The 144179-nt window shown below is 43.4% G+C and overlaps 4 protein-coding genes, 1 long non-coding RNA gene and 1 pseudogene across 9 annotated transcripts; 3 read left to right on the top strand and 3 right to left on the bottom strand.

Annotated features, from left to right (window-relative positions):
* Positions 21387-23691, top strand: LOC8062546 (DNA polymerase epsilon subunit 3). Its single transcript, XM_021454561.1, has 3 exons — positions 21387-21829; positions 22514-22632; positions 23272-23691. Exons 1-3 carry the CDS (start codon positions 21561-21563, stop codon positions 23406-23408), a joined length of 525 nt encoding a protein of 174 aa, XP_021310236.1. The 5' UTR covers positions 21387-21560; the 3' UTR covers positions 23409-23691.
* On the bottom strand, positions 24020-27162 carry LOC8062545. Of its 2 annotated transcripts, XR_002450384.1 has the most exons (4): positions 26926-27162; positions 25188-25415; positions 24743-25108; positions 24020-24656 (listed from the first exon to the last, which is right to left on the bottom strand). XR_002450384.1 is itself a non-coding variant. In XM_002459795.2 (3 exons), the coding sequence occupies exons 1-3, from the start codon at positions 27106-27108 to the stop codon at positions 24815-24817; spliced, it is 705 nt and encodes a 234-aa protein (XP_002459840.1). In that variant the 5' UTR covers positions 27109-27162; the 3' UTR covers positions 24020-24814. The 2 variants fall into 2 exon arrangements, 1 of the variants encoding a protein (XP_002459840.1); XM_002459795.2 differs by having other exon boundaries at positions 24020-25108.
* Positions 32381-125562, bottom strand: LOC8062544 (annotated as a pseudogene).
* Positions 71415-78536, top strand: LOC8061696. Of its 4 annotated transcripts, none has more exons than XR_002450382.1 (8): positions 71415-71994; positions 72132-72279; positions 72363-72473; positions 72573-72675; positions 72886-72987; positions 77154-77372; positions 77436-77514; positions 78172-78536. It is a non-coding gene; the product is annotated as an uncharacterized LOC8061696 (long non-coding RNA). The 4 variants fall into 4 exon arrangements; XR_002450381.1 differs by having other exon boundaries at positions 77113-77372; XR_002450383.1 differs by having other exon boundaries at positions 71416-71994; positions 77154-77236.
* LOC8062543 lies at positions 81055-82741 on the top strand. Its single transcript, XM_021454549.1, has 3 exons — positions 81055-81398; positions 81475-81557; positions 81684-82741. Exons 2-3 carry the CDS (start codon positions 81510-81512, stop codon positions 82113-82115), a joined length of 480 nt encoding a protein of 159 aa, XP_021310224.1. The 5' UTR covers positions 81055-81398; positions 81475-81509; the 3' UTR covers positions 82116-82741.
* Positions 128852-132746, bottom strand: LOC110433016 (R3H domain-containing protein 1-like). Its single transcript, XM_021454548.1, has 5 exons — positions 132278-132746; positions 130862-131573; positions 130084-130453; positions 129282-129823; positions 128852-129201 (listed from the first exon to the last, which is right to left on the bottom strand). The coding sequence occupies exons 1-4, from the start codon at positions 132555-132557 to the stop codon at positions 129773-129775; spliced, it is 1413 nt and encodes a 470-aa protein (XP_021310223.1). The 5' UTR covers positions 132558-132746; the 3' UTR covers positions 128852-129201; positions 129282-129772.

The following is a 144179-nucleotide window of genomic DNA, read 5'->3' as shown; positions in this document are numbered from 1 at the left end:
TCCACTACTCCTTTACATTCTAGCTTTTACTTTGTGCTTTTACATTCTTAGAATTGCCTTGCTAGAATAGGATTGGAACTAGGTTGCAAAATTTTTATCCGGTAGCTCTCTAGGACACTCTAGGCACAAGGGGTTGAATTGGAGCTTATAGGTTGCTTAAATTTTTAGAGAAGCCCAATTCACCCCCCCCTCTTGGGCATCTTGATCCTTTCAGTCCAGGAGGGGGCGGGTGCCCTGGTCCTCAGGGCGTGCGCCCTGGGCCAGGCCCCGTTCGGCCTCCGCTTTGTTCCCGTGGCTTCTGGAGTCTTCTAGATGGTAGAAAATTGCGCGGTGCGTTGATATCTCTGTGTAATCTTGACATGTGGGCCTTTCTTCCTTATTTCCTGATAACCCCCTACAGAAATAGATAAACAACAAAACTCGTAGAATTCTGTCAGATCAAACCCTAATTCTATGTGTTGTTTGCATATTGGTCCTTTCTCTTGTTTATTTGATAATTAAAATTAATACTTAAGAACCGTCAACAAATACCCCCATACTTAGGCTTTTACTCGTCCTCGAGAAAAGGATGGTTAAGAACAATATCTGGGGTAAAACATTCTCTTCATATTTGCAGGGTATTAAAATCCACTGTGTACTATAGTCAGGGAAGTATATGGTTAAGAGTAAAGATCCTTTCTTCTCAATCCTGTCACTTGGAGTTTTTGTATATTTTTGAAAAAAAATTTAGCATACCTTTTATCCTCATAGGTTCTCTCAGGTCACTCATTATCTTTTATATATCTCACTGAGGCTGTTTTAATTTGCAAAATTCTTAAGCATACTTACTTTGCATTTATTGCCTGATCAAAACGGGATCCGAGGAGGGGAATGCCATACTCTTATATCAAAGACTTTGGAAATTAAAATCTTTGTCAACTCTTGCTGGCATATTGCTTATTAGAGGGACCATGGGCTATCATTTTCTTTCTTTTCCTTTCTTCTTTTTTTAAGTGGATACCGAGGTACCCCTAATTCTACTGCCGGACACTTGTCCATTTTTTCTGCGAGGTTATCGAGCACTTGCTCCTTTTTATTTCCTCGAAATATCTTTATTTTTGCATAGCCCATGCCTCTAATGCAATAATACTTTAGAAGAGTGAATCTTTCTGAATAAATATCTTGATCTTAGGAGCATGATAAATCTCTCAACAAGGGTCTAACTCATTTTGAACAAACTCAATACAGAGTAGATAGCCTTTATAATCATAATTAATATTTTCAGTTTTATCAGGCATATAAAAAACTGAGGATGGTAGCTAGAATTTTGAAGATAAGTTCCCCAAGCAACAATGATATCAAGAATAAGAAACTCATACTCTACCATCTCACATTCCACACTGACTTAAGTAACACAGGGTTTTAAAATGATTTTATAATGGTTGCAAGTTTTCAGGAAATATCACAGAGTGAGATTAATCATGATTAGAAACATTTTAATCTTGTTAATTTATCATGTCAGAAACAATATTCTGCATAATCCAAGATATGTGTATGTGTAAAGTAAAGTGTGCAGAGTGTGTACCTGAATCGTGGATTGGTGTAGTCGAAGTGTGTTTGGCGTGTCAAGGGATCTCCCCCATACTTGTTTTCTGCTTTCTTGCACAAAAAATAAAGTAGAGACACACAAGACATAATAATAAAAATATTCTTTATTAATCTTGAGGCATTTATTACAAATGATCAGTAGCAAACTGACGACAATAGTAGCAAACTGACAATAATAGTAAACCTAAACCTAATTTAAAGATAGATAACTAAGATGCATTGCCTCAAGGTCTAATCTAGATAACTTAGCGGCGCTCTAATTCCTTAATCTTCTTATTGGCACTAGCAAGATCATGCCTAAGGCCTAATATAACGGTGTTGTGGTTAGAGAGCTGCCTAGTGAGGGAATTAACCGAGGACTGGAGGTCTATGATAACTCTGTCTAGCCTGCGAACGTCCTCATCAATATCTACTATAGTCTTGCGACGCTTGGGAGGTGTCTCAAAAGCATTGAGAGCGTGCTTCGGGGCTGCCTTTGGAGGGATGAAACGGACTTTGGCTGCTCTAATCCCTTCAAAGTAATGTCTCTCCTCCTCCGTAGTGTAGCGGATGCTGTTGATCTCACCGCTTCGGTTGGTCTTGACTCCAACGACCCTCTCATTGGGTCTAGGTGGAAGGATCCTCGTGCCAGTTGGCACCTTGATGGTGGTCTTTGTCTTGGATGATGATCCCTTGAGGAGTTGGGGTTGTGGCGGTGCGGTAAGAACTGGTTGAGCATGATAGGTTTGAGCGGAGCTGCGTTGGCGTAATGGCATGGCTTCTAGTTGTCGCTCTGTGTTGGCCGGGACGAGAGCACGGGCGTCGGGGTCTTCCTCAGGCTTCATGTTGAGGTTGAAGGGGACGACTTCCCAATCATCGTGGAACTTCTCGGCCATTGGAGCAGCGAGGGACTAATCAAGCTCTAATTGAAGAAGAGGAGAAGGCTTGGTGGATTGGTGTTTGAAAACTGATGTCAGGGGTCTGTTTATATAGGGGTCAAAAAGTGCCTCTAGGGGTTGTTCGAGTTGCTCCCGTCGATGTGCGTGAGAAACTTTCCATCTGAGGGATTATTCGGATTACCATAAGTGTATTTTCCATAACAGAGAAAATCGGGACCGAGAGGGGGCAGGAGCTGGGCGCCCGCCCACCTAATCAGGGCGCCCGCCCTCTCCCTGGCTCCTCTGTGGGCCCGCTTTCTCGGGCGTGTTTCTAGATGCAAAACTATTTAGGAAAATATATGTATGACCCACGTCAGATTAAAGAGGTCGGGCTCTAGTTCTCTATGGGAAGGAAAAAATGGATTACATCTATTTCTTCTAATTCTTTATTGAGCTCTAAAAATAATTTAAGACGTTGACCATTTACCTTGAATAACGTACCTTCGTCATTTTGAAGTGTGATAGCTCCGTGGGACGATGAATTGATTACCTTGAATGGTCCTTCCCATTTGCTCCGCAGTTTTCCATGCCCGAAAAGCTTCACCCTAGAATTAAAAAGTAATACCTTATCTCCGGGTGCGAACTCCTTCTTCTTGATCCTCTTGTCATGCCACCTTTTGACTCTTTCTTTGTAGATCTTCGAATTGTGATATGCTTTCTCTCGCCATTCTTCCAATTCTGATAGTTGCATTCTTCTATGATCTCCAGCGACATCTAGGTCCATATTCCATCTTCTTATGGCCCAGTGTGCTTTGAACTCTAGTTCAACAGGTAGGTGGCAAGTCTTCCCGTACACCAGTTGGTATGGGGACATTCCAATTGGTGTCTTGTACGCTGTCCGGTATGCCCAGAGTGCATCGGGTAACTTGTCTTTCCATGCCGTTCCCATTTCATTCACTGTTTTCTGAAGAATATTCTTGATTTGCTTGTTGTAAGTCTCTGCTTGGCCACTAGTCTGAGGATGATAGGGGGTAGCGACGTTGTGACGGATTCCATGTTTTGATAGATATTGCTTAAAGCGTTTGTCGATGAAATGTGCTCCTCCATCACTTATCACTACTCTGGGAACTCCAAATCTTGGAAATATAATTTCTTCAAACATCCTCTTTGAACTGATGTTGTCGGCATGCTTGCAAGGTAATGCCTCTACCCACTTGGAGACGTAATCAACTGCCACCAAGATGTACTCACACTTCTTTGATGGGGGAAATGGACCCATGTAGTCTATTCCCCAAACATCAAAGAGCTCAATCTAAAGGTTGTTGGTGAGTGGCATGACATCTCTTGTGTTTATGTTTCCGTGCCTTTGACATAGCCCACATCTTCTGATATATTGCTTTGTGTCTTCATACATTGTAGGCCAGTAGAATCCACACTGCCAGATCTTTGAATGTGTACGGAATGCTCCATAATGACCTCCATATGGTGATGAATGGCATCTGTCGATGATCTTCCATCCTTCCTCAGTGGTCACACATCTCCTGAGTAAGCCATCAGAGCATACTCGGAAGAGGTATGGCTCATCCCATATATGTGAACGACTTTCTTGAATAAGCTTCTTCTTGTTTGCTTCTGGTGGTACATACCCTGAAACTATAAAATTAACAATATCTGCATACCAGGGGTCAGACCTGTTAATCCCGTAGAACATGTCGTCCCGGAGTGAATCATTGATGGGGGTTTCCTGTGCACTCTTAAAATACATTCTAGACAAGTGATCAGCAATAAAATTTTCTACTCCCTTTTTATCTTTTATTTCTAAGTCAAATTCTTGGAGTAATAAGATCCATCTAATCAGGCGAGGTTTAGCGTCTTTTTTAGTGAGCAAATATTTTAGTGCAGCATGATCAGTGTAAACAATTATTTTAGCCCCAACTTAATATGACCTAAATTTATCAATGGCAAAGACAACAACCAGAAGCTCTTTTTCAGTGGTTGCATAATTAAGTTGAGCTCCTGTCAAAGTTTTACTGGCATAAGTAATTGCATGATGCTTCTTATTTTTAGTTTGTCCCAAAACTGCCCCCACAACATAATCACGGGCATCACACATAATTTCAAAAGGCAACGACCAATCAGGTGGTTGAATGATTGGTGCAGAGATGAGTGCTTTCTTTAATAAATTGAAAGATGTTAGCCATGCATCATCAAATTCGAAAGGAGCATTCTTGGCTAGCAAAAGAGTAAGTGGTCTAGCAATGAATGAAAAATCTTTTATAAATCTACGATAAAAACCAGCATGGCCAAGAAAGCTTCGAATTCCTTTTATATTCACAGGTGGAGGTAGTTGTTCAATTACTTCAATTTTAGCTTTGTCTACCTCAATACCTCTTTCAGACACTAGGTGTCCCAGCACTATTCCTTCCCTAACCATAAAATGACATTTTTCCCAATTAAGGACTAAGTGCTTTTCTTCACATCTTTGCAAAACCTTGTCTAAGTTTTCAAGACAACTATCAAAAGTTTTTCCATAAACAGAGAAATCATCCATGAAAACTTCCATAATCTCTTCAATCATATCAGAAAATATAGACATCATGCATCTTTGAAAAGAGGCTGGTGCATTACATAACCCAAAAGACATTCTACGGTAAGCATAAGTTCCATATGGGTATGTAAAAGTGGTTTTGCTTTGATCATCGGGATGGATCGGGATCTGGTGATACCCTGAATATCCATCTAAGAAACAGAAGAATGAATGGTTCGCTAATCGCTCTAGCATCTCATCTATGAAGGGTAAAGGAAAATGATCCTTTCTTGTGGCTTTGTTTAGTTTTCTATAGTCTATGCACATTCGCCATCCTGTGACGGTGCGTTGCGGAATTTACTCATTCTTTTCATTCATAATGACAGTCATGCCTCCCTTTTTAGGCACAACTTGAACTGGGCTTACCCACTCACTGTGCGACACAGGATATATAATCCCTGCATGCAGCAACTTTATAACTTCTTTTTTAACTACCTCTCTTATAGTGTTGTTAAGTCTACGTTGGGGCTCTCGAGAAGGTGAAACAGAAGGATCTGTTGGAATACGATGAGTACAAATCATAGGACTGATTCCTGTAAGATCATAGAGTGAGTAGACAAAAACTGAGTGATGTTTTTCAAGAATGGTCATTAATCACAGAGTTTGCTCCTGAGTGAGTTTATCACTAATGATCACATGAAACTCTGGATTATTGTTTAGGAAAGCATAGATAAGACCGGGTGGTAAAGTTTTAAGCTCTATGGGAGGTCTAGGTGTTTCTACAAACTCATCTAAGGGTTCAGGTTCAGAAGGTTCAACTTCTTCTTCTGTGAAGAAAGGAGTTTCGTCTTCTAAGTCTGATTCATCTAAAAGCTCTAGAGATGCAGCCTTTACCTCCTCCATAGGATCAGGTAAAAGATATGACTCGGCCTTATTATTTAAGGAGTGTGAAATTGTTATTGGGAATTTAAAAGTTTTTCCAAAAGAAATGTGTAGCTTTCCAGTATGACCTTCATAAAGGAGTCTTCTAAAAGGTTGTCCTATCAATAGGTCAAAGTCCCATGTATCAAAGATATAGAAGTTCAAATGAACCATGGAGCCTTCTACCGTAAGAGGTAGGACATTAATAATTCCAAGACTCGGGACTAATCGCCCCGAAGATTCCTTTATGACCTTTGTTGTGGGGGTTAAGACAAGATTTTTAAATAATTTAAGTGCAAAAGATTCAGACATGATGTTGATCCCCACAACAGGATTATAGAGAGCATCAAATCGATCAGAATCATAAGCACAGCGTATAGTTATAGAGGGTGTGTCCAAACGGATCACCTCAGAGGAAAGCTCTGATTCCTCCAACCACTCGCTACTCATGACTGAGATAAGCTCTCTCAATTGATATTCACTTGGTAAACAAATGCTAAACTGGCCGTTTTGGGGTTTGTTAGTAGAATGGTAGTTTGAAATATTTCCAAAATCGGCAAAAAGATCAAATTCTATATCCAGCATGAGGTCCGGTGGTGGAATTTCTTCCTTTTGTGGCTCAGAACTTGGGATAGCTAAAGTAGATGGAGAATTTGGCAGAGTCTCTACTTCGGCTTCGTGGGTTTCATCATGAAGGGTATTATCCATCTCACCTTCTAGGATTCTATCTAGGATCACTCTAGCTTCATCAGTAGGGATGCGAAAGAAAGAACCTCTAGACATTGTAGGTAGCATTTGTTTATGATCTTTCTGAAGACCTCGAAAAAAGTGAAATAAAAGAACAGGATCTTCAAGATTAAGGTTTGGACCAGATTCTAAGAGATCAGAAAAACGTTTCCAGGATTTTTCCAAAGTTTCATTATCTTTTTGTTTAAAAGTTAGGACTTCGAGTCTAAGGTCGCCGATACGGTCGAGGGAATAAAAATCTAGACAAAAGTTGGCTCGTAAAACTCCCCATTCACCTCGTTGTTGACTTACCTTCTAATTATACCATTGTCTAGCTTCTCCCCTTAAAGAAAAAGGAAAAAGCTTCCAACGTAAAGTTTTATCAGAAATGCCTTCAATGCGAAGACAATCACATGTTTGTTCAAAATCTCTAATATGAAGGTAAGGGTTTTCGTCTTCCTTTCCTGAAAAAGATAGGTTTTGAATCATGGCAATCAACCTAGAACTTAACCTATACTGGGATGTTTGGATAGGCTGTGATGACTCCCATGGTAAAAGGTCAGTTACTGAAGGGATTGCAGATTCATGGATCGATTTAGAATTTTGTTTTTCCATAAGGTAAGAGTAAAGAAAATAAATAAAGAATATAAAAGATAAGAAAAGATAAAAGTATAGATACAAGCTAGTAGTAAGACTCAAGGTTATCTCAGCAAACCGTCTTTCTCCCCGGCAACGGCGCCAGAAATGCTTGTTGATATTTGGGAACGCAATAAGGAATTGATCCGCAAGCGCACGGATATCGGTGAGCACTTCACCCGGGAGGTTATCCAGAGTATCATATTTATTTTTTTACCACTAGGAGAAAAGAGTGCATCTGACTAACCCGGTCTATTACTACTAACCCTTTAGGCTACAAAGAATGTTTCTCGATGTGAGTGATAAATAGAGAAGACTACAACCATAATCTCTTTCTAACCTTGGTAAGGATGATCTACTGTTCTATTGGGGAGGCTAACGGAATCTAGACACCACAGAGGATGTTCAACCCACACCTATAAACCCTATCCTTCCTGCTAACGAGATATGGTCTGCAAAGGTAACTCGGAAATGTCACGTTCCTCGCTACTACCATGATCTAGCTAGTCAGGGAATATCTATGAGTATCCTAGCCCCAACACCATGTCTACGCTAGAGATGATTACTCTAAACTCTACGCGAAGAGATTAAAGTAAACTCATAAACCAAAGAACAATAAAACAAGAACTTACTAGAATTTAGAAGTTGAAATACTGAAGAATCCTAGGAGCAAGCTTCGGGTTAGGAGAACTTGATCCCGCAGGTACAAACTCGGAGTAGACACCGACAGGCCGGGCTTCCTCCGATCTACACCTCCACTCTATCTCTCTCAATCTAGTAGAAACTAGAAGGTCTATTTCTACTCACATTGGTTGCTAAGCCTAAAAAGAAATTTTATTTAGAGGAGAGGTATTCCTTCGAGGGCTCCTCTCAACTCTATGATGAACTTGTCTCCTCCAGGGGCCAGGGGGTCTGGTTTTATAGTCCCCTTAAGTGAACGTGAGCCATTGGATCAAACCGACATTGATTGGATGGTTATCCTTGATCCTTTAGTTCGGTGGAGCGTCGTCCGCGAAAAGAGTTCTGATTGGAGTCTAGGAGGGGGCGGGCGCCCTGGTCCTTAGGGCGGGCGCCCTGGGCTAAGCCCCATTCGGCCTCCGCTTTGTTCCCGTGGCTTCTGGAGTCTTCTAGATGGTAGAAAATTGCGCGGTGCGTTGATATCTCTATGTAATCCCGACATGTGGGCCTTTCTTTCTTATTTCCTGATAACCCCCTGCAGAAACAGATAAACAACAAAACTCGTGGAATTCTGTCAGATCAAACCCGAATTCTAGGTGTTGTTTGCATATTGGTCCTTTCTCTTGTTTATTTGATAATTAAAATTGATACTTAAGAACCGTCAACACATATGACATAGGAGGGCTGCAAGCTATAACCGGCTGTCTCTCACTCGTCGTCATCATCATCATCATCGTCATCTCCATACCTCTGATCTGGAGAGCGAGAAGTACCTGGTGGGCGAGAACCACTCTGTCCTGGGTCACCTAGATGGCCATAGCCACCAAAGCCACTAGAGGTCCCCGCACCACCGAAGCCGTGGCCATAGTCATATGACTCACCAAAGTAAAGAAAACTATCCCACCAGTGCTCCTGTGACTGCTGCTGCAAGGGCACCTCAGGCTGCTCGCCCTGGTCTGTCTGACCGTGCTGTACCTGTGGTGGAACTGGCTGTGACTGAGAGTATCCACCAAACTCCTGCTGAAACTCTCTCATATCTAGCCTGCTGCTGCTCAAAAGTCTCAGGCTCACTAGCAGCTCTGTCAGAAATAGGAGACCTTGGAGTAGGAAGCTCATTCTTCTATGCAAGCTCCTTGAGAGTACGAGTATCCTTCCTCCTTGCTTATCTCTCATGGTGCTGTCTAGTCTTGATTGCATTCATGTCCTTGCACATCCCAAATATAGCACTGAAAAACTTCCTAATGGGACGTGAAGAAGACCGAGAAGGACCACGAGGTGGAGTAGGGTGTGCTGTTGAACCTCCTCCTGCTGCTGCTCCTGGAGGTGACAAATCAATCTCAGCCAAGTCAGCAGCAATCTTCATAACCTTGTGCTGCTTGTCATACTCAAAGGAGTAGCCTGTCACCTATCGAATCATATAAGTGATGTATGGTGCATAGCCACATCCCTTGACTGGTCTCTCACCCACTGACTTGATCTCATTCCAAATGAAATCAAACACACTAAATGGTCTAGCATCAGGCAACATCCTCATCAACAGATTTCTGCTATAATCTCCCACATTGCCCTTGTCTCCAGCCTTGCAGGTAATGGTCTTCCTGAACATCCTGTCCAAGTATCTGTATGTGGGGAAAAGACCTTTCACCTTCCCCCAACTGCTCCTCTAAAGCCTGGAATGTACAACTGACCCATCCTCTCTAGAGGTGTCACTATCTCATCATGAATCTTGTCTCTAGCAAGGTCCTCCTCATCAAAACCAAGATATCCAGCGAAGACTGCATACTCAACACTGAAATACTCGCCAGCTGTCATCCAGTGCATCACCCTATGTGAATCAACATACAAAGTGGCATAGAACTGAGCTACTATCTCTGTGTTCCAATCATGCTTGAAGGACATGATCTCACTAGCACCAATCCTTGCACAAATATCAATAGCTCTATCAAGTGAAGGCTTCTTGTGAGCCTTCAAATCCTTCCACTTAGCCCACTGAGACTTGATGACCACAGGATTTCTAGTCAAAATAACAGTGGTGTAGAAGTCAATCTGAAACAAAGTGCGAAACCTGTAGTCATACATCACCTGCTATTGAGTTCTGGTATCCTCACTCCTAAGAGTCTTCACTCTCTTTGTCATCCCTGTGCCCTTGTAATTTGCTCTCTGCACAAAATCTGGCACATTAGGAGCATAGACTCTAGGATGCCCCAAGTGACGTCCACCTCCTTGTCCTGGCTGCTGTGCTGGTGGTACATTCTGGGCCTGCACATGGTCTTCATCACTGTCCTCAGACTCTTGACCATTGCCTGACTCATGCTCAGACTCAATCTCACCTCTGGCCTCAACTCTGAACTGATCTGACTCTGAAGCAGATGAAGAATCATCATCATCACTACCTTCTGCATAATCAGCTGGTGCTCTATCTGCAAGCCTGCCAGATTTCCTCCTCCCACCTCCACTGCCACTGCCACTACCGCTGCCAGCTGCTCTTCTAGCTTCCCTCGTTCTTTTGTAGTACCTCATGGCAATGGGATCATTCTTGTGCTTAGCTCATGGCTCAATCCATCCGTCTCTAGTCATGAGCTCCCCCTGAATCCATAAACACCAAGGAGATATATAAGCATTTAGAGCCATGTCCAAATGTGCCTCTCATATTGCCATAAGATGAAACAATAATCATTCGATGAATTTGTAATCACCTAGACACAAATCAATGTCAAATAGGTTCACAAAGCATCTATAACAATTATTGAGATCATCTAAGACAATAGGGAAAAGAGTCTGAATCAAGAAAGCAGCAGGTGTTGCTCTGCTGGTATGATGTCGGACGCGTCCGACTTGGACGCAGCAGCCTCATCCTAGGGTTCCAACTTCAAATCTCAACCAATTCAATCCATACTTTAGACACAGCTTCTAGACAAGAAATGTAGCCTCTTCACCAAAGGGATTTGGAAATAAAGCTCTATCCAATAGATCGGAAGAAGTCCGGGATTTGAATACCGTGAGAGTAGGGGGAAAAATCTGGGCTTTTGATTTCTTGCTGCAGATCCTTGACTCTTGATGCTTGGTGACTCCAATCCACCTTCCTCCCTTCCTTTTCGATGGTCAACTCATTAAATCGCCAATGTGATGAGAGAGAAGTGGCAATTGGCAGTTGGGTGGGGGAAAGGGGAATGAGGGAAGAACAGGTCTGAAGGGGTACGCTGCTTCTTTAACCCCGCGCATACCGGACGTGTCCGAGATGGAGCCGGACGTGTCCGAGATGCTCGGGCTCCAAATAGTTTGCTGTATTTCTTATTTTTCTTGATCCAAGACCCCTTCTATGTTAACACTAAGTCCAAACACATATATACTTAATCCAATCATTTCTCATCTCTTTTCTTTACAATTTGTACTTCAAAATATTTCAAATCCCTTTTTTTTGAAATTTCTTCAAGAATTCTTTTCTCAGTCTTATGTCCATGAGACTCCTGCTGACTAGATAGGTAGAGATAAAAGAGTGACTTAGGACCTGAGAGAATCATGCCGAGTGTGATTAGGCAGTCAATCATCCAAGGAGAACAATAACCACACTTGACATGATTAGGCCACAAAGACCAAGAACTAATTGTTTTCACACACCACTCAGCCTATTCATGCTATTAGAGATTTTGAAAAGATTCTATCTTAAGTCAATCAAATGCACATTCTAGCATAAGGACCTTACATGCACTTACAATGCTCATATGAAACCAAACCTTAGCCTTGAGCCCCTATGAATACCACTGAGTGTAACTTGAAGTATGGTCATTAACATTTGAAGTCCAATCACCAGATGACCATACATAATTTTTAATTTTATTGATCCAATTTTATCAAGGTCTACAAGCTCAAATCATAGGTCAGTAAACTCACAAACTCATTAATATGACAGACTTATGATAAAAAGGTTCAAGGATCAATTCTTGGCTTGCAAACCGAAGTTATTTCACCCACGTAAATTTTGGACACGTCCGAGACAATGTCAGACATGTCCGACATGTGCCACATCCCTGCAATAAAAGATCTGGGCAGTAGAACCAATCTTGGGACAATACTAGTGGTTAAATACTAAAGTACTTCTAGCCCAGGTCTTTTCATAGGCTTTTCATCAGAAATTCCTGCCTCGAGAATACCGGACACATCCGGTCCTATGTCGGACATGTTCGACATGCACAAGACAGAAACTAAACATTTTGTTTTGTAGCCATTCCTTTTGCTTTTGAATTGACCTACACATAGGTGAAAATATTGCTCAACGATGAAGATGAAATGAATGATATGGCTAATTAGTTTGCTTTGGGTCAACTCCATATCGAAGATTGATGAACAAGTTGATAGGTTGAGCGTGTCATATGTAAAGATGTGGTATGCTTTCTTAACCACCCCAAAGCCTTCATCTTCACTAAGTACCTATAATCATAGCTTAGGCACACTTTGGTACCCAACTCTTGTTGGGTCCTATAGAGTTAGTTGCAAAGTGCTTAGGCACCCAAGTGTCTCTAGTGCTAGCATGTGGTGAATACCTTGCTTGGCTAGTACTAGTTCCATTTGTGGTCCTTCTAAGCTTATCATTGAAAACATATGCATTTGGCTTGGGCATGTTACCTTTGGGACAATCATAGCTTAGATGTCCCTTTCTTCTACAATTGTAGCAAATGTGGCCTATATTGCTACAATCCTTGTTTTGTTTGTTGTGACACTCATATATCATGTGTCCAACCTCATTGCATGCATAGCATCTTCTTGTTGCAACTTGAGCCTTACTTCTTGTCTTCTTGAAATCCTTGCAAGTATTGCTCAAGTGGCTTAATTTGTTGCACTTGATGCTAGCTTTAGGTTCATCCATATTGAGTTGGTTTGCCAACTTGTTGGAGGCCTTTTTCTCGGCCACCTCACACTTGTTGGCCCAACTCTTGTTTGGACACATATCTCTCATGTGCACATATGCCCCGCAACCATAGCATAACCTTTTACCATGTTTCTTGCTCTTGGTTGACATCGCTTTGCTTGTGATGTGGTTAGTTTGTTGGATGTTGGAGGAAGCAAGATTTGAACCCTTCTCAAGCTTCTTCACCATGTTTTCACAATTATCTTGAGAAGGTTGTGCTTTCTCCTTACCCTTCAACCTAATCACATCTTTCTTCAATTTTTCTACTTCTTCTTTGAGCCTAATGTTTTCCATGGGATCATGCTCAATCAAAGATTGGCTAGCTTGAGAAGCACACTCATTAGCACAAGAAATATTTAATTTAGAGGGAGTGCTAGTGAGTGGGTGAGTGTGAGGTTGAGAGGATTTTACCATTGTAATTACAACCTCATGCACTATCTCAAGCATAGCATGTGATTCCACTAGGCTTTCATGTGAACATTTGAGTTGCTCATGCACAACTTGAAGAGTGTTGAAGTTGCATGAAATCTTGTCAAGCCTTTTCTTGAGCTCAAAGTTTTCCTTTTCTAGTTGAACAACACTAGAAAGAGCATTAGTAACAAAATCATGCTCAATTGACAATTTTTCATACCTCTCATTCATTTCCTTTAGCTCTTCAAGCTTGGATATGAGGGACTTGTCTTGATCATGAAATTTTTGATCTTGTTCCTCATTTACCAGTTTCATGAACATGAGCTTGTCCTTGCTGCTAAGATGATCAAGCATGTGACTATCTTCATTTTCACTTTCTCTTTGATCATCCTCTTGAGCCTTGTTTTGCTTGGTTTCTTTCTTCTTCTTCTTCTTCTTCTTGCTCTTCTTGGCCATGAGACACAAGTGATGAGAGTCATGGGATTCTATAGTTGACTCATCACTTGGTCTCCACTGAAGTGCACTATTGCTGCATTGATCTGCTTGCTGTCATGCTGCTACAGCCATATCGGACATGTCCGGTATGTGCTGCACTGCCAGCACAACGGCATTTGCATTGATCAGCTTCGGCTCTGCACTCTTGAGGTTGCTGGATGTTTCTTCATTGCAGTGAAGTATAGTGGACATATTATCCTTTGTTTTCCACACATAGCACTCATTGTCATTGGGTTTACCATATAACTCATACAATTTGATCCAAATGACATGAGCACTTGATGGAAGAGTTTGTCCATTGAAAATTGCTTCATCCTGAACCTCTACACTTAATGTACTCAAAATGACATTAGTAGCTAGAGCATTGAGTTGCACATATATCTCTTCCTCTTTTGGAATATTCTTATAACTAAACCAATCGACTATGGAATGAGATATACTTGCATCCACAATCTGCTCTACAAGTGGACTGATAGTCCGAAAAGTATTGAGTACATGAATTGACCAAGATAGAAAGTTTGAACCATCATTTTGGAAGTATAGGATCCATGTCATTAGGCGTCGACATCCTTTTCTCACAAGCGGTGAAGCTCGATCGTGAGACCTCACTTTGATACCAATTGAAAGGACCAAGGATGCGCCTAGAGGGGGGGTGAATAGGCGTTTCTGAAAATTTACAACTGCACCACAGAGATTAGATCGTAGAAATAAATATTCTTGACAACTCGCAAATACCGAACGAGTCCGGTATCAACTCGGACACGTCCGAGATACACAAGCACACAGCATCTAGCTGTTTCTGTTCTCCAGCTTCCCTTAAACCTACACACAGCTTATATGAAGGTGAATAAATATACAACACCCTGCAAAGAGATATCCAACACAGGTAATACAATTTATATAAGAAGTGTTGTGCTGTCCAACTCGGACACGTCCGGCTTGATCTCGGACGCGTCTGGAATTCACGAGCAGAGGATATTCAATCCTTGTGCTGTGAAACTTCTTCCTCTCCCTGCAAGAACCTCAATCACAGTTTATATGATACTACAACCCTACAGAGTAGCTCACACAATAGATAATACACAAGTTTCAAATGTAATACAAAGGGAGACACAAAATTTGTTTTACCAAAGTTCGGTCTCTGTAGAGACCTAATCTCCGTTGAGGGGGCTACGGGTAAGGCACTCGATGACCTAGAGGATACCACTAAGGTCACTCTAGCTCAAAGGTCCTCCCTAGAGGATACCGCGAAGGTAACTCTAGCCGGAGTCTCTTCTAACTCCAACTCCTCCTTCCAGTAGGTGATTTCTTCCCTTGCAGAGGTGAAATCCAACCTGCACAAACAATCCGAGGCAACCACAAACACTTGGGTGCTCTCCGGCGACGCCTAACCGTCTAGGACCGAAGAGTCCAAGAGTAACAAATGCAAATCACGAGATAGACAATATGCTCAAGTGCTCAAGTGGTGGCTTGCTCTCAAAACCGAAAAACTTTCAACCCACAAGTTGGATTTGTCAATGTAGATCAAACACTCACAAAGAGAGGGTTGGGGAGAGTTAGCAAAGCTCAGCAATGTGTCACAAAACTAGAAGAATCAGCAGCCCCAAAAGAAGAGGGCTGAGGGGTATATAAAGACAGTTTTGAAAACTAGCCGTTAACTAGCCGTTGGCCATACCAGACGCGTCCGGTATCATACCGGACACGTCCGATATGGTCGAGGCCAAAAGGCTTACCCCTAAAAGCTTGCTATTCCCTACCATGGAGAAGCCTACGTCAGAACTCCCGACATACGTCGGAACATCCGACGTGTCAGCACTACTGACGCGCGCCAGAAGTGCTGACGTGTGCCAGAACAACTCCGTGGTCACCACAACTCAAAAAGTCAGTATGCGCAACAGTACTCATACCGGACGCGTCCGGTATCATACCGGACACGTCCGTTATGCACGGCCTGTGCACATTGAGTTCAACTCTCAGGTTAGTCTCTCTAAGACCTCACAAGGGTTGATTTGAGCACTAGAGAGTATTAATCCATGATCATGATGCATCTCTCTTAATAGTACGGCTTTCCTATCAACTCAAGATCAAAAGATAAATCAAATTGAAACCACTTGAGAAGCTTCCATCAAACCAAAGCCTTTCTTTCAATTCTTGATAAGCTGAGGATGTCATCATGTCATCAAACTTGTTTTTAATCTTGAGCATAGCCATCTTGAGCACATGACTTGGTTCCATTCAATAAATAGATTTGACTTCAAATGTTCCAAGTCATTTCCATTAACTACTTCAAGTCATATGTTGCTTTGAATCATCCAATCAATTTTATACTTTTCATTTTTGCTTTCATATGAGTGATAGCTATCTTCACAATAAATAAGCCTTTTTCAACAATTCCATTTGCATTGTTGTTTTGTGCTTGAACTAGATAGCTTCATACAACAATACATAATTTTGGCTTTTGTAAACTTGGATCAAATACCTGTGAGATAGCTTTTCCCTGTTTCACACTTAGCAAGATCATTAGTTCTTTTAATCATGGTTGTCATTCAATCATCCAAAACACATTAAGTGGCTTAATGCACTTACACCATGCAAACCCTTCTAGCAAATCATCGTCTCCTTTCCAAATAAAACCGGCGCTCAGAATCTTTTTCATTTCTGCAATCAGGAAGTAAACAAACAACACTGCAATCTGTTCCAAGCAAATAAAAAAGGAAGCAAACAAACAACGCTATTCCATGATGATGAAGAAGAAGAAGAAGAAGAAGAAGAAGAAGAAGCGATCAGCGCCTGGTCTCATGCGATCGCTATTAGCGCCTCCCGTAACCTAGCACGCGTGAAAAAACTGCCTTCACTATGACTGCTCGACAGCGATCTCCTCCAAGCCGCCACTGCCGCTACCAAGTCTGATCCCTGCGATCCGCTACCCCAATCCTCCGACACCCTGTGGCAACTCGACGACATCGATCTGCTACTCTAGGCCAACGACGCCTGTCGACAGGGCCAACATTCATCGATCCTCGCCTCCCTCGCGATCTGCATCCCGGCCAGATGACACTTGTCTCTCTCAAGATCTGCTCCTTGGTCAGACTGTATACATGACACGACAAGTCATGCTAAAAATTGCCAAAATCCTATCTATTGTAGTATGTATTGATAGCAGTTATAATGCACGATTAAACCTTTATATGAACTAATAATAGAACCATGCATTTGGCTCTAAAAATAGAAAACAATGTTAATCATGATTTACTTTGAAAATAAGATGGGTTTTGTTTCAGGAAAAAAATAAATCTAAGCACCGTACTCCTGTTGAAGTATCCATTTGAAACAAATTGAGTGACTCCAACAATGAGAAGACGATTTGAAGTACCCCACTATAGTATAGTGCAACTATGCAACGGAATGCATATTTTCATTGTTACAGCATTGTCAAACTGCTAGCCTATTTACCTGTGCTTCATTGAGAAGTTCTCGATATGTTTTGATCAGACTGCTTTCCAGTTAGATCACTATCAACAGTGACTTGTCCAGAGTCTGACTTCATTATGTAATTAGAGATGTAGTAGTCCATCAGAGGCCTGCATGAGCTGTGGCAGGAATCATTAGTGATAATTATGTGCACTTTTATGTTGACCCGCATGAGGTGTGGCAAGAATCATTAGTGTCAATTCTGTGCAGTTCCATATTGCACGATGGTCAAATTTAATTATATATGATTTCACTACGACCATCTCATATCTAACAGAATTGTTGATGCATTAACTATAATATGACCAACAGCAACAGGAAGTCACCCCTTAAATTTAAAATTACTAGAAAAAACCTTCATTCTATCATTCAAAAGAATACAATAGACACATAAATTGTATTGGGACAGCACACTGGAAAACACTGCTACAAGACAACCAAACTTTTATAATAAATACACGGAAAGGTCTATAAAGTAGAGTTTGTGAGCCTGCGACGTCGTTCATAAAACTTTATGGTTTGCATTTAATGTTATTTTAATGTTGATATTGAAATCTTATTGTGCGATCTATATATCTTTAGTATAAATTGTTAGCTATCCCGTAGCAACGCACGGGTACGCTACCTAGTAGCTATAGTAAAAGATCACATCATCCTTTAGCATTTCGACCTTGTTTAATTCCTAAAAAATTTTATCAAAAAATTTAGATTTTTGCGGCGCATGCATGAAGCATTAAATATAGATAAAAATAATAACTAATTGCATAATTTGTTTGTAATTTGTGAGACGAATCTTTTAAGCCTAGTTACTCCATAAACTGAACAATATTTTTTATCAGATACAAACAAAAGTGCTACATTTTACAAAAAAAAACTAAACAAGGCCTTCATCATATGTTTCTTTTCATGTTCTTTCTCTCAGCCTCTGCAAAAGGTGAACCAGTTGTGCTGCTCTATTCCAATAATGTTTCCTTATACTACTACTTGCAACTGTGGCAAAGCTATAGTAAATTAGAGGATATGCACTTAGCTTGTGGGTGCTAGACATCTTTCATGAGGGTACATATATGGTGAATTTTTGGATCTAATCATTGTTTTTTTTATTTTTTGGGAGTGCATTTGCCCCCCCTAATTTATATGAAGCTTCGCCCCTACTGCCTTGGAGAAGGCCTTAGGGTGCAAGAGGTCGTGAGTTCACAACACCTCATTATTTTATTTTAAATTTTATGTCATTAGCTGTATTTTCTCACAACACCCCATTGTTTTATTTTAAATTTTATAAGTCACTAGTTGTACTTTTCAAAATAGACAAATAATCTCTTGATGTATTTCGATCCGAAATTAGTGGGCGCCCCATGTTATTAGCAACCAAAATTCTGTGTTGAATTAGAATTTCATTTCACTAGTTGTTGGGTGTTTGGTCCAAGTGCCCCATCTTAGCAACTAAATTGAAGCATAATTTACATTTTACAAATTGTTAATTGGGTGTTTCATTTCTCGTTTTTGGGTGTCAAAGACGTTGTGAATTTGATTCTCACAACACCCCCATTAGAATATATCTTTTTAGGCACTAATTTCATTTGTTTTTAATATGCAACTCCACCTCCGTGTAAAAAACCATCACTGCCTTCAGTCCCTCTCCTCTCTATATTTTTAGTCAAGTAAGTTTATGTTGAACAAATTTGATTCACTATTTTTATTTTTTAGTACACAAGTGCTTTTTGTTCACTAGTTTTATTTGTTTTAAACAGACAAGCAAGTCCAACTCTGTGTAAAAAAAAAATGTCTCCATCACCACCTTGGCCCCTTCCTTTCTGCCAACTAGGGATGAAAACGGATCGGATACGGACGGATATCACTGGTATCATATTTGTTTTCATATTTCTGGTCGGATTCGGATTCGAATACGGATAATGTCAACCATGTCGGATAAGATAGAATTAGATGTCGACATCATAAATATATGATTTGAGTATTCGGATACGGATACGGTATCGGATATTGAATATTCGGACTCGGATACGGACAGATTTGAACCCTTCTAAACGAATTCGGTCTCGAATACGGTCGGAAACTATCCGTACCGTTTTCATCCCTGCTGCCAACCAACAACAGACCATGACTAGAGGTGCGAGGTGCGACCCCTTTACTAGATTTAGATTTTATTGATCCCTGTTCATTTAGGGATTGGCTTCTCTCTACATCGATGAGGTGGTGGCGAACGTAGTGCATTACAATAACCTCTCTTCAACATCTCCTTACCTTGACGATGTTCAATCTTACATCGATGAAGTGTAGTAAGGTAGAGTGGCATAATTAACCAAAACTGAAAGAGGTAACAAGGAACCGAAATAATCCAAGATTTTTTAGTTTTTACCCATGATTAACTGAAATACATGAATTATACGTCACTTTCTTGTACTTTGTAAGACTATGTTTAGTTTATGTGTGATGTCTCATATTTAAATTGCTATATATTTGTGCTACTATATTGCTATTGTTCCCTTATCAATTATTACTATCTAGAATAGAGGTAGTGTTGTCTAAAATTGCTTTAGAATGTGTATATTTTTTGTCCTAGCCCTTGTTTAAAAATTTTGGTTAGAACTAGAACCAAACTGAAATTCAAAATGCTCGGTTCCTAAAACATTTTAGAACCGATCGATTTTCATCTTCTAGGAACTAAATTTCTTCAAAATCCGAGAAACCAAACTCAAATACCATTTCCTACTAGTAAGATGGTTATCTTTAAATCCTAGAAGTTGGTGTGTTTAACGAGGAAGCATTGGTTAGTTTTTGATCGGCGATGTCGACCTCTGTCTTTTGGTCTATTCTACAATAAGGTCCGTCAATCTCTTGTTCTAATGGTGAAGGATTTGCAAGCTTGTGTTTCGTGGAGGGTTGTAGCCAATGTTCTTTCAGTGGGTACTAAATCTTGTTGTCATCGGTGAGTGTTTTTTACGGTCTTTGAAGTTTGACATTTCGATCGAAAGAAAAAGATTACTAAATTGTTTTTTATGTACTCTTATTATTTAGATGTTGTTTTGTGCCATGTTACTCATCTCTTGCACTAGCCTTTATTTTCTTGATATATACATATATATCATATACGAAGCGCTTTTAAATGTCTTCTGTGTGTTCTCATCTTCGATCCTCACACACACATAAGCGGAGTCAATCTTGATCATGAGAAGAAGATCAAGCTCAATTATTGGGAAGCTATGGTGGCTATATAAGACAGAAATCATCATCACCGCCCAAATTCTCATTGCCCTAAAGAAATGCAACTCGTGTATTATTCCGCCTCATAATTTTTTTGTTTGCGGGCTTGCATCATTTTGTATACCTCGAGGCAAACTGAATTGATTTTATTCATTGCGCAAACTTTGTTCTACACTGCATAAATTTCTTTTCTACCTAAACATCTTTTTTGTTAGCATGGTTTGTAGTAGTATAACTTTTTTGAGCATATCTAGATTAAACTTTGTTCCACCTAAATAAAAAAATTATTTTAGTATATCAAGAATTCCTAAAGTTGGAACCCAGTGCGAAATATGGGTTTAAGAATAGAAGGTGCAATGTCTTAGAGCATCATCAGTGGAGAGAAAACTCTAACCCCAAAAACTTGTTTTGGGGAACATACAAAACATGTTTTGAGATTTTAGAGATCTTCTCTCCAACAGAATAAGAAAAATCCAATCTCCAATGAGAAAAATAGTGGATTGGGGGAGAAGAGGACTCCCCTTTATTTAAGGGGTGGAAGACTATAATTTGAGAGACTGAGAAAAAAAATTCATTGAGGTTAGGTTTGGTGAATTGCTGGAGCAATAAGACCTCCAATATAACATTTTTTTTCTTATTGGGTTAGAAAAGGGGACCGCTGGAGATGGTCCCACTTTAGCTATTAGAAAATGAGAATAAGGTAAAAAAAATATGAGAATGAGATCCAACATTTGAATTCTAGAATCCAACTATCTATTCTACACCTATTATTCTATGAAAAACAATAATCACTGCAGAATGAATCCATGTATCCTTTGATTTTTATACATAATTTAGATTCTATATTTTTAAAAATGTTTATCCTCCGCGCATTGTGGCATCGCAGCGACGTTCGCCACTTGCGACCTGCGCATTGCCTAGAGCACTGGATCCAACAAATGGACGGACAGGATTCAGCCTAGCATCCACCCTCCCCCTCCAGTCGCAGCCGCTGCAGCTGCAGCACAGCCCCGGCTCGGTGGGCGGGAAGGACCTCGGATTTTGCTAGGGTTTGCGGTTTCTGCTTCACACTACCTCCTCAGTCCTCACTACCAGAGCCGTCGCGCTCAGGAGAGGAGGGAGGATGCCACGGAAGGCCACCAAGGCCAAGGAGGGGGAGCCGCAGCCGGCGGACGCCGCGCAAGAGGAGCCCGTTCCGGCGCCGGCGGCACCTGCGGCCGCGTTGACTGAGGCGGAGGTGGGCGAGCTGCCCAAGGCCATCGTGCGCCGCCTTGTCAAGGACAAGCTCTCCCACGTCGCCGGCGGGGAAGGAGCCGAGGTCATCGTCAACAAGGACGCCATGGCGGCGTTCGCCGAGAGCGCTCGCATCTTCATCCACTATCTCTCGGCCACGTCCGTAACATCCCAAATCCCATTCTCTCGCTCCTCAGTCCCACCACTCTCAGATTCAGATCCAGATTGCCCCCTGTTTGCATTGGGGGTTTGGAACTCGGAAGAGAATGCCAGTAATCTGATAGACTGATACTACCATTTTGTTGAACAGTAGTGACGTACAGCATATTTTATCCAATCGATTCCCAGGTATTTTGTGGAACATTGTAGAATGCTGCCATCAATCAAGGCTGCAAGTAATGATATATGTGATGTATTTTACTGTAGTAGAGTAAAGGGGTGTTTGAGACTGCTCCACAAACTCTGCTCCACAAAAAACTGGAGTTTGCAGCTTTAAGTGCTCTCACAACTCCACCCTTTTTCCTCGAACTGAGTGCGTGAAGCTGAAACCGTTTGGCTAAAAAACGTAGAGCAAAGCTGAAAAACGTAGAGCAGAGCAGTCCCAAACACCCCCTAAATAGCAGTGGGTTTTTGTCCGACAGCAATCTCTGCCCATTTTTAAGTAGGAAGGGGTATGGAAAGGGGAATGTGTGAAATCTAACTTGTTGAAGAAATGTTCTTGTGTATTCTAACCTGGAGGCTCTCAATTTTTCCAGTTGGAAAACTGGTTTCCAAGTTCAGTATAATCAGCTCTTCCTTATTAAGGCATCCAGGATAATAATATGCTGATGATTTTGTCTGCAGGGCCAATGATATGTGCAAGGAATCAAAGAGGCAGACCATCAGCGCTGATGATGTCCTCAATGCGCTTGATGAGATGGAGTTTTCAGAGTTTGTAGAGCCCCTTAGGACTTCACTGCAAGGTCAGTCTTGCTGCCTTCATCCTGTTAGCACCTTGTTAGATGTTCCATGATGTTATCCATATGTTAAGGTAATCCAGGGCAAAACAGCGTGAGTTTGAGCTTTGGATTGTGGATTGTACCTTTTATAATCTGAAGCTTAAACAAACAGGCAGCTTTTGACTCCAGTTTCCACAACCTAGGTCATTGGATTGTCACAATCCAAGAAGCTGGTCTTTCCCTGCTTTTCACGGACTGTGACTTGAAATTACCTGCAATGCCACTCTTACAGATCCCATCAAGTGGCGCACACACAATCAAACAACCCTACGATCTAGAGCTTTTCACAATCTGCTAGCTGTTTTTTCACAATCCCTAGCTGAAACAAACATGCCATTACTCATTGCTACACTTGCTTAAGCTTTACTGTCACAGTTCATTAGGTTGAGTCAAGGTTCTTAACAATACTCAAGTTCTAGGAGATTCCATCCCAATAATTTCCTAGTTTTTGTAACCTTGGTTTGCATGGTTGTTCTAACAATGAGAATGCCAATCCATATGAGTTTGTATACAATTCTTTGGAAGTTTTTAGTAGTAAAGTCTATTTTATCTATAGCCCATCTGAACTGGTTTCATCCTTTGCCCTCATTCTTTCCGTTTCAGAGTTCAGAAACAAAAATGCAGACAAAAGGTCAGAAGCAAACAAAAAACAAAAGGAAAAGAGAAGGAAATTAAATGAAGAGACACCTCCGGAGAAGGAAAATGATCCAGCTGATGATGCCAAGGAGAATGACGAGTAGCTTAATCTCAATAAAAAGGAGAAAAAATGACAGTTAGCTTTTCTGCTGGAGTGCTGGTAACACGTTTATGTTGGTAGTAGTATGTGGCTATTTGCTATGTGCTCCATGTTGCCTCTGTAGTGCAAACATTTTCTAGACTTGATATGGTGCTGTATAATTCTAGTGCCATGTCAGTTTTCAGCTTGCTGATGGTGCAATTAAAATTCTGTACCTGATGAAATGGTGATTTTATAAATGGTCTCAGCACCATGTAGTCGGTTGGCAAATTGCTGGTTTTATTCAACCTCGAATAGCTGTAGCTCACGTCTTTTAGATGTTGAAATTGAATGTGTTGTGTGCTTATTGGTGTAGTGGTAGCATAATTATAAAGTTGACTTTCATACACTTCGCAATCACATGTGTCTATCCGGACAACCATATTCCATATTTTGGGTTCAATATCGATTTGTCACAATATTTAGAAGTTGGCGTCGGTTTGGCAGAACCAACAAATGCTTGTCTTCTTGCAATGGCATGACATTTTGTATAAAAAAACATTATTGTAACTGTTCAAAACCATCCACAAAAGCTGCCTACAATTCAAACTCAGAAACTACTAGCTTGAACCTTGGTGACGATTATGGATGGCCCAGAACTCAGAAAATAAAGGGTAAATATTTGGCTTTGAAAGAGCCAGGGTTACAGTGCGTAGAGCTTACAGAACACACACATGTTCAGAGATCAAATCGATCATAACTGCAAAATGACCAAGTTACAATTCACAAACACGAATCACTTAATCAGAACTTTGAACAACTGAGCTGCTGCGGTCTTCATCTCAATTTGGCAAACATCATCAGTACAATGTCAGTAAAATTCTGGACAAGACTACTCCGTCTGATTTAAATATATGCTTTAGGAATCCTTTCGGTCAAACTTTTCCAACTTTGACCATCATCGACATATAAAAACTTGCATCATGGTTTCAAAGGCAACATATAAATGCTACCTGCTGGAGCTTAAAGCTTGGAGGCATTTGGCCATTTGTGTTCTTTCTGTGACAAATCTGTGACATAGTGTCCAGGGTGTGGGGTGTGTGAGTTGGGTCTGTTAGACCCGTTTGATATTTTTCTACCTTAATGAAATGACACGTGGTTCTCATGTGTTGTTCAAGAAAAAAAAGGTGACTAGCTGACCCAAGGCGAACTAGTTAGGTGACACCTACATGGCAAGGCATAACTAGACACCCCCAAGGCAAGCTGGGTCCGCCTACATGAAGAGTGTAACATATATTGACAATGTAAGATAAATCTTATTAGATTCACCCTAAAAGTTCTTTCAAAATGTTCAGTTACCTTCATTTAAAAGGTCATATTTTCATAGAAATTGTTGTCAGAGTAGCTCACAAGATATAACTGTGCTCTACTTCAGTCCATTCCCCATTTCCTAATGACTCTTTCTTTCGCAGACATTCCAGCTCTTTCTTTCGCAGACATTCCAGCTTTTTCTTTCACAGACATTCCAGCTCTTTCTTTCACAGGCACTCCAGCCACATTGCTACTTCCAAGGGTACTTGACTTTGGTCCAGACTTTTCAACCAATGCACCCTGGGAAACACAGAGAGCTATGAAGGAGAGTATGCGCCGTATTTGCCGCAGCACAAGCAGCAACAAATTGATAACAGCAGCCACCAGTACATTGAAGTTTGCAATCAGGAAAAACTGCAACACAAATTGAGCATATACTTAGCAGACATTAGGCTGGGAGCTCAAACAATGAAACAAGGTTATTTTGTTTTACCGCTCCGATAATGCCAAAGATTGTAAAAACAATTTGTTTTGCTGCATCCCAGAAACCTCCACCCGTAAGCCGCCTAAACCACCTACCTCCTCCTGACCATCCTCCACCACCAGCAGCAGGACCTCCAGGCTGGCCCCTTTGCCTCCTCCTTTCAATTTCCACACCCCATTTGTCAAACTCAGCCTTCTTCTTCCCCAGGGCATTTTCCAGTGCTTTTCTAGCTTCATCCTGTAAGGAAAATAGTAATTTAATCCTGTACACTACTTGGTCTGGTAAGTAATAGTGCCTTTTTATTTACAAAATAAACTATTACAAGATGAAAAGGGACTACTAAATCCTTGCACTTTACAGTTTTGCTACAGCAGGGTTATCCAAATTCTGAAGATTAGTGAACAAAGGGGAAATTAACAAGTAGAAAAAGTTCTCATCAAAATTGATTCTATTACTATGTGGAAGTTTTACATCATTCAGCATTATCTATATCCCTATAAGAAGCAAAGTAATAGGAATTCCCAGTACTTTCATTGCTTCGTTCTGTGAACAAGCTTGTGTTCTGTCCTTATGGCTGCAATGCAGAAGAAAATGTTGAACATGTGCTTTTTACATGTCCTCATGCAAGTCAGGTATGGACAGCAGTAGGTGCGACACTAAATCAATGGACAAACATGGCTACATCTTTATTGACTCTAGAGCAAAATCACACACATCAACCAGGCTCTGAACTTGCAATGGAAATAACAGCAGTGGCCTGGAATATTTGGTTGGCAAGAAATAGAAAGTCTTTGATAATGTTACAACCTCATGTTCAGCAATAAAAAATAACTCTGTACAAACATTAGAACTCTGGAAACATAGAACCAAGAAAGAAGCAAGGAAAATAGCTATCGAAGCATGGACACAGAATTGGGAACAAACAGCTGGAAATTCAGAAACAACTTCAGACTGAGATGATCAGGCTGGTTTTAGATTGTATCTTGTTCCTTCTTCTTTTATCTTTACTTTTGTTTTTATTTTCTTTTCCACTCTCTTTGACTTCTTTTTCTTCTCTATTTTTCTGCTGTTCTCCTTCTCTTTTCTTTGCCACCCTGGCATTGCATATGTACAGTTTATTTTTCATATTAATATAAATTAGGTAGGGCCTCCCCTCCCAACTTCCTAAAAAAAAGGAAGCTTTTGTTCAATTTAGCCAATATTTTGCGTATTTTTGGATTCTCTCAGAAATCAAGAGTGGTATCTAGTTCAATGCAGTCTTGCATATAACAGTGCCAGTTTTTTCGTATAAAGAAAATCAGCATCGCATGCCAGAAGACCTGAGACATGATTCCAAGAAAATGTAAAGGTAAAGAGGGAGGAAATGATACCAATATATCAAACTTGATTCGGTCACTATATGCTTACATTACAGCATTCGGCACTATACACATCACCATAAAGATTTAAAGCAAAGCAAGGGGTTTCTAATAGAAAATTTCCTCCTGACCCGCCCCCCAAACACAGGTGGTGTTCGTTTGAATATCGAATAGCTTAAACAAATTTAATCGATACCATTTTCTACGGCGCAATGTGTTCAATTCAATCCCAGAGACCGACGAACTCAACCCCGCAACGCTAGGACCTGGGCCTCATTGCCACATATGGAGACGGGAATCCACGAAAAATCATCCCAGATAAACCAAACTACCAAACCCCGAATTCGCGGGGCTAATTAATCAAGAGATGCATGCTGCGTTGCGCGCACCTGTTTCTTGCGGCTATCACCGCCGGAGAAGAGGCAGTAGACGCGGCCGGCGCGGGCGCAGGAGCGGAGACTAAGCCGTCCAGGGATACTGGGGAATCGACCGGCATCGAAGGAGGGGAGGACTCCGTCGCGGGGGAAGGCGCGGAGGCGAGGTGAGGACGGAGGAGGCCGCGCAGGCGACATTGCTGGCTCGCTCGGTCGCTAAGCACTGCGTGGGTTTGTGTTAGGAGCTGAGGCTGCGCCGGGCCTATCTTTCGTCTTCGGATGAGGCTGCTTATACAACTGGGCCGGGCCTATCTATCGCCTTTGGAATGGGCCTCGTGTGCGTTCTCGTGAACAAACTATTCTGTTTTCTGTCTCGTGTCACAACAAAATCACGATGACTGGCACGTAGGCTCAGCGAACAGATTCAGTATATTGTCCAATAGACACCACTAATATATATATATATATATATATATATATATATATATATATATATATATATATATAAAATTTCAGTCTGCCAATATTTTTCTGCCGGCCCTATCCGTCTTCCGTTCCGTGCCGTGTCCGTCTTCCGTTCCAGAAACCTCCCATTTAAAGCTGGTAAGAGAGAAAAAGAAAATAGAATGTTTTCTATGATTCCCAATGCAAAATCTTCTACTACCGTCGGCAAGAAGAATCGCTAGCTCCGACGAAGAATGGCTGTCCGCTTGCAGAAAAGAAAATAGAATTTTTCTTAAGGTTCCCAATACAAAATCTCCTATATCCTATTAGTTTAATTCAGCTGAAAATTAATAAATACATAATAATTCATAGAAAAATCTAAAAATTACAAAACAAATTTTGTTCAGCCCCACATATGTAGATCCATGTAGTAAATAAAAAATAGATGTAAAATGTCTGTCCTATTAATTTGTTTTTCTTTTATTCTTTAATTCGGTTGAAAATTGGTAAATGCGTAAAAATTCATAGAAACAAATTTTGTTCAGCTCCACATATGTAGATCTATATAGTAAACAAAAAATATCATAAATTTTAGTATATTTTTTGTTGGAGATGCTTGCCTATACTTTTTAGTGTAAAATTAAAATTGTAGTTATCTTGTATCGATTATTATAAAAATTTTATGGTAGCCTATTTAATGTGATGCTTGGTTTGTGGTAAAAGTTTTAGCACCATTCCTGCATATCTCACTGATTTACTAATTTACCTAAATTTATGCTTGCTAAATAGTTTACAATCAATTTAAGTATGTAAAAATATAAAAAAGATGTTTCCACTACTTTTGCACGATGTGTTGTTACGTCATACGAACACTTCATAAGCCTATGTGTTCATAATACTACATATATTTAACTGATATATCATATTTTATAGGAATCATAATCTAAACAAAAAAACTAAAGCTAGCAACAAAACTTCTCATGTTTTATTATAATACTGAAGTATATTAAGAGATAATACTAGAGTAAGATAAGATTTGCCTAATTTATATTTTTATTATTAAATAAATATGCCTCTACCTATCTATAAAGAGGGAAAATTTCAGTCTGCCAATATTTTTCTGCCGGCCCTGTCCGTCTTCCGTTACGTGCCGTGTCCGTCTTCCGTTCCAGAAACCTCCCGTTTAAAGCTGGTAAGAGAGAAAAGGAAAATAGAAAAATAGAATGTTTTCTAGCGTTCCCTTTCCCAATGCAAATTCTTCTATTACCATCGGCAAGAATAATCGCTATCTCCGACGAAGAATGGCTGTCCGCTTGCAGAAAAGAAAATAGAATTTTTCTTAAGGTTCCCAATACAAAATCTCCTATATCCTATTAGTTTAATTCAGCTGAAAATTAATAAATACATAATAATTCATAGAAAAATCTAAAAATTACAAAACAAATTTTGTTCAGCTCCACATATGTAGATCCATGTAGTAAATAAAAAATAGATGCAAAATATCTGTCCTATTAATTTGTTTTTCTTTTATTCTTTAATTCGGTTGAAAATTGGTAAATGCGTAAAAATTTATAGAAACAAATTTTGTTCAGCTCCACATATATAGATCCATATAGTAAACAAAAAATATCATAAATTTTAGTATATTTTTTGTTGGAGATGCTTGCCTATGCTTTTTAGTGTAAAATTGAAATTGTAGTTATCTTGCTCCAATTATTATAAAAATTTTATGGTAGCCTATTTAATGTGATGCTTGGTTTGTGGTAAAAGTTTTAGCACCATTCCTGCATATCTCACTGATTTACTAATTTACCTAAATTTATGCTTGCTAAATAGTTTACAATCAATTTAAGTATGTAAAAATATAAAAAAGATGTTTCCACTACTTTTGCACGATGTGTTGTTACGTCATACGAACACTTCATAAGCCTATGTGTTCATAATACTACATATATTTAACTGATATATCATATTTTATAGGAATCATAATCTAAACAAAAAACTAAAGCTAGCAACAAAACTTCTCATGCTTTAATATAATACTGAAGTATATTAAGAGATAATACTAGAGTAAGATAAGATTTGCCTAATTTCTATTTTTATTATTAAATAAATATGCCTCTAAGCTATATATTATTGTAAATATTAACTATCTAATACCATAGATGTCATGGTTATCAATAAAATAAATTATGGAATTTAATTTTTATAAAAAGGTAAATATAAATAGATTGATGTTTTTCTCCCGTTGCATCGCATAAGATTTGCCTAATTTCTATTTTTATTATTAAATAAATATATCTCCAAGCTATATATTATTATAAATATTAACTATCTAATACCATAGATGTCATGGTTATCAATAAAATAAATTATGGAATTTAAATTTTATAAAAAGGATAAATATAAATAGATTGACATTTTTCTCCCGTTGCAATGCTTCTTTGAAAATAGAGCTAAAATAATTTATTTTGTATTTCGGTGCTCATGAAAATATAGTAAAATGAAATTTTCCTTAAATTAAAATTCATCATAGGGTTTAGCAACATTGTTGTGCATACATGCTGGTACATATGTTTTATGTGATGTTTGTTTGTTGCTCCTTTGTGTGTTGAGAGTGAACAAAGTTTTTAAAATGCGTTTAGTAGATCGATCTTCCTTAACCGGTACATCTCTATCTTTATCTCCGATCAAATTCCTTGTTGCTCAGCTCAAGTTTTTATTAGGAGCTTCCTAAAATCTTTTCTTTGTCATCCAAATCACTTCTTTTAGTTTCTCTTTCATCAAGCAGTCTCTACAAACTTTTTAGGAATTTTCCAGCTTCCGTTCTCATTTTTCTATAAGCATAATCTAATTTTTAGAAGCTCCAAATAATCTTAGCATGGGCTCCAAATACTTTATTTGAGTTCCTCATGTTCCATAATGTCTCTGAGAATTTTCTCCGAATTTCCAGAGCTTTCGAAATATTTTTTTTCACAGTTTAAATAATAATTCTAGACTTTTATCCATGAAATTAAATAATTCCGAAAATAGTAAATCTCTTATTCTTTTTCCAACGCTCAAGACCCATGTTTTTATTTACTAATGAGCTTTAATAATTAATTAGGCTTATTAGTAAAGATAAAGGTTGCAAATCAATTAGCACCATATCGCTAGTTGACGTGGAGGTGGAGAGTGTCTCTCCCTATATATGTACTAACTTCTTGGGCAAAGCACACCAAAACTATATGAAGAGCCTCTGATTTGGAAAATCCCTCGTGTTTACGAGACCCACGACCTGTTCCTCTCCCGGTGTTTCCTTTATCTTTAGCCCTAATTAAGGTCTGCAGCGCTGCCGGCTTCCTTTTCCTTGCTATGCTCGCCGATGAAGCCTGAAGCCTGAAGCCTGTCTGAGTCTACACGAGCGTGAAGCACAGGAATCCACCAGTCTCCTACACGAAGACAACAAGATAACAAGCACGTCAAAGTGCATGCACCCGCAAGCACATCCAACGTCTAGATCTATACAGGTGCAGACCACAGACTTTTTGCTGAAAGTTGATTCTTTTACAATATAATCATAAAGTAGATTATAATTAACCATTTGTTTAATCAGAATTTCACTCCATCCGATCCAACTCATACAAGTTCAATTCTTAGTTTTGTTTTATCAATTCTTTTCACCCTATGTCATCCCGTCAAAAGCCATCTTACCATGCTCCAAGCAGTGCACGTCTTTCTCTACTTTACTGCTATTCATGATGCATTGCCGTACTCCTAAGCAAGGTGCAGGAGTCCTTTTTTTGTTCTCCCGTGCCATCTCCCTCATGTTACAGTTGATTATTTGCAGGAAGATCACCATCCATTCTGTTCATCCCTTTGCCGCCGTCGAGCTCTCCTCGTCCTCGAAAACCGCTTGGTGAGAGCGCTATACTCTCCTCTTTCTCCCTGTGCATCGAACCGAGATTCCTAGGCCGTGGTTGTGCCTCCTAGCCTTGTTTGCTTCGTGTATGTTTGTCTCCGTTTGTTTGTATGTTGATGATCGATGATCGAGTTTAGTCGGAGAGCAGTTTTTGGTGATCAAGATCAGAGCTTTGGCAACAAGTAAGACCAGCAGAACCAAAAGGATCAGCAAGAGCAATTGGATTGAGGCAAGTATAGCATTTGGATTTTATTTCTGTGACCATGATCCTGTGACTAGATTAACATATTAATGTTAAGTAATAAACGATAAAAATGACTTTTTAGCAACTTGATGATTTGTCTGTACGTGATCATCCGGGACAACAGTGCAACCATGAGGGCTATAATGGCTCTGACTTTAGCTCAGTATGAAGACCTTTTCTAGCTTGTTAGAGGTTACCCGAAAGGGCGGAGGGGCAGAACCGTTTTGGGTATAGTGTGGCCTCTGTCTGTATGTGTATAGGCTGCGCGTCATTGTGCCATCAGAAGGGGGGCTCTATATCTACGTGCAAAGGAAACCTTGCGGCCCTAACAGGTTAGACGAACTTTTGAAAGGCTTCATAGTGATCCCTGCCGACCTTCCTTGGAAGTGGGTTAAGAGGCTGATCACCTCGGGCGAAAGGGTAAATCATGACTCATGGGTAAAGATGTACAACCTCTGCAGAGTGTTAAAACTAGTATACTAGCCGAGCTCATGGTCAGGAGCGGCCTTGGAGACATCTACATTAAGGATGATGATTCCTGTGTGTTAAATATGCTTATTATTTATTGTTTAATGCTTTACATTATTTATGTCACATTGATCATGAGATTGTGGGATCTATACAATCTAGTTGCTATACTTGTTGAGTTCGACATGGACTCACTCTTGCTATTTCCCCCACACTTCAGGAGATGTTTTAGGCTTGTGATCAACCAATCAGTTTGATCCTGTGGAGAGGAGTTAATACCCGAAGTTTGGAGTTAATACTCGAATAAGTTTAGATAATTAAACAATCATTTTACGAGTTTAGAGACCGAGATAACATAACCAAACTATTTTAAGGATCGGAATAACACCACTATAGTTTGTTCTTTGAACGTTTCAGGGCATGGGTATCACGGATAACAGCATCAGATCAGATGAACCAACATGCATCGTGCAGTATAGGTACCAGCCGCGCAGGCTGAACCGCACTGATTTATCAGCTCTGGTCAAAGGTAAAAACGCTATCAATTAAGAGACTGGCAAAGCGGTTCTATTTTGTGCACTTGAATAATAGACACAAAAACTTCCATTATACTAACTTCTTATATCCCATAACAAACTCCACTACGGTATCACGCTAGGACTGGCTTCCCCATCGTGCTCTTGATGTACAGGCACCGTACCTGCAAAAATAAACAGCACAGCCAAGCCAACTTGTGTTGAGCAGCAAATCCAGAAGATGCAACCAAACAGATGGACTGTCACGTTCTGTCAGTTCTTCTTCAGCAACGAAACCAGGAAAGTTGACGCTCATCTGGATGTTTTGCTGGATCTGCTTCTCCTCCATCGACAGGTTGCCCACTGCGACGCCCATGCACAGAACCTTCTTGAGCTGGAACTTGATTGTAGCTTTCGTCTCATTTACTTTTGATTCTAGAGAGTCCTGGTGAGTAACCAAAGTTGGGAACTTGCCTGTGATGACATTGAAACATTATCAATAACCAGGGTCAATACACCACACATATATATATAGGCCTTGTTTAGTTGCATTTTTTTTAATATGAACACTATAGCACTTTCGTCTGTATTTGACAAATAGGGTATATTTGGTTGGGTGGCCAACTCCTGACCTGGTTTTCTGTAGCCAAGATGGACTTGTTTGGTTACCTGTAAATGGGATGGGGCCTGGCTCCGAGGAGACAACCGTACACCCTTAGCCTGGGCAAGAAAGAATGAGGGTGGCGGTCGTTTTTGTAGAGCCAGGCTTGGCCAGGCGCAGATTAGCGTTCGCGTCACCTCCGGTCTTGCTCTTGCCTCCCTCCGGTGCTCCTCCACTCACCTTTGCTCCTCCCAAGTCACGCGACCCTCCCCGCACCGTCTTCGGCGGTCCTCCCCACTCGCGTCAGCTCGCCTCTTCCACCTCGTGCTCGCGTCAGCTGCCCTCTAGCGACCAGAATCGACATGGATGGCGGCGAGCATGAAGTGTGGCCTGTGATCCCAACAGCACTTGATCTGGTAAACTCAAGCAGGTGGACGCGACCGGCGAGGTCCTGGGCAGGTGCTGCCGTCTCCATGACAAGTCTCCACGGTGCTCAATCCGGCGAACTCAAGCGGGCGGGTGCGGCGAGGACCCTTGCGGTTGTGGCCTGCGAGGTCTGGGGCAGGTGCGGCCGTCTCCGCCGCAAGGCTGCACGGGTGCGGTCAGCGAGGTCTTAGCTTCCTCCCACTCCACCGGTCTCCTCCGCTCTCTCTGCTCCACCGGAGGAAGCACGACCATAGCAGATGGTCAAGTACATGAGCATGAAGGTCAAGTGCAAGATGCGGGACGAGTTTGACCGCTTGCTGCTGAGTATGGTCTCACCGAGTTCTACTACCGGAGCTTCTTGAGGGTGCATAGGTACAGGTCCAAGGTTCAGAGGGATGCAATTTGCAATTGAGATTGAGTGAACGATTTTGAGGCAAGGAAGCTAGCTAGGTGATCTGCTTATCAAGTTCTGCTTCTTTTATGAGATGCAATTGATATTCAGAGGGAGATTTTAAGGAAGGGTTCTGCTCGTACCAAGTTCTGCTTCTTTCTGATGGATGTGTTGAAGGAAAGGGGGTGCGAGGATGATGCTGCTGATCTGTGCTTGCTTAGCAAATGAGCCTGAGAAGGTCCTGGTTGCTGGGGTATGTGCAAAACCAAGGCTTTTTTTTTTACAAAATTTCTGTAAGTTCAAAGTTGAACTTAATTGAAAAAGTCAAGCAATTCTATTTGCTCACAAGAAATTTGTCCCCCTCCATACTTTCTTTCCCTCTGTTTGTCCACTACCGCGCCCGAACCTAAGCAAAGGAAGTCCAAAAGACAGACCCGAATAAAGAATAAATAGTAATCTTTGACAAAAACAAATAAGAAGAAAAATGATTCTTACTTCGATACAAGAAGAATCGACACAAGAAGAATGCTTTTTTGCCTTTTTCTTGTGCCCAATAGAGGATTTAGGGATGCTCAGAGTAATGCATTCAGATTAGCGGCAGAGGAGATCGTTGCGGCTGTGCGGTGGTCAATGAGTATGCCTATGATTTGTTCGACAAAATTCTTCGAAGAGTAACCTTACTCATTGGAAGAAGAGGTGATTGTCCAGGCTAGAGCTGTCCAGGCTTGGTGGGAGCAGGCTAGAGCTGTCCAGGCTAGGATTTTAGCCAGGCTAAAAATTAGCCAGGAAACCAAACACACCCATATTGTCCAATCATGGATAGACTCAAAAGATTCGTCTCGTAAATTACAGGCAAACTGTGTAATTAGTTATTTTTTAACCTATATTTAATGCTCAATACATGTGCTGCAAGATTCGATGTGACAAAAAATCTAAATTTTTTTGCAAAATTTATAAGGAACTAAACAAGGCTATAGTACAAAACAGAGGGTTCCTGTTTTAAAGAAAATGAGCTTCCATTACAGAAGTTTCAGGTTTGGCATATCATGTGGAGTCGCTACAACCAACAAGGTATATAATCTTGCAACGTACCAACTATGCTGTACAAAAAAAGTTCCCAGGCATATCTTGTATGAGCATGCTTAGGGAATGCCACACGCGTAACTGAGTTGTGCTCACAAAAGGCTAAATTATACTTTTTTTCTTAGGATTTTCTGGTCATGCAAGCTATTAGTACATTTTTCTTTGTGATAAATGAGATGAAAAATGGTGGACTACACCTAGATCCCACTAGTTTTTTTCACCAACCACAACCATGTTTTATTTTCTAGGATATATGAGACCCTGTGGAGACGTTTGGCACCATTTGGAGTCATTTTAGGGGTAGACTTAGTTCAAGCCCTAATTAGCGGGTGACGTCGCGCGTACATTCAATTAATCCGGATAAAATAACAAACCACATCAAAAAAATCCCAAACTTGGTGGGTTGAACATCAATGGCACTAGTAAGCCTTGGAAAAAGTTTGAGCCCAATACGATACCGGAATGGTCATGGACTCAATAAAGCTTAGTAATCAAAGTGTTACGACATGGTAAGTCTTAGATGTAGAAATAAGCATAGGGTCTTACATGTAGAAATAGAGAAGGGCACATAGCATACGTTATACATTTTATCATAAATGGATTACATGGAAAATGACAAATAAAATCTAGGCAGCTACTGTTCTTCCTTGTCCATCGTGACGCACCTAGGGTAACGAGCTCTGTGGAATGCTTCTCTCAATATTCCTTATCTTTACTGGATGGTTATCTACAAAGAGAGACATGTCACTGAACTGGTTAAATTCATCTAGGTCAGATACACCATCAGCTCCTATGGCTTGTTGCTTTCCAGGAAAAACTACGTGCTTTGGATGGTCGGTAATTTTCTTCTTATCATTAGGAGAGAGGACCTGCTCGCATAGAAGACCTGTGCAGCATGGTGAGCCATTATCCATGGATCATCTTTGTACCCTACCTTGCTTAGATCTAGAACTCTGACCCCATAGTTGTCCACTGTGACATGTTTGTCTTCAACCCATTGACACCGAAATACAGGATCTGAAATGTACCATAGTCTAGTTCCCATATGTCCTCAATGAAGCCAAAGTAAGTTGTTTCCTCACCAGTTTCAGAGTCTAAGGCGTCACATCGAACACCACTATTTTGTGCCATGCTCTTTTGGTCCTTGGACTTGGTACAGAACGTGAAGCCACTAATGTCATAGGTTTGCCAAGTCATGACCTGGCATGATGGTCCAGATGCTAAGACCTTGATGGTGCGATCCTTGAGTGTTTCCTCATCTGGAATGTCCTGCTCTCTTAGCCATGAGGTGAACTGATTCTTATGTTCCTTCATTATCCATTCATCTGTGTGCCCATGATTATGTTTTTGAAGCTCTTCAATGTGTAGATTGATCAAAGGCTCCATTATCGAGAGCTGATGCAGGACACTGTGATGTGCTTCGAGGACTGAATTGTAATCTTTTGGGACGTATGATTTCTTTCCCATCCTACCTCTTCCATTCCGCCTACCCTCGTGTCGTGATGGAGGCAAACCTATTGCAACCTGGTCTTTTAGGACCCTATTGCAGAATGGACCTTCGGACTCAATGGCCTCTTCGGTTAAGTACCCCTCTACCATAGACGCCTCTAGACGAGTACGAGTTGATACATAGCCATTTAGTATTGACATGAAACGCTCATATGTCCACATCTCATGCAAATACATGGGACCCAATGCCTCTATTTGTGAAACCAAGTGCACCACAAGGTGAACCATCACATCGAAGAATGCTGGGGGGAAACACATCTCAAACTGTGACACTGTCTCCACTGCGAATTCCTTAAGAGATGTCAACTCATCACGTTCAGTCACCTTCTGTGAGATCCTGTTGAAGAAGTAGCACAACTGTGTAACTGCAACCTTTATCCACACCGGGTTTATAGCCCTAATGGCAATAGGGAGGAAAGTAGTCAGTATGATATGATAATCATGTGAGTTATAGTTGGTGAGTGTAAGGTCTTTCATTGACATAATACTCCGTATGCTAGAGCAGAATCTAGATGGGACTTTCAATTTCTTCAACCACACACATATCACATGTTTCTCTTCATTGTTGAGGTTGTAGCTTGCTGCCGGGAGGTGGTACTTCCCATTTTCTAGCCTAACAGGGTGAAATTCTCTTTTTATGCCTAACTATACCATGTCCAAGCATGAATTTAATCCTTCCTTTGTCTTGCCCTTCATGTCCAACAAGGTGCCAATTACACTTTCAAACACATTCTTCTGAACGTGCATACCATCAATCGCGTGGCGTACATCTAACTCTGGCCAGTATTCCAGATACTCAAAGAAAATTGACTTCTTCTTGAATGTAGCCCCTGGAGCTAGTTTGACATTTTTTCTTGGTTTTCCATCTTTTGTCTTCTTCCCAAAAACAAATTTGAGTTTGTTGACTATGCTGAAAACTCTTTTGCCTTTACTGTTACCTAATAGAGCAGTAGACTGTAGTTCACTATTATTGTCAAAGTACTTATCCATCTTTTCCTGGTGGTACCTGTGTCCTTTTGATAAGAAGCGTCTGTGCCTCATGTACACTGTCTTCTTAGATGCAGTTAGGGACACGTAAGCAGTGCCATCTATGTATACCACACAACCAAGCTTTCCCTTGAACTGCCCTGATAATGTAAAGAGAGCTGGGTAGTTATTGATCGTAACAAAGATAATTGCTCTCAGTGTAAATGATTCTTTGCGGTACTCATCCAACATTTGAACACCTGTTTCCCACAATATCTTTATGTCCTGCATTAAGGGCTCCAAGAAAACATCCATATCAACTCCAGGCTGTGCAGGTCCAGAGATAAGGATGGTTAGTAAAAGGTACTTTCGCTTCTGCATCAACCATGGAGGGAGGTTGTAGATGGTGTGGATCACTGGCCATGTGTTGTGCTTGCTGCTCCTCTCAGTAAATGGATTCATTCCATCAGTACTCAGTGCGAACCTAACATTCCTTGGTTCATTAGCAAAGTTCTTGTGATTTTCAATGAAATCATTCCACTGCTAGCCATCGGCTGGGTGCCGAAGCTTCCCATCGTCTTTGTGCTCATTAGAAGCATGCCAGCTCATAAGTTGGCCATCCTCTGGGTTAACAAACAAACACCTCAATCGATCGACCACAGGAAGGTATCACATCACCAAAGCAGGAATCTTTTTCTACGCATAATAGTCTACTTCTTCCTTTTCTTTGCCGGTGGGTTTTAAACTACTCTTCTGGGTCTTTTGTTGGGCCTTCTTTTGTTTTTTCCCTTAGGCACAGAGGCAACACACTCTTCCTCTATGTAGTCTTTATTTGTCTTGTACCTACTTGCACCACACTTGGGACAGCTGTCCAAGTCTCAATAATCATCGCCTTGATATAGGATACAATGATTTCTACAAGCGTGGATCTTCTCAACACCCATTGTGAGTGGACTGATTAGCTTCTTTGCATAATATGTGTTAGCAGGCACTTTGTTATCTTTAGGAAGCATGTTCGCGATAATGCTCAAGAACACATCAAAGCCAGCATCAGAAAGACCATATCTAGCTTTGCACACCAACAACTTTAGCACAGACCGTAGCGTCGCGAACTCTTTAGTGCAACCCTTGGACTCATCATACAAAGGCTCTTCTGCTGCCTTCATTAGGGCCTCCATACCTTTCATGAAGAACACTGATGGATCTTCCGCATGATGATGCAACATTGCCTCTAGAAATTCTGCTTCTTCCGTAGCCATATTAGTTTCGGTGCCATCTTCATTTCCTCCAGCAAAACCATGATCGGGAACATTTGGCACAACATGTTCATTGGCTAGACCATCGGTATCAGGTTGTTGTGTCTCGTATACGAACTCAAACCCGTCAACAATTCCAGCCGTATAAGGCGCAGAGCTACCCTCTCCATGCTTTGTCCAAATCAAGTAATCCTTCATAAATCCTCGACGGACCAGATGAGTAAGGATTTGTTGAATGTCATCAGATACAACAAGATTTCTACAATCCATGCATGGACAATGTATGTGCGTCTTTCTTGTTCTTGAAGCATGGTTTTTAGCAGCATCAATAAACCTCTAGACCTCAGTTATGTATGATGGCTCTAGTCTTGATAAATTATACATCCAGAATGACCTCTCCATCACTACATGTAAAACACCATTCATGATCCAAGGTTTACAAAGGATTTATCTAGGGTTTATTAGCTAGGGTTTATGGTTTAGCTTGAGATTAAAGGAAAAAACAACCTAAGTTACGTAATTAAAAAAAATCTAAGTGTTGGGCATTCTTAACGTCATTACCAAAAGTAGACTTAGTTTTCTAATTCTGATAACGGCGCCAAAAATGCCGAACCTATCCCTCATGCCACTTAAGCCAAGTTGTCATCCCCAGGATGACATGAGAGATGCAGTATTGAAATATGCAATTGCTCTTCTGAATGAATAATAAATGAGATCCGCAAGCGCACAGATTAATACCGATGTAGCATTTTAACCGGGAAGTATTCGAGGTATCGTTATTTATATTTTTACCACTGGGAAGGGATTGCTAATCATCATTGTTGATTATGGAATGAAATATGGAATTGAGTATCTATCATTGCATGTGTAATAGAGAGCATTTATCTATCTCTTTCATACAGGGATAAATGTCACATAAAATATAGATAAAGTATGAATGGTGACAAAGATAATTAATCTGATCAGCATAACTAGCCACATATAATAATGATAAGCACCTCAACAGATATTCTAGCAAGTCATTAGCATGGAATTAGGATGAACTACAAGAATATTTTCTAAGTTATTCTTAACTATAAAGTCTAGCATATCATAGTTAGTGTAATCATACTTGGCAATCATTGCGAGATAGGACTACGCCCATGCATAGTGATATTATCAAGGAAGATGAGAAACATAGAAATCACTCTCCTGTAATAATGTTGCTCTGCCTGCCCTATACATGAGAGGGGGACTATATAAGAATCAATGGAGGTGTCACCACCACGAACTACCCCGCGACCCGGCATATAGGGTACAATCGTAGATAAATACGGTATAAGCACCACGCCTACACAATACTTATCATTTACCCACTGTACACATGGATAAACGCTATACGATCCTAAACATGTATATAATTCCAATCTAACTAAGCCAAGCATATAACTATGATAAACTAAGAATGATATAATTGCAAATATAAACAAGTAGAGTAAAGTCATAATCAATATATTGAAGTAGAACAAAGTCATATTCATAATATTGAAGAACAATGATGAACAAATGAAGAACAGTAGAGGAATTACCAAGAATCCTCTTAACAGATCCGGAAACCAATCGAAGATTGACTCCTTCTAGTTCTAATCCTATGTAGCTATGCTAAACTAGAGATCTAGTTGATGTGGTGGCTCTAGGGCTTGGTCAGAGACTTCTTCTCCCAAGATGAATGAATGAATTAGGGCTTTCGAGGTCCTCTCCTCCAGGGGCTAGGGCCTGCTTATATAGTCCTTCGAAATGAATATGAGCCGTCGGATCAAACCGACCTTAATCGCATAATTTTCCTTAATCCCTTAGGTCAGTGGAGCATGATCCACGAGGTGGAGCCTGATTGGCTCTCAAGCCAGGGCGGCCGCCCAAGGGGGGAGGGCGGGCGCCCTGTCCCCAGGCCTGCTCGGCCTCCCGCTCGTTCCCGTGGCTTCTGGACTCTTCTAGATGTTGGATTGCGGTGCACATTAATATCTCTATGTAAACCCGACGTGTGGGCCTTTCCTCCATAATTCTTGATAACCCCCTGCAGAAATAGACAAACACCAAAACTCGTGGAATTCTGTCAAATAAAACTCTAAGTCTAGGTGTCGGTTGCATTTAGATCCTTTTCTCTATTTATTTGTTGATTATATTTGATACTTAAGGACCATCAACAAACTCGCCCAAGCTTACCTCTTGCTTGTCCCTGAGCAAGGATAGACTCAGTGATGGATCAGAAGCTGCTGTAATGCCTTTAAAAGTTGACGGTACACATGCTTTCAAATAAGGTCTCATCTCTGAGTTAGAGTGAACCGTCAAGACTTAAAACTTACTCATTTTACTTTTTACCATGGGACTTGTAACCGTCACTTCTGTATTGAACAGTTAAAAGATAGAATGGTCTAGTCAAGCGCCATGTCTCTTATTCTTAATCAACTATAGTTCTCGAGTTTTTGCAGTTTTTCAAATAAAACTCAGAGATTCCTTTGTATGACTCTCTCAGATCTCTCTTTTGTGGTATTTCTGGATTCTTACCAAGGCAGTGATGGTATATGCCTTCTCTCATAGCATGTTGTATTTTTGGTATGAGGCATAGTGATATTGCCTTCTCTCTTACCCTACTCTAATAAGTTTTTGATATCTGGAGCTCATAGGTGGGAGATAAAGTATACATACTTACAAGACATTTATTGCATAGTCAAACCATGGATCCAGAGAAACAAGTCAGTAAGTCAAATCAAGATGTGCATGTGTGGTGAAATGAATGGTGTATGGTGATGATGGTGATAACAATGGTGAAAGTCTAATTCTACTTTTGCTCTTCTGAGGGGATACATACCTTTCTTGCTCTTTTGAAACTTTTTGAGGAGAATGAGATGCTCTATATTTTCTTTTTTCTTTCCTCTCAGATGGGTATTGCACCCCCTAATTCTACTGTCGGACACTTTCCATTTTTACCTCTCGTCTCACTTTTTCTTTTCTTTCGAGGTTTCGGGCACTTGCCCCTTTTTATTTCCTCGTATCCTCTTTCTTTTTTTAGAGCACTCATCTCCTGAAATAATATAGCAAGTGGTAGTAACCAAGATAACTCGAGCATTTATTTCACAGGGAAAAACAGAAATAGGAGAATGTTTTTGGCTATTCTCTCCTAGATTAGGAGTAGAATACTTTTGGGTGGCTTTGGAGATGGAAATGAGTGGATATATGTGGATGCGTACTTCCGGAGTAGAAGCAGCATGTGTGAGTGAACGTGCAAGTGAATCTTGATTTTAACCACATGACAAGCTCCTAAGGGTCTACACAACTTGACCACACTCAATGATCATAAGCAGGAAAAAGTAAATATGTGGCTCAAAGTATAGCAAGCATGTATATATGGTTGTGGTAGGAATTAAAACTCTCATCATACGGGAACTCATCATGTGTTATTTTAAAGATTTTCAAAGATAAAACTCTCTAGATTTCTAGCATCTCTAGGAACAGATAAACAACAGGTCAACCTTCCCATATCATATCCGTTAACAACTTAGACTTCCGATCAAGTTCTCTTCCCACAAGTTCAAGTTTAGAACAAGCTTTAAATTTTAACAGTTATGTCTAAAATTGAGAGAGAACTCAAATTTGAAAATTAGGCAGAGCAACTATTCATCATATCCATGCTAGAGTTTTATTTAGTTTAGCATAGCCACTTTATTTATTTATTAAGCACACTAAGCAAAAGATATATATATATATAAGCACAAAATCTTTATTTGGTTTTTTATGGTTATGTGTATTTTTATTTTAATATAGTATAAGTGTAAATGTATATAGAAATACTTAGCGGGATAAATGGGGGTGCTCTCCCCCAAGCTGGATTTTGATGTAATTTCTTCTGATGTAGCTAGCAGGTGGTGGAGGTATATTTGAATGTCGGCAGTGCCCTGACAGCGATTAGGATGTCCTCCGTCTACTAGTCTTCTTGATCCTTGAATTCTGTGGAGCTCAAATAGACAACAAAGCTTTGTGGAACTGATTAGGTGTTATCATAAATATCTAGCCTTTATCATGTGATTTTATTTTTATATTTTCATTTTTATAGAGCAGAAGAATATTTTTAATTTATTATATTTTTTATGCCACCACAGTGAATGTACTTATGAGTTTTATGTCACTTGTATACTCACATGGGGCTTACTGGTTTTAGCATTTTTATTTTTTTCTTTTCAAGATGATATGAACCTGATTAACTAAGCAAACTATTTTAAATAATTGCAAGGAAAAGGATAACTACCAAGCTTACCTCTTAGCAAGACGTTCGCAAGACGTTCGGTGTTTTTAAGTCCTCCGAATGGGACTCTCTATTTTCTCAGTCGTCTTGGGATTCACTGGATGGCGTAGTCGGTGGTTCTGGTGGCGCCTCCTCTTCGTGTATAACTATCTTCTCTCTCCGCACCTGACTTGGTGCTACTCCTTAGGACAGTTCTGTTCAAGCTGTATGTCTTCAGACCTTACCACTTCTCCTTCATAGTCTGCCCATCAGTCCTTGATGATTTGCCTCCTCTGGTTGCGGTTGCGTCGTCTTCTTCTTGTCCTGACATGCTTGGAGTCTTCAACTATATATTTAGGGTCAGTAAAATAGCGGCGTACCTTCTTAGAGGGGAAGTGCATGTGGACTTCTCCGGTTCCAATGTAGATGATTGCTTTAACGGTGCTAAGGAACAGTCTCCCAAGGATGATGGGTGGATCGTACTCATCTTCTCCCATGTCAATAACCTGAAAGTATGTATGGACAAAATGATTGTCTATTTTGACAGAGACATCAGTTACTATACCTTCAACCTTTCAGAATGTCTGATCTGCCATCTGGAGCTGAATATATGCATGGTTCCGAATAGGAGCTGATAGGTGACTGCGACCATTATGTTGACGCCCGACCCGTTGTCGCAAAGCGTCTTGTGGAAGTTGTATCCATTAATGGAGCACTGGATGCTTGGCATACCTGGGTCGTCCTTCTTGGTCAGGAACGGTGACTTGAGTCGACGATCTTGACCTCCATGAACTGCAGTGACCATCTTAGCTGACTCGGTCCACACTTGTTTGTTCCTGTTCCTCCTGTTGGTCCTCTTCCTTGGTTCATGTCGGGATTGCTCTGGGATTTGTGCAGTTTTGTTCTTGAAGGAAAATGTCTCCTTCCTCCCCTTGATGTAGAAACTGATCTTGGCAGCACTAGCGTAGATGACAGCTGCTGAGGTGTTTAGGAATGGCCTCCCTAGGATGATGGGTGCCCTCTCATCAGAACCGGTCTCTGTCACCACGAAGTCTGCTGGGGCGTACAAGGTACCAACTCGGACATAGAGGTTCTTCAATATTCCCTTAGGGAAACTTAGTGTCCGATCTGCAAGCTGTAAACACATGGTTGTTTCTAGTAAAGGATATGTAAAGAATTTTTTAGAGAGTACCCTGGGCATAATGTTGACGCTGGAGCCAAAGTCGCAGAGTGCTTCTGGGAAGTCCACCATGCCGATGGAGATCGGGATGACGGGGTGTGCTGGATCGCCTCTCTTGACCGGCAGAAGGTCAGTAGTTACTTCCACAATGGGGTTACTCCAGTAGTTACGTGCATCAAACATGTCTACAAGATTTGCAGATTCTAATCCTTCCGGTTGTGATGGTATACCGGGGTTAGTAGCAGGAACAGCAGCAGCTATTTGATTTAACTGAGATTCAATCATTTTATTAAAGCTAATTTGATTCTTGATGGTAGTAGAGAAATTATCCATTCTATTATTTATATTTTCTAACATTTTATCATTAGATGCCAATTTCTTAGATAAGTTATCCATTAGCTTTCCTTGATTAGACACTAACTCTCTCAGAGGTGGAAAACTATTATTATTATTGTAAGAATTGTTACCTTGATAATTACCTGAGTAGTTAGGCCTCTGTTGATTCCAACCTTGATTTTGTTGAGGGCGGTAGTAGTAGTAGTAGTAGTTGTTGATGTAGTTCACGTCCTCAAGCATCTCAGAGCATTGATTGCCTTAGTGTCCAGCATCTTCACACTCCTCACAAAGTCATGTGAGAGTCGTAGACGTGCATGACTTCTTTCTTATCTCCAGCTTTATCATCGAGCTTCTTCATGAGCAGGTCTAGCTTGGCAGATAGCATGTCTACCTCCTTGAACTGGTGCATACCTCCACCTCTCTTGCGTGTTTGAGTCCTTTCTTCATTCCAGCCTTGGTTGGACGCCATCTTCTCCACAAGAGCTGTGGCTTGTGGTATGGTGAGTGATAGGAATGCTCCTCCAGCTGCAGCATCCATGGTCTCTCGGACACTATTGCCGAGCCCATGATAAAACATCTGCATCAGTAGCCAGCTCTCCATTCCATGATGGGGACATTCTAGGATGTAGTCTTGGAAGCGCTCCCATGCTTCTTGAACAGATTCATCATGTTGTTGCAAAAAACTTGTAATTTTTCCACGGAGAGCATTGGTCTTGCCCATGGGAAAGAACTTAGCCAGAAAATTCGTGGAGTAGAGTGCCCACGTAGTATTCTTCTCCTTTGTAGCGTAGAAGCATTGCTTCGCTCTTCCCAACAGTGAGAATGGGAATAGGTGAAGTAGTATAGCATCTCTGGGGACTCCTGACATGGTGAATGTGCTGCAATTCTCTAGAAAGTGCTGGAGATGAGCACTAGCATCTTCGTGCGCCTTTCCACAGAACTGGTTGGCTTGCACCATGTTGATGAACCCAAGCTTGAGCTCAAAGTTGCAGTCGATCTCCGCAGCAGGTCCAGTGCGGATGTTGTCCGTAGTGGGAGCTGAGAACTCGCGGATCGACTTGTTCGCCATGACTTCGAACTCTGAAGACAAGTTCCGGATGAAACTTTGGCGGTCTTCTTGGTTGGATGAAGCTTTGTGCTGAAGTGTTGACGATCTGAGCTTGGCTCTTATTTTTCTGAATAATGCTTTGGGATCATCAACAAAATTTCTTGGAAGATGTCTTCTATTCATACATTACCCTGCATAAAATAATCAAAATAGGAAAAGACAAGGGTAAAACTGTATGAGAGAATTGATAATCTCGATCATATTAGTGATGCGAATGATGACTCGAAATTCCGTATTCATTCCTTATTAGTACTCAACCTTCCCCGGCAACGGCGTCAAAAATGCTTGTTGGGCATTCTTAACGTCATTACCAAAAGTAGACTTAGTTTTCTAATTCTGATAACGGCGCCAAAAATGCCGAACCTATCCCTCATGCCACTTAAGCCAAGTTGTCATCCCCAGTATGACATGAGAGACACGGTATTGAAATAAGCAATTGCTCTTCTGAATGAATAATAAATGAGATCTGCAAGCGCACAGATTAATACCGATGTAGAATTTTAACCGGGAAGTATTCGAGGTATCGTTATTTATATTTTTACCACTGGGAAGGGATTGCTAATCATCAATGTTGATTATGGAATGAAATATGGAATTGAGTATCTATCATTGCATGTGTAATAGAGAGCATTTATCTATCTCTTTCATACAGGGATAAATGTCACATAAAATATAGATAAAGTATGAATGGTGACAAAGATAATTAATCTGATCAGCATAACTAGCCACATATAATAATGATAAGCACCTCAACAGATATTCTAGCAAGTCATTAGCATGGAATTAGGATGAACTACAAGAATATTTCCTAAGTTATTCTTAACTGTAAAGTCTAGCATATCATAGTTAGTGCAATTACACTTGGCAATCATTGCGAGATAGGACTACACCCATGCATAGTGATATTACCAAAGAAGATGAGAAACATAGCAATCACTCCCCTATAATAATGTTGCTCTGCCTGCCCTATACATGGAAGGGGGAGTATATAAGAATCAATGGAGCTCTCACCACCATGAACTACCCCACGATCCGGCATATAGGGCACAATCACAGATAAATACGGTATAGGCACCACACCTACACAATACTTATCATTTACCCACTGTACACATGGATAAACGCTATACAATCCTAAACATGTATATAATTCCAATCTAACTAAGCCAAGCATATAACTATGATAAACTAAGAACGATATAATTGCAAATATAAACAAGTAGAGTAAAGTCATAATCAATATATTGAAGTAGAACAAAGTCATATTCATAATATTGAAGAACAATGATGAACAAATGAAGAACAGTAGAGGAATTACCAAGAATCCTCTTAATAGATCCGAAAACCAATCGAAGATTGACTCCTTCTAGTTCTAATCCTATGTAGCTATGCTAAACTAGAGATCTAGTTGATGTGGTGGCTCTAGGGCTTGATCAGAGACTTCTTCTCCCGAGATGAATGAATGAATTAGGGCTTCCGAGGTCCTCTCCTCCAGGGGCTAGGGCCCTGCTTATATAGTCTTTCCAAATGAATATGAGCCGTCAGATCAAACCGACCTTAATCGCACTGTTTTCCTTAATCCCTTAGGTCGGTGGAGCATGATCCACGAGGTGGAGCCTGATTGGCTCTCAGGCCAGGTTGGGCGCCCAAGGGGGGAGGGCGGGCGCCCTGTCCCCGGGCCCGCTCGGCCTCCCGCTCGTTCCCGTGGCTTCTGGACTCTTCTAGATGTTGGATAATTACGGTGCACATTAATATCTCTATGTAAACCCGACGTGTGGGCCTTTCCTCTATAATTCCTGATAACCCCCTGCAGAAATAGACAAACACCAAAACTTGTGGAATTCTGTCAGATAAAACCCTAAGTCTAGGTGTCGGTTGCATTTAGATCCTTTTCTCTATTTATTTGTTGATTATATTTGATACTTAAGGACCATGAACACTAAGTACATAGCATAATTGTGGAAACACACAATTCATTAGAAATATATTGATGTGAAAAAAATTAATTGAGAAATAAATAGAGATATTGAAGTAAAAAACTAAAGTACCACATAATTGAAAAAACCAAATCTACATTTCTCTCTCTACATAAATATACATGAACACACCATTGATTCAATCTTACATTTCTCTCTCTAAAATTGAGAAGCAATCATGAAAATGGAGACAGGAGAGGCATTATCCAACCATATTAAGCAACCCCTTCTAACCATATCAACAAATAAAGACAAGAAGCTAGCTATTCTTCTCTCTCACTCATGGAACATACATACATATGGATAAATAAATTGAGAAATTTATAAAGGGAGAGAGACATAAATTAAAAAACCTACGTATAGCATAACTATATAAACACAACATTCATTATAAAGACATAGATGATGTGGAAGGTGATAATAAAAAACCTGACTACCATATAATTAAAAAAATAAAAAATCAATAATTATCTCTCTACATAAATATACAAGAACACACCATTGGTTTAATCTTGTAAAAACTAGCTAAATTGAGAAGCAAAACATGTTGAGAGGTATTATCCAACCATATTAAACAACCTCATCTAACCATATCAACAAATAAAGACAAGAAGCTAGCTATTCTTCTCTCTCACTCATGGTGAAACCCTAGATCCAAAAAGTGGCTCAAATTGAGCTAGAATGAGCAAATTGAGGCAATAGGGACATCAACTAACCTTTTTTTAGCAACCTCCTTCCCAGAAATGAAGATCAAAACCTCCCTCCTTGTATTTTGAGAAATCTGGACCTCCAAAATCGCCCCCAATGGAAGGTGGGTGCGAGATACTGTTCTGGTCGGGGAGGAAGAAGCGATATTTATATAGAGATACCACAGGTGGTTGCTTAGGCCAACCGCCTGTGGAAATATTTTGCACAGGTGGCCGACTTAAGCCAACCGCCAGTGTAAATGCTCCATTTACACTGGCGGTTAGCTTAAGTCAACCGCCTGTGCAAACTGATTATCACAAGCGGTTGTCTTAAGTCAACCGCCTGTGTAAATGGAGCATTTACACAGGCGGTTTGCTTAAGCCAACTGCATGTGATAATCAGTTTATACCACAGGCGCATTGTAACTGGAACCGCCTGTGGTATAAAAAGAGGGCACCAGCTATGAGCCCGATTCTACTAGTGCTCACTTGCACTACACTCCCTATTCATCTGCTGCACTTCCTCAATCTTCCTTTCCATTTTCTTCTGGTTACGACAGAGAAATTTCTGCCTAGCTTCCCAGCTGCTCTACATAATCTCCAGAAGTTCTTTTATTCTCTTGTCAGTGTACGCAACTTCTTCTGGGCTCATTGGCTTCTCGTTCGGGTTGGATCCAATGTTGCATGCGCTGCCGCTGCTCCTCCTGTCATTGCGCCCACTGCTTTGCTGGGTTAGGTGGTCATCTTCCTCATCTTCTTTGCTGGATCCATCAACTGCTACTCCAAGGAAGTCCATGTCTAGCTTCTTCTGCAAAATGTGAAACAACAAGATCAGAAGCAATAATAGATCAGAAGTAAACCTGGGAATGGTTTGGGCTGAAACCGGGTTCTTAGTTTGGTTTTTCATTTGGATCTTCATGAATTGGGTGAAAATGGGGTAAAGAGGCCAGTGGATTGGTTCGATCTGAACTGTCAGTGAACTGGTTCGGCGATGGGTCCCGTACATCGTCATCCACCGACCGCGACCTCATCCAGGTAGCAGATGAAGACCTCGCGCACCCGGACCGTGGGCAGCGCAGCCACGGCCTTCTTCCTGGCCGGTGGCGTGTTCTGCCAGCTCGATTGGGTCGGCATCGGCCACGTACTCCAGAGCAGATCCAGCCCTGGCCCGAGGAACAGGTCCCCGAGCATCAGGTCGCCGGGGCCAAGGACGGCGGCGCCGCGGTCCCCGGCCCTTCGCTCTTGTCCCATGAGCATGGTGCACGCATCAGCGGGCCTCAGCACGACCCGCTCGCGCCCGGCGTCGGCATCGCATTGAACAGCTGCAGGAGGGCGATGTTGCGGTACTACCTTTGCGTCAGAGCCGCGAGGTCCCCTCTAGGCTCTAGCTCCGCCGCCATCGAGGCCATGGCGACTGTCTGGTCTTCCCAGCAGTTCCGCCCGATGCCCATCCCTCCTCTTCTCAAGGGGCCTCCCGGCAGACGGACCACGAGCGAGTTCATGAAATTCATCCACGAGCTAGGCTGGTTTATGTTGATGAGGGATTGGGGTGGGGTGGGCTAACTAATGAAGTATGGTGAAGCAATAATAGATCATATACCTGGCCATTAATGGAGATCCATGCGGCGGTTCCAGCACAGGTATATGTTGTGCGGAGGCATGGACGACGGCAGTTGTTCTCATTGCCCACAATGCAGTGGATGTGCTTCTCCACCGTTGGTGCCACCGTCCTGGAAGATGTCCCCACTAGCGTCGGCACTGTCGAATTCTTCTCCTTCCTCACCTCAAGCATGAAGGGGGCCACCGCCGCCGAGGGAAGGCGTTTCTTCTCCAACATTAATGCTGAAGAAGAGGGCGTGAATGCTGACTTCCACATTAATCCCAGTGGGGACAACTTTGGTGGGGCGGCTGTGATGGCCTCCTTCTTCACCTCCGTTAACGGGGGCGCGACAGAGGAGGCATCCGCATGGGTAAACCTCCCAGTGGGTGGGCCATTCACCTCCCACGGCGTCTCTGGTCTTGTCATCTCAGAGGCTCGAGGTAGTGTATGGAGGGCGGTCGCGACGCGTGTGGAGGTAAGAGGGTAATCAACTAAATAGCCCGGCGGGCGGGGGAGGCCCGCAAGAGGATGACGACATCCAGAGGCGGCGGGGTGAATGAAAATAGTCATTCATGGGTACCACTGAGCAGGTGCATAGAAATTGAAAAATATATATTATTGGGTTTAATATGGAAAAAGGAATAGGGCCTTGTTTGTTCCCACCAAAAACCAAAAACTTTTGAAGATTCTCCGTCACATCGAATCTTGTGGCACATGCATGAAGCATTAAATATAGATGAAAATAAAAACTAATTGCACAATTTACCTGTAAATTGCGAGATGAATCTTTTAAGCCTAGTTACTCCATGATTAGACAATGTTTGTCAAATAAAAATAAAAGTGCTACAGTAGCGAAATCCAAAAAAAAATCACAACTAAACAAGGCCTAGGTTATTTTTAGTCCTCCACCGCGCTGCCCGACGGCCGTTCCGGCACCTACGACTACGAACACACGTAGCCCACCAACACGCACATTTCACACACATGTACACACAAACACAAACTAACACACACTGTAAAGTAAGCACACACGCACACATACACACAAACACACACACTGACACACTCACACACAACTACACGTCCGACGGCTTGGCAGCATGCCAGCGGCGGCCAACGATGTGTCGTGCGTTGATCGAGGGTGGCTCTGCGGTGTGGTGGCTTAGAAGCGGTGGTGCCATGGGGAGCGAGCCGAGCAGCGGGACACCTCTCTTGTATCTCCCTTGTACCGTGATGGTGATGGATCCGTGTCAGCGGAGCGGCACCATCAGCTAGGAAGAATACGCCCTGACCCCGCCGTCCTCGTAGATTGCAGCCCCGTGTGACTCCTATCTTCTCCTGCCTCCTAGCTGCAGCGCGTCGATCTAGCTGGCAGCCGCGGCAAGCCACCTCGCCTAGCCAGCGAGCCTAGGCTACCTCGTGGTGGTGGCGGCGACCCAACTTGCGGCGACGGGGGCAAACTCCGTGGCTAGCTGCGGCAGCTTGGACTTGTTGGATACTCCTATGTGCTATAGATAGGCAGCATGTTTATTTCTTCACTCGTTCATGCATGCGCACAGACACTAACATGTGGTGATCGTGCGCCAGGAGTAGTGGTAGTTAGGCATGCCGCCATGGCCGGACGTCGTGCGTGCGTGGGGATGGACGCGCACCTCTCTTGCGTCGTGCGCGCCATGGGCGGCATGCTCCATTTGTTTCTCTATATATATCAATTATATGCACTAGAAAACGTTGCGATTTGCAACACCAAATTCTTGTGTCAATTCCCTTTCTTCTCCAGTTCATACAGTTCATTGCCATCACCTCGCCGCCGGCGTACACCGCCGTCCGGTGACCAACAAGTGGTATCAGAGCTAGGACGAAGGGACGCGCGGCCGCCATGGTGTCACCACCCAAGCCTCGTAGCCGCTCACCCTCCGAGAAGAAGAAGGACGGCTCCAGCGGCTCCGGCACCAAGACGCCGAAGCGCACGCCATCACCAAGCCGTTCTCCACCACGCCGCTCACCGCACCGCTCGCCGCGGCGCTCACCGCGTCGCTCCCGGGCACCACGCCGCTCGCGCACTTGACATCCACGCGAGGTCATCGTCGAGCGCGTCGTCCGGGAAGGCAGCGGTGGCAACAACTGGCCGCAGCTGACCAAGCACAACTACCACGACTGGTCGCTGCGCATGCAACTCAAGATGCAGGCCCGTCACCTGTGGGACGCTGTGGAGTACGACGACGACCGCGCCGCGCTGGACGCCATCTGCAGCGGCGTTCCAGGGGAACTCATCCCCATTCTGCTGGCCAAGGACTCCGCCAAGGAGGCCTGGGACGCCATCAAGATTCTTCGGATCGGCGACGGTCGGGTGCGGAAGGCAACTGCACAGAACCTCCGTGCCGAGTACGAGTCCATCGCCCTCCGTGACGGGGAGCCCATCGAGGACTTCGCCTTGCGCCTAACCGGCATCGTTCAGCGCTTGGTGATGCTGGGCGACCCCGAGCCCGACGAGAAGGTGGTGGCCAAGTATCTGCGCGTCGTCCGTCCACGGTACAAGCAATTGGTCATTTCCATCGAGACTCTTCTTGACATTTCCCAGCTCTCCATCGAGGAAGTCACTGGCCGCCTCAAAGCCGCTGACGACGTCGAGCCCGCTCCGGCGCACACCGCGAGCGGCAAGCTGCTGCTCACTGAGGAGCAGTGGGTGGAGAAATACAAGAAGAAGTCCGGCGACTCAGGGCGTGGCGGCTGTGGCTTCGGCACTCGCGGGAAGGGCCGCAGCCGCGGCCGAGGACGCGGCGCCGGTGGCACCAGCTCCTCTCGTCCGCCGCCGGACGACCCATGTCCACGGTGTGGCAAGAAGGGCCACTGGCCAGTGATTGCCGCACAAAGAAGAAGGAGGAGCCGGCCCATCAGGCCCATGTGGCCCAGGAATAGGAGGAGGCCACACTTATGATGGCCATCGACTCCGTCCAGGGTTGGGGAGAGCACGAGTCATCTCCAACTCTCGTCCCCAACTCGCCGCTGCCACCACCGCACAAGTCAACAGCCGGCCTCCACTTCGACGAGCCCAAGGTCTTCGCTGCCTTCGACGGAGCACCGGCACCGGATCTGGCAAGATGGATCCTGGACACTGGCGCATCGAACCACATGTCCGGGTCCCGATCCGCCTTCGCCCACCTCGACTCCGGCATCTGTTGGTTTAGGATCGACAATCACGAGCTGGAACACACAGTGGCTATGCCTAAACTCAAGATCGCGCAAGAAAGAAACGAGATCTGGATGAACACTGAATGAACACACAGCAACCGCCAGGGTGACGGGCGCCCCTTTTCGCCTTTCAGTGGACACGATACAAAGCACACACGAAGTGTCTCAAAGCGCTAACACACACCTCTTACATCCAGCAACTTATACCAGTCACTAACACACGCGCTTACATAATTCAAATTCAAATAAACACAGATACAAGTTGGCTAAAAACACACTATCAGACGGAGACAACCGTCGTGGTCGCGGTCACCCCGCTCCACCCCGTCCAGCAACCGTTCCCGCCAACGCTCCCATTTGAAATCCACTGCAGCCTTCGCTTCTCCAGCTTCACCACAGTGTGTCCTCCAGTTGGGAACACATCAGGCTTATACTAACATTCTCCCCCTTAAGCTTGATGTGGACCCAATTCACGAGCTCCCAACAGACGTCTCATCACTGCTAGCTTCACTGCCGTCAGTGGCTTGGTCAGAGCATCTGCTCTCTGCTCATTTGTACAGACCCTTTTCACCAAGATCTGTCCACGCTCAATGCACTCACGTATGAAGTGATATTTGATATCTATGTGCTTGCTACGCCCATGAAACACAGGATTTTTCATCAAGGCTATAGCTGAATTGTTATCAACGAACAGTGTCACCTCCTTGGCCTTCCTTGCAGTCAACTCCCCAAGCAATGTTCTCAGCCACAAGGCTTGCTTTGCTGCTTCTGCTGCTGCCATGAATTCTGCCTCACATGATGACAATGCCACTGTCTTCTCCTTGTGGGAACACCAAGTCACCAGATTCTCATTCAAATAGAATGCCATGCCTCCAGTGCTCCTTCTCCCCACAAGATCACCCCCCACATCACTATCTGAATACCCTGTCAATACTTCTTCAGTCTTACTCTGGACATAGACCAGACCAAAGTTTAAAGTGCCTCTCAGGTATCTCATGATTTGCTTCAATAAATCTCTGTGTTTTGTGGTTGGCTTTTCCATAAACCTGCTTGCCATGCCAACAGAGAAGGAGAGATCAGGTCTAGTATGTAACAAATACCTCAAACAGCCGACTATCTTCCTGTACTCAGTTGCATCAACTCTCTCCCCCTGTTTATCTGCATCCAATTTTGTGCCAGGATTTAGTGGGTATTTTGCTGGGTTGCAATCCCTCATACCAAACTGTGAGAGTATTTTCTTTGCATAGCTGCTTTGCCTGATTGTGATGTGATCTTCAAGTTGCTCTACCTCAATCCCAAGATAAAATGACAATAAGCCCAAGTCACTCATCTCAAACTGAGAGGTCATCTGCTTCTTGAATTTGTCAATTTCAGACACATCTTCACCTGTCACAATTAGGTCATCAACATATACACCAAGTACCACTGTACTCTTCCCAGTTCCTCTCCTATACACTGCAGGTTCACTTGCACATTTTCTGAAACCAAGCTGTCTCAGTGTCTTGTCAAGCTTTATATTCCAGGCTCTTGGAGCTTGCTTGAGCCCATATAAAGCTTTACTTAACTTCAAAACCATCTGTTCCTTGCCTTTCACAACATACCCCTCAGGTTGTGCAACATACACCTCCTCTTCTAAATCCCCATTTAGAAAAGCTGTTTTGACATCTAGGTGATGAACTTGCCATCCCCTGTTAGCAGCTAAAGCCAGAATTAACCTGATAGTGTCAAGCCTTGCTACTGGGGCAAAAACCTCATCAAAATCAACACCTTGCTGCTGCACATATCCTTTAGCCACTAACCTGGCTTTATGTTTCACAACTTCACCATCTGCATTTTTCTTGAGTTTAAAAACCCATTTTAGCCCAATTGGCTTCTGCCCAGGTGGCAAAGTGGCAAGTTCCCATGTTCCATTTTTGCAGATTGATTGCATCTCATTGTCCATGGCCTGCATCCAATTTGGATCATCAACTGCTTCACTGAAACATGTAGGTTCCTCCATCACTGTGAGCATTGCAGCTACCTCCACTGCATTTTCTTGCCCACCAGCTCCTGCATTTCCTTCTTCATCAGTATCTGAATCCAGATTCACAATCTGAGAGTGTTGATAAACCTCATCTAGACTCCTAAACCTTTTAGGTGTCTCATCATAGTCATCACTGTCCACAGCATCCACCATATCTTGATCCCAGCCTGAACTTTGATCTGAATGCTGTGCTGCTTCAGTCTGTATTCCTATTGTCGGATTTTGGACAGATTCAATCTGCCCGGTTGACTCAGTTGAGACTCCATCTCCCCCTGCAACAGAATGCTGTCTAGTACTGTCTCCAGCACCCTGATCATTGTGATGATCTCCATGAGATTCCATATCAACATCTCTTCCATCATTGTTCAGATAAATCTGTGAATTCCACTGACCCATCTCCATTTCATCTGAGATTTCAGCATTATCTGCAGCTCCCCAGTCCCACATTACTGTCTCCTCAAACACCACATCTCTGCTAACCACAATTCTGTTAGTTTGAGGGTTGTACATCCTGTGAGCCTTGCTGCCCTCTTCTATGCCAAAATAAACCATTGGCACACTTCTGTCATCCAACTTCTTTAAGTGTGGCTTTACTGTTTTGACATGTCCCTTGCACCCAAAAATCCTTAGATGGCCAAGATGAGGTCTCTTGCCATTCCAAGCTTCATATGGTGTTCTGCTCCCCATAGCCTTTGTAGGCAGTCTATTGAGCAAGTATACTGCATGTCTCACTGCTTCTGCCCAAAATCTCCCTGGTATTCCCATACTCTTTATCAAAGCTCTAGTCATCTCCATGACTGTTCTATTTTTTCTCTCCACTACACCATTCTGCTGAGGTGTATATGGAGCTGTGAATTGTCTCCTAATTCCTGCATGATCACAGATTGTCTGCAGGGCTTCATTAAGAAATTCACCACCTCTGTCAGATCTAAGCACCTTGATTCTGTCATTACAATTGTTCTCAACTTGAGCTTTGAATTTCACAAAGGCTTCTACTGCTTCATCCTTAGATTTTAGCATAAACACTGAACACCACCTAGTGCAATCATCAACCAGTAGCATAAAGTATTTGTTGCCACTTACTGAAGTAGGTGTGATAGGGCCACATAGATCAACATGAACTAAACCAAGTGGCTCTTCTGCTCTCCAAAGAGCTGATCTAGGAAAAGATGATCTAGTCTGCTTTGCAACCAAGCAGGACTGACAAACTTGATCTGGTTTCTGAATCAGTGGGACACCACCTACCATCTCCTTATCAACTAGCTGTTTTAGTGCATGAAAATTAACATGACCAAGTCTACCATGCCACAACCAACCCTGGTCTTCCAGACTAGCCAATAAACAAGCAGGTTCACCAACACTGAGTCCAATCTTATATAGCCTATTTGCAGTTCTCTGAACACACATGATCATTCTATGGGGAATTTTTTCAGTGACAGTAATAATATCCTCATCCATCACAACAACATGACCATGCTCAACTAACTGACCAAGACTAATCAGATTAGCTCTTAATTTAGGTATGTAATAAACATCTCTTAACACCCATTTGTTCCCACTATTCCCATCAAACACAATTGACCCAATTCCCTGAATGTCAACTGTAGAACCATCACCAAATTTTACTTTACCTAGAAATGAAGAGTCAATCTCCTTGAACTTCTTTCTGTCTCCAGTCATGTGATTACTTGCACCACTATCAAGGTACCAAGTGTCTCCAGTGGGCTCTCCATTACCAGTGAAATGAAGCTCAGGCTGCATTGAACCACCATTCAAGCACCTTTTGTTCTGAAACTTCTGATGTGAACTCTTTCCTGGATTCACAACCTCCATTTCTGCAAACAGTACTGATGGCTCAATCTCTGCTTTGCTGTGATGAGCTTCCTCCTCCTTCTTCTGGTTTGGACATCGATTGGCATAATGTCCCATCTGCTTGCACTTGAAACACTTGATATGAGATTTATCCTTCTTCTCAGTGCCTCCTGCATCACCACGACCACCTCGGCCTCCCCGGCCTCCTCGTCCATGACCTCTTCCACGGCCACCACCGCCCTGTGATTTGCCACCACTAGAGCATTCTCCTGTCGACTTCTTCTGCCGTGCATCCCACTCAGCCTGAGTAAGGAGCACCTGCCCACTATCTGAGCGCACACCACCAGCTCCCCGCCTGGTACGCTCTTCATATGTCTTAAGTCGACCGATTACATCATCCAACGCCAGAGTCTTCAAGTCACAGAACTGCTCGATCCCGGCCACGCACTGGATGAAGCGATCTGGCACGGTGTCGAGCAACTTCTTCACCATGACTGCATCCTCCAATGACCCGCCCAAATTGCTGTACTTAACTGACATGGCTGTCAATTTTCCAGCAAATTCATCGATCGTCTCGACCTCTTTCATCCCAAGAGCATCAAACTCTGACTTCAAAGTTTGTAGTCGCGCATCTCTCACACGTTCAGCGCCGACAAACCTTGCCTTCAACGCCTCCCAGACCTCCCGACCAGTTTTCTTCTTCGCGACTTGCATCAAAAGTTCATCAGACACACACTGAAAGAGATGTGTCCGAACTTTCTTGTCTTTGGCTGACTGTGCCGCCGTCAGTGCGCCTGCTGCTTCTCCCTCTGGCGGCTCCACGATCTCCCACCACCCCTGCTCCTCCATGATCGCAGCAACACGGATGCTCCAGCTAGTGTAATTCGTCGCCGTCAGTGTTGGAAACAACTGACGCTGGCTATCTCCGCCTCCCCGACTCCCTTCACTAACTGTCAGCGACATGGATGAACACGATGAACTCTCGTGGATTAGCTGCGTGATTGAAGGCTTTGATACCAAATGTTGGTTTAGGATCGACAATCACGAGCTGGAACACACAGTGGCTATGCCTAAACTCAAGATCGCGCAAGAAAGAAACGAGATCTGGATGAACACTGAATGAACACACAGCAACCGCCAGGGTGACGGGCGCCCCTTTTCGCCTTTCAGTGGACACGATACAAAGCACACACGAAGTGTCTCAAAGCGCTAACACACACCTCTTACATCCAGCAACTTATACCAGTCACTAACACACGCGCTTACATAATTCAAATTCAAATAAACACAGATACAAGTTGGCTAAAAACACACTATCAGACGGAGACAACCGTCGTGGTCGCGGTCACCCCGCTCCACCCCGTCCAGCAACCGTTCCCGCCAACGCTCCCATTTGAAATCCACTGCAGCCTTCGCTTCTCCAGCTTCACCACAGTGTGTCCTCCAGTTGGGAACACATCAGGCTTATACTAACAGCATCCACGGGACCGTCAGGTTCGGCGACGGCTCCATAGCGCAGATCGAGGGCAGCGGCACCGTCCTCTTCACCCGCAAGAACGGGGAGCACCAAACGCTCTCCAACGTCTACTTCCTGCCGCGCCTCACCGCCAACATCATCTCCGTCGGCCAGCTCGACGAAGGCGGCTACCAGGTGCTCGTGGAGGATGGCCTGATGCGGATCCGGGATGAGGAACGCCGCCTGCTCGCCAAGATCCCGAGGAGCCCAGGCAGGTCGTACGTGCTCAACGTCAACATTGCACGCCCAGTCTGCCTGGCCGCGCGCGCCGATGATGCGGCGTGGACCTGGCATGCCCGATTCGGCCACGGCAACTTCACCGCGCTCCGGAAGATGGCGCGCCAGGAGCTGGTCCGTGGCATGCCCCTGCTCACCCAAGTGGACCAGCTCTGCGATGCGTGCCTCGCCGGCAAGCAGCGCCGAGCGCCGTTCCCACAGAAGGCACTTAGGCGTTCCGCGGAGCCGCTGCAGCTTCTCCACGGCGACCTCTGCGGGCCCATCACACCGCCAACACCGAGCAGCAATCAGTACTTTCTATTGCTCGTCGATGATTATTCCCGATACATGTGGATTGCCCTGTTGCCGAGCAAAGATGCTGCTGCCGCCGCCATCAAGAACATCCAGGCTGCCGCTGAGCGCAAGTCAGGGAAGAAGCTGCTCGCCCTGCGTACCGATCACGGGGGCGAGTTCGCCGCAGCAGACTTCGTCGACTACTGCGCCCATCTGGGAGTCAGGCGCGAACTCACAGCGCCCCCCACGCCCCAGTAGAACGGCGTCGTCGATCGGCGCAACCTGACCGTCGTGGGCACGGCGCGCAGCATGCTGAAGGACAAGGGGCTCCCTGGCGTGTTCTGGGGGGAAGCCGTCACAACGGCGGTGTACCTCCTGAACAGGACGTCGTGCAAGGCCAACCAAGGAGTGACTCCGTACGAGCTGTGGACCGGGAGCACGCCGGCCGTTCATCACCTCCGAACGTTCGGCTGCGTCGCCCACGTCAAGGTGACTACCCCGAACCTGAAGAAGCTTGATGACCACAGCCGGCGCATGATCTTTGTCGGGTACGAGGCCGGTTCCAAGACGTACTGAGTGTACGACCCCATGACCGGCCGAGTGCACATCAGCCGCGACGTCATCTTCAACGAGGGCGCACAGTGGGCCTGGGCCGCGGACCACGTCGGGCACGCAACCGACTTCGCCACCGACTTCACCATCGACGAGCCCACGGTGGAGGAGCCCGCCGTGACTACCACCACCAGCACAAGGGTCACGGGCGCCCCTACTGATCCAAGCACGCCGCGTTCCAGCTCGTCGTCGTCCCCAGGAGTGCCCACATCGCCAATTTGGACTCCAAGCTTCTCCGGCGCGCACCAGAGCCCCGACATCGAGTACGCCACTCCACCTGGCTCTGGGCTCAGCGAGCAGCTAGACGCGGACCACGACGACGAGGCACCTCTTCGCTTCCGGCACGTCGACAACATCATCGGGCAGTCCACTCCACCCGGCTTCGTCGACCGAAACCTGGAGGAGCACCTCATGCTGGCCAGCGACGCCGAGCCGACATCGTTTGGAGAAGCCCTGAAGCATGAACACTGGTGCCATGCGATGCTGGACGAGATGACGTCCATCGAGGCGAGTGACACTTGGGAGCTCGTCGACCCTCCCCCGCGCGTCAAGCCGATTGGCCTGAAGTGGGTCTACAAGACCAAGAAGGACGCCACAGGTGTGATCACCAAGCACAAGGCTTGACTCGTCGCCAAGGGCTATGTGCAGCAGCAGGGGATTGATTTTGAAGAAGTGTTCGCGCCGGTGGCGCGGCTTGAGTCCGTGCGGCTGCTGCTGGCCCATGCCGCATCTCAGGGCTGGGCAGTGCACCACATGGACGTCAAGTCCGCGTTCCTGAACGGCGTACTCCAGGAACAAGTCTATGTCGAGCAACCACCTGGATTCGTGCTGCGTGGCCATGAGAACAAGGTGCTGCACCTAGTGAAGGCACTCTACGGACTCCGCCAAGCCCCGCGCGCCTGGTATGCCAAGCTCGATTCCTCCCTGATCGAGTTGGGCTTCCAGAGGAGCACCTTCGAGCACACCGTGTACCTACGCGACACCGGGGACCGCCGCCTGGTCGTTGGGGTCTACGTTGATGACCTGGTGATCACGGGCGGCAACGACGACGACATCAGCGCGTTCAAGGAGGAGATGAAGTCCAAGTTCCAGATGAGTGACCTCGGCCTCCTCCACTACTACCTGGGGCTCAAAGTCACCCAGAGCGACACCGGCATCACCGTGTGCCAAAGCGCATACGCGGCGAAGATCCTGGAGTCGCGGGCCTGGCTGGCTGCAACCCCAGCCACACGCCCATGGAGCCCCGCCTGAAGCTCAGCAAGCAGAGTGCAGCTCCATTGGTCGACCCGACCATGTACCGAAGCATTGTGGGCTCCCTCCGCTACCTGGTGAACTCCAGGCCCGACCTTGCCTACTCAGTGGGGTACGTCAGCCGTTTCCTGGAGGCTCCCACCACCGAGCACTTGGTCGCCGTGAAGAGGGTGCTCAGGTACGTGGCAGGCACACTGCAGTTCGGCTGCTGCTACTAAAGGAAGCAAGAAGCTCAGCTCGTCGGCTACAGCGACAGCGACTTAGCCGGCGACATCGACACCCGCAAGAGCACCACCGGAGTCGTCTTCTTCCTCGGCGGGAATGTCATCACCTGGCAGTCCCAGAAGCTGCGGGTCGTGGCTTTGTCTTCGTGCGAGGCAGAGTACATTGTCGGGGCCACCGCTGCATGCCAGGGCGTCTGGCTTGCCCGTCTCCTGGCCGAGCTCAAGGGAGAGGAGGCGGCCACCTTCTCACTGAAGATCGACAACCAGTCCGCCATCGCGCTCAGCAAGAACCCCGTGTTCCACGACCGAAGTAAGCATATTGATGTGAAATTTCATTACATTCGTGAGTGCGTCGAGGAGAACAGGGTCCAACTCCAGTCCATTGGGACGGTGGAGCAGCTGGTGGACATTTGCACCAAGGCTCTGGGGCGTGAGCGCTTCTGTGAATTACGCTCCAAACTTGGTGTTCTTCATGTAAAGCAGGCACACCAGGAGTAGGAGGAGAATTGTTGGATACTCCTATGTGCTATAGATAGGCAGCATGTTTATTTCTTCACTCGTTCATGCATGCGCACAGACACTAACATGTGGTGATCGTGCGCCAGGAGTAGTGGTAGTTAGGCATGCCGCCATGGCCGGACGTCGTGCGTGCGTGGGGATGGACGCGCACCTCTCTTGCGTCGTGCGCGCCATGGGCGGCATGCTCCATTTGTTTCTCTATATATATCAATTATATGCACCAGAAAACGTTGCGATTTGCAACACTAAATTCCTGTGTCAATTCCCTTTCTTCTCCAGTTCATACAGTTCATTGCCATCACCTCGCCGCCGGCGTACACCGCCGTCCGGTGACCAACAAGACTAGCGGCACAACCATCCTCCCGCGCTCGCAGAAGCGGCTCGACCGGAGGCTGCCCATCTCTCTGCTGCTATCTCTGCTGCACCGCCCTGGACATGAGCTGGCCCGTCGTCGGCCCCCTTTGCCCGCGCTCGGGAGCGTGGCTCACGCCGCCGCGACCGCCTGAGTTGGCGCACCGTCGACACCCGTCCAGCTCGATATATTGCTCGGGCCACCGCGGCCGCCCGCACCCATCGCGTCGGCCGAGCTCGTCCTGGTCACCCACTCTATGGTTGGACCGGCCTCGCTGGGCGCCCGCGTGCGCCACCTCCACACTGGTCGTCCATGCCGAATGTTTGTGAGCCGCGCGCGCTCGGCTGCAGCTGCATCGATCGCTCGCTCCGCGCGCTTGCCGGGCCGTCGCGACGCCGCAAGGGGGCTCATCGCCTAGCCCGCGCACACGTTGGCCACCACCGTGCTCACGAGCCACCGGGATGGCTTGCCCACACCGCGTGCTCACCGACCACCGAGACTCGCCCGCACCATATATGTGTACGCGTCCAAGACCTCCTTCGACGCGTGCCACCATGTGGACAAGGACGGGAAGTAGCGGCCCGTCTCCGGCAACTAGAGGGTGGCAGTGCCATGCCATGGCTCCAGCTCAGCCTGATCCGGGTTTGCGGTTTGGCCGCCGCGTCTAGTCTTAAAAAAACCAAGCCACGTCTAATTAGAAAACCAATATAAAGATGCATGCTAGGCAAGTGGAATCTCCCCTATCTTAGGGTTTTGTCTCCTCTAGTGACGGCACCGGAGTCAAACAAATCTCACGTCGAGATCGACGTGATCCTGAAAACAAATCTCAGCGATCGGCCCATCCCTACGTGTCCGTGGAGGAGGAGGCGCGAACAGCATGGAGGAAAGAGAGGCGATGGAGAAGGGGAAGGGAATAGAGAAGGAAGACGTAGACGGCATGGTGGGGCAGGGGAAACATCTAGAGGGCATGAAGCTACAAGGGGAAGACGAAGACGATCTTGATTTCTCAGAAGAATATGAGGAGCTTGTGAGGGAAGTACGCTGGCTAGCCCTATTTAGGGAAAGGAGGTAACATTCAAAGCAATGGAACCTAATCTGTTCGTGGTCCAGCTACATTGTCTTGGGGACTGGACGAGGGTGATGGATGGAAGACCATGGCTTTTCAAAGGGGCGGCAATAGTCATGGAGGAATATGATGTGTTCTTGAATGTGAAGGCTTATAAACTGGATAAGATCCCTATTTGGGCGAGAATCCAAGGAGTGCTGGAGGGTCTGATGAAGAAGAAAAAGCTAGCAGCGAAAGTAGCAGCGAAGGTGGGGGAAATTATTGCAGTGCTAGTGAATGAGGGAAAATAAACTCGACGTTGTTCCTGCGGGCTAGAGTTTGGCTCAACCTAAAAAAGCCGCTAGTGAGAGTAGTCCCGATTACTATAAAGGAGAGGATGATGTGCCTGGTCCAATATGAGAAATTACCAAGCTTTTGTTTCTTCTGTGGAATTTTGGGACATGATGTCTCTGAATGTGGAAATGGAGTCCATCCGAAGGAAAGCTGTGATTGGGGTGACTGGCTGAGAGTACCATTCATGGCATTTGCTGGGACGAGGGAAGATCAAGGAGGAAGAGGTAGGGGCAGAGGGTGAGGAAGAGGAAGAGGGGGTGGGCATGGAAATTGGATGGAGGATGAGGCTTTTGATATGGAAGTCTCAGAGAACGAAGATTCAAAAGACAATGACAAGCAGTTAAAGAAGGGGGAAGAATTGGTTGCAGAGAACTCAGGACGTGTTGCCATGCAGGTCAATTTGCTGGAGCAACCACCCAAGAAGAATGCTACGATAAGCCCCTTGGCAGCGCAAGAGAAGAAGAGGCCAAGAAGGACTGAACGTGGTGAGGAGGAGGAAAAAGAAAACCCTAATGCAAGATCGGTGCTCTCCTTCGAGGAGAGTGGCCGAGCACAATGAAAATCCTTGCATGGAACTGCAGGGGGCTCTCGAGCTCTCGTGCAGTTCATTCGCTTCTGGATGTCCAGAAGCAAGTGAGGCCAGATGTGTGTTTTCTGTCTGAGACACATCTGGATAAAGCAAAGGCAGAAAAGGTGAGAAGACGAGCAAGTTTTGACAAAATGATCGTTCATGAAAGCAATGGGAGAAGTGGGGCTTGCTGCTAATGTGGAGGGATGAGGTTAAGATCCGTATGAAGGGAGTTACACAGAACTATATTGATGTGCTTATTGAGGATGATGGAGGATGGAGATTTACAGGAATCTATGGTGAGCCAGAATGGAACTAGAAAGGGAGAACTTGGGATGCAATTCGGTCGATTAAAGAGGATAGGTCGGTTCCATGGCTACTTATGGGGGATTTTAATGAGATCGTATATAACTCTGAAAAAGAGGGAGGTAGACCAAGAACACAAAGGCAGTTGCAGGCTTTTCATGATGTATTGTCCGATTGTGAACTGAATGATATGGGTTTCACTGGAGACCTATACACATGGCGAAGAGGTCATATCAGAGAAAGACTAGACAGAGCAGTCACTAACACTATTTGGTCAAGCTTGTTTCCCTATTCAACAGTGATAAATAGTGAAATGACGCGATCCGATCACCAACCCATTGTGATGGATACACAATATCTAGCGCCGGTCCAAGGAAGGAGAAGTACAAAACATTTTGAAGCACGTTGGCTGCAAGAGGATACAGTAGAAGAAATGATTAAGGCAGCTTGGGCAAGAGCACGGGTTAGAGGGGAGGCCCCGACCCTTTCAGAGAAAGTGAGGGATGTTCATGAAGAATTGCATAAATGGGATAAGGAAGTGTTGAAAAAGCCTAAGAAGGGAATCTATGAACTTAAGCGTGATCTTGAGAGATTAAGAAGGGGACCGATGACTGAGGCCAATGCTGAGTCTCAGAAGGAGATCATGGTTCGCCTTGAAATTATGCTGGAACAGGAAGAGATCTACTAGATCCAAAGAGCCAGGGTGAATTGGCTCAAGAAGGGAGACATGAATACAAGCTTTTTTCACAACTATGCTACACGCAGAAGGAAGAAGAATACTATTAAGGGGCTGGTTGATCACAATGGGATGATGCAGGAGGATGGGGTGTCAATGTGTAATATTGTGCAACAATATTTTGAGAAATTATTCTCTTCAGAAGTGGGCGACCTAGATCAAGGCATCCTTGCAGATGTGCAACGTAAAGTTACACCAGATATGAATGTTGAGTTAACAGCCCAGTTCTCAAGCGATGAAGTAAAGAAAGCACTTTTCCAAATAGGCGACCTCAAAGAACTAGGGCCTGATGGCATGCATGCAGTGTTTTACAAGTGGTTCTGGGAGCTGTTGGGGGATGATCTAGTAAAGGAAGTGTTGGAAGCTGTGAATTCACAGAAAATACCAGATGGGTGGAACGATAATACAATAGTCCTAATACACAAGGTAAATAACCCTACACTGGTTTCCCAATTCAGACCTATCAGTTTGTGCAATGTGGTGTACAAAGTCATATAAAAAATGCTAGCAAATAGGCTGAGAACTATTTTGCCGGATGTTATTAGTGACAATCAGAGTGCGTTTGTGCCGGGCAGACTCATTACTGATAATATTTTGTTGGCCTATGAGAGCATTCATTCCATAAAAAAGAAGAGGAGAAAGACGAGTCTATGTGCAGTAAAACTGGATATGCATAAGGCTTATGATAGAGTGGAGTGGATTTATCTGGAAAAGATAATGATAAAGATGGGTTTTCATCAACAATGGGTGGATCTGATCATGGCCTGTGTCAAGTCTGTGAAATACAAGGTCAGAGTAAACTCAATGGAGACTGAATTTTTTGCCCCGACAAGAGGATTGAGGCAGGGGGATCCCCTATCACCATACCTTTTTCTCTTGGTGGCGGAGGGATTATCAAGTCTACTGAATGGAGCTGAAAATAGAGGCGAGATGCAGGGAGTGCGAGTCTGCAGGGATGCTCCACCCGTGTCCCATCTGTTATTTGCTGATGACTCCCTAATCTTAATGCAGGCAAACAAGGAAAATGCAGATAACCTGAAGAGTATACTGGATCGCTATTGTACAAACTCAGGGCAGAAGGTTAGTGAGGAGAAGTGCAGTATCTTTTTCAGTGGAAATACAGAGGTAGCAGTTAAGGTGGAAGTATGCGAAGCTCTGAATATCATGACTGAGTCTCTAAATGATAAATATCTTGGACTACCAGCTTTGGTAGGGATAGATAGAAGTGATTGTTTTCAACACTTGATTGACAGAGTGAGGGCTAAAACAACAGGGTGGAAGGAGAAACTACTCAGTATGGGGGGAAAGGAAATTCTGATAAAATCAATTGCTCAGGCCGTGCTAGTTTTTGCGATGATGGTGTTCAAAATCCCGAAAAACATATGCAAAGGGATGGGAGATGCCATATCTCAATTCTGGTGGGGCGATGACGATGATCACAAAAGAATTCACTGGAAAGCGTGGTGGAAATTATGCATTCCAAAGAAGAGAGGAGGTATGGGGTTTAGAGATCTGGAGAGTTTTAACCGAGCACTCCTAGCTAAACAAGTGTGGAGGCTGTTGCTGGAACCGGATTCTTTATGTGCGAGAGTTTTAAGAGCTAGATACTACCCTGATGGAAAGTTATTGAATGCAAAACAAAAAAGTGGCAGCTCTTATACTTGGCAGAGCATCCTGTCGGGGCTGGAGTGCTTTAAAAAAGGCTATATCTGGAGAGTTGGTGATGGATCACAAATAAATATTTGGGAGGACAATTGGATTCCAGCAAGTCACAACCTTAGAGTGTTAACACCAAGAGGGCGTAACTTACTGACCACAGTCAATGAACTTATTAATCCCATCACGGGGCTATGGGATGAAGATCTGATAAAGGCCTTGTTTTGGCCAGTTGATGCAAACAGGATTCTGCAGATCCCACTGAGGCCAGGAAGAGAGGATGTAGTGGCTTGGCATCATAACACTAATGGATATTTCTCAGTTGGATCAGCATATCATCTCCAGTGGCTACACAAGTTTAGAAATCACCAAGTAAATCAACATGTTAGTGGAGTGGATGATGAGAGAGTTTGGGCAAATCTAAGGAAATTAGATGTTCCTGCGAAGATTAAGATTTTTTCCTGGAGGGTATTGCATGGTCTTATTCCATGTCGTGGTATTCTGGCAAATCGATATATCGGAAACATTGGGAGTTGTCCAGTATGTCAAGAGGGATGTGAAGATATTCAACATATGATGTTCCTCTGTAATAGAGCAAAGGAAATATGGGACCTGCTTGGATTGTCTAATGAGGTACAGAAGATGATGTAGGCCGATCGGTCAGGTTCAGTAGTGGTGGCGGAAATTATCAAGGGTTCAAAACGGGTAGAGAATTTGAATCATATTGGTCTAGCTGAACTAATACTTACTACTGGATGGTATATGTGGTGGGAGTGCAGGAAGCTGACACATGCTGAGACTGTCCAAAAACCGGCAATATCGGTTGTGGCAATAGCGATGCTAGCAAGCAACTATCAAAGTGCAGCAAAGAAGACAACCAAGGTGAGAATGGGTTGGACGAAGCCTCCGGAGAACTATTTGATGCTAAATGTGGATGCAAGCTATAATCAGGAACGAAGCACCGGGAGTACGGGGGCGGTCATTAGGGATTCAAATGGGCAGTTCATAGCTGCGGCGGCTAGATATTTTGAGCACGTGCTAGATGCACCGATGGCCGAGGCTTTGGCTCTCAGGGAAGGACTGGGATTAGCGAGCCAAATTGGATGCAACCGGTTAATGGTCCAGACAGATTGCATGGAAGTGGTAGAGATTATGAAACAACAAGGAATGTTTGCAACCGCTAGTGGCCCAATCTATGAAGAATGTGTCCAAGGGTGGCAAGACTTTGTATCGATTTCTATTGATCATGTTCACCGAGAAGCCAATACAGTAGCCCATGAGATAGCTAGAGAAGCAATGGTATCGAAATCATCATGTAATTGGGTCGATGAACCCCCTAGTATTATTCTAGAAGCTTTGGTTAATGATGTAAGCCTGTTTGGAGATTAATAAAATGCGCCAAATGGCTTCCCTAAAAAACCAATATAGAGCTTTCCAAAAAATCTATCCCTAATACTAAATTGTGAATCCGCCAATCAATGTTTCGTCTCGCCTTTTGTACTGGATCGAGTCCTGGTAAGACTCAGTGACGTCTTCTCATGTTCCGGATACAGTACAGATACAAATCCAAATCAGAGCACCAACACCTAGACTCTACTCCCAGAACCAATTCTTCGTCCCAAATTTGACACAGGAAAACCTGCAGAAAACCATAAGATTCTGACCAAGAGCTGACTCTCGTGTCCTATCCTGGCAGCAACCTTCTACGAATTTAACCAGAATGCAGGTAGTCCCAAGCACAACTGACTCCAAGAATCCATAGCTCGCCCACACAAAAGGCACAGAACGCCATAAAGATCCAACCTTTCTGAGGCGGAGATGACAGCGGTAGCAGCACCAGCACCAGCAGCACGGGGTCAACGGCGCGGGGAATCACGACATGGAGCAATCAGGATCGAGCCGCATTGGGCCGCCACGCCACCCTCGCCGTGGAAGCTCCCCAAGCAGCGACCTTTTTTTTCTCTCCCCCAACGAGCAACCGGCGGCATGGAGGTAGGAGGATCCGTGCGGGGGCGAAGCGCGTCATGTTAGGGTTTTCGCTGCTGCCGGGAGGATGCAGGGGTGGAGTGAGTTGGCCGCGGCTGCGGGATCCATTAATGTCGCCTGTGTGAGGTGGGATGAGAGAGAGAGAGACAGGGTTGCCGGATCGGAGGGAGCGAGAGAGGGGAGAGAAAAGGAGAGGAGAGAGGACGCCTTTCTGGCTTTCTCCCTCACTCGTACTATTTGTGCTGCTCTGCTTGTGGTTGTTTTTGCTCTTATAAAAAAGCATCAATTTTGGTTGTTTCTTTAATGTAATGCAACGACTCGGTCATGTTTAGTTGGTGAAAAATTTTGCAAAATAATACTATAGTATTTTGTTTATACTTAACAATTATTTTGTCCAACCATGTTTAAAAAATTCGTCTCGCAGATTACAGAAGAACTTTTTTTTGGAGTTTTCTAGGGCGGTTAGCTGTTAGTACTAGCCTGGGGCAAAACAGTGTTTTTTATGTGCGCTCATGTGTGGAACCCACTGGATTTGGAGAAACGAAATGGTGTGGCGAGAGAATTTCTTTTCTATCCCTAATATATAATTGTTAAAATTTCAGTCTGCTAGAAATTTTGTCTCCCAATCTATGTTTCGTCCTGCCTCTTCTACTCGACCGAGTCATGGTAAGACTCACTTACGTCTTCTCAAGTCTTCTATCTCCAATATGATACAAATCCAAATCAGAATAACTCAATGAGGCAAAACTTCTCAAATCAAATCAATAAGTTTGCTTCTTCTTCCTTAATTTGTTCTATCACAATAAATTGAGGACTCCACACCAAGCTGAGAAGGATGTCCTCATCATCCCCTTGAATCAAATCAGGCCTGGACCAGAGCGAGGTGCAATGGGACCAAACTGAGGTCACTAGGATTAGATCAACACCAAATCTTAGTATTAGAAAAAGATTATATGCTACATTATTGACCATTGAAGTTTGGAATTGATGGTAGAGATATAATTGTTTATCACCCGTTGTAATGCACGGGCACGGAATCGGTGTGTCCGCCAAGAATCGGTCAGTCCCTACTTGGAGGTGGAAAAAGAGAATAGAAACTTTTTTAGGGTTCTCAATGCAAAATCTCCTAACACATTCTGATCCGCCAGGAATCGGTCTGTCCGCGAGGAATCACCGGCTCGATCTGTCTGCCACGTATTGGAGAAAAAAAGAGAATAGAAGCTTTTCTAGAGTTTCCAATATAAAATCTCCTGACACATTACAATACACATCAGAGCATGTTGAAAATAACGAAAGTATAGAGGCCTAGGTGCAAAGTGTTTGTCCTATTAGTTTACTTTTCTTTTATTCTTTAAATCAGCTAAAAATTGATAAATCCATAGTAATTCATAGAAAAATCTAAAAATTACAAAACAAATTTTATTTAGCTCCACATATGTAGATCCATGCAGTAAATAAAAAATATCACAAATTTTAGTATATTTTTTTGCTGGAGATGCTTGCCTATGTTTTTAATGTAAAATTGAAATTGTAGTTATCTTGCTTCAATTATTATGAAAATTTTATGGTAGCCTATTTAATGTGATGCATGATTTGTGGTAATAGTTTTAGCACCATTCCTACATATCTCACTGATTTACTAATTTACCTAGATTTATGCTTGCTAAATAGTTTATAGTCAATTTGAGTATGTAAAAATAAAAAAGGATGCTTCCACTACCTTTGCACGATGTGTTGGTATGTCATTTGAACACTTTATAAGCCTATGTGTTCATAATCTACATACGTTTAACTGATATATCATATTTCAAAAGAATCCTAATCTAAATAAAAAATGAAGCTAGCAACAAACTTCTCATATTTTAATATAATACTAAGGTTTGCCTAATTTCTATTTTTATTATTATGTAAATATGTCTCAAAGCTACATATTATTGTAAATATTAACTATCTATACCAATCAATAAAATAAATTATGGTCTTCAAATTTTATAAAAAAGATAAATATAAATAGATATGTAACATTATATCATCACTTTCTATGGCCATTTGATGTTTTTCTCCCGTTGCAACGCACGGGCATATTTACAAGTTTTTACATAACAATAAGATGTTTAAAACGTACAAGATAAAATAGTTCAACTTCAAACAAATATTACATCAAATGCATGGATACATAGATGATAAGGGCGTCTCCAATAGCGGAAGCGCATGCAACCAATTAGTAGGAGAAAGGTCACCGTTTTCTAAATCACTGACAGTTCCTAATCTTGTGGCACCATGCACGCCCCTAATCACCAGTCCCAGCGGGGAGGGTGATTGATGTTGTTCGCAATCTCTTCCGCATCCCTTTGGATGATAAGCTTTCTTCCATAGTCACTAGACGAAAAAAAGAAAAGCACCCTCTGAGGGTTGGCCACTATCCGATTTAGCGCGAGCCATTTATTGGGGGTATCTTCCGGAGTAATGTTACACATTTCTGCGAATGCCAACATACGCTCGGTAGCCGAGCGTGCACTTGAGTGGCTGTCGGAGCCCTGAAAAGTATAAAAAATGCCTTTGATTATATGAGCATTGGAGGCGTTCTTTTCTAAAAAAATGCCTTTGATTATACAATTTAGTTTAGAATATGTTCCGTCCACAACTCTGCCTCGCACACGCAAAGCACCCACCTACCGTGCGGCTCTGCACCCCTTGAGAGTGAGAAGGTTCCATCCGTCCGCCAATAGATGGGGCCCACAGAGATGGTGACAGCCGGCAACCATGTTCCGCGGCGCCTTCACTGCCAAGTGGACCCAGCAAGACTAACGGTGACGGCCCGATCGACGGACCTGTTGCGTCCTGCCGTGCGTTCCACCCACCCACCACTTCAACGCACATGCACGGATATCCCACACGCACACCCCGTCCCCCGGCACCCACCACCGCTTACACATCGCCGTCCTCCTTCCCCAATACCACGCCACTCCCACAGAAATCCTCACCCAAAATCTCGCCTCCCAGATCGATCGCCACCCTTATCGCCGTGCGTAAACCCTAGCGGGCACGGCAGCCGCGACTCCCGCGATTCACCACCAGCGGCGGCCTCGCTCCCCTCGACCGATGGCGGCGCTGCCCTTCTCCACTTGAGGACGATGGCCCTGCTCCCATGGAGGCATGCCCTCCGCCGGCCACTGCTGCCTAGTCACGGTCGCGGCCAGACCGAGGGATGGTGAGAAGCAGCGGGTTGGGCTGATCCAACGCGGTCGGCCTGGATCCGGCTTGTGGAGGGCGAGAGATGAGGACTGCTGAGTTATTCGATCTCGGTTGATCATCTTGCCGCCGCCGGAGCCATTCTCCAGGGGAAGGTCGTTGACTGCCCCCCATGCTCCCCGACTCCTCCGCATACAGCTGCAATTGTACCTCCTATCATTGATCCTGAATTCTCCGGGCAGCCAGCAGAGTTATTCGATCTCCGTCCTCACAGCCTGTTAGGTTCGTGTGTGTGTGTGTGTGTGTTTGCAGATTTGCTACCGCTCTTGCTAATCATGTTTAAATAATCACTAGACACTTGAACAGCTCGTGTTTCATACAACACGTCATCAATGAGCTTTGGTTCTGTTTGGTTTCAGTATAAATAAAAGGAAGCAGTGAGGGCTTGGTACATCTACAGCCCTCGTTGGATCACAAGGGGCCACAAATTTTGATTGCGAGGGTACATATATTGTATTCAATGCTGCTGACACACTGTTCTTCAGCGATCTCAGTTCTCAGGAGAAGGTATTCAATTGTTTTATCGGATGCAAACTACGCACAGTTTTTGGTTTCTTGCTCTTTTCTGATCATCTGTTTACTTGCACTAGGATCCACTGAAGTCCATCCATTTCAGCAACTCAAGAACCCACTGCACCATGCATTCGACCCAGAGGCCAAAGAGTGGCATGACCTCATCATTGGGATGGGATCAGGGGATGGTTAGTGGAGATGATTAGTTGAGCCCCATTATGATTCAAACTGGACTGTGCATAAGTATGGGACCTTCATTTTTGTTTCTTTTATGGGCTGTTGTGCAGTCTATTCAATGTCGCTGAGGCAACAGTTACAAGATCCTCGAAGAAAACCCATGGCAGCTCTACATTACAATAAGGGTGATAAAGATGTATCGCCCAATGGAAGGTATATGATTGGATTTTTCATTACTAATTTGAATGACCTACCTGATACATATGATCTTTTGAATTTATCAACATTGTTCATAATATTCTGATGGAATGTATGATAAAAAGTGAGCAGCTGCTAGTTATAGAGCTTGATAATAATTTGGCAGACTTTATTTTGGACTCTTGGTTGATTTAGAATTGTTGTTCTATCTTTTGTTGTTTTCAGAACAAGGATGGGAACACAGACTGTACATTTTCAGCTGTGAAGGATCATCCCGCTGTGAATGATCAATCCCTATTTATGGTTGCACATGCAAAGTCAAGTAAGGTAACTTATGTTTCTCCCGTGACTGCTTTCCTAAAGTGAATTACTTTGGTGAAGCAAGATGCTTTAGCCATAGAATCAATTTTGTTCTACCATATGGGACATGTAATTAGGAGCATGAGTAGAGGATCATAGTGTACCTGCTGATAATATGGATTGTTGTTGAAGTTCTGGGGCGACGCCATGTTGTTGTTCTGGGACGGTGCCATGTTGTTGAAGTTCTGGGGCGGCGCCTGCTATTGAGAGTATTGCTGGTGCTGGTATTAGGATTTTGAATAGAATAAGTTCAAAACACACTTCAAAACAAAGAGCACAAGCAACCTAGGAAATTATAATTATTTTAGTTATTGCATAACAAGATTGACTTAACACACCCAAGATTTACAAAATATGACCAAGCATTGCATACAAGACATATTAAAAACATGAATGTATTAATTCCATGATGCTCAATAATTATGTTTATTAAAGCACATAATTCATATTTAATTATGCATTTACATATGTTACAAGTGTACCTGAGGCGGAGGTTGCATGTTGAAGTCCTGGGCCGGCTCTAGTTGATAGTCTGCCTGAGGGGGTTCATTTTGTGCATGAGGGAGAGGTTGGTTGTTGATGTTCAGCGTTGGTTCATTGTCTGCGTGAGGGAGAGGTTGGTTGTTGATGGTCCAGAATTGCTCTGGCAAGTTCAGGTTGTAGAGGCCAGCTATCTCTTTGGCGCCAAACCCCTGTCCGAAGTAGAACACTATGTTCTCGGGATTAATCCTGTTTTGCAGCAAGAACTGTGTCTGCTCGGGTGTAAGCATATTGTTGGGCTGCTGCTGGTTCAAGTTCGGGACCTGGTGCTGCTGCTGGTTTTGGGTTCGCGATCGGCGGCTGCTGCTGCTGGGTCGACGACGTCTGCTGCTCATACTATCCCGGATCGGCTGCTGCTGCTGGTTTGGGTCCTAGATAGGCTGCTGCTCGAAGAGATTGGGCCACTATGAGCTGGAGCTGCCGGCGTAGGGGTGGTATGGGTGTTGGATCGGCTGCTGCTCGAAGGGATTGGGCTTGGGTGGCTGTGAGCTGGAGCTACCGGTGGAGAGGTGGTATGGGTGTTGTCGAGCCATGACGAGGAGAGAGGCGAGGAGGACGGGTGGATTTTGATTGGGAGTGAGTGTGCCGAGAGAACGATGAGAAGTAGTGAGGCGCGTGGGGCTTCTACTTGTAGTGTGTCTACTATACTATAAATAGAAGTAGTGGGGGAAGTAGTGAGAGAAAGGTCAATAATATAGTCAAGTGCTTGGCTATAAGCCAAGTGATTAGAGCCAAGTTATACAGTAAGTTGTCTCATACTTGTCTCTAAAACACCTTCTCTTTTCTATTCCTTCTCACAACACTTGTTATTTGGGTCCACCACTACCTATGCATCTGTGTCCAGCATGATGCTTCCATAAGAGCCAAGCTATCATCTCTCTTCTCTCTTCTCTCCTCTATATCAGCATTAGCTTGGCTATAAGCCCATTATTGTACCTGCTCTTAGCCAAGCTTATTGACCATGCTCTTAGAGCAAGGCCAATAAACTTGCCAATAGCTAAGCCATGTCATATACTCTTGCAGCTAAGTTGTACAACAACTAAGAGCAAAGTCAATAATAGAGCCAAGTGGTTGGCTATAAGTCAAGTGATTAGAGTCAAGTTATACAATAAGTTGTCTCATACTTGTCTCTAAAATATCTTCTCTTTCATATTCCTTCTCACAACACTTGCTATTTGGGCTCATCACTACCTATGTATTCGTGCTCAGCTTGGTGCTTACATGAGAGCCAAGCTATCATTTCTTTCCTCTCTTCTCTCCTCCATATCAGCATTAGCTTGGCTATAAGCCCATTATTGTACCTGCTTTGAACCTCCTACATATTCCAAAAATAGTGTGGGACCTACCACTACCCATCATCTCTCTCCTTCACTCTGTTGTCATGCATGACAAAAGAAAAGGGTTTGGCAGCCATGAAAGACAACACGAGAGAGATTTTGGGGCAGCCTTCCATTCGTTTATTGAGGACAGCACAAGAGAGATTCTGGCTAGGTGCGCAGTGACGTACCGGTGCACTGTAGTAACAGTTGGACCGCCTGCCCCCCCGGCCGGGCATCCATAGCACGGCGGAGCCAATGTGGGTGGCACGCACAACATACCCTAGGCTAGTGCAAGCTAGGAAGTAGCTGCTCCAAGGTCTACTCATTTTGTTTGCTTAGGCCTTGTTTAGTTCCTAAAAATTTTGTAAAATTTTTCAGATTCCCCGTCACATCGAATATTTAGACGTATGCATGGTGTATTAAATATAGATGAAAATAAAAACTAATTGCACAGTTTGGTCGGAATTGACGAGATGAATCTTTTGAGCCTAATTAGTCCATAATTGAACAATATTTGTCAAATACAAACGAAAGTACTACTATTCCTATTTTACAAAATTTTTTGGAAGTAAACAAGGCCTTAATAAGGCCTTGTTTAATTCCGAGCACTTTCGTTTTTATTTGACAAACATTGTTCAATCATGGAGTAACTTGGCTTAAAAGATTCATATCGCGATTTACAGGTAAACTGTGTAATTAGTTTTTATTTTCATCTATATTTAGTACTCTATGCATGTGCCATAAGTTTGGATGTGACGGGAAATCTTGAAAAGTTTTTGGTTATTGAGGTAAACTAAACAAGGCCTAATTAATATAAGAGCTAGGGCAAGTAGCCAGAGCAGTAGAGGTATACTTTGTCCCTCAGGCACAAAAGCTCCAAACACCTATACACTGTACAGCCTTTCAGAACCAAGCCATCCTTTTATGTTCAAGTCAAAACCACTGTTACTGTAGCAAAACTATAGTTACTGTATCAAAACCATCATAAAAAACCGCTCAGTGGTGATTTGAACGGTTTTGGATAGTTTCAGGGAATAAATTAGACCGTTTTATATTCAGTGGGTGATGTAGACTTTTTCCATTTATTCGATAGGCTGTACATGGTAGATCGATGTACGTGAGCTGCGACGTGCTGAGGCATCTGTTGACTGCCCACACAGCCTTCTCCCCGCTCAATGCGCTCACCGCGTACGCAGCAAACAACGCGGCTACAACGCCTCTCTATGCATGCCCAGATGAGCCCAGATGTACGCATATGTACGTACGCGTCGTCTCAAACCAAACCTTTTTTTGTCTCGATCTTTTTTACCCGTTCGCTACATATGCCCTGAGAAGCTGATCGATGATGCACTGTCGTCACTGGTTCAGTCGTCTTGATCGATCGTCCTTTGAGCTGCCCAATTAATGCTGCACTCATATACTCGTTGCATGCAGTTGTAGGCTAGAGGCGAGACAAAGGAAGAAAGTATCTATGCTCTATTCAATGATCTGATCGAAAGCAACACAGGCAGAGAGGCTAAGACGATCGAGATGCCTTCATATTATTAGCTAGCCCTGACACGTGTACTGTTTACATATGCATGATCAGGCTGATCATGTAGAGGCTCCCAAAGTGCAAGTATATAGCCTCAGGCTTTGCAATAGCCTTCATCACCACAGCTATATATAGGAGCTGCATCAATCACAAGCTCTATGTGTGTGTTTGTGTGTGACAACACGAGGCAGCAGGCCAAGCAGAGTAGCATCAACTATCAATGGAGGAAATATATATATATATATATATATATATATATATATATATATATATATATATATATATATATATATATATATATATATATGCACAAAGCAGCTAGCACAGGCGGCAGAGAGAGAAGAGAGAGAGAGATGTTGGCACTACTTAGCCTGGCTAGGCTACACATACTCATTGGTACCAATGCAGACCACATGCCAACAAATATGAACATTAATTCCAAAACCCCTCTATTACTCACTCATGACTCAGGCCTTGTTTAGTTCCAAAAAATTTTGGGAAATCAACACTGTAGCACTTTTGTTTGTATTTAACAAATATTGTCCAATCATGGACTAAATAGGCTTAAAAGATTCGTCTCATCAATTCCAACCAAAACTATGCAATTAGTTTTTATTTTCGTCTATATTTAATACTCTATGCATGCGTATAAAGATTCGATGTGACGGGGAATCTGAAAAATTTTGTAAAAATTTTTAGGAACTAAACAAGACCTCACTCATAACTCTCTCTCTAAGCAGAAAGGAGAAAGGAAAGAGCCAAAACAAAGGTAGAGATGCATCCAATGCGTTGCCCGCTCACCCCTGTTCCCTGATGCCTTGAGGTGACCAGCCAAAGCCACTAAACACCAATGCATGCAAATGTAGGAGTAGCTAAAGCCTGAGTTGTCATTCATGCATGGCTTGCACACTATTCCAAGTTTTGGCATTCACTTGTTGAAAGCAGCCATGTAATCAAAGGTAAATTGATGAGCCTCCTTGTTATTATTATTCTGATATACTGATGTAATTATGCATTTATAGGTGCTCTCTGCAAAATGTAAGGATCGACACCAAATGTATCCATCAACAAGTGACCTATCTGCTTCCTTCTCTCGACTTTGTAAGTTTTTCCTTCAGCCATCTACATTCTGAGTTATAAATTAATAAAGCATGGTTATTTTTAGAACTTAAATAAATTCAGTTATATAAAATCTTCATACATACTTTATGGAAAGTAAGTGCAAGTTCGATTGTAGACACTTTGTGTCATTTTAACATAGGTGCAGCTTTGCCGCTTGTATATAACTCCTGCTATTGATGTGTTCAAAATTAATGATTTCTTAGACTACAAACTATGATGCCTATAGTTCGGTTGGAATTATCAAAGTTTATTAATCTAGGCATCTGGTATCGTTTTCATGTATCTGATGACATTGGTTCACAGTGACTATGGATAGCTAGGATCTAGGAAAAATTGTCGACTTAGCGAGAACCCATACGAAGTATTTTGCTATAGGAATTCAAATTTTCTAGGCATTATGCTTGCATCATTTATGCACAGTTAATTAAGTTTTCTTTATATTAGGACAAAAAGGGTCGTCTTTTAAGCCTTTCTTTGTCAGATAAAGTTTCAGGGACCATCCTATCTCTTATTCTCTTTCTTGCTTGTTCCTGTCTTCTCAGCTTGGTTGGTTCCAATTGTTTCTTTCATCCTCAGTTATCATAATTTAGCAAACCTATTAGTCATATCAAAAGCACTCTACAAATATTGACACAGATTCCTCATTGGACATCTCCGACGACGACGAACATTGCTGGGAACTTGACTGTAGCTGCAACTTCTGATCATCCTTGCATCCATGTGGAAGCCGAACAGAGACCGCACACACATTGCTTCCTAACCTTGTATATAATATTTCTACTCAACGCTCTGTTATGCTTTTGGATACTACATCTGACAGAGCATACAATGGACATCATACTAATCTTGTATAATATCAACACGCACCACTCTAATGTTTTTTTATATGCGCAGCTCAAATCTGCCATCCGACAAACTTGCTAGGCAAGTAATATTATGTAAATATAGCTATGCTTTCTAAATGGTACTTCAATCTATAAGCACCATCATGCTTGCCACTATTACAACAGTCGTGTTTCAAATAAGCTATTGTCGACACAATGAAGCAATCTAAGATGATTTAATCTCGCGCGCAAAGGCGTGTGCCATCCACTAGTATATATGCATCGCTAGCTGCATGTCTGGCCAGCCCTGTTGGCTGCTGCTGTGCAGTGTGCTCCATGATTCCACTAGCATATGCATCGCTGTCTTGGCCACCAAGCCCCGTCTCCACGCCTCCACCACAGCATGCATCGCTGCATCGCACTGCTGGCCACGAAACCCCGACTGCATGCTGCATGTGAACGCAGAAAAAAAGTGCAGGAAGAGAGCTTTGGTGCTCGCTCGACTGTCAACAACATCGGGCTTTGGTGCTCGACTGTCAGCGGCATCTCGCTATGCCTTGCACCCATGGCCAGGCACGCCGCGCCGCACAACACATTAATTGGCCTATACATAGGACACACGTATATACTCGAATATGGATATGCATTGGCCTAAGGACACACGTATATACTTGATGAAAATGGTACGGATATTTAACCGATCGTATTCGAGACCGAATTCGTTTAGAGAGTTTTAATCCGTCCGTATCAGTCCGGATATTAAACATCTGATACCGTATCCATATCGTGTATTTATGATATCCATCGCTATGTTGCATGGCGGCCGGAGTCCGGATGATGGGTTGGGCCGGCCGTGCGCGGGGCGTCCTATCGATAGAACGTCCTAGCGCATGACGTACCCGAGTCCAAACAGTCATGACTCATGAGGGCAGGCGCAGGCCGCAGTAGCAGACACGCTGGGCCCAGCGGCAAGCACACGTGCGCCCCACGACGAGAGCACCAAACCTGGAGGTCCAGACAGAACCGGCTGGTACATTCACGGTCCATGGAAACCAGCTGATTCAGCCAGTTTTACCTGTCCGATAACACAAATGGTCTTTAAGTGAACTGAGCTAGTTCGATCTTTAACCGGTTCCACCACCAGTTCTGTCCGGTCTCAATAACTAGGGTGGACATATAAAGTATTGTGCACCCCTAGGAGAGGCATTGCATGCATGGTTGCATGCTTTGGTGTGGCCCGCAGCCCTGCTGCCTCCGTCCATTCATGGCCGGTCAAGGCCTCCATCGAGCAGTCAAGCCTTTAGGTCATCGTTCAGGTCCCTGTTCAAGTGGCCCGAAGCCCCACGCCTGCTACTTATGCTTGTGCTCCAATTAATCCTCGAGGAGACGAGTGTCACGCATGCTTGCATGTTCGTACTGACCGTTCATAGGCAGGCGATGATGGCAGCAGTTTGTAAAATAGTCATATCTCTGGGTCTACCATGTATTACTGTGAGTTTTACTTTATATTGCATATTACTTTTATTTATTTATGGCAATTTACTTTCTTGTATATATTAAAATCCTGTAGATTTATTTTATTGCAATTTATGTTTCTTGGTATAAGTTGCAAAGTAATCTTGAAAATTACATATCAAAGACCAATAGGGGTGCTACCCGTACTGGGCTTTTATTATAAATAAAAAGGTAACTTTAGAAATGGTAGGTTAAAAAAGATAAAGAAGGAAACAAAAAAAATAAGAAAAGTTACAAATGAGATTGTAGTTATAAATTATAGTTGCTTCGGATGCGCGATGCGGACATGGGTGAGCCATAAATCTGCAGACTGAGCGCCAGGCAGCTGCTCACCACAGTGCATGTGGGCCACTTCACTGTCCGCCGTGCAGTTGAATAGAATGCACTTGCATGTAAGTACTAGTTCTCAAAGGGGTAAATGATAAGGTACTGCAATAACCGATTAAGGACACCCACAATGCAGACTCTATTATAGAGTCTAAAGTTATTTATTACCTCGAACAATGTGGACTTACAATCTAAATAAGACTTAGAGTCTTATTTTTTTACCTCTTTCTTCAATAAATATGCTGACACAATAGCAAAATACCATAAATAATATGTAATTAATTGTCTTTGACTCTGTGGTAGAGTCTTAAATTGTGAGTGCCCTAAATAAGCCTCTTTTTCCTCTCTATCACCCGTCCTCTACTTAGCGCCTTTGGTTAAGCCTGGAGTCTCTTTAATCCCCTAGTGTTGTGCTCGAGACCTAGGCGGTGACATTATTTATTTATTTTTTGTTTACTTTTTGGAATTTGATATCAAGAGAAGATAAATAAACAATTTAGAAATCTAATTAACCTCTCATCACTTCCATTAGTCTAAAATTTTCTTACGGTAAATTTAGACTTCTCTCCAGTGATTTTTGGGCACAGGAAAGCGGTGTGTGTACGCAAAGACTTAGAGCCGAGCCGCACGCGTGTAGCAAAGGCTCTGCCGCATGCGTTCTCATCTGACATCTCTGCAGCAGGCCCAGTTCTTGGTGCCACCGATTATTGCACTGATCATGTTTGAATTTTTTTGTTTATTCAAAAGTCTCCGTAGTGATCCTCAGTTGCAAAGCGGGGCGAGCCCACGAGCGCCCGCGAGGATAGTTTGATCAATTAGCTCAGGGCGGCCAGCGTCGGCCGGTCGGTCGATCGTGGCGCCCGCGCGCCCTCTGCCTGCCGGCGGGAGCTATATCCGGGTGCACAGCATCGGCAGCCGCTGACGGCAGCGTGCAAGGCCAGGCGAGGCGCGCGGGAGGCACTCATCGTCCTTTTGGGCGGCAGCTCGCATGGCCGTACGGGGCAGTGGGGGCACGACGCATGCAGCCTGACACGAAATCTAGCAGTAAGCGCACATTGTATGCTAAGCCCAGCGAGTACCGGCCATTCCAAGCTCTGCTCGATCTGGATATGATCTGCTTTTGATCATCCATCATCCATTCACCGACGACATCGATCTCTTCCCGACGTGCTCAGCCAGCTCGATCGCTTCTATCAGGTTAGCAGATCAGTCCTGCTGCTCCTGGCAGATGCAATCTAGCCGTTTGCTTAATTCTATATCTCAATCTCTGCAGCAGGCCATCGGCGTGCTCGATCGCTTACTTCTCAAATGCCATCCTCCGGCAGTACTAGTGCTTCGCCTCCCAGCAATGGCCAGGTGAGCTAGCTCAGCAAATAAAGCTTGCAAGTTTTGCATTCTAAACTTTGACAGGATGACATTAATTATATCCACAATTATGTTGTGGTTCATTGACTTGTTCTTTCATTTTTCAATTTTGTTTAGACTATGGCAGATCGAATCTGCTGGATGTATCTTGGGAATCGTACTAGTCTTCAGTTCGTGAATGGTCTTCAATCTTTTGTGACAGCTGCACAGACAGATATGTCGAATGGACATAAGTCATCAGTGTGGTGTCCATGCATTGATTGTAAGAATGAAAAGCAATTCTTGGATTTGGATGTAATCAATGAACATCTAATAATTCGAGGATTCATGGATGACTATACATGTTGGAACAAACATGGAGAAGAAGGTGTCAATCACCGAGACCAAGTGCAGGCTGCTGGTCAACAGTATGGCGAGGATGGCCTCCATGAAACTGATATCGGTCGTGATGATGAGGAAGCACCATTTGACAATCAAGAACTTTGTGATGATGATGTAACAGATATAGCTGTGAGCTTTGATGAAGACCAACTTGCTGAGAATCTATAGGAGATGTTGCGTGATGCCTTTGGCTTTGATAAGCGTACTGATGCAGAGTTAAAGAAGTTGGAACAACTTAAGAATGATATGAAGACCCCACTGTATCCGAATTCCAAGAGGTATAACAGGTAGTCTGGTTCGCTAAAGCTTCTCCAATTGAAGGCATCAAATCATTGGACTGATGATGGCTTCAAAAAATTGCTAGAAGTGCTTACAGATATGTTTCCTGAGGGAAATGTGATACCCAAGACTACATATGAGGCTAAAAAGATTATTTGTCCAGTGGGATTGAAGTTTGAGAAAATTGATGCTTGCAAGAATGACTGCATCTTGTACCATGGTGACAATAAAGAGGCCACACAATGCCCCAACTGTCAGACCTCTCGTTACAAACATAGAAGTGATATGGGTGTTGACGGCATGATGATGCGTCATAAAGTTCATAGGAAGGTTGTATGGTACTTCCCTATAATCCCTCGCCTCAAACGATTGTTTGCAACCTCTAAGGACGCACATCTATTGACTTGGCACTCAGATAGCCGCAAGGTTGATGATTGTATACGACACCCAGCAGATGGTATTTAGTGGCGATACATTGATTCCATGTATAAGTCTTTTTTTGATGAACCAAGGAATCTTTGGTTTGCACTAAGCACACAAGGTATGAACCCATTTGGTAAAATGAGTATCTCACATAGTGTCTAGCCTATACTGCTAAGTATCTACTGTTGACACTTGCTAACACCACTTGAATACTACGTTGTCATCCCCAGCATGGCACTAGAGTGTACTATGGTATTTATACGCACACAGATAAATCCGCAAGCGCACGGATACCGTTGTAGCTTTTATCCAGTTAAAGGTTTTATCGTATCCATAGGGAAACGGGAGAACTGATCTACGCTCTAACTTAACCTAGATAGATAGGTAGGTGTAAATTGGAAAGATGGTAGAATTGAATAAGAACAATATTAAAGGTAAGATAACAATGGGTGATAATATGGGAATAGAGAGTAGAGCAATCTAGTATATGAGCGATGGTAGGAGAATAGAGAGGATAACTATGGTTTCTCTACTTCAAAGGGGTATGTCTATGTCTGGGACGAACCACGCGATAAGAATACACCACAAAGGATGCTTATCCATAGGCCGATAAACCCTACCAGTCCTGCTAACGGGAGATGGACTACAGTGGACCAACATAGCTGTCACCTACGCGGCCTACCACACGATCCGGCTAGACAGGGGATATCCACAAGTAATCTAGGTCTAAGCACCACGCTTACACCTATACTACAACTCTAACCTATAGGGTCCTATAGATTAAAAGTACTCAAAAGAGTTGTGAACCAGAACATACATGAATAGTAATTGCATAATGAAATAGAAGTAGATTACCAGAGTCATCCCATGAGCAAGCTTGATTAGAGCTTGATCATGGCGAAGTACAACCAGAGGAAGAACCGACAGGCCGGCCTCTCCTCCAATCCTCCCTCGCTCTCCATCTCGCTACTATCTAGATCTACTCTAGTTTAGACATGAGAGGAGAGCTCTCATCTCCAAACCCTAGCTTTTGCTCTATCTATGAATAATGAATAAGGATCAAGAGGTGTCTCCTCTAGGGGCCAGGGGGCCTGCTTATATCGTCCTTCCAAATGAATGTGTGCCGTCAGATCGAACCAACCTTAATCGTACGGTTTTCCTTGATCCTTTAGGTCGGTGGAGCATAATACGCGAGGCGGAGCCTGATTGGCTCCTTTAGCAGGGCGGGCGCCCATGAGGGGAGGGCGGGCGCCCTGTCCCCGAGCCCACTCGGCTTCCCGTTCGTTCCCGTGGCTTCTGGAGTCTTCTAGATGATAGAAAATTGTGCGGCACGTTAATATCTCTATGTAAACCCGACGTGTGGGCCTTTCCTCTATATTTCCTGATAACCCCCTGCAGAAATAGACAAACACCAAAACTCATGGAATTCTGTCAGATAAAACCCTAAGTCTAGGTGTTGGTTGCATTTGGATCCTTTTCTTTATTTATTTGATGATTAAATTTGATACTTAAGCACCGTCAACAACTCCTCCAAGCTTACCTCTTGCTCGTCCCTGAGCAAGGATGGACTCAAGAGTTTCTGCAGTGGTTTCATGCCTTAAAGGTACACATGCGTTCAAACAAGATCTCAACTCTGGGTTAGGGTAAACTGTTAAGATTTAAACTTACTCATATTACCTTCCACCATGGGGCTTGCAACCGTCACTTGTGTCTTGAGCGGTTAAAAGATAGAACGGTCAAGTCAAGCGCCATGTCTCTTGTTCTTGATCAACTATAGTTCTGGAGTTTTTGCAGATTTTCAAATAAAACTCAGAGATTCCTTGTATGACTCTCTCTCAAATCTCTCTTTTGTGGTATTTCTGAATTCTTACCAAGGCAGTGATGGTATATGCCTTCTCTCAAAGTATGTGGTATTTGTGGTATGAGGCATAGTGACATTGCCTTCTCTCTCACCCTACTCTAATAAGGTTTTGATATCTGGAGCTCATAGGTGGGAGACAGCTAAAACATACTTACAAGACATTTCTTGCATAGTCAAACCATGGATCCAGAGAAACAAGTCAATAAGTCAAATCAAGATGTGCATGTGTGGCGAATGAATGGTGTATGGTGATGATGGTGATAATGGTGAAAACAATGGTGAAAGTCTAATTCTACTTTTGCTCTTTTGAGGGGATACATACCTTTCTTGCACTTTGAAGCTTTTTTTGAGGGGGAATGAGATGCTCTATATTTTGTTTTTCTTTTCTCTCAGGTGGGTATCTTGTGCCCCTAATTCTACTGTCGGACACTTGTCCATTTTTACCTCTCGTCTCACTTTTTCTTTTCTTCGAGGTTTCGGGCACTTGCCCCTTTTTATTTTCTCGTATTCACTTTTTTTCAGAGCACTCACCCTCCTGGAATAATGTAGCAAGTGGTAGTAACCAAAATATTTCGAGCATTTATTTCACGGGGAATAACTGGGATATGATAATGTTTTTGGCTATTCTCTCGTGGATAGGAGTAGAATAATTTTGGGTGAATCTGGAGATGGAAAGGAGTGGATGTATGTGGATGCGTACTTCCGAGTAGAAGCAGCATGTATGAGTGAACGTGCAAGTTGTAACACCCTCAAATTTGCATGTTTTGAAATAGAGATAAAATGATTTAATTATGTATTTTTGTGCTCATAAAAATATAGGAAAAATAATATTTTTTATTAATTTAAAATTTATCATAAGGTTTAGCAATATTGTTGTGCATACATGCTGGTGCATTCGATTTGATGTAATGTTTGCTTGTTGCTCCTTTGTGTGTTGTTAGTGAGTGAAGTCTTTAAAATACGTTTAGTAGATCGATCTTTCTTTTTCGGTACGTATTTATCTTTTTCTACAATCAAATTCCTTGTCTCTCAGGTCAGAATCTTTTCTTTCAAAACCTAAGTCACTCCTTTCAGTTCTTGTCCATCAAGCAATGTCTACAAACTTCTCGAAAAATTTTTCGGTCTTTTCCGTGAGCATAATCTAATTTTAGAGGCTCCATATTATCTTACCATGAGCTCCAAATACTTTATTTGGGTTCTTTATGTTTCATAATATCTCCAAGAATTTCCTCTGAATTTTCAGAGCTTTCGGAGTATTTTTCATGGCTTAAATAATAATTTTGGACTTTTTTTTAAAATTATTTTGTCTATGAAAATAATTAATTCCGAAAACAATTAAATATTTCGAAAATAATAAACCCTAGCCCAATTCCAACTCAGTCCTAACCCTATGTCTCTATATATATATATATATATGCATCCTACCTCCGCCGTCTACTTTATCAATTCCATCTGATCCCACCGCCGACCGCTCCTTGCCTTGCGTCCGAGGCTTGCTGTATTAATCTGATAGTCAAGCACTGGTGGACGATCGATCTTCAGCTAGCCATAAAGAAGCGAGCAACAACCAAGATCACGACAGTACATGATCGCCCAAGGAACTTCATCATGATGCCGTGCTTGACGCCAGGTTTTTATTGAATGGCATGCACATCCATGAAGACCACGATTGTTGGTCATAATAATCTCCATCAACGTGCATCTTCCTCTCGTCGACACTTCCGTCTCTGGGCGCCGTTAGCACCAGAGTTCATCCAGAAATCATCATCGTCAGAGTGGTGAGCCTCGATTCGTGTTACACCCCGGCTATTCTTATTTTTCTTTAACTAGAACTATACCTGCTCTTCGCCCGTTGCTTCCAGTTTATGTTTTGATATCTGTCTTTATTAAAAGTTACAGCGCTGCTAGGCTAACTCAGTGGCCGAGACACAAGGCCCATAGGCCATGATCTGTGCATCGTATATGTTCCAACCATCTTGATCAGCGCCACCTCATGACCAAGCAAGCAGATCCCCTAATGTTCTGCTACAACAATTCCATGTAAGCCTGCAAAGTAGGACTACATACATACATAATTGACGCATCCATCCTACATGTTTGGCTGTTTGCCTATAATCCCTCTCATCTACTGTTTGGTTAGTCATGCCTTATCTTTTTGTTTAATTAATTTCTTTTCTATATAAAATCTTAGAAAATTCATAACTCTTCCGTTGTAGCTCCGATTCTCGTGATCTTTATGTCTGTGAGATCGTAGCGATGCGTAGAATCATTTTATAAGCTTTTCTTACTGTTTTTATATGATTGGTGTACTGTTCTAATTGTAGCCTTGTTTGCTTCGTGTATGTTTGGCCTCGATTGTTTGTATGTTGATGATCGATGATCGGAATTAGATGGTAAACAATTCGTGGTGAATAAGAGTACTTCATTGAACAAGATCAGAGCCTTGGACAACTAGCAAGAGCAAATGGATTAAGGCAAGTATAGTAATTTGGATTTTATTTCTATGACCATGATCCTGTGACTAGATTAATGTTAAGTAATAAATGATAAAAGTGACTTTTTAGCAACTTGATGATTTATCTGTACGTGATCACCCGGGACAACAGTGCAAACATGAGGGCTATAATGGCTCTGGCTTTAGCTCAGTATGGAGACCTTTTCTAGCTTGTTAGAGGTTACCCGAAAGGGCGCTAGAGGGGCTGAACCGACATGTGTATAGTGCGAGCCCCTGTCCCTATGTGTATAGGCTGCGCGTCATTGTGCCATTCGGAAGGGGGGTATCTATATCTGCTCGCGAAGGAAACCTTGCGGCCCTAACATGTTAGACAAACTTTGGAAAGGCTTCATAGTGATCCCTGCCGACCTTCCTTGGTAGTGGGTTAAGAGGTCGACGGGTCTCGGGCGAAAAGGTAAATCATGACTCATGGGTAAAGATGTACAACCTCTGCAGAGTGTTAAAAACTAGTATACTAGCCGAGCTCACGGTCAGGAGCGGCCTTGGGGACATCTACATTAAGGGTGATGAATCTTGTGTGTTAAAATACTCATTGTTTATTGTTTAATGCTTTACATTATTTATGCCATGCACATTGATCATGAGATTGTGGGAGCTATACAATCTAGTTGCTATACTTGTGGAGTTCGACATGGACTCACTCTTGCTATTTCCCCCATACTTCAGGAGGAGTTTAGGCTTGTGATCAACCAGTCAGTTGGATCCTGTAGAGAGAAGTTAATACCCGAAGTTGGAGTTGTCTATCCGTTGTTTGCTTTTAAAGGTTATCTCTTTTATACTAAGTACGTTATATATTTATGCATTGTCTTTTGATATTAGCACTTATTTGTAGCTATATGTGAGATTTGGCTTCTAAAACTCACATATGGTGCATATCTGGTTTTGTCCTTAAAATCGGGTATTACACAAGTGAATCTTGATTTTAACCGCATGACAAGCTCCTAAGGGTCTACACAGCTTGACGACACTCAATGCTCATAAGTAGTAAAAAGTAAATGTATGGTTCATAGTCTAATAAGCATGTGTATATGGCTGTGGTAGGATTTTATACTCTCATCATACAGAAACTCATCATGCAACATTTTAAACATTTTTAAAGATAAAATTCTCTAGAATTCTAGTATCTCTAGGAACAGATAAACAGCAGCTCAACCTTCCCATATCATATCCGTTAACGACTTAGACTTTTGATCAGTACTCTTCCCACAAGTTTAGATTTAGAGCAAGCTTTAAATTATAGCAGTCATGCCTAAACTTGAGAGAGATTTCAATTTTGAGAACTAGTCATGGCAGAGCAACTATTCATCATTTCCATGTGAGAGCTTATCATTAGGGTTCATAGCAAACTTTATTTATTTATTTAACAAACTAAGCAAAGATATATATATATATAAGCATAAAATCTTTATTTGGGTTTTTATGATTATGCATCTTTTTATTATTTGAGTAAAGTATAAATGGGAATAGAAACACTTAGCTGGATAAATGGGGGTGCTCTCACCCAAGCTGGATTTTGACGTAATTTTTTCTAATGTAGCTAGCAGGTGGCGGAGGTATATTTGAATGTCGGCAGCACCCTAACAACGATTAGGATGTCCTCCGTCTGCTAGTCTTCTTTGACCCTTGATTTCTGTGGAGCTCAAATAGAGAACAAAGCTTTGTGGAACTGGTTAAGTGTTAGCATAAAAATCTCTTTGCCTTTATCATGTCAAGCTTCCTCTAATAAATATTACTCTCTTTGGTAGGATCATAAATTTATTTTTATATTTTCATTTCTATAGGATAGGAATATATTTATTTTGTTTTTACACCACCACAGTGAATGTACTTATGGGTTTTATGCCACGAGCATACTCACATGGGGCTTAGTATTTTTAATATTTTTATTTTCTTTTCAAGATAGCATGATTAACTAACAAGCCATTTAAGGAAAGTAAATAATTTAAGGGAAAAGAGAATACAGAAAGGATAAATATGGATAACTACCGATTTTACCTTAGGGCGAGGGTTCAATGTTTTAAGTCTTCTGAACAAGACTTCTCACCGTGTTCATTCTTCAGCTGCGTCATTTGATTCAGGTGTGGACCTTTACGTCTGCACCTCTTGATACGGTGTCACCCATGTTCTTCGTTTGCCCAGCAGTTCGAAGTGCGGCGTTGGCAGTATCTTGCTCAGTGTGTTTGTGCTCGTAGGTTCAGGTCCTTCACTTGGTAGAGTCTGAGAGTTGAAAAATCCTCCATGTTTCTCAAAATGTGTCCTACTCATAGAGACAAGGCAGAGATCAAGTGCATGGGTCCTGTTGGTGGAAAACACCAACAGAACCAAAAGTATATTTATTCTTCTCTATCCTTAAGCATAGGGAGCAAGACAAAGTTGATGGGTGATAAGTTCATGAGTGTAGCATTTAAAACATTTGTTAGATCAGATCGCTCAACCTTATGGAAAGATAATCTATCTATGTATATGTCTTTTTCTTTATATCTTCCCAAAGATTGAATGTGCAACATTTTAGCTCATATGATTAGGAGTGTGGGATCATGGAGGTAGTACTAGGAACAAAGATTAAAGGACTAAACATGCTGAATCAGTTGGGTTGGTTAATTTGGAGTTATAAATCATACATGTTTGTCTCTTTATTTATGTGAACGCCAGAACCAAGGAGAAGCTTATAAAAGTGATAGTCACATATCTTAAGATGTTACCTTAATTGAAGAGTGATGGTACAGTGTCACCTTGTGGAAGCTTTCCTTTCTTAGCGGTTGTGCATCGTGTTTGTGGCACCCTCCATGGATCATCTCTTATGAGCTACGTCTTTCTTGTGTAAATTGTTAAACTTGATGTGTCTCTCTCTTTGTCTCCAATGTGAGTTTATCTCAGGACTTCCCAGGTTGATATTGAAAGTTTTCCTGTAGGGGGTTAGTCCAACAAAATATCCAATATCTACTATAGCATACAATCGGCTCAAAAATCAACCTAGACACCATGTCTAATTTGATTTAGGAGGGCATTTTAACCTAAGCACCATGCTTAATTTAAAATCCCTTGGAAGTAAGATCATCATTCCTAAACTAAGCACTATGCTTATTTAAGAGATAAATGAAACTACTCCAAACCTAGACATATACTAAAGCAAATAAAGGTAACATGAGAGCATTTATAGAGTTCTACTCAAGTGGAGATGAAGTAGTGTGATTAGTATTTAACAAATTGAGCATGTCTCAAAGGTAGGGACAACCAACATAGCAACATGGCAAAGGATGTTTTTATGTAAAGTACTCCCCCAAGCTTGAATTTTGCAAAATTCAAGTTGGATTTAATTCAATGTTGTATGATGATTGGTTGGACATACCTTGTGCTTGTCATTCATCCAATCTTCTTGCTCCAATCCTGGAAAGGTTAGTGACAAGAATACCCGAAGGAATGTTTTTACAATTATCCTTATATGCTCAATACACAAGGTAATGTTGTAAATAATAAAAAGCTCATGTTACGATCTGATCAGTGCTTATTTTAGGACACTAAGCTTGTCCTTGGGAAACCATCAATTTATGTCGGCGAAGTGGTTTCTCTTCCAACGCTGACCTATATCAAGATCAACTCAACGAGATCTGCAATATTTATTATAGACATATGCATTAACAACCGCCCTTTTAAAGTTTTTATAAATAGAAAGGAAGAGGGGGTTGGAGATCTCGAATGTGGTGATGTTGGAGAGACCAAAAGATTGGGAAGATGTTGCATATGAGCATGGAGTAAACGAAGTGGCTATGAAATAAATTCCATGCTAATTAATGTTATCTTCGTCTCCAATCTGAATGTTCGGAGTTTTTCCTGGATTGGTCTCAGCTATGTCCTCTTCTGTAGTTGGATGAATCTCATCTTCAAAGGGAGTCAAGAACTCACCATTTGAAATTGAGCCAAAGTCAGAATCCATTAATGCTTCTTCCTTGTCCATCCATTCTAAACATTCTAGCCATTTAGAACTTGTGATCAGGAAAGGGGAGGTGTTAGAATTTTCTATATGGCTTAGCTCTCCTTCTATGACATTACTTGACATGCCATCCTCATGGTCTTTATGACTCCTATGGTTTGATCGTCTTGATAGATTGCTAGGATCGTCATGAGACTAAAAAGAGAGAGATAAGAGGGGTCTCTAAGGTCAAGGATGGATTTAGAATTTGTGAACATGGAAGGGGAGCAGATAGAATCTTCTATATGGTTTAGCTCTCCTTCATTTGATATGTCATCCTCGACTTCTTCATAACAGGAACTAGGACATTCTCTAAGAGAACCATTATTGCAAGGACTTGAATTATCCCTGCTTGAAGGTCTCTTATGGAACCAGAAGTCTAAACCATCAACATCTGAAAGATTTAAGGTCAGAATTCCTTCCTGCCTTGGAGAATTTTGGGGTATTGATGGTTTAGGATCGATAGCTAAAGTTTGGGATTGAAGTGGTTGTGATCTAGCTATCGAAACTTCTTCTTCTTGTCTAGCAAATGGTAGGAAACTTTCCACTCAATGAATCAATTAAATCCCTAGCTTCACTAGCAGGTAGGTGATAGAAGGATCCTCTAGAGGCTGTATTCAAGGTTTGCTTATTTTCCCTACTAAGGCCCTCAAAAAAGTGAATTAGAAGAACTTCTTCTAGAATAGAAAGCTTTGGGCCAGTGAGAGTAAGGTTAATAAAGCGGTCCCATGATTTGCCAAGAGATTCTTCTTCAAGTTGTCTAAAAGAAATAATCTCATGCCGAAGTTCCACCACTTTGGAGATTGGAAAATATTTAAAAAGAAAACTATTATATAACTCCTTCCGATCTCCATGAACACTCTCTACTTTGAGTTTGTACCAATGTCTAGCTTTTCCTGTTAAAGAGAACGGAAAGAGCTTCCATTTAAGGGTCTCATCAGACATGCCTTCTATGCGAAGGAGGTCACAGACTCGATAAAACTCTCTTAGGTGTGTATAAGGGTTTTCTTCACCTTCTCCTGAGAAAGGTTGTTTTTGAACAAATTCTATGTATTCGGGGTCTATCTCAAAACTAGATGCTATGATAGGCTTTGAAGATTTTGGTGGTTCGAGATGTGTACCCGTAGGCCTATGAAATTCATAGATAGACATGTTTGGATTCATGATAGACCAGAGATCAAGGATTAGATAAGAAGAAAGAATAGCAGAGATAAGGCAAAGGATAAAAGGAAAATATATAATTTTTTTTATTTTTTAGAAAATGATTAAGCTAGTGGAAGCCCAAGTTTGGTTTTGGTAATTAATGACACCAAGTTGCTAATGCCTCGTGTTTAAGTGATTTGAGTTAGGCATAGCAACACATGTCATGAAGGTACATGGTGGCATGGAAAGGTGGCCACATGATCACAAAGGGATGAAGCATGAAGTAAAGATCATGGTGATAGACGAGGAACAAAGTGATCAATGCAAAGGTATAAACATAGGGTTTTACTTTTGTTGGTCTCAGATGAGTAGAGAAGTGATTGACCGGATTTAGGATAGATAGCCGACTATCAAGAGGGGAAATCACGGTCATCTCTCGAATCAAGTGCTACTAGGTCTACATCTTGAGCATATGCATTAGGATCTAGTAAAGTGCTAACTTAACTCCTTTGGAAAAATGTTTGTGAAAAGCTAACACACATGCACTTTGGTGGACACTTGTTGGTGTTAGCACATTTGCAAAGGAGGTGGAGTTCCTAGGGTTGAGAGGGGTTTGGGTTCCTCTCTCCCTCCTGCCGAGCTTGCGAGGCAGGATTCGGAGGGAGTGTTCTCTAGCTCAATGTATGTCTCAAGTAATCAGATGTGCAAGAAAATTTCCTCCCAAAGACGGCCACCAACTATTTATAAGCCCCCCCTCAAAAACTAGCCGTTGGCTGTTTTCACTAGGCTGAAAACGGGGGCACCGGACGCTACTAAGTGAGCACCGGACGCTCGACGCCCTGCGTCCGGTGCTCTAGAGTTGGCCATGTGTCCATCCTGAATCTCGCGTGTCAGATCCAAACGGTTACCTGCGGATCACCGGACGCTCTGCAGGTCCACACCGGACGCGTCCGGTGCACACCGGACTCATGCGCAGAGAGTTCCGCAAACCTGTGGGTCACCGGACGCTAAGCACCGGTAGCGTCCGGTGCTCACCGGACCCATGCGCAGAGAGGGTCGCAAAACACCCGCACACCGGACACTAACCACCGGACGCTCTCAGAGTGCGTCCGGTGCTCAACCCTAGCAGGGTCAAGCACACCGGACTCTGAGGCTAGCGTCCGGTGCCTCCGCACTCAGCGTCCGATGAGTGTTTCTCAGTGAGCAAACACTCCCGTGACTTCTCCAAATTTCCTACCGACGCAATAGAAAATATATACTTATTTTTCTCAAAAGCGCCGAATCCGAAAATATACACTTATTTTTCCCACAGGCTTGACCCTGCTAGGGTTGAGCACCGGACGCAGGGAGTCGAGTGTCCGGTGCTCACTTAGTAGCGTCCGGTGCCCCCGTTTTCAGCCCAGTGAAAACAGCCAACGGCTAGTTTTTGAGGGGGGCTTATAAATATTGGTGGCCGGCTTTGGGAGGAAATTTTCTTGCACATCTGATTACTTGAGACATACATTGAGCTAGAGAACACTCCCTCCACTCATATCCTTGCTTGATTGCTAATCCTAGTGAGATTGAGTGAGATTCAAGTGCATTGCTTTGAGAGTTGCATTTAGTGGCACTTGATTCTTGAGTTTGCTGCGGATTTCTTGTTACTCTTGGGTGTTTCCCGACGCCCTAGACGGCTTGGAGCAGCGGTGGTGTTGAGCTCGTGATTGGAGATTGTTTCGAGCCTCACCAAGTGTTTTGTGAGGGGTTCTTGAGCCTTCCCCGCGGGAGATCACAATTGGCTACTCTAGTGGATTGCTCGTGGCTTGGAGGATCCCCATCTTGTGAGTGGATGTGCGGCACCCGCTGAGGGTTTGGCTTTGGATTGCCTATTAGCTCGTGATCCATCAAGTGGGTGTATCGCCACAACGAGGAGTAGCTTGTCGGGAAGCAAGTGAACCTCGGTAAAAAATCTTGTGTCATCTCTTGCCGAGGTCTCTCTTGTGATTGTGTACGTGATTGATTGGATATATTTCTACTCTACAACGTTGGTATAACAATCACTCCCCTCTCCTTTACCTTTGTGCATACTTTGCTAGTTGTGTAGCTTGTTTAGCTTAGCTATCTTGTTTAGGAGTGTAGCAAGCTTCTAGTTGTGCTTTCTTGTTGTAACTAGTGTTTAGCTTTCTTGCTAGACTTGTGTAGGTGGCTTGCATAGCTTAGTAGTGCTAGTGCTAGAATAGCTTCGCCTTTTGTTTTACTAATCAACTTGTCTAGTTGAAGTTTGTAGAAATTTTTATAGGCTATTCACCCCCCCTCTAGCCATTTGGACCTTTCAGCTAGTTCGTAGTCAACTCAGCAACCGTCTCCCCGGCAACGGCGCCAAAAAGCTTGTTGACACTTGCTAACACCACTTGAGTACTAGGTTGTCATCCCCAGCATGGCACTAGAGTGTACTATGGTATTTATACGCACACAGATAAATCCGCAAGCGCACGGATACCGTTGTAGCTTTTACCCAGTTGAAGGTATTATCGTATCCATAGGGAAACGGGAGAACTGATCTACGCTCTAACTTAACCTAGATAGATAAGGTAGGTGTAAATAGGAAAGATGGTAGAATTGAATAAGAACAATATTAAAGGTAAGATAACAATGGGTGATAATATGGGAATAGAGAGTAGAACAATCTAGTATATGGGCGATGGTAGGAGAATAGAGAGGATAACTATGGTTTCTCTACTTCAAAGGGGTATGTCTATGTCTGGGATGAACCACGTGATAAGAATACACCACAAAGGATGCTTATCCATAAGCCGATAAACCCTACCAGTCCTGCTAACGGGAGGTGGACTACAGTGGACCAACATAGTTGTCACCTACGTGAACTACCACACGATCTGGCTAGATGTTGATATTTGGGAACGCAATAAGGAATTGATCCACAAGCGCATGGATATCGGTGAGCACTTCACCCGGGATGTTATCCAGAGTATCGTATTTATATTTTTACCACTAGGAGAAAGCGTGCATCTGACTAACCCGGTCTATTACTACTAACCTTTAGGCTACAAAGAATGTTTCTCGATGTGAGTGATATATAGAGAAGACTATAGCCGTAGTCTCATTCTAACCTTGGTAAGGATGATCTACTGTTCTATTAGGGAGGCTCACGGAATCTAGACACCACAGAGGATGTTCAACCCGCACCTACAAACCCTATCGATCCTACTAACGGGATATGGGATGCAAAGGTAACTCGGAAATGTCACGTTCCTCGCTACTACCACGGTCCAACTAGTCAGGGGATATCTATGAGTATCCTAGCCCAAACACCATGTTTACGCTAGAGATGATTACTCTAAACTCTACGCGAAGAGATCAAAGTAAACTCATAAACCAAAGAACAATAAAACAAGAACTTAATAGAATTTAGAAGTCGAAATACTGAAGAATCCTAGGAGCAAGCTTCGGGTTAGGAGAACTTGATCCCGCAGGTACAACCTCAGAGTAGACACCGACAGGCCGGGCTTCCTCCGATCTACACCTCCACTCTATCTCTCTCAATCTAGTAGAACTTAGAAGAACTAATTCTACTCTCACATTGGATGCTAAGCCCTAAGTCTATTTGGAGGAAAGGTTATCCTTCGAGGGCACCTCTCAACTCTATGATGAACTCCCCCTCCTCCAGGGGCCAGGGTGTCTGCTTATATAGTCCCCTCAGGTGAACGTGGGCCGTCAGATCAAACCGACATTGATTGAACGGTTATCCTTGATCCTTTAGGTCGGTGGAGCGTAATCCGCGAGATTCACCATGATTGGTGGAACCACCAGGGCGGGCGCCCTGCCCCCGGGCCCGATCGCCTTCACGTTTGTTCCTGTGGCTTCTGGAGTCTTCTAGATGGTAGAAAATTGCGCGGTGCGTTAATATCTCTATGTAATCCCGACATGTGGGCCTTTCTTCCTTATTTCCTGATAACCCCCTGCAGAAACAGATAAACAACAAAACTTGTGGAATTCTGTCAGATCAAACCCTAGTTCTAGGTATTGTTTGTATATTGGTCCTTTCCCTTGTTTATTTAATAATTAAAATTGATACTTAAGAACCGTCAACAAACACCCCCATACTTAGGCTTTTACTCGTCCTCGAGAAAAGGATGGTTAAGAAAAATATCTGGGGTTAAAACTTTGAAAAACATTCTTCATACCTGCAGGGTGTAAAAATCCACTGTGTATTGTAGTTAGGGAAATATATGGTCAAGAGTAGAGGTCTTTTTTTCTCAATCCTGTTACTTGGAGTTTTTGTATATATTTTTGAAAAGAACTTTAGCATACCTTTATCATCATAGGTTCTCTCAGGTCACTCATTATCTTTTGCATATCTCACTGAGGTTGTTTTAATTTGCAAAAATTCTTGAGCATACTTACCTTGTATTTATGCCTGATCAAAAATAGGATCCGAGGAGAGGAATGCCATACTCTTAGATCAAAGACTTTGAAAATTAAAAACTTGCCAACTCTTACTGGCATATTTCTTATTAGAGGGACCATGGGCTATCATTTTCTTCTTTCTCTTTTTCTCTTTTTTCAGGTGGATAAAGAGGTACCCCTAATTCTACTGCCGGGCACTTGTCTATTTTTTGCGAGGTTGTCGAGCACTTGCTCCTTTTTATTTCCTCAAAAAATATATTTTTGCATAGCCCATGCCTCTAATGCAATAATACTTCAGAAGAAGAGTGAATGTTTCTGAATAAATGTCTTGATCTTAGGAGTATGATAAATCTCTCAACAAGGGTCTAACTCATTTTGAACAAACTCAACACAGAGTAGATAGCTTTTATAATTATCGATATTTTCAGTTTTAGCAGGCACATAGAACACTGAGGCTGGTAGCTAGAATTTTTTTGAAAATTTAGAAATAAATTGTCCAAGCAGCATTGATATCAAGAATATGGTACTCATACTTTACCATCTTACATTTCACAGTGACTTAAGTAACACAGGGTTTTGAAAGGTCCTAATATGGCTAGAGGGGGGGTGAATAGCCTATTAAAAATCTACAAACTCACTAGAGCAAGAGGTTAGTAAATAACAAAGCGAAGCTTTTTGCTCTAGCTCTAATGGGGTGTTTGCAAGCCACCTATCCAACAATTCTAGTTGATATAATCACTAGGCACACAAGAGCTATGTCACTACTTACACTAGAAAGCTACCTAAAGTTTCTATACAAGTAAGTAAGCTACTCTAGTTTGCGGGAATGTAAGAGAGATGGTTCAAACTTTATACCGCCGCGTAGAGGGGATGAACCAATCAATAATGTGAAGTCCAATCACCGGGAGAAATCCAATGAATCAATCACAATGGAGACACACAATTTTTCTCCCGAGGTTCACGTGCTTGCCGGCACGCTACGTCCCCGTTGTGTCGACCAACACTTGGTGGTTCGGTGGCTAAGAGGTGTAGCACGAACCTCGTCCTCACTAGGACACCACAAGAACCCACCCACAAGTGAGGTAGCTCAATGACACGAGCAATCCACTAGAGTTACCTTTCGGCTCTCCGCCGGGGAAGGTACAAGACCCCTCACAATCACCGGGAGATGGCCACGAACAATCACCAACTCGTGCCAATGCTCCTCCGCTGCTCCAAGCCGTCTAGGTGGCGGCAACCACCAAGAGTAACAAGAAAACCGCAGCTAGAACGATCCCCAAGTGCCACTAGATGCAATCACTCAAGCAAATGCACTTGGAATCACTCCCAATCTCACAAAGATGTTTAATCTATGAAGGAGATGAGTGGGAGGTGTTTGCTTAGGCTCACAAGGATGTCAAGTATGCTAGAATTGCCAAGAGAGTAAGCCCCAAGCCGGCCAAACACGTATTTATAGCCCCTCAAGCAAATAGAGCCGTTGGCTCTTTCACTGGGCAAAATACGGGGTCACCGGACGCTCTTAAAGGGGCACCGGACGCTCAACACCAGCGTCCGGTGCTCCAACGTCAGCCGCGTGTCAGAGTCTAACGGTAACCTGCAGAGCACCGGACGCTGAGCAGGTTGGCACCGGACGCGTCCGGTGCACACCGGACTCATGCGCAGAGAGTTCCGCAGACCTGCAGGTCACCGGACGCTAAGCCACCGGACCGTCCGGTGCTCACCGGACTCACACCCAGAGAGGTCTGCGAAACGGACCTCACACCGGACACGGACCACCGGACGCACAGGCCAGCGTCCGGTGCCTATCGTCCGGTGCCTTACCCTAGCTGGGCCAGGCAGCCTGCACACCGGACGCTCAGACACAGCGTCCAGTGCCTCTGAGCCAGCGTCCGGTGAGTGTTCCTCAGCGAGAAACACTCCCGTGACTTCTCCAATTTTCCCACCGGCGCAATAGAAAAAATGCACTTCATTTTCTCAAAAACCCATCCTCTCTCTACCCTTCAACTTCAACTTCCTTCTCAAAGTGTGCCAACACCACAATGTGTAAACCAACAAGTGTGCACGTGTGTTAGCATTTTCACAAACAATTTCTTTGAAGGAGTTAAGTTAGCTCACTAGGTTCTAAATGCATGCACATGAACAATGACACCTAGTGGCACTTGATAACCGCTTAGCCAGAGAATTCCCCTCTTTATAGTACGGCTATCTATCCTAAATGTGATCACACCCTCTATGGTGTCTTGATCACCAAAACCAAAACCCTAAGCAATACCTTTGCCTTGATCTCCATAGGGTTTTGTTTTTCTCTTTCTTCTTTTCCAAGTTGAGCACTTGATCATCTTGTGGTCATCACCATCATCACCATGATCATCACTTGCTCCATCACTTGGCATGTACCAACCTCATTAAGTCTACACACACTTAGTATAGAGGTTAGTACTAGGGTTTCATCAATTATCCAAAACCAAACTAGGGCTTTCAATCTCCCCCTTTTTGGTAATTGATGACAACCCATTTTACAAAGATTTTCAATAAAATTTTCTTGGATTCATGTTGCTTGCCCAAGCATTTTACCATATGCAAAGGTTATGGACAAGTTTCATAAACCCAAATTGGTAGCAATTGCTCCCCCTACATATGTGCTAAGAGTTTGGATTTGAAAGCTTGCACATATGCTTGAATAGGAAATATAGGAGTCAATTTCTACCAAATGATGCTAAGGTGTAAAGAATGGACCTTTGAAGCGTGATACCAATCGGAGTTGCCAATATACACCATTCTTAGCACCATTAGTGACTAGACATTCACAAAACTAGAACACCTCGTGAGATCAACATTATAAACAAGGTTCTAGTACCACTTGTGAAACAACTAAAAGGTCTAGTTACACTACCTATGCATGCTAGTTCTTCATTTCATCAATCAAACCTATAACTAGCATACACCACACAAGTAAGGCATCGGAGAGAAAGCTTCTAAAGCTAATGCAAATGCAAGCAACCATATGTGATGCACATTCAAATGCAACATACAAGTTTAATGAGCTTGCTCCCCCTACTTGTGTGCTTCAAAATTTTATTTGATCCCCTTCTTTTATCATGTTACTTCCCTTCTTTTATCATGCTACTTCCCTTTCTTTGTAATTTATTTTGTAATTTCTCTCCCCCTTTGTCATCAATGACCACAAAAGGTGAGCTCAAAAGTTAGATAGGTTAGTGTGAAACCATGTAAAGTGAGATCATTTTACCAAATTGGTTCAATCTAGATTACTTGCCTAAGATATTTAACTCGGTTTGATCCAAGGACAAGCTTCTTCACACCTCCAAATAAGGGTTATCTTGTACCATGTGGAGTTAAACACTTATAGCTCATATTCTAGATCAAACACTAGGATTGCAAGCCGACAAACATGTCATATGCTACCACTAGATCAAGTCAAGCATAAAAGCAATAGTGGTACCATACAAGCATCAAATTCATTTGATTTTTATGAATGAGCCTAAGATATGTAGGGAATGACTAGATGCACTAAGCAAGTCCTTAGCATAGTATGGATGACATGTCAAACAATTTTACCTTGCTTTTGCTCGAAGGAGAGGCATGTCATATAGTGGGGGTGCATTAACACATATTTGAGAAGTCAAGTATGTTCAATTCATTCCTTAGCTTGCAAAACCTCTTCTCATCAAGTGGCTTGGTGAATATATCGGCAAGTTGATCATCAGTGCCTATACTCTCAATGCAAATGTCCCCTTTTTGTTGGTGATCTCTTATGAAGTGATGGCGGACATCTATGTGCTTTGTTCTTGAGTGTTGAACCGGATTGTTGGTGAGCTTCACGGCACTTTCATTGTCACATAGCAATGGCACTTCTTTGAAATTGATTCCAAAATCTTTCAATGTTGCCTTCATCCATAGAATTTGTGCACAACAACTACCGGCCGCAATGTACTCCGCTTTGGCGGTTGATAGTGCAACACTATTTTGCTTCTTGGATGACCATGAGACAAGTGATCTACCCAATAGTTGACATGTGCCCGATGTGCTTCTTCTCTCAACTTTGCATCCCGCATAGTCCGAATCGGAATATCCAACAAGTTCAAACTTTGCACCTTTGGGATACCACAAACCAACATTTTGTGTATGCTTCAAGTACCTCAATATTCTCTTTGTTGCCTTCAAATGACTTTCTCTTGGTGAGGCTTGGAATCTTGCACACATGCATACACTAAACATGACATCCGGTCTTGATGCGGTCACATAGAGTAGGCTTCCAATCATAGACCGATACAACTTTTGATCCACCATATTTCCACTTGTATCACTATCTAGGCTTCCATTTGTTCCCATTGGAGTGCTAATTGATTTTGCATCATCCATGCCAAACTTCTTGAGCATGTCTTTTATGTACTTGCCTTGACTCACAAATGTGCCATTCTTCAATTGCTTGATTTGAAGACCAAGGAAGTAGCTAAGTTCTCCAATCATTGACATCTCAAACTCATTAGCCATCATGTTTCCAAACTCCTCACAAAATTCTTGGTTGGTTGATCCAAATATGATATCATCAACATATATTTGCAACACAAACAAGTCTTTGCCAATCTTCTTGGTGAAGAGAGTGGTGTCAACCTTGCCCATCTTGAAACCTTTAGAGAGTAAGAAATCTCTCAATCTCTCATACCATGCTCTAGGTGCTTGCTTCAAACCATACAATGCCTTTCTTAGCTTGTAAACATGGTTGGGTTTCTTGTCATCTTCAAAACCGGGAGGTTGCTCAACATATACTTCTTCATTGATATAGCCATTGAGAAATGCACTTTTGACATCCATTTGGTATAGCTTGATGTTATGAGCACAAGCATAGGCCAACAAGATCCTAATTGCTTCCAATCTTGCAACCGGGGGCATATGTTTCACCAAAGTCAAGACCTTCAACTTGAGTATAGCCTTGTGCTACCAATCTTGCTTTGTTCCTTACAACTATCCCATCTTGATCTTGCTTGTTGCGAAAGACCCATCTAGTACCAATGACATTATGATCACTAGGTCTCTCAACTAACTCCGATACTTGATTTCTCTTGAAATTGTTAAGCTCTTCATGCATAGCATTGACCCAATCAACATCTCTCAATGCTTCATCAATCTTCTTTGGCTCAAGGTGAGACACAAAGGAGAAATGCTCACAAAATGATGCTAATCTTGATCTAGTTTGCACTCCTCTTTGAATGTCACCTATGATATGATCCAATGGATGATCTCTTGCAATATTTGTTGGTTGGAGTATTTGCACTTGATTGCTTGCACTTGGTTGATCATGAAATGATGTACTAGCTTGTTGATCTTGCACTTGTGTACCACTTGTACTAGCTTGATTTTGATCATGAGAACCACTAGCTTGCACATTAGAGGTAGGAAGCACTTGATCTTTATCATCTTCAACATCAATCACCTCTCTAGGCCTTAAATCACCAATGTCCATATTCCTCATTGCATCGGCCAATTGAGTGCCTCTCACATCATCTAGATTTTCTTCTTCCTCTTGAGAGCCATTGGTTTCATCAAACTCAACAGCATGCACCTCCTCAAGAGTACCACTAGCCAAATTCCATACTCTATAAGCTTTGCTAGTAGTGGAGTAACCAAGCAGGAAGCCTTCATCACATTTCTTTTCAAATTTGCTTAATCTAGTGCCTTTCTTCAATATGTAGCATTTGCAACCAAAAACCCGAAAGTATGCAATGTTGGGCTTTCTTCCATTCAAGAGCTCATATGGTGTCTTCTCCATCATTGGGTGACAATAGAGTCGGTTGCTATAGTAGCAAGCCGTGTTGATTGCTTCGGCCCAAAAAGAATGACTCACATTGTATTCACTCAACATTGATCTTGCCATGTCAATCAAGGTTCTATTCTTCCTCTCAACAAGACCATTTGATTGTGGAGTGTACTTAGCCGAGAATTGATGCCTAATTCCAAATTCATCACAAAGCTCATCAACTCTTGTATTCTTGAATTCACTCCCATTGTCACTTCTCACTTTCTTGATGGTTGTTTCAAACTCATTGTGTATTCTCTTGACAAATGATTTGAAGGTTGCAAAAGCATCACTCTTGTCACTAAGAAAGAATACCCATGTGTATCTTGTGAAATCATCCACTATCACAAATCCATATTTATTTCCACTAATGCTTGTGTATGTGGTTGGTCCAAATAAGTCCATGTGCAACAACTCAAATGCCTTGCATGTGCTCATGATGCTCTTCTTTGGATGAGTGTTGCCTACTTGTTTTCCGTGACATGCACTACAAAGCTTGTCTTTCTCAAATGTGACATCTTTCAAGCCTCTAACAAGATCATGTTTGACTAACTTGTTCAATTGTTTCATTCCAACATGACCAAGCCTTCTATGCCATAACCAACCCATGCTAGATTTAGTGAGCAAGCATGTTGACAATTGAGCTTCACTAGCATTGAAATCAACCAAGTATAGATTCTCATATCTAAAGCCTTTGAATATCAAGTTAGAGCCATCTACACTTATGATCTCTACATCATCAACTCCATATATGCATTTGAAACCAAGATCACAAAGTTGAGCTACGGATAGCAAGTTGAAGTTCAAGCTCTCTACTAGTAGCACATTGGAAATGCTCAAGTCATTGGATATAGCAATTTTACCAAGCCCTTTGACCTTGCCTTTGCCATTGTCACCAAATGTGATACTATCAACACTATTGTCATCATTTGGATTGACTGAATTGAACATTCTTGAATCACCGGTCATGTGTTGTGTGCACCCACTATCAAGCACCCAATGCCTTCCTCCGGCTTTATAGTTTACCTACAAAACAAATCAATGTTTCTTAGGTACCCATACTTGTTTGGGTCCTTGGAGGTTAGTGACTAAGCTTTTTGGTACCCAAATGGCCTTCTTCTTTGGACCCACAATTGGTGTACCAACAAACTTAGCATGCACACCCTTCTCACCCTTGGTAAGCACATAACAAGAATCAAAAGGAATGTAAGGTACATTAGCAATTTTCTTGTTCTTGTTCATTTTATTGCAATTAAGCTCTAGGTGCCCAACTTGCTTGCATTTGTTGCAATACCGACCATTTCTCTTCACAAAGCTAGGCTTGTGAGTTGCAAAGGCTTTCTTGCCCTTCTTGGGGGTATAGCCTAATCCCTCTTTGTTGAGAGAAAACCTTTGGCTACCCAAGCACTTTAGCAAGCGGGCCTCACCACCATAGGCTTTGCCTAGGGCGTGAGTGAGCTCATCCACCTCTCTCTTGAGAGTCTCATTCTCAACCTTTAGTGAGGTATCACAAGTGACACTAACACTAGAAGTAGAGGTAGAGTTGATGGTGGTGGATGAAGACCTACATGAAGAGTTAGTGGCAACAACAATAGGTGGGTTGGGTGATTCCTTAATTAAGTCACATGTTGTGCCCACATCACATGATACAACAACCTTTTCCTTGTTCTCTTCTAACAACAAGGAGTGAGCTTTCTCAAGCTTGGTGTGAGCCTTGCCAAGCTTCTCATGGGCTTCCACTAGCCTCTCATGATTAGCATTGAGCTCATCAAAGGATTGCTCAAGAGCTTTTAACTTCTTGGCCAATTCTTTGCACTTCTTGTTTTTAGATTGAATGAGAGAATCGGCTTGTTCTAACATGTCCATGAGTTGTTCATTAGTGAATTCATTTTCATCATCACTATCACTATCATGTTCATGTTCACTTTCACTCTCATCATATTGTACCTTGTGGCCCTTGGCCATGAAGCATGAAGAAGTGTCAAAGAGTGATGGCTTGTTGTTGATAGCAATGCTTGCAAGCGCCTTCTTCTTGGATGCCTTGTCATCATCACTAGAATCATCATCTGAAGAAGCATCACTATCCCATGTCACAACATAGGATCCACCCTTCTTCTTCTTCTTGAAGACCATCTTATTTTCTTTCTTTTCTTTCTTCTCCTTCTTGTTCTTCTTCTCATGCTCATCATGATCACTATTGTATGGACAATCCGCCACAATATGATCGGGACTCTTGCACTTGTAGCATAGCCTCACATATTCCTTGTTCTTGGAGTTGTCCCTTCTCTTTCTTGTGTGATAGCCCTTCTTCTTCATCATCTTGTCAAACTTGCGGACGAAGAGTGCTAGTGCTTCATCATCACTATAATCATTGGAGCACTCCTCATCGCTTGATTCTTCCTTCTTGGCTTTGCCCTTGTTCTTGCTCTTGGATGAAGAGCTAGCTTTGAATGCTACACTCTTCTTCTTCTTGTCATCATCATCCTTCTTCATGACCTCATCATCATCATTGTCATTGTATTGATCTTCGGTCATGACATCTCCAAGTACCTCATTGGGAGATACACACGTCAATCCACCTCTAAAGATGATTGTTCTCAATGTCTTGAACCTCTTGGGTAAGCACATCAAGAACTTGTGAATGAAGTCCTCATCTTTCACTTTCTCACCAAGGCCCTTGAGATCATTGATGATGACTTGGAGCCTATAGAACATCTCCGGTATAGACTCATCATCCATCATCTTGAAGTTGGATAGCTTGTCCTTGAGCATATACAATTTGGCACTTTTTACCGTTGTAGTGCCCTCATATGTCTCTTCTAGTCTTGTCCACACTTCACTAGCCTTCTCAAGATCTTTTACTTGTTCAAACACCTTTGAATCAATGCCATTATAGATTGTGTTGAGAGCCATAGTATTGCATTGCTTGTTGGCTCTCTCATTGTCGGTGGGGTTAGCGGGGTCAAGGATCACAAAATCATTTTCCGTCACTTCCCACACTCTATCATTGATTGATCCAAGGTACATCTTCATTTTTCTCTTCCAATAGTCAAAAGAGCTTGTGCCATCAAAGAACGGTGGTTTGCCCCCAACATGGTTGAATACTATTTGAGCCATAATTTGAGCACCGAGGTTGTTAAGCCTTCACAAACGGTGACCACGGCTCTGATACCACTTGAAAGGTCCTAATATGGCTAGAGGGGGGGTGAATAGCCTATTAAAAATCTACAAACTCACTAGAGCAAGAGGTTAGTAAATAACAAAGCGAAGCTTTTTGCTCTAGCTCTAATGGGGTGTTTGCAAGCCACCTATCCAACAATTCTAGTTGATATAATCACTAGGCACACAAGAGCTATGTCACTACTTACACTAGAAAGCTACCTAAAGTTTCTATACAAGTAAGTAAGCTACTCTAGTTTGCGGGAATGTAAGAGAGATGGTTCGAACTTTATACCGCCGCGTAGAGGGGATGAACCAATCAATAATGTGAAGTCCAATCACCGGGAGAAATCCAATGAATCAATCACAATGGAGACACACAATTTTTCTCCCGAGGTTCACGTGCTTGCCGGCACGCTACGTCCCCGTTGTGTCGACCAACACTTGGTGGTTCGGTGGCTAAGAGGTGTAGCACGAACCTCGTCCTCACTAGGACACCACAAGAACCCACCCACAAGTGAGGTAGCTCAATGACACGAGCAATCCACTAGAGTTACCTTTCGGCTCTCCGCCGGGGAAGGTACAAGACCCCTCACAATCACCGGGAGATGGCCACGAACAATCACCAACTCGTGCCAATGCTCCTCCGCTGCTCCAAGCCGTCTAGGTGGCGGCAACCACCAAGAGTAACAAGAAAACCGCAGCTAGAACGATCCCCAAGTGCCACTAGATGCAATCACTCAAGCAAATGCACTTGGAATCACTCCAAATCTCACAAAGATGTTTAATCTATGAAGGAGATGAGTGGGAGGTGTTTGCTTAGGCTCACAAGGATGTCAAGTATGCTAGAATTGCCAAGAGAGTAAGCCCCAAGCCGGCCAAACACGTATTTATAGCCCCTCAAGCAAATAGAGCCGTTGGCTCTTTCACTGGGCAAAATACGGGGTCACCGGACGCTCTTAAAGGGGCACCGGACGCTCAACACCAGCGTCCGGTGCTCCAACGTCAGCCGCGTGTCAGAGTCTAACGGTAACCTGCAGAGCACCGGACGCTGAGCAGGTTGGCACCGGACGCGTCCGGTGCACACCGGACTCATACGTAGAGAGTTCCGCAAACCTGCAGGTCACCGGACGCTAAGCCACCGGACCGTCCGGTGCTCACCGGACTCACACCCAGAGAGGTCTGCGAAACGGACCTCACACCGGACACGGACCACCGGACGCACAGGCCAGCGTCCGGTGCCTATCGTCCGGTGCCTTACCCTAGCTGGGCCAGGCAGCCTGCACACCGGACGCTCAGACACAGCGTCCGGTGCCTCTGAGCCAGCGTCCGGTGAGTGTTCCTCAGCGAGAAACACTCCCGTGACTTCTCCAATTTTCCCACCGGCGCAATAGAAAAAATGCACTTCATTTTCTCAAAAACCCATCCTCTCTCTACCCTTCAACTTCAACTTCCTTCTCAAAGTGTGCCAACACCACAATGTGTAAACCAACAAGTGTGCACGTGTGTTAGCATTTTCACAAACAATTTCTTTGAAGGAGTTAAGTTAGCTCACTAGGTTCTAAATGCATGCACATGAACAATGACACCTAGTGGCACTTGATAACCGCTTAGCCAGAGAATTCCCCTCTTTATAGTACGGCTATCTATCCTAAATGTGATCACACCCTCTATGGTGTCTTGATCACCAAAACCAAAACCCTAAGCAATACCTTTGCCTTGATCTCCATAGGGTTTTGTTTTTCTCTTTCTTCTTTTCCAAGTTGAGCACTTGATCATCTTGTGGTCATCACCATCATCACCATGATCATCACTTGCTCCATCACTTGGCATGTACCAACCTCATTAAGTCTACACACACTTAGTATAGAGGTTAGTACTAGGGTTTCATCAATTATCCAAAACCAAACTAGGGCTTTCAGGTTTTTCAATAATTGCAGGTTTTCAGGAAATATCACAGAGTGAGATTAATCATGATTAGAGGCATTTTAATCTTTTTAATTTTATCATGTCGGAGACAATATTCTACAAAATCCAAGATATATGTGTATGTGTAAAGTGTGCAGAGTATGTACCTGAATCGTGGAGTGGTGTAGTCGAAGTGTGTTTGGCATGTCGAGGGATCTCCCCCATACTTGTTTTCTGCTTTCTTGCATAAGAAAACAAAGTAGAGACACACAAGACATAATAATAATCTTTATTAATCTTGAGGCATTTATTACAAATGACTAGTAATGAACTGAAGCTAATAATAGATCTAAACCGAATTTAAAGATAAATAACTAAGATGCATTGCCTCAAGATCTAATCTAGATAACTTTGCGGCGCTCTAACTCCCTGATCTTCTTATTGGCACTAGCAAGATCATGCCTAAGGCCTAGTATAATGGTGTTCTAGTTAGAGAGCTGCTTAGTGATGGAGTTAACCGAGGACTGGAGCTCTATGATGATCCTGTCTAGCCTACGAACGTCCTCATCAATATCTACTATAGTCTTGCGGCGCTTAGGAGGTGTCTCGAGAGCATTGAGAGCGTGCTTCGGGGCTGCCTTTGGAGGGATGAAACAGACTTTGGCTGCTCTAATCCCCTCAAAGTAAGGCCTCTCCTCCTCTGTAGTGTAGCGGATACTGCTGATCTCGCCGCTTCGGTTGGTCTTGACTCCAACGACCCTCTCATTGGGTCTAGGTGGTAGGATCCTTGTGCCGGCTGGCACCTTGACGGTGGCCTCCTTCTTGGCTGACGGTCCATTGAGAAGTAGGGGCTGCGGCGGTGCGGTGAGAACTGGATGAGCATGGTAGGATTGGGTGGAGCTGCGCTGACGTAATGGCATGGCTTCTAGCTGTCGCTCTGTGTTGGCCAGGACGAGAGCGTGGGCGTCGGGGTCCTCCTTGGGCTTCTTGTTGAGGTCATAGGGGACGACTTCCCAATCGTCGTGGAACTCTTCGGCCATTGGAGCAGCGAGGAACTAAGCAAGCTCTAATAGAAGAAGGAGAGAAGGCTTGAATAGATTGGTGTTTGAAAACTGACGTCAGGGGTCTGTTTATATAGGGGTCAAAAAGTGCCTCTAGGGTTTGCTCGGGCTACTCCCGCCGCCGTGCGTGCGAAACTTTCCATCTGTATGATTATTTGGTTTACCATAAATGTGTTTATCGCGATGGAGGAAATCAAGACTGAGAGGGAACAGGGGCTTGGCGCCTGCCCTCTTTATCAGGGCACCCGTCCTGTGCCTAGCCCCTCTACGGGCCCGCTTCCTCGAGCGTGCTTCTAGATGCATACTTTATTCGAAAAATATATACGTGGCCCAAAAACATCAGATTAAAAAGGTTGGGCTCTAATTCTCCATGGGAAGGTAGAAATGGATCACGTCTATCTCTTCTAATTCTTTATTGGGCTCTAAAAATAATTTAAGACGTTGACCATTTACCTTGAATAACGTACCTTCGTCATTTTGAAGTGTGATAGCTCCGTGGGATGATGAATTGATTTCCTTGAATGGTCCTTCCCATTTAGTTCGGAGTTTTCCATGCCCAAAAAGCTTCACCCTGGAATTAAAAAGTAATACCTTATCTCCGGGTGCGAACTCCTTCTTCTTGATCCTCTTGTCATGCCACCTTTTGACTCTTTCTTTATAGATCTTTGAATTGTGATATGCTTTTTCTCGCCATTCTTCCAATTTTGATAGTTGCATTCTTCTATGATCTCCAGCGACATCTAGGTCCATATTCCATCTCCTTATGGCCCAGTGTGCTTTGAATTCTAGTTCAACAGGTAGGTGGCAAGTCTTCCCGTACACCAATTGGTATGGGGACATTCCAATTGGGGTCTTGTATGCTGTCCGGTATGCCCAGAGTGCATTGGGTAACTTGTCTTTCCATGTCGTTGCCATCTCATTGACTGTCTTCTGAAGAATATTCTTGATTTGCTTGTTGGAAGTTTCTGCTTGGCCACTTGTCTGAGGATGGTAGGGGGTAGCGACGTTGTGACGGATTCCATGTTTTGATAGATAGTGCTTGAAGCGTTTGTCGATGAAGTGTGCTCCTGCATCACTTATCACTACTCTGGGAACTCCAAATCTTGGAAATATAACTTCTTTAAACATCCTCTTTGAACTGATGTTGTCGACATGCTTGCAAGGTAATGCCTCTACCCACTTGGAGACATAGTCAACTGCCACCAAGATGAACTCACACTTCTTTGATGGGGGAAATGGACCCATGTAGTCTATTCTCCAGACATCAAAGAGCTCAATCTGAAGGTTGTTGGTGAGTGGCATGGCATCTCTTGTGTTTATGTTTCCGTGCCTTTGACATGGCCCACATCTTCTGATATATTGCTTCGTGTCTTCATACATTATAGGCCAGTAGAATCCACACTGCCAGATCTTTGAATGTGTACGGAATGCTCCATAGTGACCTCCATAAGGTGATGAATGACACCTGTCGATGATCTTCCATCCTTCCTCGGTGGTCACACATCTCCTGAGTAAGCCATCAGAGCATACTTGGAAGAGGTATGGCTCATCCCATATATGTGACCGACTTTCTTGAATAAGCTTCTTCTTGTTTGCTCCTGGTGGTACATACCCTGAAACCATAAAATTAACAATATCTGCATACCAGGGGTCAGACCTGTTAATCCTGTAGAGCATGTCGTCCCGGAGTGAATCATTGATGGGGGTTTCCTGTGGATTCTTAAAGTACATTCTAGACAAGTGATCAGCAATAGAATTTTCTACTCCCTTTTTATCTTTTATTTCTAAGTCAAATTCTTGAAGTAATAATATCCATCTAATCAGGCGAGGTTTAGCATCGTTTTTAGTGAGCAGATATTTTAGTGCAGCATGATCACTGTAAACAATTATTTTAGCTCCAACTAAATAAGATCTAAATTTATCAATGGCAAAGACAACAGCCAGAAGCTCTTTTTCAGTGGTTGCATAATTAAGTTGAGCTCCTGTCAAAGTTTTACTTACATAAGCAATTGCATGATGCTTCTTATTTTTAGTTTGTCCCAAAACTGCCCCCACAGCATAATCACTAGCATCACACATAATTTCAAAAGGCAACGACCAATCAGGGGGTTGAATGATTGGTGCAGAGATGAGTGCATTCTTTAATAAATTGAAAGATGTTAGGCATGCATCATCAAATTCGAAAGGAGCATCCTTGGCTAGCAAAAGAGTAAGTGGTCTAGCAATAAATGAAAAATCTGTTATGAATCTGCGATAAAAACCAGCATGGCCAAGAAAGCTTCGAATTCCTTTTATATTCACACGTGGAGGTAGTTGTTCAATTACTTCAATTTTAGCTTTGTCTACCTCAATACCTCTTTCAGACACTAGGTGTCCCAGCACTATTCCTTCCCTAACCTTAAAATGACATTTTTCCCAATTAAGGACTAAGTGCTTTTCTTCACATCTTTGCAAAACCTTGTCTAAGTTTTCAAGACAACTAAAGTTTTTCCATAAACAGAGAAATCATCCATGAAAACTTCCATAATCTTTTCAATCATATCAGAAAATATAGACATCATGCATCTTTGAAAAGAAGCTGGTGCGTTACATAACCCAAAAGTCATTCTACGGTAAGCATAAGTTCCGTATGGGCATGTAAAAGTGGTTTTGCTTTGATCATCGGGATGGACTGGGATCTGGTGATACCCTAAATATCCATCTAAGAAACAGAAGAACGAATGGTTCACTAATCGCTCTAACATCTCATCTATGAAAGGTAAAGGAAAATGATCCTTTCTCGTGGCTTTGTTCAGTTTTCTATAGTTTATGCACATCCACCACCCTGTGATGGTGCGTTGTGGAATTAGCTCGTTCTTTTCATTCATAATAACAGTCATGCCTCCCTTTTTAGGCACAACTTGAACTGGGCTCACCCACTCACTATGCGGCACAGGATATATAATCCCTGCATGCAGTAACTTTATAACTTCCTTTTTAACTATCTCTCTCATCGCATTGTTAAGTCTACGTTGAGGCTCTCGAGAAGGTGAAACAGAAGGATCTATCAGAATACGATGGGTACAAATCATAGGACTGATTCCTGTAAGATCTTGGAGTGAGTAGCCGAAAACTAAGTGATGTTTCTCAAGAATGGTCATCAATCACAGAGTTTGCTTCTGAGTGAGTTTATCACTAATGATCACAGGAAACTCTGGATTATTGTTTAGGAAAGCATAGATAAGACCGGGTGGTAAAGTTTTAATCTCTATGGGAGGTCTAGGTGTTTCTGCAAACTCATCTAAAGGTTCAGGTTCAGAAGGTTCAGCCTCTTCCATGAAGAAAGGCGCTTCGTCTTCTAAGTCTGGTTCATCTAAAAGCTCTAGAGATGCAGCCTTTACCTCCTCCATAGGATCAGGCAAAAGATATGACTCGGCCTTATTATTTAAGGAGTGTGAAATTGTTATTGGAAATTTAAAAGTTTTTCCAAAAGAAATGTGTAGCTTTCCAGTATGACCTTCATAAAGGAGTCTTCTAAAAGGTTGTCCTATCAACAGGTCGAAGTCCCATGTATCAAAGATATAGAAGTTCAAATGAACCATGGAGCCTTCTACCATAAGGGGTAGGACATTAATAATTCCAAGACTAGGGACTAATCGTCTCGAAGATTCCTTTATGACCTTTGTTGTGGGGGTTAAGACAAAATTTTTAAATAATTTAAGTGCAAAAGATTCAGACATGATGTTGATCCCCACAACAGGATTATAGAGAGCATCAAAGTGATCAGAATCATAAGCACAGCGTATAGTTATAGGAGGTGTGTCCAAACGGATCACATCAGAGGAAAGCTCTGACTCTTCCAACCATTCGCTACTCATGACTGTGATAAGCTCTCTCAATTGATGTTCAGTTGGCAAACAAATGCTAAAATGGCCGTTTTGGGGTCTATCAATAGAATGGTAGTTTGAAATGTTTCCAAAATCGGCAAAAAGATCAGATTCTATATCCAGCATGAAATCAGGTGGTGGAATTTCTTCCTTTTGTGGCTCAGAACTTGGGATAGCTAAAGTAGATAACAAATTTGGTAGAGTGTCTACTTCGGCTTCGAGGGTTTCATCATGAAGGGTATTATCCATCTCAGCTTCTAGGATTCTATCTAGGATTACTCTAGCATCATCAATAGGGATACGAAAGAAAGAACCTCTAGACACTGTATGTAGCATTTGTTTATGATCTTTCTGAAGACCTCGAAAAAAGTGAAATAAAAGAATAGGGTCTTCAAGATTAAGGTTTGGACCAGATTCTAAAAGATCAGAAAAATGTTTCTAGGATTTTCCCAAAGTTTTATTATCTTTTTGTTTAAAAGATAGGACTTCGAGTCTAAGGTCGCCGATACGGTCGAGGGAATAAAAATCTAGACAAAAGTTGGCTCGTAAAACTCCCCATTCACCTCGTTGTTGACTTACCTTCTGATTATACCATTGTCTAGCTTCTCCCCTTAGAGAAAAAGGAAAAATCTTCCAACGTAAAGTTTTATCAGAAATGCCTTCAATGCGAAGACAATCACATGTTTGCTCAAAATCTCTAATGTGAAGGTAAGGGTTTTTGTCTTCCTTTCCTGAAAAAGATAGGTTTTGAATCATGGCAATCAACCTAGAACTTAACCTATACTGGGATGTTTGGATAGGCTGTGATGACACATGGTAAAAGGTCAGTCTCCGAAGGTGTTGCAAATTGATAGATTGATTTAGAATATTGGTTTTCCAAAAGGCAAGAGTAAAGAATATAAAAGAATATAAAAGAAAAGATAAAAGTATAGATACAAGCTAATAGTAAGACTCAAGGTTATCTCAGCAAACCATCTTTCTCCCCGGCAACGGCGCCAGAAATGCTTGTCGATATTTGGGAACACAATAAGGAATTGATCCGCAAGCACACGGATATCGGTGAGCACTTCACCCGGGATGTTATCCAGAGTATCGTATTTATATTTTTACCACTAGGAGAAAGAGTGCATCTGACTAACCCGGTCTATTACTACTAACCTTTAGGCTACAAAGAATGTTTCTCGATGTGAGTGATATATAGAGAAGACTACAGCCATAGTCTCGTTCTAGCCTTGGTAAGGATGATCTACTGTTCTATTGGGGAGGCTCACGGAATCTAGACACCACAGAGAATGTTCAACCCGCACCTATAAACCCTATCGATCCTACTAACGGGATATGGGCTGCAAAGGTAACTCGGAAATGTCACGTTCCTCGCTACTACCACGGTCCAGCTAGTCAGGGGATATCTATAAGTATCCTAGCCCAAACACCACGTTTACGCTAGAGATGATTACTCTAAACTCTACGCGAAGAGATCAAAGTAAACTCATAAACCAAAGAACAATAAAACAAGAACTTACTAGAATTTAGAAGTCGAAATACCGAAGAATCCTAGGAGCAAGCTTCGGGTTAGGAGAACTTGATCCCGCAGGTACAACCTCGGAGTAGACACCGACAGGCCGGGTTTCCTCCGATCTACACCTCCACTCTATCTCTCTCAATCTAGTAGAACTTAGAAGAACCAATTCTACTCTCACATTGGATGCTAAGCCCTAAGTCTATTTAGAGGAAAGGTTATCCTTCGAGGGCACCTCTCAACTCTATGATGAACTCCCCCTCCTCTAGGGGCCAGGGGGTTTGCTTATATAGTCCCCTCAGGTGAACGTGGGCCGTCAGATCAAACCGACATTGATTGAACGGTTATCCTTGATCCTTTAAGTCGGTGGAGCGTAATCCGCGAGATTCACCATGATTGGTGGAACCACCAGGGCTGGCGCCCTAGGGGGGAGGTTGGGCGCCCTGCCCCCGGGCCCGATCGCCTTCCCGTTCGTTCCCATGGCTTCTGGAGTCTTCTAGATGGTAGAAAATTGCGCGGTGCGTTAATATCTCTATGTAATCCCGACATGTGGGCCTTTCTTCCTTATTTCCTGATAACCCCCTGCAGAAAACAGATAAACAACAAAACTCATGGAATTCTGTCAGATCAAACCCTAGTTCTAGGTGTTGTTTGTATATTGGTTCTTTCCCTTGTTTATTTAATAATTAAAATTGATACTTAAGAACCGTCAACACTAGACTGGGGATATCGATAAGTAATCTAGGTCTAAGCACCACGCTTACACCTATACTACAACTCTAACCTATAGGGTCCTATAGATTAAAAGTACTCAAAAGAGTTGTGAACCAGAACATACATGGATAGTAATTGCATAATGAAATAGAAGTAGATTACGAGAGTCATCCCATGAGCAAGCTTGATTAGAGCTTGATCATGGCGAAGTACAACTGGAGGAAGAACCGACAGGCCAGCCTCTCCTCCAATCCTCCCTCGCTCTCCATCTCGCTACTATCTAGATCTACTCTACTTTAGAGATGATAGGAGAGCTCTCATCTCCAAACCCTAGCTTTTGCTCTGTCTATGAATAATGAATAAGGATCAAGAGGTGTCTCCTCCAGGGGCCAGGGGGCCTGCTTATATAGTCCTACCAAATGAATGTGGGTTGTCAGATCAAACCGACCTTAATTGCACGGTTTTCCTTGATCCTTTAGGTCGGTGGAGCATAATCCGAGAGGCGGAGCCTGATTGGCTCCTGTAGCAGGGCGGCCGCCCAAGAGGGGAGGGCGGGCGCCCTGTCCCCGAGCCCGCTCGGCTTCCCATTCGTTCCCGTGGCTTCTGGAGTCTTCTAGATGATAGAAAATTGTGCGGCACGTTAATATCTCTATGTAAACCCGACGTGTGGGCCTTTCCTCCATATTTCTTGATAACCCCCTGCAGAAATAGACAAACACCAAAACTCGTGGAATTCTGTCAGATAAAACCCTAAGTCTAGGTGTTGGTTGCATTTGGATCCTTTTCTTTATTTATTTGATGATTAAATTTGATACTTAAGGACCGTCAACATCTACAACCTTCCACCCCACTTGTGTAACAAGCGGAAGTACATGATGATGGAAATTTTGATTCCTGGTCCGCATCAACTAGGTATTAAAATCGATGTGTATCAGGTTGCTTATTGATGAGTTCAAAGATCTTTGGAAGTAAAAGGGCATTAGGTTGTATGATGGTTTTAGGAAAGAGTTTTTTGACTTACGTGCCATGTTGTTCACCACTATCACTGATATTCCAGGACATCATAGCATTTCTGGGCAGAGCAAAGGAGAAAAAGACTGTTTTCACTGCTTAGATGAGACCGAGATTGTTTGGCTGAATAACTCAAAGAAGAGAGTTTATGTAAAGCATCGACAATTCCTTCCTGTGACTCATTGATATTGGAAAATGAAGCGTCAATTTGATGGTACGATGGAGACAGGATCTGCTCCAGGGCATTTCAATGGTGAACAAGTCTATGACCAGGTGATAAATGATACCACACCTACAGTTGACCCGAAGAGCACTATCCTTGGAAAGCAAAAGCGCAATGCAAAAGCAAGTAAGCCTGATAAAAAGAGGTGGAAGAAACTATCAATCCTACGGGAGCTACCTTACTGGAAAGACCTTGGGGTCCACCACAGCATCGACCTCATGCATGTGAAAAAGAATGTCTGTGGGAGTTTACTTGGGACACTCATGAATGATAAAGTTAAAACAAAAGACCATGCAAAAGCAAGAGCTGACCTAGAGGAGTTGGACATAAGGCCCGAGCTCCAACCTGATGGTACTAGTGCCTGACCACCTTTATCTGCTATAAATCTAACTCAAGAAGAGAGGCAAGAATTGTGTGACTTCATTCGCAGTGTCAAAGATCCCTCTGGATACGCATCTAATATTCGAAAACTTGTACATCCAAAAGAAAACAAAATGCTCCCCATGAAGCCTCGTGATTGTGATGTCATGCTCACAACAATGCTTGTTGTTGGTATTCGAAACATATTGCCAGAAAAAACCGAAAGGGCAATCATGGGTCTTTGCTTCTTCTTTAATGCAATCTCTCAGAAGGTCATTAAGGAAGAGTTACTAGCAGATCTTGAAGATAACATATATGTGGTAATTTCTCAGCTTGAGGCTTACTTCCCACCGACTTTCTTTGACATATCCATCCATCTCATTATACATTTGGTTAAGGAGATAAGATATCTTGGACCGATGTTCCTCCACCACATGTATCCATATGAGAGATTTATGAGTACTTTGAACAAGTATGCTAAGAGTCGAGTTCACCCTGAGGGAAGCATGGTGTAGTGCTATTCTACTGAGGAGGTGGTCGATTGGTGCCTCACTTACATTGACCCCAGAAATCCAATCGGCATCTCCAAGTCTCGTCATGAGGGATGGATACAGGGGAGAGGGTTTATTGGGGAAAAGAAAATTACTCCAGTTGCAGCTGTGTTTGAAAGAGCCAAGCGTTACATCACACAAAAGAAGTGGAACCTTACATCAGAGAGCATAAGGAGATGTTGAGGAAAAATAATTGACATCGGAGCGAATTCTGGGTAAGGAAGACACATATGTGTGAGTTCAGTACTTGGTTTAGAGATCGAAATCGAATTGACAGTTCAAGCTGCACAAATGACAGGCTACGACAGCTGGCATCCGGCCCGTTCTTCACAGTCACAACTTATCAGGGCTATGACATAAATGGCTACACCTTTTATACCATTGATCAGGACAAGAAAAGTGTGTACCAAAACTGTGTTGTTCATGTAGATGCATTTGACACAAATGGCAAGAAGACAACATACTATGGCTAGATTGAAGTGATATGGAAACTCACATATACAGGCTTCAACAGGCCCCTTTTTCGGTGTAGATGGGTTCAGGTAGGACAGGGCATCAAGATAGACCCATATGGCTACACCACAGTTGACCTTGAACAGGTAGGGTACAAGGATGAATCGTTTGTACTTGCAGAACAGGTTTCCCAAGTTTTCTATGTGCGTGACACTAGAAACGCTAAACGACAAGTGGTTCTTCCTAGGAAAAAGAGGGTTGTCAGAGTTGAAAATCCAATGGAAGAGGAAGAGTTCAAGCAATCCAACGAAGTCCCTCCTTTTGATGCTTCCATCCTCTCTGTGATTTTGGAGAGCAAGTTAACCCCATACCTAAGAAATTGTTGTGAAAAGAGGGCTCCCGTGGCAAAAACACGCAAAAAACAGCAAGCGCGCTGAAAATGATGTGCTCATGTAAGTTTTGGAACAAATGCCCCTGTGATTTTTTAGAACAAACCTCCTGGTGATTTAGCAATGTTTAACTTGTTTATTTATGCAGGTATATGTAGGAGCTCCTCAATTGCTTAGCTTGCAGCTGCTGAACTTCGAGCACATGGAATCTCATTTACTTGGTAGATAGGAGCTAGCAGCTGAAAATGTTTAACTCTACCAGATTATAAGTTGGTAGCTTTTGGGTGTAAAATTCTAGAACTGATCAGTAACTTATGCAATATATGGTGGTGTTGCAGTTGGGACAATGTACTTTATTCTTTAATTTTGGACTCTTATATATATAAGTTGAAGTTTTGTTATCAGAGATATATAACACCCATATTTATGGTTTCCTGCAAACTCAGAATATGATATTGACTCATCGCAGAGCAGCAGCAGTGAATCATACATATTCTATGACTCAATAGTTTGTGACTGAATGGTCAGGAGTGCAAGGCCAATTACTCTAGTCACGGCATGGAGAGACTGCAAATCCATTGCCAAAAGTTTTGTAAGGCGACCAAACTTTGTACAATGTACATAGTAGAACTTACATGTATCCTGAGAGAAGAACCTCTCAATCGAGTTTGTCTGATGTAATAAGAGTTGTGATCCCATTCGAGGACGAAGAAAAGAACATCTCGGCAAGGAGTTTTGGGTGGAGATCTTTGGCCTTGGCCTTCTCTTCCTGTATGCAAGTTACATGGCCGAAATCAAGAGTACCTGCTCTCTATGATGGAAGGCAAAGTGCAAGCCCAGGCGTAGCCACCACAACCTGACAAGAAAGAACTGAGAGTTAAACTGGCCATGATAGAATTTGATCAACATGGTTGCTCTGGCTGGCAGCCACAGAACTTGACTTTAACACTATACACTGCTAATAAAAACATTGCAATGAGCATCACTACCACCACGTGGATCATAGGATAAAAGCAGAGGAGCAGGAACAGAGTTTCATAACAGCAAGATATATATAATTTCTTAGACATCGTCAACATGTTCCAAACAAGGACAGCAAAATAAAAAGTTCCATATTGTTAACATTGCCACTGACTACTACTTAATACAACACATTCAACTACCTGGCTGGCTTCAAGCCATGTTATTTCAACAGAACGACCACCAACACCAAGGTGATCACTAACACACACACCACAACCTGCATTTCCTGTTGCTTGTCGCCCACCTGATCCTTCTGCTTGGCTAGCAACTGCATCTCCTTGGAGTCCACAACTTCTTCCTTCTTCCTCAGCTTAACAAGATGTTGATCACAACATATCACAATTTTGGTCACAAGAGTTCACAAGTTCATTGACAAACCATTTCACATCAAGCATTAATATAATAAACATGTTCCTTACATTCCACAGTCAGCAAAATAACAGTTTGCATTGTTTGCCAAACTAGCATTGCCTAATTACAAACACTTCATGCTACTTCAAGGACAAACTAAGTACTACTTCTACTACAGCCAACTCAGAGGCATCATGCCAATTTCACCTTAAACACAATGGCTATTAAGGCCACTGACAGAAACACACACATCCACACTAACATGCCAATGAACCTATCCTTCTTCTTCATCTTGGCATCCAAATCGTGCATACAAAGATCCTTGGCCTCCACTAGCTTCATCTGGTCATGCAATTGCTTGTGCATCAACTTCAACTCGGTGTCATTTGCGCACAACCGTGCATCTTTCTGGGCAACCACCTTCCTCAAATCCCAAATAGCACCTCGCATGTCATTCAACAGCTGCTTGAAGAAAGCTGAATCTAAATAATCCAAGTCGACCCAGCGGAAGAAACCACAGTCTGGATTTTTCAACATTTTGTTAATGTTGGCAATACATTAAAATTGATAACAATTCGAAACAAGTGATGATTTCAACACATTCTTAACCGTGCTTTCTGGCATTTCAGGTACCTCATGCCTGAATTCTTAAAGCTCCAAGAAATCCATTGGCATGCCTTCACATTGCAGTAGCATTTTGTCTCCGGCTGATAATCCAGAGGTCCGACACAGTAGGACACCGGCGATCCATGCCCGTCGTAGGCGCCCCCGCCTCCACCTTCGCCGAACGAAGGGGACCAACTAGAAGAACGCGAGCTAGACGAGGACATTGTCGTGGCCAAAGACGACCGTGACGAACTGAAGCAGCAACCAACGCCGGTGCCGCTCGCCTGAACCCTAAGCAATGGGGCTTCTGGATCAGAAGGGGGGCGAGTGAGACAGGGAAGTGGATGAGGGGAAGGCGTATTTGAGGGGAGGGCACGTTTCTTACAGGTGGGGCCCACCTGGTCAGGCAGTTTTCCACGCCTGGATTTGCCAGCACCCACAAGCAGCACCGTCCACAGCCCAATGCCGCGACCCACAGCCCAACCTATCTTGGCCTTCCTGCGGCGCACGAAGACAAATTTGAATAGGCTAAAACAGGCTAGAAAATAGGTCTTTTTAGACGGCCAAACGGCCCAGCAAGAACGACGGCTAAATTAAAAAAAAGGCAGCACGTCACCTCTTCTTCAACCTCTCGCAGGCCGGCCGACCGCGCGCGCGCGCATTACAACCTGCGAGGGAGCTCAGCACCGGCCATGCCCGCACGCGATGGAGCTCAGCACCAGCGGCCGTGGCCGCGCGCGATAGAGCTCGGCAACACCGGCGCGCGCGATGGATCGAGCTCTTCGGCACCATCTATGCACCTGGCAATATAATACCGCCAATTCGATCGCCGCGCACACCATGGCTGGCAATCGGCCCTTCGGCCGGGCACACCCCACCCCAAAAAGCCCGTGCCGCGTGCGTACGTAGCACAGACACGTGTTAAGACGTTCGCGTGTTAAGACGTCCACCGAACGATGGTTTTCCTGCATCAAATTAGTTCAGATGAGTATTTGTTATAGGCGTTTGTGATCTTGATTTAAAGACGCTTGTTCTCCACGCGTCTGTAAGCAGCATAGTAAATGCATAGTGAATATAACGAGTTTTGGCATAGTGAGCAGCGCCGTAAGAGTGGTACCTCCTCCACATGTTGCGCATCGCCAAGCATGCAGACCTTCATCATTGGGCGAGGGATGTGGGGCAACTTAACGGAGCCGCTGAAACGCTTGTCCTTTTGCGGATCAAAGTTCTTCAGTGCAATCTGGAGCTCGATGGCTCTGTGAAGTTCCTGTTCTTCTCCCTAGGAGATTGCGTCCTCGAGGGCCTTGTTTAGTTGTAGAAAATTTTACAAAATTTTTCATATTCCCTGTCACATCGAATTTTTAGACGTATGCATGGAATATTAAATATAAACAAAAATAAAAACTAATTGCACAGTTTGGTCGGAATTGACGAGACGAATCTTTTGAGCCTAGTTAGTCCATGATTAGACAATATTTGTCAAATACAAATGAAAGTGCTATAGTATCGATTTCTCAAAAATTTTCGGAACTAAACAAGGCCTTACTGCATAGTAGAGCGCAGGTGTCAAAAAGATTGCAGTGTGTCAAAGATGAAGTGAATGTGGTGTGCAAAACACAAAAAAACGCCGGCAACTTAACAGTGACGACGACTACTCACAATGCAGCTAGGTGATGGGCTATTACACTGATAAAAGGAGCCCAGCTGCATTTAATTACTGTAATTCAGGACTCAGAAGCTATGGCAGTCTATAACAATGTACAATAGTACTCCCTTCGTTCTAAAAAAATCAATTTCTAGAGTTGTTCTAAATCAAACCTTTTAAACTTTAGAATTTAACTGAATTTTTAGAAACAAATGTTAAGGTTTATGATATCAAATTAGTATCACTAAATTTATCATATAATATATTTTCATAAGATGCTCATTTTATTCTATAAATGTTGTTACTTTTTTCTATAAAGTTAGTCAAACTTAAAAAAAAATTGACTAACACAGATTTTAGGAATTATTTTTTAAGGACGAAGAGAGTACATATTTGTATCATGATTAAAAAACATGAAGAATGATCAAGCCACCAACCTCTTGTCAATATAATTCCAGCAATTTTTACAACTTCTCTAATCATGTACGAACTCTTATCTTTATGCACTGGCAGAGCGGCCACCCTAGGCAGGTGGCCGGCGCTGCAAATTAAACACATTAACCCAGATAGTTGAAGGGGCTTAGTAATAATAGCTACGTTTCGTCTCTACTCAAAAAGAAAAGCTATATATAAAGATGAGTAAAAAGCTAGCTGGTGCCGTCTACGACTTAGTATTATTTTACTTTAAAATTTAAAACTATTTTGGTTATCTAATTTTTCTTGTATATTATATATTTATTATGTGTTCTACTTTATATAGCTCTGTTAAGACAGTAACAATACTAAAAACAACAGATAATTATATGCCGTCTATAAATTTATGTATGACACTATATATAGAAATTATTGTATCCATTCCACAAAGAATATAATGTCATTCTTATTTCCCGAGAAGTCATTTTTTAACTTTGACCAATTGTATATACAAAAATATTAATATTTATATACATAATTAATATCATTAGTTAAATCATGGAACATGTTTTATAATAACTTTATATAGTGTACAGATGTTGCTAATATTTTTTATAAAGATGATGGGTAGTTTCGAATAATCTTTTGTCCAATGACATATCTTTCCTTTCTCTCATCTGCCTATCGCATCTCTTCATATATTGGTTCCTGTCTAGCATGATTTCTTTTTACGAAAACATTTCATTCTTTCTTTTAATTGTAGTATCGCATCATCTTTTTACTTAGTTGATATCCTAATCAATGAACATAGAAAGCATGTACTTTCTGTGTTAGAAGTGATCTTACTATTAGTATGGTGTCGTGTCATGCCCAGACTCCATAAAATTCCTGTCTTTATGCACACTAATAAAATTGTTATGGGTAAAAGAGACGTTGTATTCTCAAAATTAGGGTGGAGCGGGATCCTACGTCAACGGGGTAATCACAAAAACGCGACAATCATGAGAGTACAAATGGTAAGTGCAACAAAAATTGCAGGAAGAATGGGTCCAAAGATCAATGGTGGGTAGTGTAACATCCAAAAATTCACATTCAAAAATTACTCGCCTTAAAAAATTATTTTCAAAATATATTTCAAAAACTATAAATCATTTGAGCTCTATAGTATCTCCATCTAATTCTTTTTCCATCCATTCTAATTAATCCATCTTTAAATATAACCTGCACCGCATGGCATGAGCATCATATGTCCGCTACTTATCCCTCTTGCTCGCTCGCTCTGTCCGATACCCGGCAACGGCGCGTGCGCCGACCCCACCACCATCAGCACCGCAGCGCACTCACGCCCGGCCCCCTCGCCGAGCGCACTCGCTCGCGCGCGCACCGCGGCATGCGGGCCCCACCTCTTGCCTTTTCCCGCGCCTCTTTTGCTGTACAAAAAGATAGCAATTCGCAACGTACAACTAGGCACCATTTATATTTTTCGCGCACAAATAATAGCAAGTACCAGCAAGCTTACATGCGAGAAAACATAGCAGTGCACCTACACGAATATATATCTCATGCATGCATGCAGGACATGCCACCGACCATTTGCATGCACCTGCATGCAAGGACACGGTGATTAGGCACCGTCCGTTTGCATGCAACGTGCATGCAAATGGGACATGGTCCTTCGCATGAAATTAGGCACCGACCATGCGCTACAGTAGCATTTTTAATGGCACGCAGCTGAGCGCTTTGGCCTATAAAAAGCCAGCCTCGGGTGCTCACTCTCACCACCCGAGAAACACGTTCACTCACTCGCTCACTCGCTCTCACTTCGCGTATACCGTATACGGCCATACGCACAAGCTGAGCTCGACTGTCGTCGCAAGACGAGGTGAGCAGCTCATGAGCATCTTCTTGCTCTTCTTTGTCTTTCTGTAGTATTTTTCTGTATTTTTCCATGTATTTGTCTGTACCGGTTCACTGCCAAGAACTCCACGAATAGAACCATGACATACAGAAGAGTTCTAATGACCCCTGCTAATTTCTCTCTAACCATGCATGTGTGGGCCAAGCATTAACTCCAAATAGTACATGCATGCATGCAACATGCACTACCAGCCAAACAAATGCCCACGTGAAGCATCCATTCCTTAATCATCGTTAGCCTTTTTCGCATGATTAAATTCCGGTCATTTCACAAATGCCACATGATAATTCTGATTTTAATAATTCTTTTTCCTAAATTCATCTAAAATCATGATCTACCTCCCATATTAATTTCATGATTTTTGGAGCTCATTTGAATTTATATGATTATTTATCTGTGCTTGTTGTCTGTATCGGTCGTCGCGTATTTTAGCTAACGGAGTGAACGAGACGGAAAACGAGAACGTTGGAGACGAGTACCGCGAGTTTGACGCCGAGGACCCGGACTGTCAGCAGGAGTTTGCCGAGGACGCCGACGGAGGCAAGTCCAACCGATCCTCTTTGATGCATATTGATCCTATTTTTAAACACAACCCGTAGAAGCCGTTTTAAATATTACATGTACGATATATGTACGAAGTATTTTCGCTGCTTAGTTAAAACCTGTTGAATAGCCATCTTTGAAATGATATTACCCGGTAATTGTCTTGTTCGAACCTAGGAACAAATAATATGCTACGACAGAAATATCATTATTTAGTATGCTTAGGACTTGTTACTCATCCTGGATACTCATCGCTATATTTTTCAAATATAATGATTTTAAAAGTAAAAGGTGTGAGTGGTGAAAATAAATTATGGGTATTATGAAAGGGTTAATGAACAAGTTATAGATGTGATTACTATGGAGATGGGGCGGATGGAATCTCTTTTGGGGATGCCCTGGTGTTGTGGCTTATACCTTGCGGGGTTAAGCGTGAAGATATCCGCCTTGTCTCGATTAAGGACTGAGTTGATGATTCATCTTGCCTAACTCATTTATCGTACAACCACTCGCCTTGCATGGGAAAGGCTTAGTCTAAATCCCTCTAGTTAGTATGTCAATCACCTGGAGGCAGGTGTGCAACGGGACACTAAGTGATGTATGTGAAATTGTGGAAATGTATGAAAAGAGCTTTGTGAATTATTGTGGTATCATGAGATATGGCCTTAGTGTTCCCGTGGTGAGCGCCATTACTTAGCTATGGAGGGTAATGACTTTGATGGATCTATGCTTGCACGACGGTGTAAGTTATGGTATCCTACTTGTGGGAAAAGTGTACAACCTCTGCAGAGTGTAAATCTATCTGGATAGCCGTGTCCGCGGTCTCGGACGGGTTATGGTTTGGTTTCAACAACTAGATTGGTTGGGATGAGTGAAAACATGTGAGTGAGTGTGATTTTGGAAATAAATGGTTGACTGCCATTGTGTTGTGGGAACAAGGGTTCAACAACACTTAAAATTGTGATCAAACCCCCATTTTCAGAAATACTATCATATGTGGAAAAAGAGTTCTTTTACAACAGTATTTGTGAAATGAAACCTTGCATGTGTAAAAAGATAACGTTATGCAAATAAAACTAAGCCCCATCCTTGATTTATCCATATGCATATATACTGTTATCCCCTTCTGTAGGGTAAGGTTGGATTTGCTGAGTACTTTGTACTCACCCTTGCTTTATTAAACAGAGAAAGATCCGGACTTCGATCCCGAAGTGGCGTTCGAGTAAGGTCGTGTCTGCACCCAACTAAGCCTGTGGCATTGGGACTCGTCAGATGTTCGATGGCGATATCGTTTGATTCTGGGTCCTTTGGACCTGTGTTGTATTTTGGTGTCTTATTATTATAGCGTGCCTTCCTTGTCCACGCTTTCCAAGACTACTGCGCTGAAACTTATCTGATGTAATAAATGTGTTACTAGCCTCCTAGGACTAGTATTGTATCACATTTGAGTTCCTGGTTTACCAGGGGCGCTTTAGGTAGGTACCTCATGGCTGCTTGCCGATCGTCAATCCACTGTTGTACACAAGAAAATTAACCTAGACAGATCGTAAGGTCAACACAGGAGAAAGACAAACGCCTTGGGCATTTGAGAGCGACGAAAAAGGATCAGAAGTGAAAGAAGAGGAGAGACAGACGCGTACCTGCTGCCTGCTGCTAGGGCTTGGGGCAGGATGAGAATGCGGCGCCAACATGAGAAGAGGGGCAGAGGAGAGAGATGGCGAAAACCTAGAGCAACAAATTGTGTATTTATTACTAAAAAAACAAATTGTGTATTTGAACGGACACCGATGCATCCTGCTCGCCTGTTGTGGCGCCACTAGTCGTTCGATGTGATTCTCAATTCCAGTGGATTGGTCTGGGCTTTTTGTGGGCTGAAATATAACAAGCTAAATATATTGGGCCGATTCAATAGCTATCTCTAAAGGAAAAAGTCCTCATCCCACAACTATTGAAATATAGTCCAATTTACCTCCTTCAACAATAAACCTAGATGTTTATGCTCTTTCAAACTATTAAAACTATACGATTTATGTACATGAGTGGTTTTGAAAGTGGTTTTATCTTATGTAGTGTCAAGTCAACAACGAGTAAGTTAAATCGGACTTTCATGATAGTTCAGGAGTGTGAATTAACCTTTATAAAAAAATTATAGAAATATTTTTTAAAAAAATATTATTTCTAGAATAAGTATAATTTAAAAATACTGAAATATGATTAATGTTAAAAAAACACAGAAAACTATTTTAGCTCAAAAAAATGAAGCATGTTTCATATTTTCTCCTAAAATCATTCTCTATGTTTTTCGGAGTTAGGACTAAATATAGAGCTTTTAGGAGATATATGAAGTCCAACATCCTGAGCCCATCCAAACTGTCTTTCTACTCGATCATGTGCTCTCGATGCATGAGTATGAGAAATCTATGTCGGTGATGATGAATGAGGAAGCAATCACGTTCGTTCGGATGTTATCGACCAAGTCGTAGACGTCTAGAGTATGAGAAATCATATGCCAACGGCTGCTGATGGTCCAATCATTATGCACATCTCATCATTGTGATGTCCCCTGATAAGGCCTAGTTCCACAGCAAAATTTTTTAAGTACTGCACTTTTGTTTTTATTGGGTAATTATTGTCTAATTATAATTAGGTTCAAAATATTTATCTCGTAAATTATAGATAAACTATATAATTAGTTATTTTTTATCTATATTTAATGATTCATGCATGTGGCGCAAGATTCGATGTGATGAAAAATTTTGAAAACTTTTTAGATTTTGGGTGCAACTAAACAAGGCCTAATATAGCCACAGAGTTAAGCCATGTGGTTCATGTTGTTAATGTGCAATCAGAGCTTGGATTATATTTTGTTTGAACTTTCCCGTGCATGTCTTGATGGTTAAGCTAGACATTGTTGTAGAGAAAATGTTTTTGTAGTTTAGTTTGCATAGTGGTTGTGCAATCATTCACATAGCCGTGTGCTAGAATTTGTCCTTTTACTTGCATCCTTCGTTTCATATTTGGCTAGTTTCAAATTTCAGAAGATCATATAAAAATTCAAATAATTCTAAGGAAGAAATAAAAATGTAGAGCTTGATTTTAGGAAAATAAAAAAGTGGTTTCATTTTTTTGTGAGTTAAAACAAAATTTACATGAATTTTCTCATATTAAATCAGTCTTTTAGTATTTTTTTCAAATGCATATTTATTCTAAAGAAATATTTAGATATGTTGAAAATGTATTTCTATAACTTTTTTATAAAGTCTAATTGACCTACCTTAACTATCGTGAAAGTCCAATTTACCTCACTCGTTGCTAACGTGGCACCACGTAGGACAACTGTCGTGGCGTGTCATTCTTTCAAGACCAAGAATCGAACAATAGTGGATAAAAAAACTACTTTTCCAAACTCCTAATTTTTAGTTCATTTCAACGAATCAACATACAAAATGTGAGAATGTAACATGCGAAGTAGTAATTGTTCGTTTGAATGTGCTTCATTCGTCCCTAAATAACCTCTATTCTCATTTTACAAGAAATAGCTTTAACTAATTTTATATAAAAAATACTACTATTAATTAATATTATTAAATAGATCCTTGGATCTATCTTCACAATGAATTTATTTAAAAATATAAATGTTATATACATTTTCTATAAATATAGTCAAACTTACAGCATAAAAATTAAAAAAAAACAACTGTTGTTTAGGGATCTGCGCTTCAATCTGACGCGTTAGCTTAAGGCTCTGTTTAGTTTCCCACTCAAAAAATTTTCATCCATCCCATTGAATCTTTAGACACATGCATTGAACATTAAATGTAGATAAAAAAAATAAACTAATTACACAGTTTGGTTGAAAATCATGAGACGAATCTTTTAATCCTAGCTAGTCTATGATTAGCCTTAAGTGCTACAGTAACCTACATGTGCTAATGGCAGATTAATTATGCTTAATAAATTTATCTTGCAATTTGTAATTTGTTTTTTATTAGTTTCTAAAAATTTCTCTCGACATCCTTCCTTGGCCAAACGGGCGGCCCGGCCCTGGCACTATACGGCACTATGTCTATCGTGCCGTGCCATCTCGAGCCATCGTGCCAAACTCTCGGCCCAGGCATGGCACTATGGCTCCTTAACTGTGTCGTGCCGTGCCGATAGGCACGGTGGCCCATCGTGCTCGTGTCGGCTCGTGGCTTCGGGAGAAGTCGAGAAGCTCTCTGCGTCCTGCCTCAAGGAGAAGACGAGCGCCACCGCTGTCGTATAGTCAGGCGGGAGAAAGAGTGGCCGCAGTAAGGATGTGTCTTCGCCGCTGACTAGGAAGTTAGGGTTTGGAAGAGTTGTATGATGTTTATATACATGGCTTTCAGACGATAGAAATAATCGTGTCAGCGTCGTGCCAGCCTATTAACCGTGTCGTACCCGTACCGGCACTACGGGCCGAAGTTGCGGCCCAGGCATGACACTACCATCAGGCCGTGCCGTACCTAGACCGTGCTTTTTAGTGTCGTGCTCGGACCGGCCCATCGTGTTAGTGCCAAATGGAAATTTATAATCATTCCAACACATCCGATGTGACACTTAAAAAATTTTTATCTCCAATCTAAACAGGGCAAAATTTTTATCTCCAATCTAAACATAGCCTAACAAATAAGGTGCTTCCAAACTGACAGCTTAATTTTGATTTTTCCAAAGGTATATATATATTATTAGTTTCCAGTAATATCTAATTTGATTTTGCTTTTAAAAAAGAATGGTGAAACCTTAAAGACGATCGAGATAAAACGCACAACCACGGAGATGCGAACACCGAACACTGTACTGTAGTAAACCTGTCACTGAGGTATACATGATTCGTCATCATCTTAACTAGACTCGTTGCTTGTCATGCACATGGTACAAGAAACTGGTTTGGTCACTCAAACTAACACGGATTGATTTACAACACAGCACTGACTAGAAATAACTTTAGAACACCAGCGACGTGAGTAGCAGCTGCGACAGATGCCTCCTCTTCTAAACCTGACCAAGAATGGTGCCACGCCTGCACTAGGTAAAGCAAGACCCAACATCGTCTTCATGCCACCTCAGCTCAACCGGGAACCATCCCATGGGCAATGGGGCTAAAAGCTGCATGTGGTTCATCTTCATTACTAAAGTGCCAAGAGAACGAAAGTTTTAGGCAAAACGAAAGTGAGAATTACACTAACCCACATCCCTGTCGCCTGTTCACATACTGGACCGTCCCAATCTTTTACTCACTGATCGTTCGCTCACTCCACAATCCCAATCTTTCATCATCATCACAAGTCCTTTGACAACAGAGCCCATTCAATGAGGGCAAGATGTCCTCCAGCATCTCAATCTATGAGGAGCAAACAACAGCGCTGAGAATGAAGCTGAAAGGGGCATGCAGGTGGCCCCACAGCCCATGCTTCACCTCTCAGCTTCTTGTGGATTGGACTAGAGGGGTTGACCTCGAGTGGCTTCTGCTTGAAGGAGAACAGAGTATAAAGTGCCCCTCCTGCACTCAGTATGCAGGGAGCAACTACACCGAGAGTGCGCACAGGCTGACAATATCAAACAGATGGCTGACTCTGCCTTACGCCTCTCGGTTCTTTTATGCCTGCTACCATCTGCCAGCAAAACAAAGGATAATGTGTTCGTTGCACACTGGCAGGTGCAGGCATACCCGGGCCCCTCACCGGGGCCGGGCAAAGCGCAAACTAGCATCAGGTTGTTGTTGGTGAGTCTGTGTACCAATAAAAGAAATATGTTAGAGAAGAAGCAAATTTAACTAGCGCATCTCAAGAGTTTCAATTCATTCAAAGTTAAATACTCCCAGAGCATAACATATAATGAAATAGGATTTCTAGGAATGATGCCATTACAGTGAATACCAACCATAAACTGTGAATTCATAAGCTTCTATAATAATACTCAAGCAGATATCAACTCATCAACAAAGGATGAAAGGAACCACGTAGGATGAAAAAAAATGCATATACAGACCTGTGCAAATGGTCCCATGGATTCCTGTGGATGTACAAATGGGACTCCAGGGCGTGAAGGTATGGCATATTGCTGTGAAGCATGCATGAAAACAGACGATCTCACAGGTGCACCAGTATGGCCAGGGCTGTAAGGTCCCATGACACCATCTGGCCCATAGCCAATTGCATTAGATGCTTGAGCCACTGACCATGATGCAGGCATGTGCTGAGCTATTGGGCGCGGTTGCTGTTCAACAGCAACAGGTGATCGGTGTGCTGCACCAAGCTGGGGGAATTCAGTGTTGTAGTTAACAGCAGGGGCATACAGGGGTTGAATTGTGTATGGGCCTCCACTAAATCCAAATCCAGGATCAAATCTTTGCATATACCTGTACAAGTCACTCATGGTGAGTAAAAAGAATATCTAAGGATCAAGTATGTCGACCACAGTGAACAAGAACAGAAAAAGGTATCATGTAATCCGAACTAGCTTAACCAACTTAATAGAAAATAAGCACATCACAAGATTTAGTGTTTCCTATAAGAAATGATCCTCTTATTGCCATGCTTTAGCATCCCATCATTAGCAATCAAACTGATATTTTGCCAGTTGACTTCAAAGTTTAGGGCAATAGTTAAATGAAGTAGGACTTCACTAAACTTAAAAGGCAGTGACATACAATGCATAAGAAACTATTGGAGCAGAAGCATGGTAAAAATAACCATAAAAGCTTTCTTGTTCGTGTTGCGCTAGGAGTATAGCAGCAAAGACATGTGTAACAAGACAAGAAACTGACCTGTCATAGCTTCTGTCATAATCAGGATCCTTGCGCTCTGACTCACGGTCTCTGAAAATTGCAACCCTATTGTTCTGCCTGCTTCTATTGACTGCAGGCTCCTTATCAATCTTGCTTCTATTTGACCTGCTGCTAGCTGACGTGGTAGTCAAGCTCCTTTCGAGAGTAATTTCAGCCCCTTGGCCCATTCTACTGCTTGAGTTCAACTCCAAGGAAGTGGACCTGTGAAGAGTACTGGGTAAAGTCACTTCCTCAGCTGATCTCCCATCAGTAGCACTACTGCTATTGCTGTTGTTAAATATCCGCGCTCGTGCCTTGTTGTATTCCTCTTTCCTTTCTTCGACGCTTTTCTGGAGGTTTTCTCTAGATGAGTGAGCACTTGAGCTGTTCATGCCATGGAAATTCTTTTGAGGCCTCTGCTTAATAGCTACTTTCGCCACAGAGATGCTTTCTTCTTGTGGCAGGTTAACTGGAATATCTGCAAGGCGGACAGCAGGCAGTCGGCACTCGGATGATGTCTTACGGAGGATGATACGCGAACCAGTTCCATCAGGCAAACTGTTGTCTGGTATGGCAATAGACTGCAGGAAGTAATGCTGTGCCAGGCGATGTGCAGCAAGACGCAGATACGAAGTTGGAAGACCATTGAATTCAAACTCTGTACGCCTAGGGTCACGAATGAACTTCAAAATTTCTTGCTCCATTCTTAGCACTGCAGAAATGAATAGACTGGAGTCAAATACAAGACCGCGCATTTTGTCAATTAAAGCATTAGGCAATGGAACAGTCAAATTGTGAAGTTCCAGTTGAGGATAATTGAGATGAACAGTAGTAGAACCACACCACAATCAGATGCACTAGCTGCTTGGAACAAACACTCCTGCAATTCATATTTTTTGGAATAGAACTTTACTATCTGATAGTTGAATAAATCTCTTATCCTTAGGGCCAGGTATGTTTGCATATATTAAAAGGACATAAAATGCATGGAATACATCAGTCACATTTTCCACATACCTAGTTGCCTCGCTATAGTAGCAAGCCATATGGGATGAAGTACATAAAGACAGCACACAGCATATAAGTACAACAATACAACATATATGCCCATATGTCCTATGAAAACTAATTGCACAGTATATCTGTAATTTGTGAGATGAATCTTTTGAGCCTAGTTACTCTATGATTGGACAATGTTTGTCAAATAAAAACGAAAGTGCTACAGTGCCAAAAACGAAAAATTTTGCGAACTAAACAAGGCCTAAAGCAGCCAGCCGCCTGTTTACATCTCAAAACAAGCAAGGAACACTCTGCACGAATCCTAGGCTAACCTTTTCGTCACCCAATCACCAAATTAGTAGAATCGCATAACAGACAAATCCATTGGTAAACTAACTCGGGAGGCGTGAATTTTACCAGAAAGCCTCTCCCTTGGTTTCTCGAGGGCCTCCCGTAGGAACTGATCGACCTGAGCGACCAAATCCTCGCGCGCAGCCGAGGAAGCCGGGCCGCTCTGCGGCTGCAGAGTAGGCGGCGGCGGCTGGGGCGGGTCCTGGTCGTCGGCGAGGTCGGGCGACGAGGACACGCGGCGCGCGGAGAGGATGAGCCGGCTCATGGGCCCGTCGATGTCGGCCGTCTCCCACGAGTCCGGCGCGGCGGCTGCGGCTGCGGCGTCCTCGGCTGTGGTGGGCTCCATGGCTTTGCGTGCGCGGGCGATCCGGAGCTAGAGTGCGGAGGGGCGCCGGGCAGAGAGGCTGGAGCTGGGAACGAGCACGGCCATGGGTCCGGGGCGCCGGGATCTGGAGGAGGAGGGAAGCGCAGCTAGGGTTTGGTTCTGCGGGGCTGGTGTTGGGAGGAGCCCGAACGCGGTGGAGATAGGAATCTAGGCGAAGGCGAGGAGGATAGGGAGACGAAGCGGGTGCGCAGGGGAAGTTACGAGATTACCCTTGCGGCGTTCCCGTGCGGGCTGACCCCATTCGTGACACGGAGGGTTGGTTTCGGTACGCGCGGGGGGGGGGGGGGGGGGGTGGGTTTGTGAACGAAACCAGAGGGACACGGGATCCCAGTCCCACTCGGTGGTGTTTTCTTCGTGTGCCAAGACCGTGCGGAGTACGCGCACCCGCTTCTCTGAAAGCGTCCGCGCCGCGTCCTCTGTTCTTGGGATCGACAGAAAATTCCTTGCGTTTCTTCTCTGCATCAACTGACGCGAACGCTAAGCACGTGACCGCGGTTTTGTTTCCCCATTTGAACGCGTCTATGTTTGGATTATGCGGTTTTCAAATACTGCAATATCTTAAAACTGTGATTCTATAGGTCAGAAGTTATTAATCTCCTACAACTAAAAAAATAAAGTATGTACAATTTTTTGTGCGACAATTGTTTGTTTCATCCGTCTGCCCGCCACCTGCAATCCACGTCTCAAGCGTCCGGTGTCGCACAAACAAGGAAAGCCTCTGCTCGACAATCCCGTCCCCACTAGCGCTTTCATCCCCGTCGCATCCCGCATCGCGCGCACAAGGAAACCCATCGGCGCGAACAAAGAAACCCATCATCACATTCCTCCTCGGCTCCTCCCGGCTCAGTCCCCAATTCCCCATCCGCCGCCTCCCTACTCCTCCCCGCCGATAATGACCCCTAATCCTATCCCATCTTATGCCGATGGCCATGGCGACAGGGACGGGTGAGAACGATGGAGGAGTCGGTGGGAGTGGATTGGTGAGGAGGGGTTGTTCGTCCTACCGCCGCCATTGTCTCGAAGTGGACGAGGTCTAGGCCAAGATCAACCAGTGCCCGGCGCCGCTCGACCTCACTCGATTTTGTTCTGCTGTGGTGGCCCCATCAGGCCCCTAGCAAATCAAGGTGGTGTGCGCACGCCTCGCCTCGCCTCGCGCAACTGTTTCCAATAACCCCTCGATCCAGCTGGTGACCTCCTCTGGTAACTACGGCAACACGACCTGCTGCCGTCGAGGAGGCCAAGGCACCGCCGTCTAGGAGGCCAAGGTGCTTCTAGCCCCTCGAACGAGATGATGCTCGGCGACCAGTTGAAAGGGTCAAGATGCCCAAGAGGAGGATGAATTTGGCTTCTCTAAAAATTTAAGCAACCTATAAGCTTCAATTCAACCCCCTGTGCCTATGTGTGTTCTAGAGAGCTACCAGATAAAAGTTCTGTAATCTAGTTCCAATCCTATTCTAGCATGGCAATTTTAGGAATGTAAATGCTCAAAATAAGTGCTAGAAAGTAAAAGATGAGAGCAAGAAGAACGCGGCGATGTTTTGCCGAGGTATCGGAGAGTCGCCACTCTCCACTGGTCCTCGTTGGAGCACCCGCGTAAGGGTCTTGCTCCCCCTTGGTCCACGCAACGACGAAGTGCTCTCTACGGGCTGATTCTTTGAAACTCCATCGCGGTGAATCGCCCAAAACCGCTCACAAGCTTGACACGAGCCACCCACAAGAACTCTAGGCGGTCTTCGTGCCTCCAATCACCACCGAACCGTCTAGGTGATGGCGATCACCAAGAGTAACAAGCAAAGAACTCTCACTTGACCCAAACAAAGCTCTAGAGAGTGATGGATGCACACTTAAATTCTTGGAACTCACTAGAGAAGGATTCACTCAAGAAAACACTCAATTCTCAATCCTCTCTAGGCTATTGCTTCTCTCTTGCACCAGAAGGTGTTTTTCAACTGAACAAATGGGCAAGAGAGCTCCCATGGACGAGATGGAGGAGTATAAATACTCCCCATCAACTCCATGGGCCGGCCACCCGAATTCCTTAGAAAAATGGGAGCACCAGACGCGCTCAATGTTGCACCGGATGCGCTCCGCAGAGCATCCGGTGCCCATTAATGGCTAACTGTACTTGCATCTACCATGCACTGGACGCACTCATAGTGAGTCCGAGATTCACCTGATCCACATCCAGTGAGAGAGCAGAATGCAACCCTCTTTGGGTACGGGACCATATGCACCACGGTGGGTCCGGTGTCCGCATCCGGTGCATGGTCACTCTGCAGACCTCCCTCGGTATGGGACCGGACGCACCCCGGCGAGTTCGGTGCGTGCATTCGGTGCCTAACCCTAGGCACCTAGATGCGCTGACCCACGTCAGCATCACCGGACGCACTCACAGAGTGTCCGGTGCTAGCGTCCAGTGCTGTTTCAGCACCCAAACTTCGTCGAAACGTGAACTTTCCAAAATGAAGTTTGGTTCTCTCGATCTAAGGACTTTCTTAGAGCTGTCTAGTGCTAGATTTACCAAGTGTGCACCACACCTAGACCTAAAGTCTTGCCTAGGTCAAGCTACCCATTCAATGCCCCCCTTAATAGTACGGTCAAAGGAAAAACAAAGTCCTAAACTACTCTAAGTGCCCTTCTTCACCATATGGCACCTAGACCTAGTGTAGTCTCGACGATGTCCAACCATCCTTTGAAAACCGAAATGATTTCCACCATTAAGTCGACATGAACGACTTAGTCCATCGATTGCCATTACCATGACCTAACACAAATGACTTTGCCTCTATAAAACATACGTTAGTTATAGTAATCAACATTGTCATTAATCATCGAAACTCATTAGGGGCCTAGATGCTTTCAATCTCCCCCTTTTTGGTGATTAATGACAATAACCTCGAGTATGTTTGAAGTGAGGTTTTCAAGTGACTTGGTTTCTATAAGCATGTGACAATAAGATCAAAAAGGGATTAGTCATGCTTATATCAACCAAGCCTAATATCCTACATCCAAATATGTGAGATGTGTACAACAGGATATAACAACATATGACTCATAAGATATCGGAGTAAAAACACGAAAGCAAAAACATATGAGCCAAAAACACATGACATATATTATCACATAAAGCACAAGTGTCATGTCTCACAACCATAAAGCAAAGTAGATCACAATGGATGAAGTAAACATGATGCATAAAGTGTAGCACCCAAAAGAATCAAAAGACCCACTCACTAGCTCCCTCTAAGTCTAACATACTCTCACTCTCCCCCTTTGGCATCAAACGCCAAAAACCTAAGGATCTGCAGGCGGAGAAGGAGCAGAGGAGTCATGTGGCACTGCCTCAAACTGAGTTGTGTCATCATCTGTGCGATCACTAGTGGACTGTGAAGAAGTCGTCTGACCCTCTGAAGGTGCACGAGCTGGTGAAGTAGTCTGGGTCGGCTCGGTGTGCTCTGTAGCTATCTGTGTCGTTGTTTGAGTCTCAAGACCTATGGACGAGGCTGGCATAGACTTAGTGGCTATCGCTGAAGTCTCTGATATAGTGGAGGAAGGAGCTAGCTAGTCAGATGAAGCCACGAATGACGATAGACGCTCTGTAGTGGTGACTGGTAAGGTAAAAGTTGCAGGAGCCTGCTGTGGAGGTGGAGTAGGCTGTTGACTCTTCTTAGCGTCACTACCTAGGATTGTTAGTCCCAGAAATGCTTATGTGACACCAGAAGTGGCAAACGGTTTTACCACAAGTGGACGGTGGTCAATGTAGCACTTCACCATGAGTATTCCAGGCATCGTATTTTTCACGGGGAACGAGAAGTGGACTAACTAAACCAATTGAGTCGTCGGATTATGATCAAAGGGCTTAGGATTGGGTGGAGAGGTATTTCTAGTATTTGGCTTCTGGCTAAGCTATCCTAAGTATACTTAAGAGTTAACTCCCTTCTTATTGTGGCCGATAGGTGAAAAGGGTGTGGCGAAACACTTCCTTAGGCAGCTACCATGCATGCAAACTATTATTTGCAACTTGCCTAACAACACACTGAAGAGAACTCCTAATGTGCAGCAGAGGCCTGTCACGCTTCGCTGCTGGCGTTCTTCAGGTGCGACAAGAAGTCCACAAGGGCAGACTTAGTCTAGACACCACGTCTACACTAATTCTACTACTCTAGACCCAGCTAAGGTTTCGAGCACTTCACACAAGGCAAAGCAATGTGCCAGTAGACTGGTTGTATACTTAAAATAAACTAAGACAGAAAGTAAATACTGGAAGTACTCAGATGAGAGGCAACTAGAAGGAAGACTTACTAGAAGACAAGCATCCGCTGAGGCGCTCCTAGAAGAAGACTCCCGACAAGCCAGGACTCCTCCTCGGGGAACTCCTCACTCTCTTCCCTCTATTCTCACACTTAGCTAAGAGTAGCTCTTACTAAGATACATCATGCTTAACTAGGCTCTCTAAGGGGGTATTTATAGGGGAGAGATGGAGTAGGGGCTACTCCAACACCACGTCAGTGATCCGCGTGCTCCCTCTTCTCCACCGTTGGATCAAACCGACCTTGGAACCGCCATATGATCAATGGTTGGGGATTTCCATCACATGTTCATCATGGGGATGTTAGTGGGAGTGAACCGACTTAAGTTGGGGCCCACATGTCGGTCAGCCGACCTGCCATTTGGATGATAGTGGGTCCCACCGACCTTCTAGAAGGTCCCTAGATCGGTGGGAGGCTGGACCAGGTGGCATGACTCAATTGGTCAGTCGGCCGCCCGACCTTTGGGGCCCCTACCCCACCACTAGCCTCCTGGTGGTGTCCCCACTTGTCATGTGAAGTGTTGTCCAAAGTTGAGTCTGGTTGCACACTTGCTTGCTTCCATGTGGGCACAACGATCCATGTGCTAAGTGTTTGAACCGTTGAGGGCAAGCATACTTGGATCCAAGGGTTGGAATTGACTCCTTGGAGTATGCCATGAAGGGGAGCCCCTAGTGGGCCCAAACCATGGCCGGCCGACCGAGGTTATGGGGCCCACAGGGCTCCATTTCCTTCTTCCCTGCATTAAACAAGCTAAGAGTACAAGTGGAAGTTTATTAGTGATAAATATGTTCATGTGATGCTTATCTTCCTTCAATCAAGGACTATTGACGTGCTTTTGAGTATATAGAACTAGGTCTTATTTCCCATCAACATAGGCATACCAGTCAGAGCACTTTACAAAAAGGACAGGTCCTACCCCGCTGAAGAATCCAGAACTAACTGAGAAGCAGAGGCAGACTGTGGCGTGAAACCGGAGTGCTGAAGAGTGAACTGGAGTGTCTGCTCAAAGCCAGAAGAGATAGCACCCTGAGACACCTAGTGCTGTGGAGTGGTGAACGGCTGACTATGAGCAGAAAGCTGAAGAGGTGGCGGTGACTGACTCTGAAGCCCACTAGGTTGTCCTGCTGGAGTCGGTGGCCTGACAAGGGATATGCCTGGAAGCTGCACCTGTGGAAGTGTAATCCCTATAGCTGCCATGAGTGCTGCCATCAGAGCTGTCCGCTGGGCCACAAAAGCTAACTGCCACTCTTGGAAAGCAAGCAGCTACCTCTATAGCTCGTCTTGTCTAGCCTGCATGGCTGCATTGACGGTAGCCTGCTCCCTGTCACATCGTGCCTGCTCCTTGGCTGCCCTCTGCTGGTTGGCCCTCATGCCCTAAAGAATGGCAAGTAGTGTTGGGTCAGTGGAAGAGGAAGAGCCTCCAACCTCGTGGTCATGCTGCCTCGAAGGAAGATCTAGAATAGGAAGCTGGTAGTCACCATCGGAACTATCAGTGGTGAAATCAAACTCCTCCTCGGCCTCTGCATTAGCCACTGATCCTATAATAATGTCATGTTCCTCCTATCTCTGGGACAGCTCCTGAACTGCGTGTATCCCTAGGAGAAGCTGGTGGAGCTCTGCCATGTGGTGCCGAAGGGGGTGCTAGAGCTCAGAGGTCCACATGAGTCCTCATCATCTTCCTGGGGTCGTAGTGGGGGAAAACAGTCACTGTGTCGGTTAGCTCCCTCTGAATGTGGAGTGGTAGCAGATCTACCCAAGCATGAAGAATAAGGTATATCAACTAGTGAGCATACGGTAGTTGTTGACGACCCCTGAATCCCTCAGCTATAGTGTCCTCAATCTCTAACACAATCAAGTCCTAGATGTCAAACTCTCTCTGAGCCACTAGATGAGCAATCAGCCACTGCTGAATCCTGGTAAATCCATCACAATATCCAGGCCTTAGGAGAAGAGTCTTCCTCATCACAAAGTCCATGATACGAGCTGGACGAGTAAGACCTCCAACAGAGCATCTCGAGCCCTTAGAGAAATGCTGGCAAAAGCATGGTGAGATAAAGTTGACTGGAGGAAGCTCACCACCATGAGGATGACGAGGGGGCTTGTAACCAGCATAGCACAACTCGTAGATCTTGGTGTCATAGGCAGTCAGACCCCAAGTCTCTCTAGCGCGCTCAGCTGTAACTCTATAGTCAGTGCTTGCCAGGGCGTAGTGGATGGAACTATGATTTGGTGCAACCCACACTAAAGCATAGAACTCTCTAACCCACTCCTCAATGTAGGTGCCTAGTAGTGCAAGAAGCCCTTCAAGTCCTGGTAGATAGCTCAAGTAGGGTCTAATGTCCTGATCAATGACATTGCCCAGCACCTCAAGATCTAGAACCCTCTGCTCTCTGAACTGAGCCTGACTGTGGACATACGCCATATACATGTCCTCCTAAACCACTGTATAGAACCTAACATGTGCCCTCTAATCTCTGGTAGCTAGAAACCAGGTGGGTAAAGGTGCAAACCTCAGCTCCTAGATCTCTCAAGTAGGTGCTCTGGTGTAGTCCTTGTGAATCTAGGCTGGTGCTGGAACTGGAGCTAGTGTGGAGCGAGCAGGTGTAGAAGACTGACGCTGCATACCAGACTGAGAGGTAGCCTGGGTACGAGTGCGAGTCGACCTATGGAGGGGCTGCTCCTCCGGCTAAGCCTCTGTCTCTGCCTGTGCCTCTGCCTCCTGTGCCTCACCCTGAGCTGGCCCTATGACATCTATCCAGACCTGGCGACCTCCAAGCATGATGGTGCAAGGTGGAGATGCATGCAGCTTCATGCCTCTGGGCGGTCGAGAGCTTGGATCCAATCCGAAGTGAGCCTGAACGACCGCCTGCCTCAGCGGCCTCTGCTGCTGCTGCCACTGCTCTAGCAACCTCTGCCTCATGATCGCTAGCCTTCCTTTTCTTGGCTAGCACCTTCTTCCCCTTGCCCTTCTCTGCAGCTGTCAATCGATGAGGTCTGTTGTCTCCCCCATCACCCCCAGGAGTGCCTCCACTGCCACCTATCAGACAACTGACGTTCTTGCAACGTGCTATTGCAAGAACCCTCAATCACAATCTGTCATGCTACCCAAAGATGGTGAACTGACACTCGAGAGGCTTGGCCTCAATCTGTACTCGCGAGAGTTTGACTGTCACTGATGAACTACCAACCTGTGACTCAACCACTGCAAGAGATGGGATAGATAGGGTATACATAAGTAAACATAATAGCTAGAGGAGAGAAACCCTAAGGAAGCAAGCAGTAGATAAGAGATTGGACGAGAATGGCTTACAATCTGCAATGAGACGCGTTCTGGATGAGTAGATGAGATCTGAGGTCTATGGAACGCAAGGGTATGCACACTAAGGTCCTGCAAGAGTGAAATGATGAGAGACATCGTCAAAAATGACATCCAGATCCGTTCATGCATTGAATCAAATAGGTAGTGTGCAAGGGTTGAGAGACTCACCCCAAACCCTAATCTAAGCGAGGAGGAAGCTTCTGGGCACACAAGCAAGGATGGAGATCCAGGAGAAGGCTTCGGGCGCTAGGGAGGGGAGAGAATCAAGGCCACAGGCCTCACATATGGTGGCGCGGTGAGGGTTAGGGTGCGGGTCACAGTGAGTTCCTCGGTGGAGAAGAAAAGGACGAAGAATAGATAAGATGTGAAACTGCTAGGGCTCGGGTTATATGCGGCATTCACAGGGGCATCGGATGCACTTAAGTTGGCACCGGACGTGTGCCCACCAGTCTCGTGCGCCGAGAGTTTTGCAACTCACCCCAATCACCAGACGTAGGCCACCAGATGCTCTCATAGCGTCCGATGCTGCGAGGCACATGCTAGAGAACCATTAGACACACCACACCGGACGCGCTCAGGGCACTATGCGTGAGTCCGATGCATGCTGTACAGGAGACACAGTACACCGGACGCACTACGTCAGGTGCACTTCTAGTCTAGATTTTCATCCAACCAAGTTCCAACTTCAAGAAGACACAGATAAGCACCAATTGGAACTGGTATGAGTGATCTCTCTCAAACCCTCAATTTTTCACAAATATTTAGCCATAGGCTTAGTAGTTTTTATGAAAATAGACGAATGGAAGCACCAAGGAGACATCTTGTGGCCATACAGCTAGGGGTCTAAAATATGATGAGCTTTGAATGCTCCCCCTATCAATTGATGAACACAACGGATGCTCAAAGCATAACAAAAAAGAAATGACAAAGCAACAATCATGCATATTATATGCAATGCAATTCTTGAAAGTAAACTAGTGCTTGTCAAGTTTGATCCAAGTTTAAACTTTTTCACACACATATGGGGGTTATCTTAACCATGTTAGACAAGCCCTACACACAATCTTTTTGTATTTTTATTTTTGGGATGCATGATATGCAAAGCAAAAGCTATTTACAAGAACAACACACAACTTCATTTTTTAGTGAAGTTAGAGAGATCAAGCATATTAAGTTCATTTCTCAACATACAAAACCTAGCTTCATCTAGAGGTTTTGTGAAGATATCTGCCAATTGATTTTCCATCCCCACATTCTCTAGAGATATGTCACCTTTAGCAACATGATCCCTAAGGAAGTGATGACGGATGTTAATGTGCTTAGTGCGGGTGTGTTGAATCAGATTGTTTACAAGTTTTATGGCACTTTCATTGTCAGACAACAAAGGTACTTTATCTAGAACCACTCCATAGTCTAGCAGGGTTTGTTTCATGTATAGTATTTGTGCAGAACAAGCATCGGCGGCAATGTATTCCGCCTCGGCCGTTGACAAAGCAACACTATTTTGTTTCTTTGACATCCAAGAGACAAGTGATGTACCTAGGAGATGGCACCCTCTGGATGTGCTTTTTTATCAATGCGGCACCCAGCATAATCCGAATCGAAATAGCCTACAAGTTGGAATCTTGTACCTTTGGGATACCACAAGCCTAGATAGGGTGTGTCTTTTAGATACCTAAGAATTCTCTTGATGGCAATCAAGTGAGACTCCATAGGCATGGCTTGATATCTAGCACACATACACACACTAAACATGATATCGGGCCTAGATGCGGTGAGGTAAAGTAAACTTCCTATCATGGAGCGATAGAGAGTCTTGTCTACCAGGTTATCTCCTTCATCCAAGTCGAGATGCCGATTTAATGCCATGGGAGTCTTGATTGGCTTGCAATCCATCATCTTGAACCTCTTGAGAAGATCTTGAGGGTACTTCTCTTGAGAGATGAAGACCCCTTCCATCATTTGCTTGACTTGAAACCCAAGGAAGAAGGATCAAATCACCAAATTCCTTGCAAAAATCTTCATTAGTGGAGCAAAAATGATATCATCAACATAAACTTGGCAAATGAAGTTTTTCCCATTCATTTTCTTGGTTAAGAGTGTTGTGTCAACTTTCCCAATCTTGAAGCCCTTCTCAATGAGGAAGTCCCTAAGCCTATCATACCAAGGTCTAGGAGCTTGCTTGAGACCATAGAGCGCCTTGGACAATCGATAGACATGCTTTGGGTATCTAGGGTCTTCAAAACCGGCGGGGGGGGGGGGGGTTGCTCAACATACACAAGCTCATTAATGTAACCATTTAAAAAAGTGCTTTTCACATCCATTTGAAATAATTTAATGTCATGGCTAGAAGCATATGCAAGTAGGATACAAATAGCTTCAAGTCTTGCTACCAGTGCAAAGGTTTCACCGAAGTCAAGACCCTCCACTTGTGAAAAGCCTTTTGCCATGAGCCTTGCCTTATTGTGCACCACCTTGCCTTGATCATCTTTCTTGTTTCGGAAGACCCACTTTGTTCCAATCACTCTTGCATCTTTGGGTCGCTCTTCAAGTGTCCATACTTGATTGCAAGAGAAGTTTTTCAACTCCTCTTGCATGGAAATGATCCAATCCACATCCCAAAGAGCTTCCTCTATAGTTTTGGGTTCATCTTCAAGAGACACAAAAGCGTGATGTTCAATAAATAAAGCATGTTTAGAACTTGTAGTAACACCACATGATGGACTACCGATGATGAGATATTGTTGGTGCAAACGTAGATCTGCAAACACAAAGGGCTAATACCCGATTCAACGTTAAGGCGTGCCAGCCAATTTGACCTTACAATCGACAAAGGTGATAACTCGAATACTTTGGTCCCGACAACAGCGATGCGCCCGGATGTCACGGCCAAGAGGTATTCACGTGGAACTTGAGAACTCATGGAGATTGACTCGATGAATTCCTAAGAACTCGTAGGTAAAAAGAAAATATGCGAGTTGACGAAGTCGTCGAAAAAGTAGATGCTGGAATAGATGTAAAAACTTGTATTTGATTGATTGTGTATATCTTTTACATCGCTATAGGGTCTCATATTTATACCCTGCCCAAAAGGGTTACAGTCAGACACGACTAGGACTCGAATTCCAAATTAAACAGAATCCGTATACAAAACAAATTCTAACAACTATGGAAAGCATTAAATTCTCTTCCACAACCGATCGACACACCATCACCATCCGACCATCAACCCTTGTGCCTTCTTTTGTATCCATTGGCAAATCACCTTCTGTAGCCATCGGCAACCATCAACATTAGTCATCGGCAACCACCAGCACCAGTCATCGGCACGGATCCGTCATTGCTCCTCGACTTAGCTATTTCTTGTCGTTTTCTCATCGGCACCAACCTTCATCAGCAACTCTTCTGCGAACTTAGTTACCACATCTCTGCCTGTAGATCTACACCTCATTAACTCCAGATACACGTCCAAAGATACGTGTCCAAAAATGGTGTCAACACATGCCCCCCAATTTTGGAGTATAAAATCATTAATGCTCCAAAATTCTCTCCGATAATGCTGCCTTTCCGCAATTACTCCTTCCTATCAGCAATTAATTACCAAATCCAAACAACCTCAGCCCGGTCTTCCAGTACGCACCTCGAACCCCTCAACTTTTTGAACTGAATCTCCCCAATATACAATCATCGGCAACATTTCCGTTAGAGAAGACTGCCGATGAGCCGACCAGGAGATCTTGCACAGTAAGATATCTCTAAAATCATGACCGCTTGCTGTCAAATCACCTGTGCAATCCCTTGATTACCGTGCGAACAATTACCATATCCATCTGAACACCCTTGGATTTCACGGATACAGCAAAGAGATAAGTCAGATTTGCCCCTGCCCTCTTTGTCCTATAAATACTTCCTTCTTCGGTACTCTTCCTCCATCTTGTCATTCTACACCGTCAA

Source organism: Sorghum bicolor, chromosome 2, assembly GCF_000003195.3.
Source record: "Sorghum bicolor cultivar BTx623 chromosome 2, Sorghum_bicolor_NCBIv3, whole genome shotgun sequence".
NCBI lineage: Eukaryota > Viridiplantae > Streptophyta > Magnoliopsida > Poales > Poaceae > Sorghum > Sorghum bicolor.
The sequence above is the reverse complement of the archived record's forward strand: the minus strand, read 5'-3'. Positions and strand labels throughout refer to the sequence as shown.

Bases quoted from the DNA above. Each gene is read 5' to 3' on its own strand.
- LOC8062545 (XM_002459795.2), bottom strand. From the start codon at position 27,108: ATGTCGCCTGCGCGGCCTCCTCCGTCCTCACCTCGCCTCCGCGCCTTC. The intron at 25,416-26,925 runs GTGCGCGCAACG...TTTTCCTTACAG, and splicing joins GTGATAGCCGCAAGAAACAG to GATGAAGCTAGAAAAGCACT. The intron at 25,109-25,187 runs GTAAAACAAAAT...TTTGTGTTGCAG, and splicing joins TCTTTGGCATTATCGGAGCG to TTTTTCCTGATTGCAAACTT.
- LOC8062543 (XM_021454549.1), top strand. From the start codon at position 81,510: ATGCCATCCTCCGGCAGTACTAGTGCTTCGCCTCCCAGCAATGGCCAG. The intron at 81,558-81,683 runs GTGAGCTAGCTC...AATTTTGTTTAG, and splicing joins CGCCTCCCAGCAATGGCCAG to ACTATGGCAGATCGAATCTG.
- LOC8062546 (XM_021454561.1), top strand. From the start codon at position 21,561: ATGCCACGGAAGGCCACCAAGGCCAAGGAGGGGGAGCCGCAGCCGGCG. The intron at 21,830-22,513 runs GTCCGTAACATC...TTTTGTCTGCAG, and splicing joins ATCCACTATCTCTCGGCCAC to GGCCAATGATATGTGCAAGG. The intron at 22,633-23,271 runs GTCAGTCTTGCT...TTTCCGTTTCAG, and splicing joins CCTTAGGACTTCACTGCAAG to AGTTCAGAAACAAAAATGCA.
- LOC110433016 (XM_021454548.1), bottom strand. From the start codon at position 132,557: ATGGAGCCCACCACAGCCGAGGACGCCGCAGCCGCAGCCGCCGCGCCG. The intron at 131,574-132,277 runs GTAAAATTCACG...TCATTTCTGCAG, and splicing joins ACCAAGGGAGAGGCTTTCTG to TGCTAAGAATGGAGCAAGAA. The intron at 129,824-130,083 runs GTCTGTATATGC...ATTGGTACACAG, and splicing joins CCATGGGACCATTTGCACAG to ACTCACCAACAACAACCTGA.